At 36.7% G+C, this 144,179-nt stretch overlaps 2 protein-coding genes and 1 non-coding gene across 11 annotated transcripts; 1 reads left to right on the top strand and 2 right to left on the bottom strand.

Annotated features, from left to right (window-relative positions):
* Window positions 1–34,539: 34,539 nt before the first annotated feature.
* LOC131146788 (uncharacterized) lies at window positions 34,540–49,930 on the top strand. Its single transcript, XM_058096574.1, has 5 exons — window positions 34,540–35,344; window positions 36,411–36,566; window positions 49,123–49,221; window positions 49,331–49,486; window positions 49,561–49,930. The coding sequence occupies exons 1-5, from the start codon at window positions 34,754–34,756 to the stop codon at window positions 49,693–49,695; spliced, it is 1,137 nt and encodes a 378-aa protein (XP_057952557.1). The 5' UTR covers window positions 34,540–34,753; the 3' UTR covers window positions 49,696–49,930.
* Window positions 49,931–53,974: 4,044 nt separating this feature from the next.
* LOC131145992 (uncharacterized) lies at window positions 53,975–127,032 on the bottom strand. 9 transcript variants are annotated; one of them, XM_058095203.1, is made up of 6 exons: window positions 126,812–127,005; window positions 125,975–126,623; window positions 125,775–125,881; window positions 125,347–125,455; window positions 89,896–90,031; window positions 53,975–54,452 (listed from the first exon to the last, which is right to left on the bottom strand). In XM_058095203.1, exons 1-6 carry the CDS (start codon window positions 126,916–126,918, stop codon window positions 54,337–54,339), a joined length of 1,224 nt encoding a protein of 407 aa, XP_057951186.1. In that variant the 5' UTR covers window positions 126,919–127,005; the 3' UTR covers window positions 53,975–54,336. The 9 variants fall into 9 exon arrangements, with proteins under 9 accessions (XP_057951186.1, XP_057951185.1, XP_057951188.1 ...); XM_058095202.1 differs by having other exon boundaries at window positions 126,779–127,004; XM_058095205.1 differs by having other exon boundaries at window positions 126,119–126,623; window positions 126,779–127,002.
* Window positions 97,953–98,060, bottom strand: LOC131146999 (small nucleolar RNA R71). The gene has a single exon (XR_009134533.1). It is a non-coding gene; the product is annotated as a small nucleolar RNA R71 (small nucleolar RNA).
* Window positions 127,033–144,179: the final 17,147 nt, after the last annotated feature.

The raw sequence follows: 144,179 nt of genomic DNA, 5'->3' as shown, positions 1-144,179 counted from the left end.
AAATCTTGGAACATATTTTTCAAAGAAAACAAATTAACATTCCAAGAATATATAAGAAAAGAGAGAGAAAATAACAATATTTTAAAAGCTGAAATTTTACTTGGTAGACGCCTAACTGAACATGGTCAGTCAGCTGCCACTTTAAAAGCTTTTAAAATATACAGATAGAAGGTCGCTAGGCTACTGTCTGGGTCTTGACAGGCGCCTGACGGTGTAAATTGAGAAGCCAGTCCAGGTTTCATCAGGCTACTGTCACTCTTCTACTTCTTTTTTAAAACTAGGTTATTCAGTGATAGATGTTTGACCCCAAGGTGACAGGCGACAGCTACCCTACTGTCTGTGTATTTTAGCTGTGTAATTCATTGATAGGCGACTGACAAGAACCCCTCAGGCTACTACCACGCAGTAGATTTTAAATTTTATAACAGACATATTTTTGAAAAATAGATTGCTTGGGGCTCAAACCTGTTCAAAACTTGGACACTACTCTAAGTAAACTTGGGGAACAAGTTAGATACTTTTCTAAATCTATAAATACCCCTCAAGACCAATTAATTCAATAACCAAGAATCAATTACAGTTCTCATACTCTCTCAATTGTTCTCAAACTCTCAAAGGCTCTCTCAATCTCATCTTGCATGAAATTTGCTGAGGCTTTGCTAACTCTCAATCTCAAATCTTGTGCTACAATTCCGAGTCTTTCATTCATTGAAAGAACTTGGTGATACACTCTTTGATCTTCAATCTGAATTTCATATTTGAATTGCTGTGAAGTATATAGTTCTAAATTTGTACTAATGTGCTCTTTAAGAGAGTGTTCTTGTACGCAGCAATCATTTTGTATTCTTGTAGTGTTTTTGACGATTCTAGGATTGTTGGATCATTGGCTAAGCGTGGGGGGATGGCTTAGAGAGGTGCTGCTCTAGCCTAATTGAAGAAGTGACCGAGTGAAGGGATATTACTTGGAGAGGCGGGCACTAGCCTACTGAAGGAGTGTGTAATGGTGTTGTTCCGCCCAAAAAAGGAACTGATATAGTGGAATCCTTTGGTGGTTTGCCAAAGGTGAGGACATAGTCTGGGAATAAGCTGAACCTCGTAAAAACCCGATGTCACTCTCTTTCCCTTACTCTTTTTATTTTCAACACTTATAAACTGCATGGATGTTTTAAATTCATTAATCTTAAAAATTACGTGGATTGGATTTTAAATAAAGCTGAAGTTTAATTTTTTTTTTGGGGTTGCAAAAACCTAAAGGAAGTACGTTGGTTGATCAATATTTTTGTAGAAACCGTAAGGGAGTACGTTGATTAGTTAACAACCCAAAACCTACTAACTAAGGTTTATTTGAAATATGAATTTTGGGAATAGTGTGGATGTTTTGTTGAATATCAAATTGAGAAATAAATTTCATAAATACAGGGCTTAATTTAAACTTTCATTCAGTAAACAAACTAAACATCTTGAATTCTTGGAAAAGCTAAAAGAATTGCATAGAATATCTTGATTGAATATTTTGTGGATTTGAATGATTGGTTTTAAAGTTTGGTGTGGTTGATTGATTGTTTAATTGTGTTGTGGATTGTGTAAAAAGAACTAAGTTTTTTTTGTGATTGTTAAATCAAATAAAGAAGTCAAGAATTAATTAAAAAGATTTAAAAGAAAAATTTTAATATCCTAATTCAAAACCCCCCCCCCCTCTTGAGACTACACCTTAGTTTTCAATTTATAAAGTCAGCATAATAATAACAAAGTCTTCAAGCCTTCCATCCAAATAGTTAGATGGTCTTCAAGTATGATCTTCAATTAATCTCATGTGTTCCTACAAAACAGATATAAACAATAGTGGACATCTGGAGGTCGTTCACATGTCACCATGTCAGCAAAGGGGTGGACATCGGGAGGTCGTCCACGTGTCATCATATCAGTAAATGGGATACACAAGACATGTTGATCCCCATCATCTCTCTCGGGCCCAAAAGAATTCTTCTCCGAAGAATTAGAGGTGAAATACTAATAGCAACATTCTGAGTTAAGATGAAAGAGGACTTCCTTAAGATTCCAGCTCCTTTCAGGAAGTGGCTTATCTCTCCCCTTGACCATGAACTTCCGATATGACACTGCTTGTGTGAACTTTTGCTTGTCATCCAAGATTACATCAAGGTTCTTAGGCATGGTTAAGGGTTGAGGCAAAGGTAATTTTGGGTTTTCAGGGTCAGGAGGAGTGGGAGATGGAGTGGGGTCACTTGCAGGGTTAGAATTTGAAGGTTCTACAAAAGAAGATGCTACAAGAAATGGGGTTAGATTTTCAACATTAAAAACATTGATTATGCTAAAATCGGTAGGAATATTAAGCATGTAAGCATTAGAACTAGTTTTCTTTAAAATTTTGAAATGATCCATCTTGTTAGCATGTAACTTCCTCACCTCTCCTACAGGAATCTGCTTAGGACGAATACGGACTATAACCATTCATCCTTTGAAAATTATTTCAACGTGCAATGTATGTCAGCAGTAGATTTATAATGTTCATGATTCAAATTAACCTTCATTCTTATTTCAAAGAGTAGATTGTGTATATGTTTTGAAAAAGCATCAGTCAGCTCACTCACTCTAGACTTAAGTGGTAGTGGAATAAGATCTATAGGTTTTCTAGGACTATATCCTATGATAACTTGAAATGGTCTAAGTATTGCAGTGCTATCCACTGAATACTGAATGCAAAATTGGCCACAGGAAGGCATAAATCCCAAGCTATGATGTTTTAAAGTACCTTACATCTCAATAGGTCCCTAAGGCTCCTATTTACTAGTTCAACTTGACAATTAGTTCGAGGGTAGTAAGCACTATAAAATTTAAGTTTGGTGCCTAACATGGTCCTCAAGGCTTTCAAGAAGTAACCTATGAGTTGTACATCTTTATTTGAAACAATGGTTTTGAGAAACCTATGCTCGATGACAATATTGTTGGTTGCTCTATCATTGATGCATGTGCTCAAAGTGTTATCTTCATTGGGATTAAGGAAAGTAAGGCAGCCAAGTGGACTTAAACTCTTATAAACAAAGTCATGTTCTTTCAATTCATTTACTTGTTTCAGCTACTCATGTTCTATCAGGTTCACTCTATGATGTGGTAAATAATGCAGAGATGAATAAGGAACAAGGTTAGTGATATGTTGATTGTCTCTCATAGGAGATGACTCACTAGGGGACTCAGAGATGACATCCTTAAACTTATAAGATAGGGATGACACTTCTATGGGTGTTTCTTTCTCAAAAAGGGTCATTTCAATCTCCTTAGTAACAACCACATTCACTTCCTGTGTATCTTGACTTTCCTGCTCACACAACTTTTTACTTATGGTGTTCAAAGATTCCCCACTAATTTCTTTCTTTTCCTTCTTATTTTTCTCACCATTTTCCCTATCAAGCGCCAAGTTCCTGGTGGGACATTGTTTGAAAAAGTGTCCTTGTTTATGGCACCTAAAGCACACTACACTGCCAGAACTCTGGTGAGAGGATCCAGTCATGGGTGCTTTTCCTTTGTCCATAGGTTGTTGGAATGTGGGATTTCTCCCTTGGGAGATACCTTGACATGATTGTGCTGGTCGAGACTTGTCATAACTCTGTACCTTTTGAGAGCATGACTCATTGGAAGAGGCATCAAACTATTTTCCCATGGGCCCTTTGGTCATTTGCTCAAAGTCATGAGCTAAATTATTGGCTTGTTCAAGGGACTCAATGTGATGGAGAAATATTTTTATCCTTAGTTCAGGCTTTAATCCTAGGAAAAATCAGGAGATCTGCGAACTAACAGTCTCATAGACACCACATCTTATAGACAACTCATCGAATTGACTCATGTATTGTGAAACAGTCATGCTACCTTAACGCTAGCTATAAAACTGATCTGTAAGGTGTTCTCTATAACTAAGGGGTACATACTTCTCCTTTAACCTATCCTTTATTAGATTCCAATGCTAAATGGGTCTATGATCTAACCTCGCTTCTTGCCTCTCAACATTCATCCAATGGAGCTTGGCTTGCCCCGTTAACCTTATTTTTGCAAACTTAACCAGATGAGGGTCAGTTATTTTATACCAATCAAAATAGGAATCCATCCCAATCAACCAATCTTGGAAGACTTAAGGGTCCATCTGTCCATCATATGTGGGGGCTTCTATCTTTACTTGCTTCATAACATCCTTGTAAGGATCACGATGGTCCCTTCGGTAAGATCTCCTAACATGAAGTTCATCAATGTCATAGTCCTCATCATCCCAATGTTGAGCATGAAGCTCATGACGTGGGGGTATCCTAGAAATTTCATCTTGGTGACTCACTCGCCTTTGTGGAGGGAGGGAAGGTCTTTCTCTAGGAGTCATAAGTGGCTTTCTCTCAACATGAATCCTATGACCTCGGTAAGTATTCTTGACTTGAGTAGACATCCTAGGGGTTGGGAAAGGATTTAGATAGCACTAGGGCAACCCTTTGGAATGGTGTTTGGTTACACAAGGTAAGTTCAAGTGTAAACCTAACATAACTAAGGTCCAAATACCCAAAATTCAAGTCTAAATACCCAAAATACCCATTTTTCTGGAAACCAGAGAGCTGCTAATGGATTTTTACCTGCGAACTCCTTTCAATATGTGAACTATAACTTTTTCTATAAAACTCCAAATAAGGTGATCTTGGTTTCAAACGAAAGCTAAGAAAATTTTCCACAACTTTTGTGTTTAGAGTTTTTGAATTGGGGAAGGTTTTGATAGTGAAAATTGCACATCAATTTGGTAGATGGAAAATGAAGATGTTGGGACTTAGAGGGTTCACCTAATTCGAACTAGGCTCTGATACTAAGATGATGTAGGACGGGAATGGTCGACCTATGTCCTACGATTCAACCCTCATACAAGCATATACAATTAAACACTTTAACTTAAGAATTTAATTATCCAAAAATAAACACAATAAATCATACTTTATTTCACATGTTCAAGGATTTTGAAAAGGTGTATGACTTGTCCAGAAATTAAGACCCAATTGGTTCTTTCACAAAGGAATCAATTTATATGCTAAAAACTTGTTGTTTCAAAGATTCAAGAATAAAAGTTCTATGTTAGCAAACTAATATTCATACAATTGATTTTAACTAGCAAGTACCAATATTGCAATCTATGGATCAAATGGGTTATTCAAAGATGTTATTTTAATCTATTAGCAAGGGTTCACAAGATATAACAAACGATTCAAACACAAGTACTGAAGTTACCAAGGGATTGATTTGGATGACTTGACGTTGTTCCACACGTAGTTAGGTCACACCGTAGGTCCTTCATACAAGCTTTGAATCACAAGATGAATGCAGCAATGAAGTGTAGATGATGATTGTCGTGTGGGTGTATGAAGGTGCTGGTCATGTAGTGTTGATGGGGGCTGTGAGAGTATTAGATGGAGGAGGGGTTGATGGAGTCGTTGGATAGTTTAGTGGTCTCTCACCACTTGATCTCCGGAGAGAACTTCGTAGCCTCACAGTACTCACTCACAAGGAGAGGGATAAGCTTTACAAGGTCAAGCAAAGAAATGTTTCTTCTATATTCAACTTCAACTTCATGTCTTATTCTTACAATAAGAAGGCTATTTATAGGCATAGCCTAAGAGACAAAGCATTAAACACTCAACAACTCTCAACAACTTTCAACAACAACTCTCAACAACTATTAACTTAACACAATTAATATTTACTGAAAACATGGAACTCCAACTCATAAGCACATAAGTCAAGCTTAGTTGTCTTGCATTATTACAATTCAAATTTGAAATTTAAACATATTCCAAAAGGAAGACCAAAATCATGTGGGGCCCATTGCAGCCATTTAGGGCCAACATGAATCTCGAACTCGAACTTGCCTTGGCATATGAACTGGGCTCTTTATGCTCCGAAGGTCCCCAAGTAGTCTTCGAACAATGAATCTGTGTGGGACTCATGAAGTCGTGTGGGGCCCACAAGACTGTGTGGAACCCACATGGGTCTTAAGTTGGACTTTACTTCAATACTTTACTTGGGTCTTAAATATGATCTTCAAGCACCTAATAGTCTTGTAATAACATATCCAAGAAAATTTATAAAGTCAACATAATAATAAAAAAGTCTTCAAGTCTTCCATTCAAATAGTTAGATGGTCTTTAAGTTTGATCTTCAATTAATCTCATGTGTTCCTGCAAAATAGATATAAACAATAGTGGACATCTGGAGGTTGTTCACGTGTCACCATGTCAGCGAAGGAGTGGACATATAGAGGTCGTCCACATGTCATCATATCAATAAAAGGGATACACAAGGCATGTTGATCCCCATCAAATGCTCCTGCTCATAGACAATTTTAGGGAAATAACCAGGCACCCTAAGGTGGCCAGCAAAGGAATACTGCGTAGGCGTGGGTTTATGCACTGACACTAGGAGACGCAGAGGCGGCCGATGATGTTGTGACAAGTACGGTTCCTATGTTTTTTATTAAAGCTACTGTTTTATTTGATATAAAGGCCACATATTCGTTTATTTCTAAGGAATATATTAGACGGTGTGGGATATAAACTCAGTTACTGGATGCCGAATTATCTATGGCTACACCAACATGAGTAGTAATGGTTTGTAGGAAAGTGCTTAAAGGCTATCCAATAGATATTCAAGGGAAAGTGCTACCAGTTGACCTCATAGTGTTAAATATGCACAAATTTGACGTGATCTAGGGATGGATTGGCTAGCTGCTAATCATGACAGCATCAATTGTTACCAGAAAGAGGTAGTATTCAAACCTCCTAGGGAGTTAGAGTACAGATTTGTGGGGCCGTGTGTGCTCTCCTCACCATAGTTATTATCAACTATTCAAGCGAGGAGGCTACTCTTGGAGGGATGCCAGGGGTATATAGCTTGTTTTTGGGAGGTGTGGGAAGGAGACTTGAAACTTGCATATATTCCAATAGTGAGGGAATTTTCAGATGTCTTTCTAAAGGAGTTACCTGGATTATCTCCTAATCAAGAAATTGATTTTGCTGTTGATTTACTTTCAGGAATGGCACCGATTTCTAAAGCACCCTACAGAATGGCTCCAACATAATTGAAAAAACTAAAAGATCAGTTATAAGAATTATTAGACAAAGGGTTTATCAAACCTAGTGTATCGCCCTAAGGAGCACCAGTTTTATTTGTAAAGAAGAAATACGGGATAATGAGGATGTATATTGACTAAAGGGAGATAAACAAAGTGACAATTAAGAATAAGTATCATTTTCCTCATATTAATGATTTATTCGATCATCTTAAGGGAACACGGATCTATTCCAAGATTAATCTTTGATCCGGGTATCATCAAGTGAAGGTTAAGGTAGAGGATGTTCCAAAGATAGCGTTTTGAACTCGGTATGACCATTATGAGTTTTTGGTTATGCCATTCGGACTGATGAATGCTCCTGCGGAGTTTATGGATCTAATGAATAGGGTTTTCCATGAATACCTGGACCAATTTGCAGTGGTTTTCATTGATGATATTTTGGTCTATTCGAAAAATTCTGAGGAGCACGAACATCACTTGAGGATGGTGTTACAGGAGTTGAGAGAAAAGAAATTGTACGCTAAACTTAGGAAGTGTGAATTCTGGTTAAAGAAAGTTACATTTCATGGACAAGTGATATCCAAGGATGGTATCTCTATAGATCCGAGCAAGAAAAAAGCGGTGGTGAATAGGGAGTTTCTTGGGTCTAGCAAGATACTATTGTCGGTTCGTAAAAGGATTTTCTAGACTATCAGGGCCTTTGATATGGCTAACAATGAAGAATGTTAAGTTTGAGTGAAATGACGATTGTGAACAAAGTTTCCAGGAACTGAAACAACAACTCGTCACTGCTCTAGTGTTGACCATTCCATCAAGAAATGATGGTTTTGTGATTTATAGTGACGCATCTCAGAAGGGACTGGGGTGTGTTCTAGTGCAGCAAGGAAGAGTTTTCGAATACGCTTCTCGTCAACTTAAAGAGTATAAGAAGAACTACCCTACACATGATTTAGAATTGGCTGTAGTAGTGTACGTATTAAAGATCTAGAGGCATTATCTGTATGGTGGAAAATAGGAGATCTTCACAGATCATAAAAGTTTGAAATATTTCTTCACACAGAAGGAGTTGAATATGAGGCAAAGGAGGTGGCTAGAATTGATTAAAGATTACGATTGTACCATTACTTACCACCTAGGGAAGGATAATGTGGTAGCTGATGCTTTGAGCCGGAAGTTAAGGAGTGCCTTAGTATCAGCAGTGGTGGCACAACATCATATTAGAATGGATTTAGAAAGACTTGGTGTGGAACTGGTAGAGGGAAATCACCAAGCATTTATTGCTAATCTGGTACTTCAGCTGACTTTGTTGGAGAGAATTAAGATTGTACAGATGCAAGATGCAGAATTGGTGAGGATCAGGGATAAAGTGCAGAGTGGACAGAGGGCTGATTTTAATACTCAGATGATAGTGCTTTGAGGTTTCGTACTAGACTGTGTATGCCTGATGATGCTAAAATTAAAATGACAATTTTGGAATAGGCGCATCGTTCTTTGTATATGGTACATCTAGGAAGTACGAAAATGTATAGAGATTTATGAGAATCCTTCTGTTGGAGTAGTATGGAAAGAGAAATAGCCTGATATGTAGAGTATTGTTTGATCTATCAGCAAATAAAAGCTGAACACTAGAAGCCAGCAAGATTATTACAACCACTTCATATTTCAGAATAGAAGTGGGACCATATCTCCACGGACTTTGTCACATGATTACCACTAGCACAGCATGGGCAGAATGTCATATAGGTAGTCGTGGATCGTTTGACGAAGACTGCCCATTTTTTTCCTATCAAAGTTAACTACTCCATAGGTAGATTGGCAAGGTTGTATATCTAGGAAATAGTTAGATTGCATGGCATGCCGGTGTCCATTGTGTCTGACCGAGACCCACGATTCACGTCTCAGTTCTGGAAGAGCTTACAAAGAGCTATAGTTTCCCAATTGGCTTTTAGCACATCCTTTCATCCGCAAACTAATAAACAGACAACGAGGACCATACAAATATTCGAAGATATGCTGTGGGCTTGTGTGTTGGATTTTGGGGGTAGCTAGATTTAGTATCTGCCACTGGTAGAGTTTGCTTATAACAACATCTACCAGCCAATATTGGGATGGCCCCGTATAAGGCATTATATGGTCGAAGGTGCCGATCTCCGTTATATTGGGATGAAATTGGTGAAAAGCATATTTTGGGACTAGAGATTGTATAATGGACTTTTGAGAAAATCAAGCTAATTCAAAAGAGAATTAAAACAGCATAAAGTTAACAGAAAAGCTATGCAAATACCTGTCGACGAGCGCTGGATTTTGGTGTTGGAGATAACGTGTTCTTGAAAATTGCACCAATGTAAGGAGTAATGAGATTTGGGAAGAAGGGTAAGCTTAACCCTAGGTACATTGGGTCGTTTAAGATATTGAAAAGAATCGATCTAGTTGCCTATAGGTAAGCGTTACCCCCAGCATTATTTCAAATTCACAATGTATTTCATTTATCGATGTTGAAGGAATACGTCCCAGATCGATCACATACAATAGGTTATGAGGCACTGGAGATTGGAGATACACTATCATATGAAGAAGTGCTAGTTCGGATCCTAGATCATAAAGAACAAAAACTACACACTAAGAAAATCCCACTAGTAAAAGTACTCTTTAGGAACCATGCAGTTAAGGAAATTTTGTGGGAGTTAGAGAAGGAAATGCATCAGAAGTACCCACATCTAGTTGATAGGGCCCACCATTAGCCAGAAAAGGTAATAGTTCAAGTAAGTATTCATTGTATGTAAGTAGGTTTTGTGTAGGTTAAGTAGTTCAAGTGTATCTAATTATAGATTTGCATGTAATAGTTTGAGTTTTAAGTGGTTTTGGGAGAGTTTTGTTGTGGTTATTGTAATCTCCCAGAACCATTTATATAACCATGGTATTCATTCACCATAAGTGAGGGTAATTAATAAAATTTGAGCGATTTTTCCCCAAATGTTAGTATAAGTGCTAAATAGTAAATTTTGATAATGAAATTTTTATAGGGAGGGGAGGATGTTGAGACCTGAAAAATAGTAATTAATGAAATAATAAAGAAAATAAAGGAGTTGGTTTGGCACAGGTCTAAACTGTCGACGGTTTGTGGCCATCTTAGAAACTCGTTGACTGTTACAATAACCAAGAGCATTTTAAGTGCCAAATCATCAACGGTTTTGTCGAGCCTAGGAAAAACCATCGACGGTTTTGAGTTACCGCGGTCAAGTAAAGGTAAAACAAAAGAAATGGTTTGGTTAAAAGGCCAAACTGTCGACGGTTTCCCCTACGCCAGCAAGGCTATATAAAGGGGTTTAAGTTCATTTTTGTTAAAAATTAAACTCTCCTCTCTCTCCTCTCTTATGGTTGCGACCTCCACTCCCTCTCTCTTCGATTTCTCCTTTGAAATCAGCCCGAATCAACTAATAAATGTGATTTTAGGATCCCGATGATGATTCTCCATAGTTTAACCGAAGTAATTTTGTAATTCAGACATTCCATGCACCACTCCAAAACTAGGGTAAGGAAGTTGTTTTTCAAGTTTAATCAGATATTTGGAAAGTGTGGGCTTAGGAAATGTGAAATGATAAATATTCTAGGGTTGAGCTGTTTGAGTTAAGGTATTATTCACAAGGTTAGTGCAAGCGTCGCAAGCACGATTTAGGATTACTACAAGCATTTCTTCAGGAATTAGGTAAGGGGATAGATTATGTCAAGTATTTTTAAAAAAATCAACTAGTTCAAAATATAGTATTTTACTATAGAAAATATTTATATGATTTTTCTGAATATATAGGTATATAGGAATGGAATTTATGAATTAATGTATGTTTTTGGAAATATGATGTTTGGACTGAGTAAACTCTAGAAACAGAATTAATATCATTTTTGAGCAAAAATATGTTTTCCCTAGATAGTTAGTATAATGTAGGCAACACTCACTTGTGTGGTATGAGTATGAATATTTTACAATATGTATAAACAGACCAGAATATTTTGTGATTTTATAGAACAAATGCAATTTGATAATGATTTTGAGAATGACATAGACATCACAGAAAAGTATGATATTTTACAGTATACTATTACAGATCATTCGGCCTAGTGCCGTGATATTTCAGTCGGCTTAGTGCCGTGACAGCTCAGCCGGGCCAGTGCTATGATCAGATATATATAATAGTTTATTCAGAAATTTTAATATGACAAATTTTACACAGAAACATGAAACAAGTTATGTTACAATTATTTATGAAATATATTATATGATAGGAGAACCCTGATGACTTAGTTTAGTTTCAGAGTCCGGGGCAGTGCTGTGATCAGATATATATATTAGTTTATTCAAAAATTTTAATATGACAAATTTTACACAGAAACATGAAACGAGTTATGTTACAATTATTTATGAAATATATTATATGATAGCAGAACCCTAATGACTTAGTTTAGTTTTAGAGTACGGTACCATAACTATCAGTTCAAATTAGTGCCACCACACGTCTCAAATAGAGTGTTGGTGATTGTATAGTCGATTGAACCCAGAGAAGAGTAGTGTGCCCCCTGGCAGTCCGGACCAAACTAGGCATGCCAATCGTACTTACGGACGAGTTAGTTTTGGCTTAGCATGGTAGGCCAACCATTGCTAGGTCCCGCCTACGAGCTACATAACCCAATCATGTGAGGGTAATACATGATATCATCTAACTATCCATCTAAGGGAAAATTTCAGTGATATACAGATATAGCAGATGATTTATATGTTACGGAAATTTATTATTATATAGTATGCTTATGTTTAAAAGTATAGATTTCCATGGTTTATCAGTTACAATTGATATATATATATATATATAACACGCAATAACTTATGCTGGCACACACTGATGATACTCTATCTCACTTACTGAGAGGTTTCTCATCTCAGAATTCAAATATTTCAGGAGATCCAAACAGGCGCGTGAAACGAGCTCCGAGGTAGAGGAGGTGTTGGTATAGTCCTAGATTCAGGATAAGTGTTGAGTTGGGAGATGAGTTTTGTATAATCCTTGGGACAATTTATGGTTTTTGGGGATGCACATGTATATTTATGGGGATAGTAGAACTCTGATATTGTATATAAGGTTCGGGTATATTATGTTTTCCGCTGCATAGATAGTATGTATTAATGGACAGGTATACCTGGTACCCACTTTGGATCCGATACAACATTGTGGATATTATTATAGGTGTCAGAGTAAATTCTATGTTTTTAGCAGTATGAAAAAAAAATGTAGGAGAAATTTCGGGTCGTTACAAGGGGTTTTCGACGTTAAAAATCGAGTGTTTATTTTGTGGTGTATGATTTATTATTATTGGTTGGTTATTTTTCCTCGTCACAGGTTTAATTTTTGGAAAAGATTTATCCGTTGTGCTAGTTGTCTTGTTACTTTCCCAACATTAATCACCCTCAATCACCACCTATTCGAACTGCTCACCTCAGCTTAACTAGTATAACACCAACAACTACACCAGCCACCCCATCCTCTCCGTTTTTTATTGTTTTCATTTCTTTTTTTATTTTTCTCTCCCCTTCCCTTTCTCCTTATTTAAACCCAAATAGGGCTTTTAGTTTGGGGTGGCACTCTCTCTCTCTCTCTCTCTCTACAGAGGTAAATTTAGTTGAGTGTATTTATATCTACATATACATATATATATATATATGTGTGTGTGTGTGTGTGTGTGTGTGTGTGTGTGTGTGTGTGTGTATGTAGGTACTTTTATATATATAAGTTGGGTGTATTTACATGTATGATTGTATATGATATGTGTATATCTATATATTAATACACACACATAGACAAAGATATATATATATATATATATATATATATATATATGTATGTATTAAATACCTACTTATACATACTACATAAATACTAAAGACCATACACACACACACCTATACACATACTTATATACGCATATTAATACAAGTATATTAAGTACCTACTTATATCTATACACATAAAAAACATATATATATATATATATATATATAGGAATTTATGTATAAGTGTGTATTTTTATATAGTTTAACATGCACGTATGAGCATATTTAATATATTTATGTATGAATATATGTAAATAAGTACTATATATGTATGTATATATAGACCCAATTTTATGTAAGGGTATATATATGTTTGAATATTAAGTATGTGTGTGTATAGTGGTGTGTGTGCATAGGTGTATAGTGGTGTGTGTGCATATATGTGGATGTTAGTGTCTGTTTTATTATTATTCTGTCAAAATCTTGAAAAAAAATAGAAAATATGAAAAATCTAAAATTTTGAGTTATTGTCACTTGGTTCTCAAAGTCCAATTATATCTTATGATGGGATTAAGGGGAGAATTTTGTTGTGTAGTGCTTTTTTCCCCCTTATTCTTAGACATGGCAAGAGTTTTAAACCTTCAAAAATCGTATGATTCAAGAAGAATTATGACTCTGCCCAACAGAATTAGACCAAACGAACCAAATTTATTTGTCTAGTGTCAACTTTTTTGAAAAATATTTTTAGAAGTTCTAAAATATTGTGTTTTTTTTAGTGTTTTTCTTAAGTTAAATAGGCTGATGATGAAGTCTTGACTTTTTCTAAAACTCATGCAACGTATCCCACTTTTCAAACTTAAACTCCATTTTCCAAACTCACTATTTTCACTCACCATCTTCTAAGAGCAATACTATCCGATGCCCTTTTCTCAAACTTTGGTTTTTCAAGTCTGTAATACAAGTCTGACATTTTCAAACCAACTCTTTTCTTCACCTATCATCCATCACTATTATCATTATCATATTTTCAATAAACTTAGGTTCTAATGCCAATCCCTTTCAGAGTAATACTTCGGACTTCTCAAAGTAATGTAAGTGTGATTAGATAGTGATATTAACATTATAGGACCAAATTAAAAGGGATTTTTTCTCTTTTATCTTCTATTTCTTTTCTTTTTTAGGGCAATGCATACATAATTGCAGTACCTATTCTATGAACATATGTCGTTAAGGGTGTTGAATGACTAATCGTCACTGAGATGGTTGGTTAATCACCTTTCCCTATGAACAAATGTACTTTCAAATGCAAAATATGATTTCGTAAACCTTTTTCAAGGTTTTTCTTTATTTTTTCGTTTTTTCAAAAAAATAAAGTGGGGACTCTGTGTCATACGATTTTAATTGTGTTACCCCCTCCCCATTTTTTTTTCCCAAAACTCATTTCATATGAGGATTGTTATGGTGTCATTCTGCTTTCGTTGGCACCTCCGGCAAAATTCGGTATAGACAGTAGTATTAAAAAACATAGACTTTAGAATTTGAATTTTAAATTTGTACAGATTTAGAATTAAAATTTACAGCCTATTTGGATTTGAATTTTGTTTGAAAAAAAAAAATGAAAGAAAAGAAAAATAAGAAGAGAACTCAATTTTCATTACATTTTCACGATCCCTGATCACGACCACCTGAAAAGAGATAAATAAGTAAGGTTTGGAGGACCCAAGGTGTACTCCGGGGGATCTCTTCGATGCCTAAGTCAAGGATTGGCTTGAAAGGTTTTTTATGCAATAGTAAAGTAGAGTTTAAAATGAGATACCTTAGCCTCTTCTTTGAATCCCCATTTATAGCGATGGAGTTTGACCCAAGGGTAATATGCCATCTATTGGGGAATTATGGTGCGAGCGTGAATCACTCCGGTTATTACAGCATTGGCGTAGATTACTCTGGTCATCATGGTGTTGGCGTCAATTGCTTTGGCTAAGCAATTGACTTGGGTAGTAACTGCCCTCATCAATGTTGAGCTCTAGTCTCCTTTGAACTTATGGTAGGTGATATATTTGAGGTATATCAGTTGTCCCCCCTTCAGTTTTCGAATTTTTGAAGCTTGTTTTCAAAGTTCGAAAGTTGTTATTGTTTTTCTTTTCTTTTTTTCTTTTTTTCTTTTTTTTTTTGTCGAGCAGTTCTTCTCAAGGCATTTTGTGCTGTTTGTGGCTTAATGAGTTGTGCTATTCTCTTTTGCCATTTTTGGCCTAATGAGTTATGCTCATATTTTGGGTTGTTTCTAGGCCTCACGAGCATTACTCATTAGTTAGGCCAATTCTTCTTTGCCTAATGAGCTGTGCTCATTTTTTGGGCAGTCTTCTGGCCTCACAAGCGTTGCTTGTTAGTTAGGCCTATTCTTCTTTGCCTAATGAGTTGTGCTCATTTTTTAGACAGTCTTCTGACCTCACGAGCGTTGCTCGTCAGTTGGGCCAATTATTCTTTGCCTAATGAGCTATGCTCATTTTTTGGGCAATTTTCTGGCCTCATGAGCGTTGCTCGTCAGTTGGGCTGATTCTTCCTTGCCTAATGAGCTGTGCTCATTTTTTGGGCTATATCTTCAATAACATTTTGGTAATTTATGATGCCGGGATAGTTGTTCAATTCAACAAGTTCTTGTAGTTTTGATTTCATTGGGGGTTAAAGATGTGAGTTTTGGTATTTTCAATATCAGTTAAGATTAGAAATCGGTTCGGGATGGATTTGTTTCAAAGGGTTTGGACATGTATGCACCAAGTGTTCGATCATTTGCTGCAAAAGGGAACTACAAGTGAGCGTGCAATGTTATAGATTTCGTAGACTATTTTCATGTCGTCTGTGTTATCTTTGGGGTCTATAAACTTAGATTATTCGACTGTATCCCAGTTGATTCGTGAGTCTCATGTTGGATTTTTTAGACATGGGGTTATGAGTGTAATGGCAAATTAAAATTTGAGATTGAGATCTGTGAGATGTCTACCATTGACAACGGTGATTTTGTTACTATTTTTTATTATTATGGTGTGGATTTTTCAGCTGATTGGGCTCCAAGTGCTTAACAGAATGTCCTTAAGGAGCTCGGTTTGCTGTTTGGGATTTTGTCGATTGTAGTTGCTACAATTGTGCAATTTCAGTGTGCATTGCAATTTCAATTCAAATTTTCAATTGCAATTTCAAATTCACTATTCAGAGCATTGTTTAGCGCACATGAATGTACAAGAGTCATTATTGCCGACCCCATGGTGCATTCGACCAACCCATTGGAATTTCAAAGCTTGACTTTGTTTATTTGGTTGGCAGTGCAGCTATCATGACCCCACCATGCATTTGGTGCATAGGTTATTGTTCAATCAATTAAATAACTTAAACATCCTATTAATTATTATTAGCCATTAAGGCAGAGCTCTTCAAGCATTGAAACTATAACATCTATTTGTTTTTTTTTTAGAATTATTATTGTATGATGGAGAAAAAATCAAACCTTGAGAATAAGCATGTTGACTACATAAATCTTGCGCATAGAAACATCAATTATAGTCAAATTCGCATTAGATCCGGAATTTCCTAATATCGCAAGTTGGGTCTCAGTTATTCGTCCATCAATTTTCTTACTTGGCTTCTTTAACGCGAGCAAAGCGCCATTGACATGCTTGAACGTATTAAACTCGTACCCTTTACTTTTCCCGTTGACCTTACCAAGGATTGTGACGACTTCTTTAAGGTCACCATAAGTGGAGAAGAGATTGCGAGGTTCTTGATGGTTGTGTCCCATCCAAGGCTGCGAATGAAGAGTTTGCGCTGGGTAGGGTCCCGATTGGCGATGGATCGAACGACGTCGAGTACGTCTAGGTGTTGGACGGCGACATTTCGGACGATCTCAATCGAACCAATATATCGACCTTCAATTATTTGATGTAGTCATGATCAATGATTAAAAGAGAAAACCTTTCAAGAAGTTCCCACAGACGGCGCCAACTGTTGCAGCAAAAAATTAAACAACTTTCACAATCCCTGATCATGACCACCTGAAAAGAGATAAATAAGTAAGGCTTGGAGGGTCCAGGGTGTACTCTGGGGAATTTCTCTGATGCCTAAGTCAGGGATTGACTTGAGAGGTTTTTTATGAAATAGTAAAGTAGAGTTTAAAATGAGATACCGGAACCTCTTCTCTGAATCCCCATTTATAGCGATGAAGTTTGACCCAAGGGGGATATGCCATTTATTGGCCAATTATGGTACGAGTGTGAATCACTCCGGTTATTACAGCGTTAGCGTAGATTACTTTGGTCATCATAGCACTGGCGTCAATTGCTTTGACTGAGCAATTGACTTGGGTTGTAACTGTCCTCATCAATGTTGAGCTCTAGTCTCCTTTGAACTTATGATAAGTGATATATTTGGGGTATATCAGTATTATAAAATAAAATTATATTTTAATTAAAATTTTTTTAAAAAATAAATTTTAATGATGTATGAAATCTAAATTTTATTTATTAACTTATATATATATATATATATATATATATATATATATATTATCACTTTCTTTAATTTCATGAGAAAGTAAATTTTTATAATATTTAAAAAATATTTCTCCAAGTTGCAAAAAGTAGGTTGGCGTCCGAATTCCACGAGTCGGGCGGAAGGGAAAGGAACCTATCCATTATAGCTTTAACAGCGGTTCAGTTATTTGTCTTTGTCGGATTGCATAGGATACGAGTACATGACAGTTGTCCACTCCATCTATTTCATAGATGCCATTTAATGGTCCAGAATTTGCCGCCTCACACACCAGCTTCCACATTCCTCATTAGAAATTATTAAATAAATAATCATCTAAATTGCGGGTTGTTTAATTTTTTTATTTGAGAGTGGATCCAGTCCTACTTGTAAATATTGTGAGAGTATAAAAAAAAAATCATTGATCTTATTTTTGAGAGAGTTTTGGATTCATAAATTTAGAAAATTTTTTACAAAAAATGAAAGAATTTATTTTTCCACGTTTCATCGTCAGAGAAAAGAAAAGAAAAGAAAAGAAAATAAAGTATATGGCGAATCGATGGGAAAAAAAATTATTTGCACATAATTTACGTTCAATTTTCAAATATTTTTGAATAGTCCTACCGATACTTAAGTTATACTTAAGTTAGTGATGATTCTAAGGAAAAGTTTACAAAAGACAAGAGGATAGTTAATCTCACTATGGTCGGGGTGAGCAAATAGCCGGTTCGGCGAACTTCGATTAATTAACCGAATTAATCGAAAATTTCGGCTAATCATTTCCATTAACCGAACTGACCGAATAAGGGGTACTAACTGAACCTCGCCCAATCGAATTACTTGTTCGGGTAATTCGGTTAATCAAATTTAACCAAAATTATTTAAAACTAATTATTAAAAATAGAATTTTGGTGAAACTTAATTATTTAACATATATTTATTTATATTTTAAATTTAATTAATTATTAAATAGGTTAATCGGTTAACTGGTTAACCGAATTTATATTTCCTATTCACCGAACCGAAAACCGATTCACTGAATTTTGGTGAAGCTTAACCGAACTGACCGAATCGATTTTTTTACCCAAACCAAACCGACCAATTTCGATCGGTTAAATCGGTTAATTTGGGTTTCCCCGAATTATGCTCACTCCTACACTACGGTGAGCAACTCTTTCGAACAGATATAGAAAAATGGATAAAAATTTGTTACTCTGAATCAAATTTGATATGCTTAAACTGACTCATACATGATCAACCTATTAAATGAGTCAAATATGAATTGTCGTTTGACAATTCAATTATCTTCCTAATCTACCATAGATTATTATCCAATCCAATATACTTTATTTGATTTTATGCTAGATGTTATAGCGCGATAATCAAAACACTACAATTGATTATAGAGACTTTTAAAGTTTAAACTAATTAAGGAAAATCTATTAATAAAAAATTAGTCTTTAAAATAATTATACTTTCTATATTTAAATTTATATGAAAATTATATATTGAATTGTGAGTTTTATCAATTTTTGAAAATTACATTTTAAGAATAGTTACATTTTTATTTCAATTTAGATGGATTTTAAATTTATAATTTTAAATGTAAGAATAGCTATGTTCTCTACTAAATTAAAAATCCAAATACAATAGTCAATTATTATGTTGCGAAAAAAGTTATTGATCAAATAAAAAATTATTATTGTGGTTGCTCTTCAATGAACGAAGTTGCATGTCGTCAAGTTATGTTTCTTTCAAAAAGGACAGAAAAACAAACAAATAGTCAAGATTAAAAGAAAGCTACACTTTTTTTTTTTTTTCGCAAAAAGGATAGAAATGAAAAAATAATCAAGATAATAAGAAAATTAACAATTCCTTTAAATGAATAAACTTACACCTTTTCTGTTATTATCATGTTGCGTCAAAGTTTTCACATCAATGTTGGGTGTTGCTCTTCTACTATTGTTGCTTTTTCTTAGACAGATGGAGGAGAGGGGGCATGAAAGGAACGGAGGAGAGGAGGGGGCATCGAGGGAGAGAGGAGAGGATGGATAAACAAGTGAGAGTGGGGAGAGAAATCTGAATGAGTTAAGGGGTTTGAATATTGAATTGTTTTTTAAGAAATAAAATCTTTTATATCTATTAATCCATGAATCAACTAATTAGTTCTATTTGGGTTTTCATTTCGGAATTAATTTTTCTAGGAACTAATTTTTTATTTAAAAGAAAAGGAGGAAGTTAAGAGGCTCTAGGCATGCCACATAATAAATAGAATGACAACTTTTAACAAGAGTGTATGGATTGGAATTTGAAGGCTGTGAAGGATGAAACTTAGTAAAGATACAATTATAGGCTTAAGGGAGCAAGTCTGCTTTAGGGAGCTCATCTATGTTCAAGACACATGGAAAAGCTGGAAGAGCATGTAAGCCTTTTGTAGCTCATCCACACGAAGATAATGAGGAAGAGCAAATCAATTGTAGGTCTTGTCCACGTGCAAGTCACATGGAAGGTCTAAAAGAGTAGGCTAGTTCCGCACAACTCACTCGCCACATGTAGGTCATATCGAAAGTAGGTATGCTCTACACAACCTTGCGATTCACAACTTTGTTTGGCACAACTCAATTCTACTTTGTGCTTCTTGCCTCTGCTTGATACAACTCTACTTTATGCTATAGTACTCTACAAAGCTTTGTGTTGTGCTACTTTTTCGTACGCTACTTTGTAGTTGTACACTACTTTGTGTAGTTTAATTCAACTTTGTGCTACTCTAAACTGCACTAATCCATATAGCCCGCTCACGTTGTCATATAATAAAATATACCCACTCTATGTGTCTCACTAAATAACCACCTACATTAGGGATGGAACACCCACAGGCAAGTGATAGTTACATCCTCTCATAGTAGTAAGCCACATAAGGAAGAATAAAGCTATAAGAAAGGGAGGAACTCGTCCCCTCAAGGTGAGTATTCATGCAATCAAACTCTTAACTCTATCATTCTCTTTATTACTCTCAATTCTCTACACCTTTTCATTAATTTAGGCATCTGAGAGATCACCTAGAGGCCATTGGGACTTCCTAAGTATTCATTTTCATCTTGTAGATCTAAAAAATAACCAAAAATTTTCTATGACCACCTAAATCACCCATATCATCAACCTTTGGAGCAACAATCCACTATTGAGTATCAACAAAATTGGTAACTCCTCTAGAGATGACGTTGTCATCCCTAAAGCAATATGCACTTGTCAAGATCAAAGAAGGTTGCTTCCAAAGGAGCAAACCAACCTCCTAGCCAAGTCATTTGAAGCCAAGGGCAAGAGGCCTCTTACCACACTTTCCATTATAAAATGTCACCCATTGTAATAATTCAGGAAAATTTATCAGGGTCTCGTCAATGAACACAGGGGATTCGTCAACGAAGGTGCATGAGGATCTCGTCGACGAAGGCGCGTCTCGTCGACGAGAAGATACCAAGAGGAGGTTTTTGTCAATCTGAAAATCGTCGACGAGGAGTTCAGGTTTGTCGATGAAATTCTTTAGGGACTCGTCGATGAGATGACGTGTCTCGTCGATGAATTTGGGGCTATAAGTACTCTTAAAAATGAATTTTCACACAAAAACGGCGCAAAACCCTTTCTCTCTCTAGGATTTTCATCCCTCTCCCCTTCTTTCTAGAAATTTGGCTCTGTTCTTCATCGGATTGATGATCCGAAGCCGCCACGTCACTCTTGGGAAGATTCTCTCCAAATCTGTTGGAGTGGATCGTTGGCAGAGTCAATTTGGATTTCATCCCAAATTCAGGGTAAAGTCTTTTATTCAATATTTGGCTTTCCAGTAGTTGTAGAAAATGTAGTAGTAAAAAAAATAATGATATTTAATTATGGGGATGTTGTTTTCAGGGTGTTGAGTAGGGAATCCTGCGGGTGTAGGACCAATCACAGTAGGGGACTTTAGTAGGAATCAGGTAAGGAAAATATGATATGCTAGGAAAACATAGTATGATTTCAGTATAAAGTATATGTTTTTACCAGATTATTATTCAGAGTAGGAATTTATACAGTTTATAAATTATGCTTAATACATTTTAGTTACTATGTGGCATAAGAATATGGATATAGTACAGAATCATGTTTTATAATATGTATACAGAAACATGTTTTACAGTACTTTCAGGATCATGTTTTACAAAATATACAGACAAGGAAATGCTTTTACAGTTTTTTAGAATACGATGATTATATAGTTTTACAGTACCATGACATACATATTTACAGTTTATTTCAGAAATATAGCTGATATAGATACAATTTATTACAACGTCATGGTTAATACAGTTAATACAGAATCATAGTAAAATAGATAAATTGTACATAGAAATGTATTATATAGTATCAGACCCTGATGGACCAGATTCAGTCAGCAAAGCACGGTACTGTAGCTATATTCAGTTCAAAGTGCAACCACAATACCAGATAGTATGTAGTATTTAGAAGTCGATCGTGCCTATGTTGTGGATAGGCTCCCTTTCAGATAAGGGTTGAGGGGGCTGATCAGATTGTCGGAGTTCAGTTAACTTACCCTGGTCGGCCAGCTAGGATAGGTCCCGCCTACAGGTCGCACAACCTTGTCATAAGGGGTTAAATCATGACTTTTAGTTATTAATCCAAGGAATTTTCTCAGTTATTATATATATGTATGATCAGATTTACAAAATATAGACATACCTATAAATATTAGAAGTATTATGAAAAGAATATCTAAAAAAATCAGTTTATGTTAAGCAACATAGGTATGATTTATATTGTAACAGATATACAGGTTTTCTCAGTTTACGTTATTTATGGTATTTTCTAAGTCAGATTTTACAAGCATGTAACTCACTTACCACACACTAACAATAGCATATCTCGTTTTACCGAGTGTTGTCTCATCCTAGTGATTTAATATTTTTCAAGTGATCTGATTAGGCGAGCAGATTAGGCTCGTTGGTAGAGGAGCTACAATACTACCCTATCTGAGGGTGAGTATTTTGAGAGGTTAATTTTGTATAGCCCTAGTTTCAGTTGAGGTAATTTTGGGAATAGTTGTATATGTATATTCTGGAAATATTCTGGCACTCTGGTATTGTGTATACACACACACACACACACACACACACACACACATATATATATATATATATATATATATATATGATTTTGGATATGTGAATTTAGCTTCTCGTTGCTTAGGTTGATGGTTAGATTTAAACTAGAAGGTATCAGAGGAGTGTAAATTGCAATATAGTATATACGTATATATATGTAATTTTTAGAAAGAAATTTTAGCAGGTCGTTACAATTTGGTATCAGAGCCTAGGTTGTTAGGTTCTGTAGACTTTAAAGTGTAGTGGAAGCAATACCAAATTATCGGAAAGGATTTGAGGTTTGTTCTATAGTCTGGGTACAACATTTCTGTGGTGGTTTTTATGTTTTTACTAGGGTGACGATTTTAGAAAAGCCATAGTAAACTATTTTTGGGTCGTGTGTCTAGGTTACAGGATCTGATTTTGAACTTAGAATAGGGGAGATAGTTAAGTATGAATGTGGGATCCAAGTTGAATGAAATAGATTAGGTTTGTACAAGAGATAAGGTTCTTAAAGTGTGTTCCTTGTTTTCAAGATGGACCTAGGAAGCAGTGGCACGAACGTTGGGGAAGACAGGCCAGGACCTTCCAGTATGGGAGGTGGAGATACTGATGCAATACCGCGCAGCATCACCCAATAGGTGATGGCTGAGATGGCCAGTAGCTCAAGAAAGCGTAGCTGCACGATTGAGCAGTTTACGCGGATGAAGCCCCCATATTTTTTTGGAGGAGATGACCTAGTTATAGCTGAAAATTGGGTCCAGGAAATTGAGGAGACGTTGTCAGTGCTTCCATGTATGGATGAACAGAAGGTGGTATTTGCAGCGTTTAAACTGATAGAGGAGGCAAAGCATTGGTGGAGATCAGTACGACTAATTGAGAAGTAGAGGTCGGTTCCAGTGCCAGTGATGTGGGACCGATTCAAGGAGCTATTTTTCAAGCGATATTTACTTGCTATTAATCTGAGCGCGAAGGCAACAAAGTTTATGCATCTAGTACAGGGGCAGATGACAGTATCTCAGTACACAGCTTGATTTATTGAGTTGTCACATTAGCACCAGATGAAGAGAAAAAGCAAGAAAGTTTGAAGAGGGTCTGAGGCAAAACTTATTTGAGCAGGTGATTGGTTTTAGGGCTCAAACATTTGTGGAGGTTGTAGATAGGGCTATGATTATTAAGAGTGGTATACAGAGAGGTATAGCAGCTCAGAGTCAGAGAAAGAGGCCCATGCCCCAGAGTTTTCAGGCTAGTTGTAGTCGGGGCCCATGGAGAGGAGGCTGTGATAGGGGAGATCAGAGGCAGAGAATAGGACCTCATAAGAATCAGGGTATGCAAACCTACTCGGTATGTCATACATGCGGGAGACGGCATTTGGGAGAGTGCCGGGCAGGAAGAGATGTTTGTTATCGTTGTGGGAGACTCGACCATATGGCACTTGCATGCCCAGGACCGCTAGACCAGGTTTCAGCTCCCAGGCCCTATCGAGGAGGATATCAAGCTGCTCGAGGAGGTCAGCAAAGGAATGTAGCCCCGGTGAGGGTTTATGCTTTGACGTCGGGTGATGCTGAGGCTACCGCTGATGTGGTGACAGGTACTTTTACTGTTCTATCGTATCCAGTTATTGTTTTATTTGATTTAGGTACTACTCATTCCTTTCTCTCTGCATCTTATGTCAAATTATCTGGAAGTGAGACCCAGTTATTAGATATAGAATTGTCAGTATCTATACCGTCAGAGTCAATGATGAGGTGTCAAAGGGTACTCAAAGGCTTTCCAATAGAAATTCAGTGGAGAATGCCACCAGCTGACTTGATCGTGTTTGATATGTGTGGGTTTGATGTAATACTGGGTATGGATTGGTTGATAGTTAATTATGCTAGTATTGATTGTCATCAGAAAGAAGTAATTTTCAGACCCCCTAGCGAATAGGAATTCAGATTCGTTGGTTCATATGTACATGCTCCGTTGCAGCTAGTGTCGGCCATGTAGGCGAGTAGATTGCTTCTAGACAGAGGTCAGGAGTTTGTGGCTTTTGTAAAGGAAGTGTCAAAAAATGAATTGAAGCTTGATAGTATACCAGTAATACGAGAATTTCCAGATGTTTTTCTAGAGGAGCTACCAAGGTTGCCTCCTGAACCCGAGGTGGATTTTTCTATAGATTTACCTCCAGGGATAGTACCGATCTCTAAGATTCCTTACCGTATGACTCCAGCTAAATTGGGAGAATTAAAGGATCAGTTGCAAGACTTGCTGGATAAGGAATTTATACGACCTAGGGTATCACCATGGGGAGCTCCAGTATTGTTTGTAAAGAAGAAGGACGGGTCTATGAGGATGTGTATTGACTACAGGGAGATAAACAAGGTTCCTATTAAGAACAAATATCCTTTACCCCGTATAGACGATCTGTTTGATCAGCTCCAGGGTACACGAGTGTATTCCAAAATCGACCTCAGATCGAGGTATCATCAAGTAAGGGTAAAAGCAAAGGATGTTTCGAAGACAGCCTTTAGGACCAAGTATGGGTACTATGAATTCCTCGTTATGCCTTTTGGTCTGAAGAATACCCCATCTGTGTTCATGGACTTGATGAATAGAGTCTTTCACCAGTATCTAGATCAGTTTGTAGTGGTTTTTATTGATGATATACTAGTATACTCTAGGAGTATTAAGGATCATGAGGTGCATTTGAGATAGGTACTGCAGATGCTCAGGGAGAAAAATCTTTATGCCAAGTTTAGCGAATGTGAGTTTTGGCTTGAAAAGGTTGCATTTTTTAGCCATGTGATCTCAGGAGATGGTATTTTAGTGGATCCCAGCAAGATTGATGCGGTGGTGAAGGTCAAGCCGAAGAACGTATAAGAAGTCAAAAGTTTCTTGGGAGTAGTAGGTTATTATCCTCGATTTGTTGAGGGGTTTTTAGCCTTATCAGGGTCTCTCACACTTTTGAGTAGGAAAAATTCCAAATTTGTGTGGGATGAAGAATGCAAGCAGAGTTTTCAGGAGTTTAAGCAACGGCTCGTTACTGCACCAGTACTGACAATCCCATCAGGAGGCGATGGTTATGTAATTTATAGTGACGCGTCTTTGAAAGGGCTCGATTGTGTACTGATGCAGCATGGTAGGGTGGTAGCATATGCTTCTATGCAGTTAAAAGAATATGAAAAGAACTACCCTACTCACGATCTGGAATTGGCTGTAGTGGTGCACGCACTGAAGATTTGGAGACATTACTTATATGGTGAGAAATTTGAGATATTTTCCGATCATAAAAGTCTAAAGTATTTCTTTACACAAAAAGAGTTGAATATGCAGTAAAGGAGATGATTAGAACTCATCAAGGATTATGATTGCACCATCAGTTACTACCTAAGTAAAGCAAAAGTGGTGGCTGATGCACTGAGCCATAAATCAGAGGATACAACGCAGTTAGCAGTAGCAATTCAGCACCCGATTCAAATGGATTTGGAAAGACTCGCATGGAATTAGTGGAAGATGATCCACAGGTGTTTATTGCCAGCCTGGTTGTACAACCTACACTATATGAAAGGATTAAAACTGCTCAGGGGGATGATCTGGAATTAGTGGAAGTAATAGTTAGAATACAGGATGGTCAAGGAGAGAAATTCAGCATTTTTTATAATGGGGCTCTCAGATTTTGCACCAGATTGTGCGTGCCTACGGATGATAGCATTGGGATAACAATTCTAGAAGAGGCTCACAGATCTATATACACTGTTCATTCTGGAAATACAAAATTGTATAGGGATTAGTGGGAGTATTACTGGTAAAGTGGCATGAAGAGGGAGATTGCAGAATTCGTATAGCAGTGTTTGACGTGCTAGCAAGTTAAGGCTAAGCACCAGAGGCCGGTAGGACAGCTGCACCCACTTTTTATTCTTGAGTGTAAGTGAGATCACATATCCATGGATTTTGTTACTGGACTACCACTGGCACCACGTGGTTAGAATGTCATTTGGGTAATCGTGGATAGGCTTATGAAAATAGCTCATTTTCTACCCAATAAAGTTAGCTACCCTATGAACAAATTAGCAGATATTTATATACAGGAGATTGATCGACCCCATGGAGTGCCGGTATCTATAGTCTTAGACTGTGATCCACACTTTACATCACGGTTTTGGAAGAGCTTGTAGGAGGCTTTTGGGACTTAGTTAGCATTCAGCACCGCTTTCCATCCTCAGTCAGACGGTCAGACAGAGAGAACGATGCAGGTACTTGAGGATATGCTGCGAGTGTGTGTATTGGATTTTGGGGGTAGCTAGACCCAGTATTTGCCACTGGTGGAGTTTTCCTACAACAACAACTATCAAGCTAGCCTAAGCATGGTACCTTATGAAGCGCTTTATGGTAAAAGGTTTCGTTCTCCTTTATACTGGAGTGAGCTAGATGAGAGGCGAGTTTTGCGGTCAGAAATAGTACAGTAGACGTACGATAAAGTCCAACTTATTCTAGATAGAATCAGTGCAGCACAGAGTCAGCAGAAAAGCTACAACTGATACTTGCCGCTGGGAATTGAAATTTGAAGTGGGAGACCATGTATTTATGAAAATAGCACCACTGAAGGGAATCATGAGGTTTGGGAAAAAGGGTAAGTTGAGCCCTAGGTTTATTGGCCCAATTGAGATTCTCGAGAAGATTGGGTCGGTTGCCTATCGGCTAGCTTTACCACCATATTATCAGCTACGCAGAATTGGAACTCAGTGATGTTTTAGCATATGAGGAAGCTCTAGTGCAGATTTTAGATAGAAAAGAATAGGAATTACATAGTAAGAAAATACCACTAGTAAAAGTTTTGTGGAGGAATTACGCGATAGAATAAGCTTCTTGGGAGCTTAAAGATGAGATCAGACAGAAATACCCCCACTTGTTTAGTGAAATACAGTAGTGATGTATACGTTAAGATAATAATAATTTTATTTTGTTTAGTACATTGTAATTGTAATGTAGAGTATAGGATAAGTAGTATTTTGGTTTGAGGGGAATTTCGATTTATAGTTGTAATCTCTCAGAACTACTTATGTAACCATGGTATTCCTCCGCCATAAGTGAGGGCAGGAAATAAAATAAGTAGATCGTTTATCTTAAAGGATGAGGAATTATATGAATAGTAAATTTCGAGGATGAAATTTTTATAAGGAGGGGACAATGTCATAACTCAAGAAAATTTATCAGGGCCTCGTCAACAAACACAAGGGATTCGTGGATGAGGGTACGTGAGGATCTCGTCGACGAAGGCACGTGTCGTTGACAAGAAGATACCAAGAGGGGGTTTTTGGCAGTATGAAAATTGTCGACAAGGAGTTCAGGTTCGTTGACAAAATTCTTCAGGGACTCGTCGACGAATCCGAGTCCATAAGTACTCTTAAAAATGGATTTTCAGCACAAAAATGGCACAAAACCCTTTCTATCTCTAGGATTTTTGTCCCTTTCCCCTTCTCTCTAGAAATTCGGCTTCCTTCTTCGCTGGATTGACAATTCGAAGTCGGCACGTCACTCTTGGGAAGATTCTCTCCAAATCTACTGGAATGGATTGTTGGCAGAGTCAATGTGGATTTCATCCCAAATTCAAGGTAAAACCTTTTATTCAATATTTGGCAATGCAGCAGTTAGAGAAATAATGATATTTAATTCTGGGGGATGTTGTTTTCAGGGTGTTGAGTGGGGAACCTTGCCGGTGTAGGACCAATCACAATAGGGGACTTTAGTAGGAATCAGGTAAGGGAAATATGCTATGCTAGGAAAACTTAGTATGATTTCAGTATAAAGTATATGTTTTTACCAGATTATTATTTAGAGGAGGAATTTATACAGTTTATAAATTATGCTTAATACATTTTAGTTACTGTGTGGCATAAGAATATGGATATAGTACAGAATCATGTTTTACAGTATGTATACGGAAACATGTTTTACAGTATTTTTAGGATCATGTTTTATAGAATATACAGACATGGAAATGCTTTTACAGTTTTTCAGAATACCATGATTATATAGTTTTACAGTATCATGACATACAAATTTATAGCTTATTTTAGAAATACAATTGATGTAGATACAATTTATTACTGCGTCATGGTTAATATAGTTAATACAGAATCATGGTAAAACAAATAGATTGTATATAGAAATGTATTATATAGTATCAAACCCTGATGGACCAAATTCAGTCAGCAGAGCACGGTACCATAGCTATATTCAGTTCAGAGTGCAACCACAATACTCAGATAGTATGTGGTATTCAAAAGTCGATCGTGCCTATGTTGTGGACATGCTCCCCTTCAAATAAGGGTTGAAGGGGTCAATATGACTGTCGGAGTTCAGTTGACTTACCCTGGTTGGCCAGCCGGGATAGGTCCCACCTACGGGCTGCACAACTTTGTCATGAGGGATTAAATTATGACTTTCATTTATCCATCCAGGGAATTTTCTCAGTTATTATATATATGTATGATCAGATTTACAGAAAATAGACATACCTATAGATATTAGAAGTATTATGAAAAGAATATCTAGAAAAATCAATTTATGTTAAGAAACATAGGTATGATTTATATTGTAATATATATACATGTTTTCTTAGTTTACGTTATTTATGGTATTTTCTAAGTCAAATTTTACAAGCATGTAACTCACTTGCCACACACTAGCAATAGAATATCTCGTCTTACTGAGCGTTGTCTCATCCCAGTGATTTAATATTTTTCAGGTGATCCGGTTAGGCGAACAGATCAGGCTCGCAGGTAGAGGGGCTACAGTACTGCCCTATTCGAGGGTGAGTATTTTGAGAAGTTAATTTTGTATAGCCCTAGTTTCAGTTGAGGGTATTTTGAGAATAATTGTATATGTATATTTTGGAAATATTTTGACACTCTAGTATTGTGTGTGTGTGTGTATATATATATGATTATGGATATATGAATTTAGCTTCTCGTTGCTTAGGTTGATGGTTAGATTTAAACTAGAAGGTATCAGAGCAGTGTAAATTGCAGTATAGTATATATGTATATATGTAATTTTTAGAAAGAAATTTTAGCTGGTCGTTACACCCATGACTAGTTCAAACCTTACAAAGGAGAATTAAGTGAATCCTCAAGGAAATCCTTCAAAACCAACAGGCAACACCACCTGTACAACCAACACCCTCCACCATTCGTACAAAAGAAGTGAGTTCTCTACCAGCCTAGTTCCTTGGGTAGCCGCTTGTAACAGATGGACAATTTGATGCAACAAGCATAGCTATAGGTCACTCTTCAATGATTGAAGAAAAGTTTAAAGAAATGAATGAGTGATTTCATAAGATGGCTAAGGAGATGCATGAAGGAAAGGAGAAGTTAAAGTTTCTAGGCATAAGGCAAATAAGATCACCTTTCACCATGGTGATTTTGGAGGCGTAATTTCTACAAAGTTCAACATGCCACAAGTGGAGACTTATGACGGAATTGGAGACCCCATCGATCACCTTGACACCTTCAAATCAGTTATGCTCCTTAAAGGAGCCCTAAATCTAATTATGGGTTGAGCTTTTGTGATGACGCTGAAGAATTTAGCCCTATCTTGGTAGTAAAGTATCAAGCCTCATACCATTAATGGTTTCCCAAATTTGAACAAGAGGTTGGCATCCCATTTGATTAGTAGCAGGATAATGACAAAAACTTTAGTGATCTTGATCAACTTAGTTCAAAGAGATTTGAGTCTTTGAAGGATTTCATATGAAGTGCTTCACCATGGTAGCATTGGAGGTGAGGAACCTAGATTTCAAAGTGGCTCTAGCAACACTCTTCAATGCTTTGGAACTAGGTTGTTCCTCCAATCCTTAAGAAAGCAAGCATTGGCTAATGTGGGCCGGAGAGTTCATGAAGAAAGTGTAAAGACATATATATGTGGAAGAAATGATGTTTGCACAAGAAATAAGTAGAATGAACAGCAAAATAAAGAGTTGAGACAAGTAGATCTAGACTTGTTGATTAAAGCCAAAGAACAAGCTCAAACCAAAGCAATGGCTCACAAACAATAGGTGACTTAGTATTATAAGTCAAGAGTCAAGAAGTGAGAGTTCAAGGTGGGAGGTTTAGTTTTGCAAAGGATTGATTTCACCCAAGAAATAAGAAATTAAGAATCAAATGGGTAAACCATAAAAAATCACCAAATTGGTAAAGCTTGAGACCTTCAAGTTGTAGAACAATTAAGGCCAAACACTTAAAAGACTTAGAACTCTGACCTCCTCAAAAGGTATTATATTATAGTTTCTAAAAAAGTATTTTTTTGAATATTTATGTTTATAAGTATCCTTCGTTGTAAGATATTATGCTTAGTTTGTCTTAAGTTATCCTTGTACTAGCCTGACCAAGAAGTGGCCTTAAATAAAAAAAAAAAATTAGCGAAAAACTAATGGTGTTAATGAGCTGATTAAGAAAACATGCAAATACCTCCTAACTAAGGGGTAGGATGACTACAATCACCTTACCAAGCCTATTAGTCACAAAAACCTCCCAAGTGGAGGCTAAAGTCAGCTAAGGCCACATGAAAAGCTAATAAGGCACAATCCCCCCCCCCCCCCCTTCAAGAAGAGGCTAGGCTAGCCATGGCTACTTGATCAGCTAATAAGGCACAAAGAACTCTCAAGTGGTGGCTAGGTCAACCAATGCCACTTGAAAGGCCAATAAGGTACAAAAACCTCCTAAAAGGAGGCCAAATCAGCCAATGCTACCTAATTAACCAATAAGGCACAAAGACCTCCTAAATGGAGGCTACATCAGCTAAGGCCACCTAACAAGCCAATAAGGCACAAAGGCCTCTCAAGTGGACACCAGCTCAACTAAGACTACCTACAAGCCAATAAAAGCACCAAGACCTTCCAAATGGAGGCCAAGTCAGCTAAGGCCACCTGAATAGCCAATAAGGCACAAAGACCTCTTAAGAAGAGGCAAAGTTGGGAAAGGCTACTTGCAAAGCTAATAAGGCACCAAGATCTTTCAAGTGGAGGCCAAGTTGGCATGACCACTTGTTGAGCCAATAAGGCATGAAAACCTTTTAACTGGGGAGGAGGGGGGGACAAGATGACCAAGGTCACCTTACTAAGCCAATAAGTCACAAAGTCCTCTCAAGTGGATGTTAGGATAATCAAGGTACCCAAAAAGCCAAGAAGACACAAAAATCTCCAAAGAGGAGGCTAGGTTAGTTAAGGCTACTAGATTAGCTAATAAAGCACAACGACATCCCAAGCAATGATCATATTAGAAAAGGCCATCTAATAAGCCAATAAGACACACAAGACCTCCCAAGTGGAGGCTAAGTTGGCTAAGGGGGCCTGCAAAGCCAATAAGGCACCAAGACCTTCCAAGTTAAGGCTGGGTTAGCAAGACAACCTATTGAACCAATAAGGCATAAAGACCTCCTCACTTGGGGGGGGGGGGGGGGGTGTAAGATGACCAAGGTCATCTTATTAAGCCAATAAGGCACAAAGGCCTCCCAAAGAAAGGCCAAATTGGCTAAGGCCACCTTAAGATATAATAAGGCATGAAGACCTCCTAACTAGAAAGCAAAAATGACCAACTCATTTATATGCAAGTCATATGCAAGTGATAGTTTCATCCTCTCATGGGAGCGACGCACATGGTGAAGGACCAATCTATACGAATGGGAGGAACTCTTCTTGTCAAGGTGAGTATTCTCTGAGTCAAACTTTGAACTCACTCGTAATTCTCCAAACCTCTTCACTAACTTTGTATCAAATAGATCCGCTGGTGGCCACTAGGACCTTCTAAGTGCCTATTTTCATTTTGTAGATCTCAAAAGTAACCACAAATCTTCAACGACCACCTAGATCATCACTCTCATCAACCTCTTGAGCGACAATCTACTATTCGACATCAATAGAGGCCTACGAATAAAACTACTTTGCTATATATTATATAAATATGCACGTACACAAACACTAGAGTTTGTTTAGTAAATAGCCAACTAGCTTCAAAACATTTATAGTTACAAATAAATTTTACTTTTTTATCCAAAAAAAAAACTTCTAAATTTATGATTTTATTTTTTATATTTATCTTTTAGGAGTTTAATTTAATTTTCATTTAAATAATATTATAATTTTATTTAAATATAATTGAACTTAATTAGTTTTAGTAATGTTTTATCTCACATATTTATTCGCAAAAATGATTTAGAATATTCATATTTCTATACGTACAATACATTAAAGGTAAAATCCAAAGACACCCCTACTGAATTTTCTACATATGACATTACATCCCCCAAGTTTCTAACAATTATTTAAGAACCATTTGGCATTATAATTTATTAACAAAAGTAACTTCTTGTTAGTCAACATTATAAAATGGTTACCTATTCACTATTTCTAATCTACCCTAACTTTATGAAAATCACAAAAAAAAAAAAAACCCATAAGATATAATTTTATCAATAATCATAATTTTTTTTTGTTATCTATTACAATACTGTCATAATAAATTCATATAACACTTATAATACAAGTATCTATCCAAATATCAATTAAAAATGAGAAAATGATTAAAAAATGTCTACCTAACAAAAATGATGTTAGGGCATACGAAAGGACATACTCGAGAAAATGTAATATTATCCTATGTGTCATTTACATAGTACCAAAATCAACAATACTCCCTCGATATCAAATCTATTCAAGAGTGTCATTTTGGTTACATTCAATGTACACATGTATATGAAAAGAACATAATATATGCATATTACAAAGAATATGCATACAAAGAATAACCATCCTATCAAGGGATAATCGAACCATATAGATTAAGAAAACACTATAGTTGGCACACGGTCTAATAGTAAATTATTAACGATAGGGTTTTGAATAGGAAAAATGATAGTTAATTATATTAAAAAAGCAATGCTTGAGCACAAATACAAAAAAAAAAAAAAAAGGTGTACAGTATTATAGAAAGGTAGAAGAAAATATATTTATTTTCGCCTAATTTTACTAGGCATGTTCTTGACTTAAGCGTCAAAGGACCATCACCATGGTACTATTCAACCAATTTTATTTACAAATATCAATAACAAAGTCTTCTAATATTAATTTACCACAATAAAAAAACTATATATATATATATATTAAAAAGTTTAAAATTTAAAATTAAAAGTCTTTTGGTTAAGATTTTACATATGATTTTTTGTACCCACTAATGTGAATTCAAAAGGTACTAATTTTGAAGGAACGATTTTAAAGTACATCCAGTCGATTTCTTATTCTTTAGATATTTTTGTTCGCAATAAATACATGGTGTATGAGGTATAATCACTTTTTAAAATAATAATAGTAATAACGATGATAATACTAATAATGATATTATTATTTTATTAATAAATTATTGCTTAGATCAATCTTAACTAAATGTAATTTTATGATTTTAATATTTAAAAATAATTCTAAAAACAACTAATTAATCTCAATTTTGAATATAAAAAAACATGAAATAATTTTTTTTTTAAAATTTTCAAGAACATAAATACTAAAAACTCATTTGTAATCGTGAGACAAATGGGCATTATTTATTTATTTATTTATTTTTGTTTTTGTTTTTGTTTTTGTTTTTGTCTTTTGAACGGCATGCTTGTTGATAGAATAATACAAAAGTGAGATGAATTAAGGATATGGATGCTTTCCACAGAAGACATCTTAAGGTCAAAATTAAATCAGACTTTGCTCACATGATTGCAACAGTCTGGCCTACTACACACTCTCCTACCAAACAAGCAAACAGAGAGAGAGAGAGAGAGGCAAAGGGGGTTGATGACAGAGACCGGAGCCTCGGACTGGGTGTTTGATGGCAAATGGCCATGAATGAATCCAACAAGAAGACAAGAAGGAGCCCACTTCCCCCGTCTCCCCCCTTCTCTTTTCGAGCATGAAAAGTCCCGCTGATTAAAAAAAAAACAAAAGCTCATTAAAGCTAATCAAATCCTCCGCCTCTCTCTCTCTCTCTCTCTCTCTTACGCTTTTCCAATTCCCTTCCCACATACTACGCCTCTTTCTAAATCCTAATTACTTCTCCCTTCCGTTATTCCCTCCCAAATCCATCTCCCCTCGTCTCTTTCTTCTTCTTCTTCTTCTTCTTCTTCTCTCTCTCTCTCTCTCTCTCTCTCTCTCTCATCATGCCTGCTATCGCAGAGACCTCCACAATAGCAGAGCATATCAGATTAAGAAAACCCAAAAACCATTCCATCATAAAAACAGATCCAAACCCACATATTCCCTCCATCGTCCAATCCACTCGCTGTAAATCCTCCATTTCCTCTCTCCTGCTCTCCCCATTCTCCAACACTATTCCCAATGAGAACCCACCAAATACCCACAACAGTAGTAATAACAACGGCAGCATAAACAGCACCAGCGGGTCCAAGAAAAAGAACTTCTCATCTGCATCATTCAGAGGTCTCGGCTGTGCGGCATCGGCGCAGGCATCGTTGCCTGAGGTTATCCGGACGAAGGCCGACTGGCAGGCGAAGAAGGCGAGGAAGAAGAAACAGAGGAGTCTGGAGCGGAAGAGAGTGAATAGCAGCAAGACCCACGACCAAGCAGCGCCAATGGCGGATAATCCTTCAAGCTCTGTGGTTGTTCCGGATATTTGGTGTGCTCCTGGAATTGGGTTCGCCGCTGATGCTCCATCTGTGGATTGCGTTGAGTCGAGAAGGCCTGTGTCCGGAAGGGGAAAGATTGATGGAGACAAGATGAACCCGAGGGAGGTATTCTAATTTTTAATCAACATTGCTTTTCTTTCTGAAAACTCTCTCCAAAGTCTCCTTGTGTCCACTGTAGGTTTTCTCTACGCTCTTCCTCTTTCTCTCCGTGTTCATGGTGGGCATTGAGCTTGCCCTCCTGATTGAAACTTGGGTTTAGTAACTTCAGTTTTTTTTTTCTTGATTTCTTATCCATTTATCTGTTTTGCAGCGCTGTATTGGTGGTTGATCTAGATTTGCTGCTAATTAGATCCGTAGATCATTTGGGTAGTTCAAATTCGATTGCACACTTTTTTTTCTTCCCTTTTTGTTTGTATTTATTTATTTATTTTGGTTTGGTTTCTTACTTCTTGATTGGATGAAGAAAATACTATTTGATTAAGTGATTTTATGAATTCTGATGTGCCAATTATGGTATTTTTTCATATGCTTATTTTGGGTCTTATTTTTCCATTCTCTTTGGCGTTCCCTGGTAATGAAGGATGGCTATTTTAGGAAATTTTGAGTTTTTTCATTATCGCCATCGTCTATCCTATTTTTCCTGCGTTGTGCCAAGTGCACTTATATAATATATGTATATATATAATTTATGTATATATAATATATGTATATATTATTTATATATTTTTTCCCTTTGGCTCCGAGTTGAAGGAAATGCTTAAGATAGGGTTGGCTGATATTTTTTACAGAGCCTCCTGATTATTATTTTTTAGTAACATTTTCTGCCAATCATGGCGAAGCGTTCTTTACTGATCAGAGTGACCATTTGAAATTTTACAATATATTCCTTATATATATAGTGCTGTTGTATGTTATCTTTCATATTGGAGTTTTATACCTTCATTGACCGACTCCACTGCAGATTCTCCTGTTTCATCTGATGTTCATTGATTTTCCTAACGCATTGATTTTTTTTCATGTTATTAAACTTCAGTGCTATTTAATGCATATAGCAACACACACCTGCGCGCATGCATGTTATGTATATGTTAGTTTAAGTGTGAATAGTTTATGCATATGTAATTATGTAAATAAAAGCTATATTACATTGTTACGTCTCTTGCCTTGGCAGCGTTCTTCTTGTAATGCTAGGCGTACAGCAAACCCTGAACACATCCCTCTGCTCGATCCTGACTCTGCCTTTGGAAGGATGCACCCTGGATCAGATATATTTGGAGCCAGGTACTATCGTCATGTTCGACATCATTCACCTGAAGGGCTTGCTGAGGTGTGTCTATACTCCCCACCTGTCCTCTTGGATTATATTATTTGCTGCAGGGAATCTCTTGTTCTTAGTTTACTTTAACTTTTGTGTTGTTGTGGGCATGGAAATGTAATTTACTAATTGATCTTATAAGCTTGCTTCCTTGTGGTTTTGTTTCTTCATTGCATTCTATGCTAGCATCATGTGTTTTTCAGTGGAAATTATCATTCTAAGCAGTTTCTTTGTCTTAGAAGTTTTTTTATGCTTTATTTCCTTCGAGTTAATGAACATTTGTCTGGTTTTTTGGAGTCAAAATTAGGAGCTATAGGTGAATTTGAATTTTCAAATCCTTGATAATTTTTGTTCTCCCAGTGATTTCATTTTAAGAATTTTTTTCTTTGTAAGAGATGGTGTCTACATTCATTAGTAGACTATCTAATGGTCAATTTCTTTGGTCAGTCAATAGAGTTTTAGTAATTTTCCCCTTTTGCTTCCTTGTGGGTTCAAGGGATTGTAGTGGATTTTTAGGTTTCCTTTTGGTCGAAAACAGCATCTCTCTTGTTGCTTTACATGACATCGTGTTACGGGCCAACTATTTTCACACCTTTGTGAAAGGACCGTGCGGCGCTAGGTAAAGCATTCTTGTTTAACTAGCTAGCCTATCGTTTACCAACATTCATCCACAAAACACTTTCATTAGCATTCAAAAGGAAACAGTAAGCATTCATGAAAGCAGTGACTAGCAAGTAGTAAACATTGAATCTACGCAATTTATTAACAATACCTCCGTTGACATTGTGTGCTTAGCGAGGGAGGCAAGTAGGCTAGTTAAGCAAGTGTGCTTTAGCTAGCGCCGCATGGTCCTTTCACAAAGGTGTGAAAATAGTCGGTCCGTGACACATCGCATTGTAAATTGTAAAGGAGTTATTGTGAAGAAGGAAAGATGAATGTACCAACAGTGAGACATTGAATCACAACTTGGATGCTTGAACTCTGCTTCGTTTTCTATTTCTTGGAGGCCATTGATTCCCAAAGTTCATGGTCATCAAGTTTACGTTGTATTGAAGAAAAGGGGAATGCTTGATGGATAGAATGTCTGCCTACATTTTTTCCCTCCCTCATTCTGAGCAAGGTTTGAAGTTGGACAGCTGGGAAGATCAGAGTATCCATGGTTACTCTTGTAATTATAGATTGACCATATTGACTCAAATTTCATCTGGGGAGTGAAGAAAGAAAAGAAAGAAAAAAATGGAAAACTAATTTTATAATGGAGCAATATTGACAAATATATGATGCCTGTTAGATGCTCTTGGTGTTAGTAGGTGTTAGTAGCATCTGTATAGTGGAATTCAAAATGTTGCTACTCATCACCTTATTTTTATTTTAGCAATTACCTATTAATGTTGCAACTTTGTTTACTTACCATCAGCAATTGAAATCCTACAAATTCTTTTCTCATCCAAGTTTAGTATGAGTTCAAAACCTTTCAAAAGGAATCTCTTTTGAATTGTAAGTTTATGATTTGAGCTTTGAATATTTCAAGTCATATGACCTTACCTATCTTGTAGAAACAACCTATTAAAATCCCAGGTATCTTTGTGTATAATGAGTAAATTAGGAAAGTGGGTAAATGTAGAAGATTATATATTATTCTGTAGGGGGATTGTTTCCTTATTAAAATAGGTGATTGTATTATAAGATTGGGATATACATAATGTTTAATTTAGAATTGAATTCAGCTCACATGGTATCAGAGTTAGGGTTTCTCAACCTTAGCTAACATGGCCAGCGGCATCATCAACAGCAGAGGGTCGAATTTTTTTGAAAATATCGACAGCGACTCAAGAGGCCACATCCGTTGGGGGCTCTAATGGGCTAGACAACACAACCTTTCCGCTCGCAGTGGAGAAATTAAATGGAAAAAATTTTCGTGAGTGGGCTCAATCCATAAAATTGGTAATTGAAGGAAAAGGGAGGCTAGGTTATCTTATTGGCAAACGGAGGAAACCAAACTCTATCGATGTTGTAGCCTTGCAAAAAAGGAGGTCTGAAAACTCCATGGTCACCGCTTGGCTCATCAACTCGATGCAGCCTTCAATCGGGAAAATTTACTTATTCTTGCCAACGGTGAAGGATGTTTGGGACGCTGTTCGTGAGACATATTCCGATGTCGAGAGTTACTCACAGATTTTTGAGATCAAGACCCGGTTGTGGCAGATGAGGCAAGGCGAGAGAAGCGTTACTGAGTATTTCATGGAGATGACTCATATCTAGTAGGAGCTCGACCTGAGCATCGAAGAAAAATGGGAGTGCTCCGGCGATAGCGCACGATACAAAAAAATGACTCGAAAATGAACGGATCTTCGAGTTCTTGGCCTACTTCTACTGAGATTTGGATGACATATGGGGAAGAATTCTTGGCCGATGACCTTTGCCATCAACCCAAGAGGTGTTCGCCGAAGTAAGGAGGGAGGAGAGCCAACGACGGTGATGCTGAAGCCATAGGCGGATCGTGTTGGGCTTGAAATACCAGCCCTAAATCTGAATGGGCCTGACGTCTCGACCCTAACTTCAAAAAGCCCGGCAAGATATGGGCAAAGATCACAAAAAGGCAAATTATGGTGTGAGCATTGTCGAAAGCCAGGTCATTCAAAGATACCTGCTGGGAGATTAATGGAAAACCTGCAGATTGGAAGTTGAGACAATATCAAAAAAATTGTGGGTATCAGGCTACTACTGACAGTTCAACTGAAAATTACAAGGCGAAAAAACCAATAATACCACTCTAAGTAGTGCATTCAGCCCTGAGCAGTTGGATCAGCTATATAAAATGATTACCTCAATTCAAACATCGGGTCAGTCTTCCACTAGTTCTCTAAGTTACCGAGGTAATTATTTATTAGCCTTAAATACTATATCCTATCACAAATCACCATGGATAATTGACTTGGGTGCATCTGATCATATGATTGGTTCTTATCAATTGTTTTCATCCTATTCACTATATGCTGGAAATCTGAGAATCAAAATTGCAGATGGTTCTCTCTCACGAGTTGCTGGTAAAGGAAGTATTCGCATATCTGACTCTGTAACCTTAAAATTTGTCCTACATATTCCCAAGTTATCTTGCGACTTGTTATCCATCAGCCAGTTAACAAAATAATCCAATTGCTCTGCTAAATTTGTTTCATCTCATTGTGTTTTTTAGAACCTATCATCGGGGAAGACGATTGACACTGCTAAGGCGTATGAGGGACTCTACTACTTTGAGGAGGCAAGCTTAAGTGAACAATGTAATACTGCAATTTGTGATTCTGCATCTATTTCTAAAGATAGTGAACTTTTGTTATGGCATTCTTGGATGAGTCACCCAAATTTTCAATATTTAAAACGTTTGTTTCCATATATCTGTTTAAATAAAATGTCTTCTGAGTTTCAATGTGAAGTGTGTGAGCTTGCAAAACATCGGCGTGCTTCTTTACCAACATCCATATACAAACCATCCTGTCCATTTACTATGATTCACAGTGATTTGTGGGGACCTCAAGATCCCTCAATCGCACCGATACGAAATGGTTTGTTACTTTTATTGATGACCATACTCATCTTTGTTGAGTTTACTTGTTGAAAAATAAAACTGAAGTCCGTTTCATTTTTGTCAGTTTTCATTTCATGATTCAAACACAATTCCAGACTCACATTCAAATTTTAAGTACTGATAATGGTACGGAATATTTTAGTGATATTCTGGGAACTTATCTTCAAGAAAATGGGATTGTTCATCAGAGTTCTTGTGTGGATACCCCTAAACAAAATGTGGTTGCTGAACGAAAAAACAGACATATACTTGAAGTAATTCAGGCATTGATGTTCACTACAAACATGAAAAAACTAGTTTTGAGGAGATGCCATCTTAACAGCTACACATCTCATTAATCGAATGTCGAGTCGAGTACTTTCCTTTGCCACTCCTCTCCAGAAATTCCAGGAACATTTTCCTACCTCTCGACTCCCCTCCAGTATTCCGCTGAAAATCTTTGGTTGTACGGAATTTGTTCATGTTCATGCTCACCATCGGGATAAATTGGATCCTCGTGCCGTTAAATGTGTCTTCATTGGTTACTCGCCTACCCAGAAAGGCTACAAATGCTATGACTCTGTCTCAAAGAGAATGTTTGTTAGCCTTGATGTCACATTCTTTGAAACCACTCCTTATTTCCCAACGCCCTCTCTTCAGGGGGAGCAATGGTTGACTTCCTTACGACTGACTTTGTGCCATCCATTGAGTCTCCTATTACTTCATTCCTAACCCATCTATTGAGCCTCCCATTGCATCACTTCCTGACCTGTCAAACACAAAAGAGCACTTAACGTCAGGGGGAGATGCAGGAAAGCAAAACAACACAGACATACTTATTAACTCAAGAAAGTCAAACCCAAAGAACAGGGAGAATCTCATACCTGAGGCACCGAAAGCGTTGGAACCAATGATGGTTCCGAACAACCATGAGTCTACGCCCAAGCCCGATTTGGTAATAGATAGCCATGAGCTCTCTTCTGATAATCTTGTACCTGATAACATCAATTTACCTATTGCAGTTAGAAAACAAACCAGGTCATGTACTCATATTCGTGGTCTAAATACATGTCTTATAAAAGCTTGTCTACATGATATCGTGTTTTTGCTTCCAACCTTGACAAGATGAGAATTTCAAAGAATATTTAGGAAGCTCTGGAAATACTTAAATGGAGGGAGGCTGTCATGGAGGAAATGTGGGCTCTGGAGAAAAAGAGGACTTGGGATGTAATGAATTTGCCGAGAGGGAAGAAGCCAGTTGGTTGTAAATGGGTCTTCACAGTGAAATATAAATCTGATGGGACAGTTGAAAGATATAAAGCCCGACTTGTTCCAAAAGGATTTACACAGACTTATGACATTGACTATACAAAGCATGGTTTTAAATTGCGGTAGCGGGTAGGGTAACGTAACGGTAACGGGTGTAACGGGAAGCTGGAGTAGTGGATGTTACATAACGGGAAGCAGGGGTAACGATCATGAATTTTTTTGAGGCATGCACAACCTTCTGCATATTAGCGTACTTGCATGTTTTAAGCTTTTAACCCTTTTAGAAAGAGTTTTAGTGTATTTTGGATCGTTTAGTTTGAGCAACTAAGTTATTTGGTAAGGGCAACAAGTTTACATTTGTTTTAAACTACCATTGATTAAAAAATTACGTGTGTGTGTGTGTATTTATACTTTTCATTGTTCTTATCTGTGATAAATTCTTATGTGTGCTAAATTAATTAATAAAACAAAATACATTATACACTCCATTAATTTATTAAACACATAAGACATACGAATAATACAAATATAAAATAGCTAGAAAATAAAGAAGGTTGAAGTTGAAAAATATAGAACATAAATATCACATTACTAATATTATCAAAATAAAATTTTTCCTAACAAGTTAATATTTTCAAATTGTTAATTAATGCATCTATTGTGAGTATTTAAAGAAATAGTAAATTTTGTATCATTGTCATCCTCTTTATAATCTTTTCCCCCTTTTGCCACTTGGTATGTTGAGAATGATATATGAAAGAGAGGGGAAAAGTGAGAAGAAAAAGTAAAAAATAAAATAATTTTTTGGGTGTAACAATCCTATAGCGGTTACGTAATGGTCGCGGTCCATAACAGCCTCTATGGCCATGATTTTTCTTCCCACCGATTTCGCGGTGTGTAACGGTATCACTAACCCAAAAAACCATTACGTAACGGTGTTACGTAACGGTCGCGGCCTTTATTTAAAACCATGATACAAAGACATTTGCACCGGTGGCAATCTTGAATACAGTTTGAGTCCTCTTATCCTTGGCAGCCAACTTAGATTGACCACTACAACAACTTGACATTAAGAATGCATTTTTAAATGGCGAATTAGAAGAAGAAGTCTACATAACAATACCACCAAGCTTTAGCAAGAAAGGTGAAGAAAACAGAGTGTGTAAACTCAAGAAATCCTTGTATGGACTCAAGCAATCTCCTAGGGCATGGTTCGACAGATTTGCAAAAGTAATAAAGAACCAAGGATATCGACAAGGGCAAATCTGATCACACCCTGTTCTTCCAACAGTCTGAAAGAGGTAAAAGAACAATTCTAATAGTGTATGTTGACGATAGAATCTTAACTGGGGATGATACAGTAGAGATGGAAAGATTGAAGAAAGTTTTAGCTACTGAATTTGAAGTTAAAGACTTGGGACAAATGCGGTACTTCTTGGGCATGGAAGTTGCTAGAATGAAAAAGGGTATTAGTGTCTCTTAGCGAAAGTATATCACTGATCTCCTAATTGAAACTGGCATGTTAGGATGCAAACCTAGTGAAACCCCGATTGAAGCAGTAAAGAGGGTCGAAAACTATGGAATACCTATTGAAAAGGAGAGGTATCAAAGATTGGTTGGTAAGATAATCTACTAATCACATACCAGACCAGATATTGCATTTGCGGTCAGTGTGGTAAGTCAACACATGCATTCACCAAAACAAGCTCATTTAGATGTTGTATACAAGATCCTTCGATATCTCAAGGGCTCCCTGAGCAAATGACTCTTCTTCAAGAAATGTGAAAGCAAGGAAGTAGAGATCTTTACAGATGCAGATTGGGAAGGATCAGTGGAAGATAGAAGGTCCACCACCGGTTATTGCACATTTTTCTGGGGAAATCTGGTAACTTGGAGAAGCAAAAAACAGAATGTAGTGGCTCGTAGTAGTGCCGAAGTTGAGTTCAGAGCAGTTGCTCAAGGAATATGTGAATGACTGTGGTTACAAAAGCTCTTGGATGAACTACAGGTCCTGGTGAAATTTCCTATCAAACTTTATTGTGACAACAAAGCAGCCATCAGTATCTCTCTCAATTCAGTTCAACATGATATGACTAAACATGTAGAAGTGGACCGACATTTTTGCAAAGAGAAAGTTGAAGAAGGAACTATTTGTATGACTTATGTACCTACCAAGGAACAAACTGCAAATATCTTTATAAAAGGGTTGATACGACAGAACTTTGATGATCTCATTAGCAAGTTGGAGATGATTAATATTTATGATCTAACTCGAGGGGGAGTGTTAAAATCCCAAATATCTTTGTATATAATGAGTAAATTAGGAAAGTGGGTAAATGTAGAAGATTATATATTATTCTGTAGGGGGATTGTTTCCTTATTAGAATAGGTGATTGTATTATAAGATTGGGATGTACATAATGTTTAATTTAGAATTGAATAGAATTGAATTCCGCTCACACAACCATCATCAATTCTTACATTCATTCGGTCTTGTTTGAAGATTGAGAGCAATGATGTGTATTGTTTTCAAATGGCTAATTTAGGCATGCTCTTATCAAATTACTATTTATGGTCATTTCCTTTCACAGTGCTGAATTTTTATTGTGTTCATTTACCCACAACGTTACATGTTACTTGTTCTGTTCACTGGACGAACTATTTATCAAAACATGAAACCAAGCAGCTAAAAATGATTCATGTGTTAGGGTGCACTGCATGATAACAAGTGAAAGAGTTTTTATTCAAATAAATTAAATGAAACTTCTGTTTGAGTGTTTTATTTTTTATTTAAAGCTGTAAGCATGAGTACACTAATAGATAAGAAGAGGGAATGTACTGAAGGCATACAGGAATTATGGTAAAAGTTACTGAGAATGTAGAGGAAGTAGAGATGAAAATCAACAAACACTGATTGGGAAAGATAATGAAGGCACACCATAAAATCTACAAAGTATATCTTGCTGAATTCTCTTATTGTTCTATTCCACCAAAAGCGATTTCTCAGAACTCTTCATTTCAGCATTGAGGTCCCCTTTTAGTCAGTTTAAACTCGGCCATGTAAACAATTGAGTTAGCCATTATCTACCTTTTTCTCAGATGTTATTAGTGACATAAAATTTGTTTCAGGAAGCTTTATGTTAGCATTTTCACTTGCATGAATAATTTAAAATGGCATATTGAAAAGTGCACCTCAATAATAATATTTGATGTGCAAGACTTGGCAAATCAATGAAATATACTTGGGGGTGACCTGCAAACTAGGAACCTGGAAGGAATTCCGACAACAATCATTTGATGCCTAAGTTAGCCTGGGATTTGAAATAGTTGCATTGGAATCAAAGTTATTTTTTGCATACCGGGGAACTCCTGTACTTATTCTCATGGTCCCATATTTGTTAACAGCTTTGATTCTGGGGTCATTACAATTGTATTTGGCATGGAGACATCAAAATTTCAGCCCGGTTTTACAGCCTTTGGTGGTTATAATTGTTGCATATTGCTGCAAAGATGCACTAACTGCATCTAGTTACCTTTTGCTCATTTAGTTAGTTTGGCTATATGAACTTGATTGGCTTTGTTGCCTGGTTGTCACCTCAGTTGGCAGTTCATTTTCCATGGTTCAGTTCTCGTCTCAGATTTACATCATATTGGCATTGACTTCTATTTTCCCCATCTATTGCCCTGTACTCTTGTTACTGACTTGTTCAAGTTAGGGGTAAAAGTAATGGATTTTCTTTCTCGGTTGTTTGCCTTTTATTGATATCAAAGGGTCAAAGGTGTTGTGATGTGCCATTTTTTTTTTTTGGAGACTGGCCGTCATTTGTGTTGAATGCGTCCTTTTGTATTTTGAGGTGTCCATGAAATGTCGCTTCATGTTCTTTTCTCATAAATTGTTATGAACGAAGATATACCAGCTGTTTGTTCACTGTTAATCTCAGAGGTACGGCATATGAAGTTGTTTTTAGGTTAAATATTTCATGTTATTGTTTGGCACATTTCTTGAAGACTGTAAAGGCTTCACTGCTATCCTTTTTCCTTCAGTATCATTTGGTATTGCATCTTCTCTAGCTAGCTTTCTTCAATCTTTCTTCAGGCTTTTATTTCATCATTTCCTTCTCTTTTTATCTCCTTTTCATTTTTGCTTGTCATGGCTCCCAGCAGGAAATTGATTCTTCATGAGTCTAACAGGAAATTGATTCTTCATGAGCCCAATAAGGAATCTGATCTGTTTTCACACTTAGTCCTTTTTCCATGCATAGGGAGGCTGAGCATGATACCACCTACATCTTCTCCCTTTAATAGTACTGAACCTAGAAGGCTCGTCTATTTGCTGATATTTAAGGTCAGCTTTCACCCAACTATCCATCCTCCATCCCTTACTTGGAAACCCCTCTTTCTGACTGGCAGATCTTCATGTATTGCCTTATCTAATGTCCCAGGCCTTCCAGAAACTTCCACTTCCTCTTGTTCTTAAACCCTTGGGGATCCTTAGTCAATGACGGAAACATATGAAATTCCCTTTGACTTCATTCTCCATTTCCCGTCTTCTGTAGACCCTTCTTGTAGATTAGTACAAGGACACTTATATATCTCGTATTTGGCTTTCATTCCTCTCCAATATTAGGATGGTTCTACAATGTTGTAGGTTAGTCCTTGCTCAGTTGGCTCCAAATGGTTGGGCAGATCTTTTTATGTTTATGTGGAAACCCAAAAGGAGCTTTGGATTAATGTTTCCAAGAACTCTTTGTTCCCTAAAAGACGGCGGGGTTGGTACTATTTTTATGCTGGAAAGAGTAAGAGCATTCTTTCGAAGACCCCATAGTTGATCAAGGAGTTAATTTTTATTTGTAAGCTGGAACAAGGATTAGGGGGTGGATGCTTAGTGTGGCAACCTTGATGCTCACTCCCCAACTTCTTTCCTTTCTACACTAAAATTGGCATTCAACAAAAAATTGTGGAGGTGAACCCCAAATCTTTCACCTTATCTACGCAACCTACACTGCTCTCCTTGTCACAATGAATGGTTGGTGTCCTTTTACATTCCATGTTATCTATTCTTCACGAGTGCTATTCTAACCGACTTATGATGTGTGTGTGTGTGTTTTTTTTTTTTTCCTCAAAAACGTTCAACTTAACTTTATGAATGCTGCTATTGTGGGGCAAGAGGTTGCCAGGCAAGAGACAATTGAGGAAGCGATGACTAAGGCACCTTCCAAGATGAAGGGAAAGTGATTGGTGGGATGTCTGGGCCCATTCTATCAAGCTGAAGAAGAGAGAGATGGACAACCATTTTGGTTGGCTGCACCCAAACTTCAAGTTCTCTTTAAGAAATTTAGTCCTGAGCAACATCCTCCCTCATTCTATTGTGCACAGATTCCAAAATAGGAGTTGAAGATGAATGGATGAGTGGTGCTATGTGTTAGTGGTTGCCAGATGGGATTCTTTTACCAAGGTTCATAGAGGGATTGCTAGCTCAATCAAGCCAAACTATTTGGTTAGGATAAGCCTGTTGCATTGCCTTTCATTTAAAGAAGTGTTCTTGTAGCTTCCCTTTTTGACTTGAGTTGTCAGTTGCAGAGCTTAATGACGTCCACAGGATCACAGACCATGTGGATGCAATGACAGCTTATGTAAATGATAACAAGACTAGGAGCAGAAATGGGTTGTTCATTGGAGGAAGCTAAATCACATGCTGTGAATGTTGAGACCCTATGGATGAAGCTAATTTTAGGGTCAGATGAGAAATAAAAAGTTAAGCTGAGCTAATGTAACCGTGCCTTTTGTTTTAGTGCTTCCCATAGACACTGTCAATGATGCAGCAAGGTTTTGGTTGATCAATGAAATCTGTCTTAAACCCCTGATCCTCCAAAGGCAACCTGCCAAGCAGAAACTACAGTGAATTCTGGAAATTGTCCCCCACTGCTTGATATAATTGGACTCGAACAGGCGTTAATTTTCTGCATGCCTAGGTGGAGGGAAATTCTCCTGCACTTAAACCCATTCGGAAGGTGTCAGCTTTGACAACTTTGATTTTGGGGTCATTAATGATTGTAGTTGGCATGGAGACAACAAACATTCAGCTGGTTTTACAGCCTTTGTGGCGGTTGCAATTATTACTGTCAATGCTTAGATAGCCGGGCTATACAATCTTGACCGACTATTGCTTGGTCAGTTAGGTTGGCAGTTCTGTGGCCATAGTTTGGTTTATTTATCTTGAATATTCATCTGGTCATGGTCTGATTCTTATTTTCCCCAATCCCCTTTGCTACATTAATATGAATTTTGAATGACAATAATAATATGGGTTGATGCTTAATTGAAAAAAATTGAACAGTCAATTATGTATACAAAAGAAATCGTGTTGGAATACTGAGGGATAATTTGGAACAGTGCATTTTAAAAGGATTAGGCCTATGTTGTCACTCTGGAATCATTTCAGCAATTTGGGAATTATCTGTTTACGAAATTGCATAAATAAGTAATGTTAGTGAATAATTCACAAATTATTTGGTTTTACATATCAAATAAGGTGCCAATGCTTTATTGGGAATGTCATATGATTTGGAGCTTTTTTTGAAGTTACACGAGTTCATTGTTGCAGCTGATGTTTTAGGCATGTTGTAGAGGATGTGGCATAAGATTTATTGCATTTGCACGACCTGGTTTATCATGTTATGTTAATGGTTCAATGCATGCTTTGGATAAGTTGCAAGTTTAGCCATTGTAATCTTTGTTACCCTTCATGTACATTTAACAAATCTGCTGTGCTATAGACTATGGATCCATTTTAAGAATGATGAGGAATTCTTGTGTCCTGCATTTGATTGCTAGAAAGAGGTTATGAGGTTTGGATGATTAATTTGGGTTAGATGATAGTTCTTGTTTCTGCTTGGAGGATTTTCTTATTTTATGATTTGTATGCTGTAGGATTCTGTTTTCAATAGCCTACTTGCCTCCCTTGCTAGGCACACATTGTTAATGGAGGTGGTGTTCAATGAATTATGTTGCTTCAATGTTTACCATATGCATGCCATTGCTTTCATAAATTACTTATTGCTTTAGCTTACATTTCTTTCAATGATAGTGAAAGTTTAAGAGTGTTTTAGCTAGCGTCGCGCAAGCACGGTACTACACAAAGTTGTGAAATATTTGGGCTGTGACACCTGCTTTGGCTTTCTAAATTATAAAGCTTTCTGCAGAACCTTTTGAAGTTATGAGATCATATATAGTCGTATGGCTCGTTGGATACCTTATTAAACCAGTGGTGGCCCGATGTGTTGGGTTTTATGGAGCCTAGTTGTGTTTAACCTGGATAATGACTCAACCCGAAATAATGTTGCGTGGTCTTTTAATGAGAGATTTTTATCCTAAGGCTTAGTCCATGGAGTGAAGGATTGAGCCGATAGCCGTACTCTTGGGGGTGCCCCAGGGAAAATTTTTGGGGCCTGTTTTGTAGCTCATTGGGAATCCTGTGCGCATGATATAAAAATGGTTGTTTTGGTGATTAGGGTTGGCTGTCGCAGTGTTTGTGTGAGAAAAAATGTTGTACTACTGCACTTTTTTGTATTTTCTTCCTAATAATAGTGAAATCCCCGTGGACGTAGGCAAAATTGCCGAACCATGTAAATATTATCTTGTGCGTTAGATTTGTTTTTCTTTGGCGTGTGTTTTTCTCTATTTTGTTTGTCACAAGATTTGAGAATTTCGTGTTAATTTCCCAACACGGTGCAGATCATGTTGTTCCAAAGCAGCCTGCTGATAGGAGGAAGATCAGATGTACATGATCGCTACAGAGAGTGGAGGCTAGATGTCGATAATATGTCATATGAGGTGTGTAATGTTCTATAATACTTGCATGTTCACTATTTACTTTCACCTTCTTGTGCTTCTGTATCTTTCGTATTTCCACAATTCTTTTTGATCTTGATGGTGCAAACAGGAGCTGCTTGAGCTTGGTGATAGAATTGGGTATGTGAGCACTGGATTGAGAGAAGATGAGATAGGTCGTTGCCTCCGGAAAACTAAGCTCTCAATTTTGGAGGATTTGTCATCACATTTTCCCAGGGAAATGAAGGGGAAGTGCAGCATTTGTCAGGTAGTTCATAAAATTTTTCCATTTATTATTAAAAGAAAATTGTATTTACTGACATGCTTGTGCAAACTGTACAGGAAGAGTATGAAGCTGATGATGAGATAGGCAAGCTAGATTGTGGACATGGGTATCACATAAATTGCATAAAGCAGTGGCTTCTGCAGAAAAATAGTTGCCCGGTGTGTAAGGCCGCAGTGGCAGCTGAGTACTAGCACTTCCTATCTGATCCTTTAGGGTTTTGAATGTCTGCATCTCTATTCTGTTTCATGTATATATTTCATCTCCAATGTAAGTGATAAATCCTTCATTCTTTGGCATGAAGCTTCGATCCTCATTTGCTTAATTTGAAGAGATGGGCCTTTTTCTCTCTGGGCAGTTCCTTTGATGATTGATTGTAAGTTATGGTTCTGAAACCATGTGAAGCTCAAATCATTTTGCATTTCCCCCTTTTTTCTTGTTGCTCACTTTGTGATGGATGGATGTTTGAAACACAATGCAATTGTGCTTAATTCTTGGCTGGAATTTGAATGCTTTGAAGTGTTATTTTGGGGTTTTAGGTCTACTCTCGGCCTTCTTTAGAGTTGAAAGAAATATTAGAAAAGAAAAAGAAAAATGTGAAGGAATGTATCTTTTTAATTTTTGGTAATCAGTGAGAATAAATATTTATAAATTAATAAATAAAAAATTAAGTTTAGACTCCATTAATGTTTGATTGATATAGAGAGAATATGATGAAAAATAAAATTTGAAAATTTTATTGTGTTTGTTCAAATAAAGTCTTCATTGCTTAAAGAAACTAAAAAACTTAAGATTTGTTTGCTTAGCTATGTAGTATGCTTGCGAGGTTGTATAATGAGCATAGAGAATAAAAAGAAAATTGTGTAGCTCTGCAGTTTCCTTCGTAAAAAGGAAAAGCTCTAGCGTTTGGCCAAAGCATAAAAGTCAAGTCCTGTCAACTTGGTTGGTGAACAGGAAAGGCCAAAATCATGTCGGCCACCTTGAAATTTAGTACAACTTTTGGATGAGCATTCGGTCTGAAAGCAAGTTGATTCCATGGCTTAGTCAATAAAACTCCTAGTGCTTTTAGGTCAGATTTTAAATAAATAATTTCAAAGTAATGCAATGGAAAAGTACTTCCTAAATTGATGGACTTTACAGAATCCAGTCCATTCTATTAGTGAACGGAGTTTAAGACACTCATTTCTACCGTGCAAAGCCATCTACACGCAGAATCATTAACACAGAAGTCCAGGCGCCTGCTCCCTCTCTCTCTCTCTCTCTCTCTCTCACACACACACACACACACACATTCTAAATTTTAACATAAAGAAATCTAAGCCTCCTTGTGCATATTCATCTGCTCTCTCATTTACAGTAAAACTTAAAGTTAAAAAACCTGAAAACTATAACCCTCAGTCTCTGTGCGGACGTGTACATAATTGTATTGATAGAATTATTTCTTCAACTTCATTTAAGTGCCTCTGTATTATGGAAAATTGCTATTCATATGTATGAGTGATAAATTTAACCACTGGTTGTAAATCATTATGAGCTTTAAGATATTTGATGCAGAGAGCTCAAGCTAAATTAAGCCATCCATTGCCGGTTTATACCCTTCTCTTTTTTTTTTTTCCCTTAAATTTGAATGCGAGGGCATATTCAATTACATCTCTTCAAGCAAGTTCATGATTAGTCTTCTACTGGTGGACTCCTCGGTAGGGCATGCATTCATCCACATGCAGTAGCCATTTCACTTATTTCGTGATTCATTAACAGTATTATGCAATGAACAACTAACGCTTGAGCTTTTATAGTAATTTTAGATTTGTACTGGATTAGTTCATAAGTCTTCCTAGAATATCTAGTTTAAATAAGATGTCCATAAGAGTCTAGTTAATCAAGCAATCCTGTATGTGAGCTTAAAAGTACGTGAACAATTTTTAACTCTCAAAGTGCGACACTCCAATATTCACTAACAATTGACTACCATTACACTTCCATCTTTCAAACTATCTTATTTTTAAATATTGTTTTGAGCTTGAAGAATATATAATTTTGTGATGAAATATGTGTTTTTTCCCCGAATTTGATGAGTGAAATCTAGGTTACACTTGCCAAAAAAATAAAATAAAAAATCCATAGTGTCAATGACTCCTAACCTATGGTGGAGACGGCAAGTTTGTCTATGTTGGGTTAACATGAAGCTGTCTCAAATTAATGAAATCAATACGAGATTCTTCATGTACATTTAGCTTTATGTTTAAAAGTCTTAGGTTCACGTGTTTTAATTTTTTTTTTTTTATTTGTCATTATCATTCAAAATTTGAAGTAGCCACACGCTCACTTAGTTGGTGCTTCACATGTTAACTTGCCAAAAATCTTGTTTAAATTGTTATAATTATTGTTAATTGAGATTAAATCTTTGACAAGCCTATAAACCTTGACATAGGAAGATTTTCTAGCAAGATAAGTCATTGAGGCAATTCTATATAAATTTTGAGAATTTCTCAAAGTAAAATACACATAAACATAAAAATAGAGAATACCTGACGCACAATAAAGTACTTACGTTTATTATGATGCAAAGTGTGAGACACAGAGAGAGTATCAAACTTTTACTAGTCAATCGAATTAGTATAGAATTCATTTTTTGGTTACTTGGTAAAGAAGAATGAGATACATTTCATTTTTATATTTTGTGGCATGAGATCTAGTGATTCGTGGATAAATTGCCCAAGTTGTATTTGATTAACTCATGAATGGCTATGATTGCTTGTTTAGGTTGTATGCACGAAAGTTGGTGTGGCCTTGTGGCTGGATTTGGGTTGTGTACCATTGTGATTGGACAAAGTTTCCCATGTGTAGTATGCACTATTTATTTGTTTTTGATAAGAGTAAAATCCTAAGAAAATTATTTGGTGAGTGGACGTAAGTCAAGTTGATCAAATCATTATAAAACCTTGGTGTTCTTGTACTTGTGCGTTTGGTTATTTTTGCTTCCATACTCAACCTCTATTTTTTGAATTTGTTATTACATAAAATTTTTAAAACACACAATTCAACTCCCCTCTAGGTTACCATACCCAGACCAACGGAAACCAAACTTTTGTTAGAAGTGGCACCATTTCTCATGTCCATATAGGTTGAATTCTCATTATACCCCTATAATCATAGACATTACAATCATGAATTTCAGTAAAGGTGAATTCACTCATCCTCTTATTCATGTAACTGTTATCATTGGTTATTTTTAGAATACTTAATTCCAATAAGTCAATCATGCATGAGTAAATTGGGCTCCAATTCCTAGTTGAAGGATTTCAAACCCACTGCAGTGAAGTGGTTTTCACCATAGTTCTTGATGACCTATAGTGAATTAATATGTCAATTTATTACTTGACTTTATACATACAATGATAATTTTTCCTTTTGGAATCAGTTGTCCAACATATTCATGTCTTAAGCTAACATGTCCAGATTTGCTCTAAACATGATTGCTTTAATAGTTAACATTGGCTATGGCCCCATAACATGGGCTTCAATACCAAAGACAGAATTTATATTCCATTGTTGAATGCGTAATGCATGTTTATTCTTAGAAGCCCATGAAATTGCTCCTCCCCCCCTAGTGAAAACGCCCAACCAGACATGGAGTTATTTATCACTAATACTAATTATCCAACTAGCATCAATATAACCCTCTAATACTCCAAGAAATTGGTTATAGAAAAGTATTTTGCACTGGCATATTCGATTTAAGCAACCAGTCTACCAAAATTCCCAGTTAATTTGGAAGACACATCATAAGGTGCACCCCCATTTTGATTCCTAAATGTTTATACTTTGGAAGTACCTCCTCAATGTTTCTTTAACTTGACACCCAAGATAGCATCTAAAATAAAATTGATAAATACTTCTTTCTTATCATTCCTAATAAAATAAACCATTCATGTTGCGCATATGCCAAGCAATTAAATATATATATAAGACATTGACATACACATTCATATTTAGTTATTTGATTAGATTTTTCCCTCCAAATTCAATTTAATAAATGAGATAAAACTGCTACTTTATAAACTTCTCACAATTCTTTCAAAACTTTCAATGTGAAACAGAAGTTTATGAAGATCTCCCACTCTTTCTTATACTACAACCTAAAGAACTTGAACAGGGATGCGAAAATAGACTACTCCAGCCTCTAGCCGCACTAACAGTCCTCTGGTGTAATACTAAACTTCTCTTTCCTCTTATGGAAGTTTCCATTCCCCACTCATGAAGCTCTGATTGCTTCTATCTAAATGATAACTAACCCAAACCCCATTCGGATAAGACCCATTTCCTTGTCCAGAATGTCACCGTCAATGGTGGACCTCCTAGACTTCTTGAACTGTCACATTATCTAACTATCAAAATTATATGGCTGATTCTATAAAAATAAATCTTCACCATTTGATTGAGAGTTTGAATTTTGATAAGCTAGTCCTAGGATTTAACTGTAAATTGGATCCATTCGGAAGTTGGACTTTATTTAACGTAATGGTTACAGCGATCTACTTGGGTTCCTCGTCATAGAACAAGGCCAAACTAGAGAATGATGGGCTTTATCATTGATTCGTAGTCATGAGAATACATAGTTCTGTAAACTTTAAGGAAAGAACTTGAGATCTTACTTCCATTGAACTGCCCTTGTAGGCATATAGCCCAAAAATTGATTAAACATCTGAATTGTAGAAGAATTGCCATTGGTTGAGTAGACAAGAAACCCAACACTGCCAGAAAAATCTTCAGCTGCGTTTGTCATGAAGATACGAATTTGCCCATTTGTCCTTCATGCTTCGCTGTTAATTCTGCTATGCTTTCAATGAGTTGGCTAGAAAAACAATGCTTTGTGCAATCTCTGTGGAGGCGTTGGGTTTCGCTGCCTTCAGTGCCCTCTCACACATCTCTGTCATTCCATGCTCATCCCCTGACAAACGTACAACAATATGAAATAAACTGCAGGCATTTGCTGGTAAATTAGATGATTGTGGAATCAAAAATTTTTTAGCAATTTTAATACAAGCTGAAAAGCATATAGTTTTCAGAATATCCTACGAAATTGACAAATACCCTCTCTCTCTCTCTCTCACACACACACACACACACACACACACACGCACAGAGACAGACACAGACACGCGCGCGCATACGAACACATATGCTTCTTCCTGCAAACACCACCAACTTAAACCAAACAATGTCCTAACAATTTCAAATTAGCATTTTATATGTAGGAAAGGGGAAAGGGGAAAGGGGATTTGTGTAGCAAACAAGTAATTTCAATTAACGTTTTATTTGAAATGGAGTGGAGTCTTTAAAATCATTAATCAGAAATACAGTGCTCCAATGGTATCTGAATTGATGCATAAAAATTTCTGCAGTTGTTCCACTCCAGGTACCACTTTGTCAGGCTCATCCACTCATGATTGCAGATATAAATTTAAGGTATCTTGATACAGTAAAATGGGGAAGATGATTCATGCAACAGACATGAGTCAAAGGCTTATTTGAAGTCGAAAAGAGTATTTCAAAAGCACAATCATAAATATGTCAATTTTGGTCTGAATGCCCTTTCTGTAGGGTTAGCTTTCATTATATAGAAGAGATTTACATAGTTACTGCCATAGGTTTACATTGTTGCTGCCATATTTTCAGGCAGGTTTTCAGCACCAAAATGCTAGCAGGTTTTCAGGAACATGCTGCCAGATTTGCAGCATTATTTACAGCAACTATATACAATATAAATATAAACTAAAATATTTTAACTAAGCTATTTACACCCTAAATTATGTTAACATCCCCCCTCAAATTGATGCTGGTAGATCAAGAAGCATCAATTTGTCAACCAAGGACTGATGCTGGTGCCGAGATAGAGCTTTAGTGAATATGTTTGTAGTTTGATGTTTGGGGGAAATATGAGGAAGAGTAATCACTCGTTTGTCAAAAGATTCATGTATGGAATGGCAATCGACTTCGATATGTTTCGTACGCTCATGGAAAACAGGATTAGCGGCTATCTGAATAGCACTGGTATTTATCAGCATGAAGAGGAGTGGGATGATGTTGAGAAAAACCAAGTTCACCTAATAACCCATGAAGCCATGTGATCCCAGAGCATGTGGAAGACATAGCATGATACTCTGACTCAGTGGAGGACTAGGAAACTCTATCTTGCTTCTTACTCTTCCAAGAAATGAGTGCATTGCCTAAGAACATGCACCAGCCAGTAATAGAGCGACAAGTATCCACACATCTAGACCAATTAGCATCACTATACCCCACCAACTGTAAGGAAGATTCCTTAGGAAATAACAACCCATGTGTAGAGGTGCCCTTCAGTTAGTGGATAATGCGACAAACAGCAACTAAATGAAGATGTCGGGGAGCCTGCATAAATTGACTAACTTGCTGCACGGAAAAAGAATTATCAGGATGAGTAATGGTTAAGTAGTTCAAACTCCCAACAAGCTGCCGAAACAAGGATGAATCTGATAGAAGCTCACCTTCCTCCTGACAAACCTTAAGATTTACCTCCAACGGAGTAAGAACAGAGTTACTTGATTGGAGACCAACCAATGAAATCACTTCCTGCCTGTATTTGTGCTGGAGTAACAACATACCAGTCGAAGTAAGGCCAAGAAAGTACTGCAGGGAACCGAGATCTTTCATGTGAAAAGAGGCCTTGAGATGCTATTGAAATTGCTTAACTAATGCAGTACCAGAGCAAGTAATTACAATGTCATCAACATATACTAGAAGCAATACAATTCCTCCAAAAGTATTGCGAAGAAAAAGAAAGGAATCAAACTGACTCTAAGTAAACTGAAAATCAAGCAGAGTAGAGCGAAATTTATCAAACCATGCATGCGGAGCTTGTTTCAGTCCATACAAGTGTCGGTGTAGCCAACAAACCTTCGAGGAAAGTGTAGCAAACATGCCGGGAGGTGGAGACATATAGATTTCTTCCTTCAAATCCCATGTAGAGATTTCCCTACGTGGGAATTCAAATTTAAAATGTTCTTGAAAGCCAACGAATTATCAAATCATATTGATAGTTCTGCTCAAGTTCCCGCTGATGAAAAGGAATTTGCACAATGGGAGGTCAAGGATGGTAAGGTAATCTCTTGGCTGTTGGGGACAATTGAGTCTCACCTTGTGACCAATCTTTGCTGTTTTACTACAGCTCAGGCTATGTGGGATTATCTCCACTGTATTTACCACCAAGATCACAATACTCGAAAGTTCCAATTGGAATTAGAAATTAGTAATTACAGTCAAGGTAATTTACCTATTGAACAAATTTATTCTGGTTTTATTAATCTCTGGAATGAATATTCTGCTATTGTTCATGCTAAGGTTTCCCCTACGGCACTCGCTGCTCTTCAAGTGGTTCATGCTGAGAGTCAACGCGATCAGTTTTTGATGAAACTTCAACCTGAATTTGAGCCCGTTCACCCCAATTTATTGAACCGTAATCCGGTTCCTTCTTTGGATATTTGTTTAGGAGATTTGTTACGTGAAGAACAGCAGTTATCCACTCAGATGAGCATGACTTCTAAGAAGGTATTTTCTAAGGCTGTGAATGTCGCATATGCAGCACAAGGGAGAGGGAGGAACAAGTGGAAGTGTTTTAGTTGCAAGGAGTTTGGTCATATTGCTCATAACTGTCAAAAGAAAGTTTGTAACTACTACAAGAAAGTAGGCCATTTCATCAAAGACTGTCGAGTGCAGCCTCAACATCGCCAATCCCAAGCTTTTCAGGCTGCTTTTTGGTCCTATTCTTCTTCTGCACCACCCACTGTAAGCTCTGATTCTTCTGTTCTCACACCAGCAATGGTCCAACAGATGATTGTGTCAGCTTTTATGGCCTTAGGCCTGCATGGTACAGCTACTAAGTCAACTTCTTGGATTGTTGATTCGGGCGCTTCTAATCATATGACTAGTAATATGACGAATCTCCATGATGTTCGTAAGTATAAAGGCACGCAAAATATTCAGATTGCTGATGGCAATACTCTTCCAATTACTATTGTTGGTAATTTGGGCTCTTCATTTCGCGATGTTTTTGTCTCTCCTAGATTGTCTACCAATTCGCTTTCTGTTAGACAATTGGTAGATAATAACTCTGGTGTTCACTTTTCTCGTGGTGGTTGTCTTGTGCAGGATTAGGTGTTAAGGACGGTGCTCGCGAAGGGGGGTCTAAAGTGGGACGTTTATTTCCTTTACAATTTTCTATTCCTAATGCCATTTCTCTTGCTTGTACAACTACTGCCAATAATAATGATGTTTGGCATAAGAAATTGGGTCATCCTAATTTTGTTGTCTTGACTCGTCTTATGAAACATGGTTTCTTGGGCAACAAAGATTCCTTTTCTTCTTCTCCTGTATCTTTTGGCTGTGCTACTTGTCGTCTTGGTAAAAGTAAAACTTTACCTTTCCCTGCACATGGTAGTCGTGCTTCTAATTGCTTTGAGATTGTGCATACTGATGTTTGGGGTGTGAGTACTGTTGTTTCTCACGGCCAGTTTTGTTATTTTTTGAATTTTATTGATGATTATAGTCATTCCATTTGGATATATTTTCTCCGCTCTAAGGCTGTCGTGTTTTTTGTCTTTCAAAAATTTGTTGCATTTGTCAAGACAGTTCAGTACTCGTATCAAAACTTTACGCTCCAACTCAAGGGAGGAGTACATATCTCATCCTTCAAAATTTTCTTCAGCAAAAGGGGATCATTTCCTAGCATTCTTGTCCTTATACCTCTCAACAAAATGGATTCACAGAACGTAAGAATCATCATCTCTTAGATGTTGTTCGTACTTTGTTTATTGATTCTTCTAAACCTTGTAAGTTCTAGGTAGTAGCTTTATCTACTACTGTCTATTTGATCAATCATTTGCCTACCGTCACTCTTAAATTATGATTCTCCCTATTTTCGATTATTTGGCATATCTCCCAAGTATCAAACACTTTTGGGAATGTTTGTTTTGTTCATCTTCCACCTGTGGAGCGTCACAAGCTTGCTGCCCAGTTTGTCATGTGTGCCTTTAGGCTTATCCTACTTTGAAAGGATTTTTTCTCATGCAAATAAATTCTGGATCACTCAAAATGTGATTTTCTTCGAAAATCAATATTTCTTTCGGTCTCAGGTTATTTCTGATACTCTTCTTCCTCAAGATGAGTCTTCTTCTATTAAGCGATTTAAACCAAGTATGGTATATCATTGACGTCTTCCTCCTTGTTCAACGCCCCTTCGAGACACTGATCCATCATCTAATTTTGTGGTTCCTCGGAACTCCACTCAGGTTACACACCCACTAGATAGGTATGGTTTTCTTCATACCTTGCTCACTGGCACCCTCGACACTGTTTCTGTTTCTCACTCATATACCCTGGCAGCCACCCAAGCATGTTGGCAACAAGCCATGCAAGAAGAAATCCAAGCTCTTCAAGATAATCATACTTGGGACCTTGTGACTCGTCCCTCTGGTGTCAAACCTATTGGTTGTCAATGGGTGTACCTAGTCAAGTTTCCGTCTGATGAGTCACTGGACAGATATAAGGCCCATCTTGTAGCTCTTCGGAACCGACAGGAGTATGGTAATGATTATGAAGAGATCTTTGCACTTGTTGCCAAAATGACTACTCTGCGGACTATCTTGGCACTTGCTGTGTCACAAGGGTGGTCTCTCCGGCAGATGGATGTGAAGAATGCATTCTTTCCAGTAAATCAAACAATAGCCTTTTCAATAGACATTATGAAAGGCACGAAGAAAAAAAAAAGCCCAAGCAGTCAACCAATTAAACGGCAAGCCTGCCCTGTGTATGAAAAATGACACAGCAGAGGAAGAAACACATCACCTTCGTCGATCACACCAAGAGATCGACGAAGCGGTTGACCACAACAGAAACTGCTGACAGCAACAAAGATGCCCAGCCACCACGAAAAAAGAAAAACACCGAGATGAGTAGCCCGCAACCAAGGACAGCGTGCGCAACTAAAAGAAAAAAAAAAACTCTGGTAGCCCCGAAAAAAACTCAAAACCACCAACGTGGACACCACAAAGAATACTGACTCCCACGAAAAGCAAGAAGGAACTTGCTGAAACCGAGAACGATGAAATCAGAAGAGGGGCTTTCATACCATGTCAATTTTAGTCTGAATGCCCTTTCCATAGGGTTAGTTTTCATTATATAGAAGAGATTTACCATAGATTTACATTGTTGCTGCCATATTTTCAGGCAGGTTTTCAGGAACACGCTGCCAGCACCTAATGCTGGCAGGTTTTCAGGAACATGCTGCCAGAATTGTAGCATTATTTACAGCAGCTATATACAATATAGATATAAACTAAAATATTTTAACTAAGCTATTTACATCCTAAATTATCTCGGTTAACATCCCCCCTCAAATTGATGCTGGTAGATCGAGAAGCATCAATTTGTCAACCAAGGACTGATGCTGGTGCTGAGATAGAGCTTTAGTGAATATGTCTGTAGTTTGATGTTTGGTGGAAATGTGAGGAAGAGTAATCACTCGTTTGTCAAAAGATTCACGTATGGAATGGCAATCGACTTTGATATGTTTCGTACGCTCATGGAAAACAGGATTAGCGGCTATCTGAATAGCACTGGTATTTATCAGCATGAAGAGGAGTGGGATGAAGTGGAGAAAAACCAAGTTCACCAAATAACCCATGAAGCCATGTGATCCCAGAGCATGCGGAAGACATAGCACGATACTCTGACTCAGGGGAGGACTTGGAAACTCTATCTTGCTTCTTACTCTTCCAAGAATTGAGTGCATTGCCTAAGAACATGCACCAGCCAGTAATAGAGTGACAAGTATCCACACATCTAGACCAATTAGCATCACTATACCCCACCAACTGTAAGGAAGATTCCTTAGGAAATAACAACCAGTGTGTAGAGGTGCCCTTCAGATAGCGGATAATGCGACGAACAGCGGCTAAATGAAGATGTCGGGGAGCCTGCATAAATTGACTAACTTGCTGCACGGCAAAAGAAATATCAGGATGAGTAATGGTTAAGTAGTTCAAACTCCCAACAAGCTGCCAATACAAGGATCGATCTGATAGAAGCTCACCTTCCTCCTGATGAACCTTAAGATTTACCTCCAAGGGAGTAAGAACAGAGTTACTTGATTGGAGACCAACCAATGAAATCACTTCCTGCCTGTATTTGTGCTGGAGTAACAACATACCAGTCGAAGTAAGCTGCACCTCAAGGCCAAGAAAGTAATGTAGGGAACCGAGATCTTTCATGTGAAAAGAGGCCTTGAGATGCTATTGAAATTGCTTAATTAACGTAGTATCAGAGCAAGTAATTACAATGTCATCAACATATACCAAAAGCAATACAATTCCTCCAAAAGTATTGCGAAGAAAAAGAAAGGAATCAAAATGACTCTAAGTAAAATGAAAATCAAGCATAGTAGAGCGAAATTTATCAAACCATGCATGCAGAGCTTGTTTCAGTCCATACAAGTGTCGGTGTAGCCAACAAACCTTCAAGGAAAGTGTAGCAAACATGCTGGGAGGTGGAGACATATAGATTTCTTCCTTCAAATCCCATGTAGAAATTTCCCTACGTGGGAATTCAAATTTAAAATGTTCTTGAAAGCCAATGAATTATCAAATCATATTGATAATTCTGCTCAAGTTCCCGCTGATGAAAAGGAATTTGCACAATGGGAGGTCAAGGATGGTAAGGTAATCTCTTGGCTGTTGGGGACAATTGAGTATCACCTTGTGACCAATCTTTGCTGTTTTACTACAGCTCGGGCTATGTGGGATTATCTCCACTATATTTACCACCAAGATCACAATGCTCAAAAGTTCCAATTGGAATTAGAAATTAGTAATTACAGTCAAGGTAATTTACCTATTGAACAAATTTATTCTGGTTTTATTAATCTTTGGAATGAATATTCTGCTATTGTTCATGCTAAGGTTCCCCCTACGGCACTCGGTGCTCTTCAAGTGGTTCATGCTGAGAGTCAACGCAGTCAGTTTTTGATGAAACTTCAACTTGAATTTGAGCCCGTTCACCCCAATTTATTGAACCGTAATCCGGTTCCTTCTTTGGATATTTGTTTAGGAGATTTGTTACGTGAAGAACAACAGTTATCCACTCAGATGAGCATGACTTCTAAGAAGGTATTTTTTGAGGCTGTGAATGTCGCATATGTAGCACAAGGGAGAGGGAGGAACAAGTGGAAGTGTTTTAGTTGCAAGGAGTTTGGTCATATTGCTCATAACTTTCCTAAGAAAGTTTGTAACTACTACAAGAAAGTAGGCCATTTCATCAAAGACTGCCGAGTGCAGCCTTAACATCGCCAATCCCAAGCTTTTCAGGCTGCTGTTTGGTCCTATTCTTCTTCTGCACCACCCACTGTAAGCTCTGATTCTTCTGTTCTCACATCAGCAATGGTCCAATAGATGATTGTCAGCTTTTATGGCCTTAGGCCTGCATGGTACAGCTACTAAGTCAACTTCTTGGAATGTTGATTCGGGCGCTTCTAATCATATGACTGGTAATATGACGGGTCTCCATGATGTTCGTAAGATGGCAGTACTCTTCCAATTACTGTTGTTGATAATTTGGGCTCTTCATTTCGTGATGTTTTTGTCTCTCCTGGATTGTCTACCAATTTGCTTTCTGTTGGACAATTGGTAGATAATAACTATGGTGTTCATTTTTCTCATGGTGGTTGTCTTGTGCAGGATTAGGTGTTGAGGACGGTGCTCGCGAAGGGGGGTCTAAAGTGGGACATTTATTTCCTTTACAATTTTCTATACCTAATGCTGTTTCTCTTGCTTGTACAACTACTACCAATAATAATGATGTTTGGCATAAGAAATTGGGTCATCCTAATTCTGTTGTCTTGGCTCGTCTTATGAAACATGGTTTCTTGGGCAACAAAGATTCCTTTTCTTCTTCTCCTGTATCTTTTGACTGTGCTACTTGTCGTCTTGGTAAAAGTAAAACTTTACCTTTCCCTGCACATGGTAGTCGTGCTTCTAATTGCTTTGAGATTGTGCATATTGATGTTTGGGGTGTGAGTCCTGTTGTTTCTCATGGCCAGTTTTGTTATTTTGTGACGTTTATTGATGATTATAGTCGTTCCACTTGGATATATTTTCTCCGCTTTAAAGCTGACGTCTTTTTTGTCTTTAAAAATTTGTTGCATTTGTCGAGACACAGTTCAGTAGTTGTATCAAAACTTTACGCTCCAACTCAAGGGAAGAGTACATATCTCATCCTTCAGAATTTTCTTCAGCAAAAGGGGATCATTTCCCAGCATTCTTGTCCTTATACCTCTCAACAAAATGGATTCGCAGAACGTAAGAATCGTCATCTCTTTAGATGTTGTTCGTACTTTGTTTATTGATTCTTCTAAACCTTTTAAGTTCTGGGTAGAAGCTTTATCTACTACTATCTATTTGATCAATCATTTGCCTTCCATCACTCTAAATTATGGTTCTCCCTATTTTCGATTATTTGGCATATCTCCCGAGTATCAAACACTTTTGGGTGTGTTTGTTTTGTTCATCTTCCACTTGTGGAGCGTCATAAGCTTGCTGCCCAGTCTGTCATGTGTGCCTTTAGGGATATCCTACTCAGAAAGGATTTTTTCTCATGCAAATAAATTTTGGATCACCCGAAATGTGATTTTCTTCGAAAATCAATATTTCTTTCATTCTCTGGTTATTTCTGATGCTCTTCTTCCTCAAGATGTGCCTTCTTCTATTAAGCGATTTAAACCAAGTATGGTATATCATCGATGTCTTCCTCCTTCTTCAATGCCCCTTCCAGACCCTGATCCATCATCCAATTCTGTGGTTCCTCGGCACTCCACTCAAGTTACACACCCACTAGATAGGTATGGTTTTCCTCATACCTTGCTTACTGCCACCCTCGACACTGTTTCTGTTTCTCACTCATATACCCAGGCAGCCACCCAAGCATGTTGGCGACAAGCCATGCCAGAAGAATCCAAGCTCTTCAAGATAATCACACTTGGGACCTTGTGACTCGTCCCTTTGGTGTCAAACCTATTGGTTGTAAATGGGTGTACTCAATCAAGTTTCCGTTTGATGAGTCACTGGACAGATATAAGGCCCGTCTTGTAGCTCTTGGGAACCGACAGGAGTATGGTATTGATTATGAAGAGACCTTTGCACCTGTTGCCAAAATGACTACTGTGCGGGCTATCTTGGCACTTGCTATGTCGCTAGGGTGGTCTCTCTGGCAGATGGATGTGAAGAATGCATTCTTTCTAGTAAATCGAACAATAGTCTTTTCAATAGACATTATGAAAGGCACGGAAGAATGCATTCTTTCTAATAAATCGAACAATAGTCTTTTCAATAGACATTATGAAAGGCACGAAGAAAAGAAAAAAGCCCAAGCAGTCAACCAATTAAACGGCAAGCCTGCCCTGTGTATGAAAAATGACACAGCTGAGGAAGAAACACAGCACCTTCGTCGATCACACCAAGAGATCAATGAAGCTGCTGACCACCACAGAAACTGCTGACAGCCACAAAGTTGCCCAGAGACCACGAAAAAAGAAAAACACCGAGATGAGTAGCCTGCAACCAAGGACAGCGTGTGCAACTAAAAGAAAAAAAAAACTCCGTTAGCCCCGAAAAAAATTCAAAACCACCAACGTGGACACCACAGAGAATACTGACTCCCACGAAAAGCAAGAAGGAACTTGCTGAAACCGAGAATGATGAAATCAGAAGAGGGGCTTTGATACCATGTCAATTTTGGTCTGAATGCCCTTTCCATAGGGTTAGTTTTCATTATATAGAAAAGATTTACCGTAGATTTACATTGTTGCTGCATATTTTCAGGCAGGTTTTCAGGAACATGCTGCCAGATTTGCAGTATTATTTACAGCTGCTATATACAATATAAATATAAACTAAAATATTTTAACTAAGATATTTACATCCTAAATTATCTCTGTTAACAAAATAGACCTTAATCGAATATGAATTGATGAATCCAAAATTCTGGGGTGGTTATTCTATGGCATCCTTTTTTTTTTTTCACAAAGCTCTTTGGGTGCCTGGAATCTGGTTGTTTCAGCCTTCAATTCCTCTTCCATTTATACATGAATATTATCTTAAGACCCACATTGCACCATGTCACAGAGTAAATGTCATAAACTCATAATAAGCAACATCTATGTTTAGCCTTCTAAAAGGAAATTTACAAGCCAAAGGTTTTAGACAGGTAAAAACTTACAGAAGATAAAATATTTGATGCAAGAAAAATAATTATAAAACATAATTTTAAGCAAAAGTAGAAAGAGACCCCAATATTCTATTTTATTATTCTATAAGTAAACAGAATCTCTGGTAACATTATGTCATTCTATTCAGGGTCACTTTATGACAATGCCCCTCATAACTCTTAAAAGACTTGCAACCGAAAGTGTTATCATCATTAAGCATATGTCGTCTATTTCTAAGCCCAGTCATCACAAGATTGACTTGGTTTTGTTGTAATTATAGGCAAGCATCAAGCTATTGCTCCTATTATGTCATTCTACTACATTCAGGGTCACTTTACGACAATGGCCCTCACAACTCTTACAAGACTTGCAACCAAAAGTGTTATCATCATTAACCATATGTATTCTATTTCTAAGCCCAGTCATCACAAGATTGACTTGGTTTTGTTGTAATTATAGGCAAGCGTCAAGCTATTGCTCCTATGATGGAAGAATCTTGGTGACTAGATAATAAGAAGACATCATCAGTATGCAAGTTCTAGCATATGAAGCTGCATATTAGATAGCTATCGACTGTGTATTTCATACAAGTGCAGAAAAAGAGCTTACCAGAAGAAATATATGTCTAAAAGTTGAAAATCAAACAAAAAATTGTTGCATTCAAATATTATATCTATCCAAAATTTTAAACTTTGAGTTGGTCCTGTGAAGTTTGTCAGGCATTCTTTACTCATCATAGGTGGAAAGAAGCATGCATTTGCTACTTTTTACCTACTCATCGAGTTTAAATGAAATTTAAATTAAGAAATCATAAATCTAACAAAATAGAATATAGTGTGTTCATATTTCAAGCAAAAGCATAAATGCATAGCAATAGAACATGTTTTGTCTCCAAATTAGATGCAAGAAAAATACCAAAAAAAAAAAAAAAAAACTTACAATATGCAAATATATATGCTATTTTGATTAGAAAGTCAAAATATAATGTTTTAAAAGGCAAAGGCATAAGGTGAGGCATTTTACCCTAGCGAGGATAAGCCTCAAGTCGAAAAATATATATAAATAAATTATACATATTATAAATAATACAAGTTTTATTAAATAAATTATGAAATCAGTTAAATAAAATTACAAGACTTCAAATTCTCATAAATCCAGTTGTCTTTGCCCATGAAATGCAAATCTACAGCCATGTGCCTCTTCAAGAAACAAAATTAGCACCCAGATAACCTTCCAGCCAGTAAAAAGAAAAAGAATAAAACACATGTTGCTACTTCTAGAATGTTCCACACAGCTCTCATAACCCACACTTCAGCCCTCAACTCTCTTGACTCCCTCACTTGCTCTTCTAATGCATATCATTTCTGTTATGAATTCCACTCTTGAGTTTGCCCCACATGGAAAAATATAGTGGATTATGGGTGTTTATGTACATGGTTGGGCTGAAGGGGAGCTTAGGCACAATGGTAAGGTTGTCGCCGTGTGACCTGGAGGTCATGGGTTCGAGGCATGGAAACAGCCTCTTGCAAAAATGCAAGGTAGGCTGTGTACTATAGACCCCATTGTGGTCTGCCCCTTACCTGGACCCCGCATATGCGGGAGGTTTGTGCACCGGGCTGCCCTTTTCTTTTCCTTTTTTTTTTTTTGTATGTACATGGTTGGGCCCAAGACCTAATGGCTTAAGCTTTTGGGTCAAGTTGATGCTCACCCATGTATATGAAGTCCGACTCCCCCAGCACTAACAATCTCAGACAATTGAATGTGAAAGTTCAACGGGCTCACTGAGATAAGCGTACCAGTTGTCATCTCACACAATTGCTTTTCAAACCATCTTAGAGGTTGGGGATCAAAGAATCTGGCCAAAGAAAGAGGAAGGCCAAGAGATGTTGGAGAAGCTGCTTGCATGAGACAATCCAAGGGTGAAAGTGGAGGCGGGGGGATTGAGAGCAGTTTATCTCATCCCTTTCCCATTGGAGGAGCTTGCTGAAAATGATTTGTTGGCTCTCTACCCAGGGGAGGGAGTGGCTCTTTGATTCATTGAAGTGATGCACAAACAGAAGGGAATTTGTGCCCTAATATGTTTTATTTTCATAGTTTCTTTAATATTTTATGTCATTTAAATAATTTAATTGCTGGAACTGAAAGGTGTACTGCTTTCATTTTGAGCATGTCATCAAAAGCATATGCATTTTAGGATTTTACGCCTTTGAAATTACACCTCAGGCATTTGATCCCCAGAAAGCCTCAAGGCCCACCTCAGGAACACCTTTAAAAACACTGTTAAAGAAATGTATACTAAATATCAAAGTCAATTAACATAAAAATGAAAAGTAAAATTACTAATAAAAAAAACCAACTTAATATTGGGTTTATAAGCTTTAACATAGGAAAACGAATTTTTTTTTAAAAAAAAAAGTAAAGGCAAAAAAGGGACTCAAAAAATCCTTTTTAGTCATTTACAGTTAGTCTGATAATGTAGCAGCTGTAACTGCTTGTAGTGGCTTGTAGCATTCTGTAACCATTGTTACAACCCCGCAACAAACTGTATCAGCTGATTTCAGTTGTGAATCAGAGGCCTCCAAAATTTCAACCTGGAATGATCTCAGAAAACACCAATGCCCTTATATTACGGCCACTACAAATGTTATGCACGGATTTGACAAACTATGTTCAGAACACTCACACCATTTTGCAGTATGCAAGGGTGTGCATTTTTCTAGTAACTATGATCATCCTCATATAGTACATCTAGAGGGAAACAGATATCTACAAATCTACTAGAAGCCCAACTCAAGGACCATATAAGTAGTCTACAGTAAGCTGAAAAGAAGTCAAACATGGCTAGAAACCAAATAAAATATAGATCAGGAAATTGCTCAAATCCTTACAACCATATATGATAAACATTCCAAGCACCACTATTTTGGACAATGAAGACATGAAGAGAATAACAAACTTCAATTTCAACTACTTAATGTTCTGAAACAGAACAAATTGGTTATTGGGCTGAAGATGAGCAAACCAAACCTTCAATGGAGAATTCTAGCAAAATCCCAGCGAAAATTTTTTTTTAAGTGCAAGAGGCTCTGAAAACCTTGATGGTATAATCATGTGGTCAGTAATGGCGGCGTGGCGGTGAAGCCAAAAAAAAAAAGAAGCCATCTCTTGCACCACGCAGGATGTAAGCCACTAGACACCTGGAGGTACATACCTACACCCAGTGACCCAAAAAGCCTACAAGAATCCATCAAAATATCCAAACAAGTATTAGTGTCCACCCACAAGTCACCCAGAGACTACAAAGGAATCAGAACAATGAAGACATTCCTCACTAAGCCAGAAGAAAAGAAGTCCCAGAATTTGGTTATTTAACAGCAACTCCAATCCCCTCAAAGGCCCTCCAAATCCTCTCACAGCAAACAAACTGCATCAGACAACGGGGCATTGTGTCCATCTTGTCCAGTTATTTGACTTTTATTTCTCTCCAGAAAATGAGCATCCATGGAGCCAATCTTAGGATAATCAATTCCATCTCAAACAAGACGAGCAACATACTCCACAATTTCCCGACCCACTCAGTAGAGCAGAAGATGGTTCACCTTTTCCTCTTCTTGCACATGCAGCACCAGTTAATGGTAAGAATAATTTCCCATGCTTCTGAAAATACCAAAAGTGTAGCCTTTAATTAAAGAATCTCTGGTGCATTAGTTCTCCTCCAATGAAAATCCCCTAGGCTGTTCCTGCTATGCAAGGTCTTAAATTTCGATTTCGACTCAAATTTTGAAGCTCCAAAAGTATGAAAACTTTGACGGGAACTTCGATTTCTATGTCAATTTTGATTTTGATTTGAAAAAATAACAGAAATCAAAAAGTAAAACATGGAATTCTTTGTGAAATTTTAGAAATGGTTAATAGACATAATAATGTAAATTTTAGGACTGCTATATTACAAGTTAAATACATCTATGTTGCGTATGACGTGGAAAAGTTGTAATATAGTATGTGTATCAAACGTATTTGTAAGATAATGTGCATTAAACATATTCAGTTAATACAAATGAAATTCAAAAATCATTTAAATATTATTTATTATACAAATAATGATAATTTAGGCATGAATGGTTAAATAAAATGTTGTTGTAAGTTTATTTTTTCATATAATTTCGAAAGCACTTGTAATATGTAATATTTTGTTTCGAAAAAATAAATAAATAAATAAATTAAGAGAGAAATTTCACTTCACTCATAAATCTCTCATTTGAATTCCGAGCAAATTTCATTGCATAGTTAAAATTTCAAAGTTTCATTAAAATTTTGAGAGTTCAATAAATTTCTGATCATTCATTGAGATTTCAACGAACATTATGCAAGACAGAAGTTGACTACCATTTTGATTTCAAGGGTGATGGAAAGTCGGAAACTAGAAATTTCGACGGAAATTTTGACAATTTCATGGAAATTTAAGACCATACTGCTAAGTATGGCACTATAAGAACTAACAATGAAGACTCCTTTCAGGTTTCCTTCCAACTCAAACAACGTCTAATGAGAAGCCATTCATATAGGGGGTATGTGGGAAGGAATCCATAGACTCCAGCTCTCAATATAAAAAAGTATGACAAATTTTCAAGTTCAAGACAACTGTTCCTCAACTGAAAAAACATAAGCCACAACTGGAGCCACCTTGCTCACAACCAATTAACAAAGGCTCGAGAATACTATAAAAAACCTCTGATCTTCACCCACAAGTCAGTCCAAAACCCAATATTCTGCCCATGACCCACAAAACTATCACCCAATCTCTAACCTTTTTTCTAGAGCAGAAGATTTTACTATTTGCCCTACATGGAGCAACCCATATTATTGAACGACTTGAGTGTGGGTTAAGCTCCATGGTAGAGGCAAGGTCTTAAATTTCGATTTTGACTCAAATTTCGAAGCTTCAAAAGTATAGAAATTTCAAAGGAAATTTCGATTTCGATTTGAAAAATTAACAGAAATTAGTAGTAAAGCATGGAATTCTTTCTGAAACTTTAGAAATGGTTAACAAACATAATAATATAAGTTTTAGGTCTAATATATTACAAATTAAATACATCCATGTTTTGTATGAGTGGAAAAGTTGTAAAATAGTAAGTGTATCAAACATATTTGTAAGATAATGTACATTAAACATATTCAGTTAATACAAATGAAATTCATAAATCATTTAAATACTATTTATTATACAAATAATGATAATTTAGACATGAATGGTTAAATAAAATGTTACTGTAAGTTTAATTTTTCATATAATTTCAAAAGCACTTATAATAATCTTTTGTTTGGATAAAATAAATTAAGATAGAAATTTCACTTCATTGCTAAATTTCTCTTTTGAATTCTAACGAAATTTCATTGTATAGTTAAAATTTCAACAAGTTTCGCTAAAATTTCAAGATTTCAATAAATTTTGGCTGATTCGTTGAGATTTCGACTGAAATTATGCAAGACAGAAATTGACTGCCATTTCAATTTTGAGGGTGATGGAAATCAGAAATTTCGACGGAAATTTCGAAAATTTCATGGAAATTTAAGACCATGGGCATATTCTTTATTCTTACCCCTTACAAAACAAGTGGGAAAAAGCTAAAGACTCTTCATCTAGAGCTACTTTTTTAAAGCGGCTTTTGATAAAGCTTACAATGACAATGACAATACAATAAAAGCTAAAGCTTACAACGATTATGACAATACAGTAAAAGCTAATAACAATAAAGCTAGTGTTTTCATGGAAAATCAGAAATCATATCTTGCTTTGTGCTCCTCTTCTTCCTCGGCTAGATAACAAGCCATTACTTCTAGGTCATCAATGGTTCCATTATTACTTGTCTAGTGTGCACCGAGTTGAAGAGGTTCTGAGGCAGTTTATCTAGGTCAACATTATTGGAATAACAGATGCTTTTTCTTGTTTCGACCCAATGGGATGGTAATAGGCGTGGATCTACAAATGGAATTTTTTTTTAAGCTTCGTATCCGTCACATATAGGGAAGATATTGACATATCTCTCCCCTCCCTATGTTTGGACTTCACCGCTGAGATGAAAAGTGACCCACAGATGTGGGAACCTAGTCATGAAATCAACAAGAACTAGTCCTTAAGGTAGCTATATTGCAAAGGCCTTTGTTCCAATTTGTGATGAAGGCATACATCCATAGCTTGTGCAGAATCATACCAGTACAATATGATTTGGCCAAATACCAAAGTAAAAGGAAAGCCTTTTTGTTTTGAGAAAGTTAGGTAGGACAGTGTGGGGACTCAAAGGCCATCAAGGTAGGGACAAAGTGGGTGCCAATCTACATGTTTAGTGGAGCATCAGCCAAGCTATAATTGTAAAGGAGAATAGATTGGAGACCTTGAATCATTTTAACTTTCCCCTTTTCAATGGTGACAAAGGATATTGTCCTGGATTTCATGAGAAAGACTTTGGATTCTGTATGTGAAATTAGTGAACTAGAAGTGGATGAGGATGTCATGACTCATGACGAAGAGGACTTGGAGATTGGTTGGCCTTGAGAGAAAGTCACTGAGGATGTTGTGCTTTCCCTTGATGTGCTTCATCTCGAATTTATAGCATCATTGTTCACCGGAATTGAAATAGTCACAAGATCTGGGTCACTATTTGTATTGATTAAACAATCGTTGGAGTTCTCAAAGCGATACATTCTCGAAAGGTCGTATATTCTTCTTGCTGATCAGCGATGATTACAATATCAAGCAACCCTGTCATATATTTAATCCCACTCATATATGTTTGCAGTTGTTAGAACCAGTTAGCCCATCTAAGAAATTGTCCTTGCGAGAGGATCTTTTGCTTGAATTGTATCATCTTTGGAAAAGATGAAATGTAAATCTCTACTGTAAAAGCATGTCCAATTAGATGGAATACAAATTTTTCAATTCCTCTTTTCACCGCCAAAATCTCCTTGAACGTGGAGTGATAATGTAATTATGATTCTTTGAATAATCCAATATTGTATCCATAAATAGGTCTAGTCTCATCGTCCTTTTCTTCAATTAAGGCTAAACCCCACTAGTTATCGCTTGCATCAATTTGTAGGATTCTTTTGCCTTTGTCAGGAATTTGAAATGGTGGCAATTTCATAGTCGTTCCTTTAAGTGACTTTATCGCTTCTGTGTGTTTGGATTCCCAAGGAGGTACATATTTCTTTTTTAAAAGTTGATGCAGTGGTGTTGTGTAGACTGCCAACTTTGTGACAAAGTATGCCATATAATTAACAATACCAAGAAATTATTGCAGTTTCCTTGTCGTCATTTAACTATCTGGTAAAGTGCTGAGCTATGTTGCAATATGTGGCTGCAATTTGTACTTTCCTTGGCTAATCTTCATCCCGAGGAAATCAATTGTTTCAACGCCACTTGTCTTCTTTTTGGACAGCATGATCCCATAATGGGTAATTATCTCCTTAAATTGGTTTACGTTGCATGGGATGCCAGATCTTTTGAGAAAAGGAGAATATCATCAATGTAGATCAGGGCATGATAGAGGATAGGCTAGAATATCTTTAACATTGCCTTTTGGAAAATGGATGGGGCCACCTTAAGCCCAAACGGCATGGCGGTCAATTGGTAGTTGAAATTGGGGATTTAGAAAGCCGTCCTACGCCGATCTTCCAAATGGATGCCCAATTGCTAGAAACCTGCCTTCAAGTCAAACATTGAGAAGAATCGGACCTCCGATAATTATGAAAATAGACTGCCCCAATTTGGTAATAGGAACTTATCCTCTGCAAGGTAGTGGTTAAGAGGCAAATAATTGATGACAAGTTTGAAATTACTTCTTGTTTGTTTAGATTTCTTATTGACATAGAAGACCTTACAAGCCCATTGTGACTTAGTGGGCTCAATTAGTCCTTCTCCTTGCAGTTGGGAGAGCTCATTCTAGGTCAATGAATATTGCTCCGGATTCATTCCCTTATGGCGTGCCTTTGTACGGTAGATACCATCGTTTTTCTTGCATGGAAGGCTAACGAAGAACTCTGGATCCTTCCACAACAACTTTGATCATTTCTTTAGAAATTCACTGCGACTTTCTGGACAACTTGTTTGGGTTAGTTGGGATTTAACTTCTTCTAGAGATTGAGTGATGTGGAAGAGATTGTGAGTCTTGGTCCAAGCAAGAGATACGACCTAAACTTTAGTCCAATGAGTAGGTCTTTGTTAGGAAGGTTTGATCGAAAGAATGTGGCTTTAATTAAGAATTTTGGATGAAGCTTAATGTAGATTGGAACACCCTTTAATTTGACTTGAAAATGTTCTCCATTTTCTGCTTTGGAACCTTGATTGCATGGCTTCCATTTTTCTTTTGGAATAATTCTTAACTTCAAGAAGTTGCACGCTGCTCCCATGTCAAAAAATGAGTACTTATCAATTAGTACCTAGAGAGTAGAGGGTGAAACATAATCTCCCTTCTTGAACTGTGCCGACAATGATTCTTGGATTGAACAAAGGGTTGTGAACTTTCTCTTCTGTTGATGCTACTGGATAGCATTTATTGTTGATGGGTTGGATATGGGAACATTTTGGACGTGGATTAACTTGATAGCTCTTGAAATCTTCGTCTGAAGAGTTTGACAAGTCCATCTGCTCACTCTGCTAGAAGGCAAAAATGGATTCTTTATTTTGTTGATAATCTATAGAGAAAAAAATTCAATGTCATCGTCTGAATCCCAATTTGAGACTTTGTGCTGCATCTGAATTAGTTCGTCTCTAAGGACACTTCTTTGCATAATGTCCCTTCTAGTTGCAAACGTACCATCAGTGATCTTTTGGATCCTTCCCGTGCTTCTTCTTTCTTAGATATTTCTAGCATTTCTCTTTGTGTTTGGATTTTCTAGAATTTCACGGGAGATAAACTTCTCTTTCTTTTGCTGAACAAGAGCATTGCTTGTCTCCTTTGCATTTGATAAGAAGATCTTTCCTCTTGGGATTCTTTAAATATCTTCGTGCCTACTTTCTGGAATTTTCTATACATGTCGTACTTTCCGTATAGTGCATCCAAATTCATAAGAGCATTTTGGTAGAGTTTTTCGAGAGAAGTACAGTCGAGTCTTTTTCCACCAATTTGAAGTTCTTGAAGACCTTCTTTACCTAGTGAATCAGGCACGCTATTCAGGTATGCTTGCTTGAGGTTGATGTCATCTGGTCCGCAGAGAGTGTAATATCTTTCAGAGATAAGATTATAATGCTTCTTTAGATCTTTTCTTTTAATCGAACAACATTTAATCTTCATATAATCTTCTCTAGCTTAGGTAATATGGTCCTCACATGCACCAAAGAATTATTCAATGATTGTGGATATAAAAGACATTGAGATTCGGTACTTGTGACATCTGCAGTTATTGGTATCTCCAAGATTTATCCATTAGATTCTAAGTGTACCAATGAACTTAGAGACAGCCCTTCGAATTCTGCTATGCACCAAGCATGGAGCTCGAGGATTTTATTCCTCTATTGGTTCGGAGGAATCCCTTCTAATGATATGGTTGGTCCATTACCATTTGAATTACTTTGGCTTTGCATCAGGATGGTAGATGAAATATTCTTTTGAGATATTGATGTTTTGATCAATTCCCTCATCATTTGTGGGATTGTCGTATTCAGATCTGTGAGTGGATGGATGGATCATCATTGTAGCTCTAAGGGGTTTGTATCTCCCTTTCGTATGAACATTGGAATGATTCATCTTCTGTTATGATTGTAAGTTTTGGTAGTGGAGCTTCTTCTTCTTTTGGTGCTAGTACTCTAGAGAATAAGTTTTCTTTCTCCGAAACTTTGATATGTGCTCATTATTCGGGATGCTTGACTCTCCAACCTTTTGCTTATCTTTCTTTTGTGTTGTGGAGGCTATCATTGTTTCAACCCTTCGGGTTTGGGTTGCTATTGGGTATGCTGCCTCTTTTTTAGATGGAGAAAGGAATCACTGCTTCTGAAGGAAGCCTGCATCAATATAGGATGGTACATTGGTTAAGGAGATTTGAATGTCGAAGTAGATGGTAGGAATAGAGGATCTATTCTTGCCTGTCTGTGCTACTATTTGTTGGCTTTGCTTGAGATAGTTCAGCTGAGCTTTAAGGTGTTGCAACTATGCTTCTTTCCTTTTGAAGGTAGGTGAGAATACTAAATATGTGCTGGATCATTTGCATCAATTATTCATGAAGCCTTTGGTTGTGATTCTCGCATTTATTGACAAGGATAGTTGTGATGTCAAATTTGCCTCCAACTTTATTGGCAAGCTCTCTTTGGTTATCAATAATTTGTTGCAGCATTTTGTTTTGTGCAAGGGCATTTTCAAACTGCTAGTTGAGAGTTGCTTTAGCTGGATCCAATTGGGTTGACAATAGCTGGATCTCTAATCTTCCTAGAATGTGATGTCAAATTTTTCTTCGACTTTGTTGGCAAGCTCTCTTTGGTAATTAACAATTTGATACAACATTCTGTTTTATGCAAGGGAATTTTATGATTGCCAGTTGAGAGTCGCTTCAGCTGGAGAGATTTGTTTAGTAGATACATCTATTGTGTTTGTGTGTAGGTGTCGATGACTTCTGGTGAGGTTTGATCATCATGGTAGGAATGACATGTTGAGAAGTCGAGCCTGACAGGGATTCTTATTCTTTTGGGAAGGAGATGTGAACATTGCCATTCTGCGTTGTTTTGTAGATGGAATCATGTTGCTCAAACTTGGTGACCTAAGACTCTGGGAGGAGCTTGAGTAGCTCTTCTTTGGGTAATTGTCATGGAATATGGACATGGATTAGGATGAGAGTGGTATCAGAATTGACAAATAGAGCATCTAGGTTTTCCTGAGGGGTTGCCAGATCAAAGGAATGATTTTGAAGTCTATCAACCATCTAATAATAAAGAATGGCAACAACATAATTAGAAATCTAGGGTGCTCCAACAATCTTGATCTGGACCTTGAGAGAATTTCTCATATTCGGGTCTGATAAGCTGTGAAGCTTCCCGCATTCAGCATTGTTTGGATAGTGGCAATGCAAGCATGTTCATACTTGAAGAACTTTAAATAGACAAGAAGACCTTTCTTCCCATGGAAGATAATATAAGGTACAACTTGATTGCACTTATGCAAATATGGGTGTATCCCTAGTTAATATACTTTCATGGAAGATCCAAGGAGAACTCCACGATAACGAACTATTCTGCTTCAGTTGCCAAGGGCTGGTTGGTGAGAGTTAAAGGATGATACCTCTTACAGTTGTCTTGTCGATGATTTTCTTCAAAAGGTTTAAAAGGATATTTGGTCTTGTCATAAACATAGTTGAGGATTTGTGATTTGGGGATTTTTGGTTTGAGGAATAAGACCATCTTCTGGGACATAATCTATCTCATACAAGTGGTTACGATGGTCTAGGCTAAACATAGATGAAGATCCAAGGGAAGAGTTGAAGGATGGAGATGGAGTGATCATGGCTTTAGAAGACATGTTTTCTTAATTGACATGTTTAGAACCTCTTCACGCTACCTACGAATGAATGGATCTCTTACCCAACTTATGAAACTATAAAGCACTAAATCAATCTAAGTATTCCTATTCCCTATCTATCACTAGAGAAGCTAGCTCTGCTCGACCAAAACACAACCTTCCGTAGCCTCTCAAAAGGTCAAGGGCACCTTAGGTCTTACTCTCTGATAACTTCAATGGAAAGGGATGCTTAGAATGAAGCGTTTAGTCTGACTTTGTTCATCACTATTCTAATGTGGAGTATCCACATAGGATGTGGCAACCACAGAGCACAATGAGTTAGAACAATTGTTCATCACTGTTCTGATGTGGAGGATCCATATGAGATGTGGCAACGACAGAGCATACTAGGTTAGAACAAGAACATCTGCTTGTAGGCAAAGAGATCCATCACTCAAGGATTGATGGAGGCTGTGAAGGAATCTTTAAGCTGCCATGGCTTTGATAGCAATTGGGCACTCTTCTATCCACAGATATGTCTAGTTCCATCGTCCTTTTCTTAAATTAAGGTTGCACCAAGTTATTATCGCTTGCATCAATCTGCAAGATTCTTTTGTCCTTGTTTCATAGCCAATCCTTTAAGCAACTTTATCACTTTTGTGCGTCTGGATTCCCAAGGGGGTACATCTTTCTTTTTCAAAAGCTAATGTAGTGGTGTTGTGCAAAGTGCTAGCTTTGGAACAAATTCTGCCATATAATTGACAAAGAGTACTACACCTTTGATCATGAAATATTAAATGCTTGTTGAACTGTGTGAATTGCGTGAAAGTAAGATACTACAAATATGGGGGTCAAAGACTTTCATAAAACGTTCTTGGTGGAGAAAAATGTGAATGAAATATCCCATTGAATTGAATTGGGTTCATGAAACTAAGAAATATGAGAATTCTTGATCTCTCTCACTATCTCAATTTGAAAATCCAAGATTTGAATTGATGTCCTTCCATTAATTCCTCCTAAATTGCATTGATTTATCTTAAAATTTCATTTTAATTGGAATTCGGTTATTCACCATGTATGAGGATCCCCACTAAGTATCCATGGCTGAATGGTTAAAGCACCCAACTGATAATTGGCAAATTCGTAAGTTCAATTCCTACTGGATGCATGCCGATCAGACTCTCCAATCCAATCAGTCTATTGGAATTGACTCTATATCAACGAAATCTCATCATCCATACATAACAACTTGGCGTGGTATATTCAATATCATAACATATGAATAGTAAGAACTAGCATTCTTATTGAGACTCGAACTCATAAGGAAGAAAATTTATGGATGGAAACAAATATGCAGTTTTACAGACAAAAGATTTGTTATTAGGGAAAATCAATACACTTCTAATGTCAAATCAGGATCAACAAGGATAGAAATAAAGCATTGGGTCACACTCTTCTTCCTTGTCTCCTTCTTCTCAATCCTTTTCTTCTTCTTCTTCTTCTCCATGCAGCAGTCCTTTGCTCTTCTTGTGGTTCCCCACTGCCGGCTACAACCATATGCAACTATATCATACTAGAACACCTTTTTTCCTGTTTTTAATCCTTCATGATTCTCCATGGACATCTAAACACTGGTATCGACCATGTTTTCCCATAAAAATTCAAGCTTGAATCCTTGGAAAATTTGCATGCATCAATAATAATTTCATCCTTAAACCAACATAGAGAAATCATGTGACTTTAGTATGATCATGGGATAAAAAATTCAATTTTAATCACAAACACAACACGAAATTGCCATTGTAACACAGAAACATAAAACCTACAATTTTAAGCCCCACTATCACATGAAGATCATGATTTTATCCAAAAAATGGAATAAAGTTCATGACTTTGCCCGACCCTTGAGAAAAATTGGAGTTTTAACAAATATAAGGGGAAAAATTTCAATTTTAACATGCACTGGAAGCAAGTATTCAAGTATGCACCATACTCATGCGTTGTTTCTAAACATTATGCTAGAGAATAATCAAAAGGTACCTTGAGTTTGTTTTTTTTTTTTTTTCAAAGCTAGAGCTCAAGGGTGTACATGCTGGCTTTCCCTCTTTTCCTTTCTTTTTGAGCGTGTACTCCCCCTTTAGAGCCTCAATATGTGACCTTTGAGTGAATGTATGCCTCCTTTCCAGCCTCCAATTGAATCAATGTAGATGCCCGCTTCTGGATTGAGCCTTAAGCTCCTTTAAATAGAACAAGACCAGAGTTTCCAAATTTAATACCTTACTTTCCCAAAATGCCCTTAATGGCATTTAGGCACTCGCCGCACTCCCCTCACCCTATCCTTAATCTAAATTCTAATTAAAACAAGGATAACCCCCAATTTTAACAAAAATAACTTCAAAACATGAAATTGAGGCTCTAAAGTACTCCAAACACATGATTTGCACATTGTAGCACCAGGAGGGAGAGCAAGGCCCTAATTGACTACTCAAGATTCAAACTCACCCTTTGGTTGCTTATTTAACTTCAAATTAACCTAGATGTTGGCTAAATTAATCCCCAGGAAAAAAGGGTGTCAACGCTTCTCATTCTAGAGAAATACCAAGGAACATGAAGCATGAAGAATTGGTAGATCATTTTCATTCTTAGAGAATACCAAGGAACATGAAGTATGAAGAATTGGTAGATCATTTTCATTCTTTAGTAAAATAATACAGGATCATGCTATTAGAAAAGAAGATAGGGAATGAGCAATTCTCGATTGAATTCCTTGGAATGGCTATATCTGATGGACATTCTCTCCAACCACACATTGTCTCTCAACTTTAGCACTTTCAAGATGAATTAGAATCAGTAAAAAAAAATTCTAATGGACATTATTCTCTCCAACCACACTCAGCTTTAGCACTTTCAAGATGAATTAGAATCAGTAAAAAAAAATCACAATTCTAGGGAATTATTAATTATATAGTGACTCCATCCCACATGTGACCTCCCACCACTCAAATCTACTCTAGCATCTCTCTTGAGAAAGAACCCTCCAACCTGGAACTCAACCCACTAGGGCTTGTTCAAGAACTTAAGAAAATTGCTAAGAATCTACAAATACCACATCTAGAAGAACTAGGAAACCATGGCTTAAAATTGCAGTCGCTGATAGCGTAACATAATGGTAATGAGTGTAGCGGGAAGCAGGAGTAGTAGATGTTACATAACCGGAACGGGGTGTAACAACTACGAATTTTTTTCAAGCATGCACAACCTTATGAATATCAATGTATTTGCATGTATTAAGCTTTCAACCATTCTTATAAAGAGTTTGTAAATTTTGGATCCTTTAGTTCAACTAAGTTGTTTGGTAAGGGCGAGAAATTTACATTTGTTAAACCATTGACAAAAAAATTACGTGTGTGTGTATTTATACTTTTCCATTATTCTTAGGTGTGATAGATGATTAATTAATTAATAAAACAAAGTGCATTATACACTATTAATTTATTAAACACATAACACAATGAATAAGATAAATATACAATAACTAGGAAATAAAAGAAGGTTGAAGTTGAAAATAGAACACAACATCAAATTGCTAACATTATCAAAATAAATATTTTCTTAATAAATTTTTATTATAAAATTGTTAATTAATGCATCTCTTGTGAGTATTATAAAGAAGTAGTAAATTTTGTCTCGTTATCATCCTCATTATAATTTTTTCCCTTCTCTCTCCCCATAGGCGTAGTGGCCTTTATGAAAGGATCGCAGTCCATAATGGCTACTATGGCCGTGATTTTTCTTCACACCAATTTTGTGGTGTGTAACAATATTGGGAACCCAAACAAATGCTAGTGATGAATATTGAGAAGCCTTTCTATTTGAAGAAATTCAAGGAAAAAGAAAATTGTGTGGATATAAAAAGTGGAGCCTTCAAACTATGAGAGCACCATTATCATTCCTACTTTTAAAGAAATTCTGGCAATAAAGAGGGGAATAGAAAAGTTATAGTTTCATCTTCTAGGACATCATTTTTGTATAGAAATGGATATGTCCTTCCCAAAAAAGATCAAGTTCAAGCAAAAGGTTCCTACTACACCCACAACTTTCCAGAAGGGCAAATTGGTTCTCCTAGTGGATTTTGAAGTAAAGCATATCCAGGGTAAGAAAAGTGTCCTTGCCAATTTCTAATTAAGACCCAAAACCATCCCTCTTCTCCTACCTATAGTCTACATGCAACCTAGAACCATCAAACCAAAAACCCTCCAGCTCCAAAGACTCTCGAAGCCTCACTAATTTTCCTCTAGAGATTCAAGAAATGATAATTCATTACTCACTCCACAAACAAATATGAAAAGATCGGGCAAATTTTTGAGGTTTTAATTCCCATATCTTCCATATCAGATTCCACCCTGAATATCCTTATCTCAACATATTCCGAATCCCCTCTCTATGGCTTTGCTTTTTATGCTCCCAATCTAGCAACCTACCTTTTCCAATGCAAGGTAAATCCCACCATGAACTAGAACCAACTAGTTGTGCAAAAATGGCTTTCCTGATTTTCTCCCTTGATGAATGGATCTTTCTATTGGAAAAAGCACACAACCGTGTACATATTAGTAACCTTTCATAATGGGATTTCATCTACAATACCCAAATCAATCCAATCCAAGAAAATGAACAAAATTACATATCTCATAATCCATGGGCTCGCATTGAAGCTTGCTTTGACTTCAATGTCTTTACTCCGCATGGGCATCATAACATTGACAGCATCATGTCAAGATCAAAAGCAAACTCAATGGTAAAGACCCAGTCCTCCCATTGTTTAGCCTTAAAAAATGGAATTTTCTTTGAGAACCTCCATTTAATAAAATCATTGATGAGTTCTTATGGACAGGAATAGAATCTAGCAGAGACGACATAGACTAAAACGACTCTAGAGCTCTCTTTAGCTGTATGGTGCATGTGATGTGTCAACAAGCTTTTAAAAGTGCATGTGAAGTGTCAATGGTATAATTAATGTGTTTCATTAGAATTCATGTGAATGTGTCAATTGTAATAATAAGTTATGCATGTGAGAGTGTTAGCTATGTTTATCCAGGTAAATGGTTTAGGTGAGTTGGTGAGGACTAGTGCTATGTCCAAAACATTATTAGTATATATGGAATCTCATTCTATAAAAGGAAGAACAGATGAAGCGGAGAAGCATAACTGAAGAAGTGCCTCAAACTCTCCATTATCTGTAGTTCCCTCTTTCCAATTGGTATTTCTCTTCTTTCCAATTTGTAAGTCCTGGGTGTTTCTACTGGAAAAAGCACACAATCATGTACATATTAGTAACTGACACAAACTGAGAAACACTTCATGGAAGAATTTTCTTTATTCCTTCGAATAATACAAAACGTTAGCTATATACATCAACCCTAGTAGTAGAAAAGGAAAATTATGTAGGTTATATCAGATCCCATGATTTATGGGATATTCTAACAGATAGGAAACTAACCAAATCAGCTTAATTCTAGGAATACAAGCTGTTACAAAATTTCCTAAAATATCTAACTATAAATGTATAGAATGATACAAGTCATTAACACGTTTTCCCACACTCCCCTCAAGCTAGCGAATTGGTATTTCCATTCCCAGCTTAGATACAATAATCTGAAACACTGAACTACCTAACCCCTTGGTAACTACATCAGCAAGTTGGCCATGTGTAGACACATAAGGTGTACAAATCAATCTGCTCTCCAACTTTTCTTTGATGAAGTGTTTATTCATTTCAATGTGCTTTGTTCGATTTGTACTGGATTATAAGCCATGTTGTACAAGTCATTAACCACGTTTTCCCACACTCCCCTCAAGCTAGAGAATAGGCATTTTCCATTCCCAGCTTGGATTCAACAATCTGAAACACTGAACTACCTAACCCCTTGGTAAGTACATCAGCAAGTTGGCCATGTGTAGACACATAAGGTGTACAAATCAATCCGCTCTCCAACTTTTCTTTGATGAAGTGTCTATCAATTTCAATGTGCTTTGTTTGATCATGTTGTACCGGATTAAGCTATGTTGATTGTGGACTTATTATCACAATAGAGTATCATCGGACCATCCCACTCAATCTTCATGTCTTATAAGATAATCTTCAACCAAAGTAGTTCACATACACCCTGAGCCATTGCTCGAAATTCTGCCACTGCACTAGACCGAGCCACCACAAGATTTTCGCCAAGAAAGGTGCAATATCCAGAGGTCGACCTCTTGTCAACAATCGACCTAGCATAAACGACATCCGTGTAAGCCTCAAGAACTAAGTTTTGTTCCTTTTAAATAGAATACCTTTTCCTAGTGTCCCTTTGAGGTATTGTAACACTCGGTGAGCTGCTTGCAGATGGACTTCCTTTGGGCTATGCATAAATTGACTAATCACACTCACTGCATAAGCTATATCTGGTCGTGTGTGAGACAGATAAACGAGTCTTCCTACTAGGCGTTGGTACATTTCTCTATCTACTGCAGCATCCACCTCTGCCTTTCTAAGTCTAAGGTTAGGACCTATTGGAGAACTTGCTGGTTTGCACGCCATCTTGCCGATTTCTTTGATCCGTAGCATACTTTTGCTGAGATATAAAAATGTCCTGTCTAGAGTGAGCCACCTCGATCCCAAGAAAATATTTCAGCCTCCCTAACACCTTGATCTTAAACTTCTTAGCCAAACAATGACTCAAAATTGTCGCTCCATATCATCATCCCTTGTCACTACTATATCATCAACATATACCAAGAGGGTTGTGTCTCCCCTAAGGTGAGCGTTTAATGAACAACGTATGATTCCCTTGGCTCTGTCTATATCCCATGGCCATCACAACTCTTGTAAACCTTCCAAACCATGCCCGTGATGATTGTTTAAGACCGTACAAGGCTTTCTTCAGCTTGCACACAGTATGAGCAGCCAAATTATTCCCATAACCTGGCAGGACTTCCATATAAATTTCTTCCTCTAGCTCTCCATGCAAAAATGAATTCTTGACATCAAATTGCTGCAAGTCCCAACCATAATTAGCTACTAGAGACAACAAGATTCTAACAGTGTTTATCTTCGCAACTGGAGCAAAAGTCTCTAGGTAGTCAATTCCATAGATTTGAGTATAACGGTATAACCCTTGGCCACTAACCTTGCCTTATATCTCTCTATCGATCCATCTGCTCTATACTTCACAGTGTAAACCCATTTACACCCCTACAGGTTTCTTTCCTGCCGGCAATTTCACCAACTCCCAGGTTTTGTTTTTTTCCAATGCCTCCAACTCCACATTCATAGTTTGTTTCCATTTCTCATTGGATAAAACCAAGGATAAGGTGGTAGGAATGACAATGGTGTTTAAGCTAACATGGAAGGATCTATGGGATGGTGAAAAATTTTTGAAGGACAAGAAATGTGAGAGAGGATATAAAGGCCATTTTGTGCACTCTCTAGTTCCTTTTCTAACAGCAATGGGAAGATCCTGGTCATTAAATTGCAGTTCGGTTTCAGCTGGGTTTGGTCATTAACTTGCGGTTCGGTTTCAGCTTGCAATGAAGGGTTAGAAATTGTTACCTTATTCTCAGGATCCGAGTTGGAGTCTCGGACTTGCACAGATTCAGGGATAGCCACCTTCCTCCTTGAAAACACTATGCCAAATCTCACATTCTCAAGAGCATAATCAGTTTTTTTCTGGGGAATTTCGGGCACGGGTTTGGACATATGATTTGGCACAAGCTCAGACATGGACTTAGACATAGGATTTGGCATAGGGGAACAAGAAACTAGTTTAGATACGGGAAGTGACAGTAGAACAAGTAAAACATCCCTATCTTTATCTTCCATTGTTGAACTCTCCCCCTAAAGATAAGGAGTGGTGAAATAGGACTCTTGTTCATTGAAAGTAACATCCGCTGAGACATACAACTTCTTAGATGGAAGATGATAACATTTATACCCCTTCTGAGTCGAAGAATAATCCACAAAGACACATTTTAACGTCCTTGAATCTAGCTTTCCCCTACTTTGACTATGGATATGAACAAATGACATGGACCCGAATCTACTAGGGACAAGATTATATGTAGTGCGTAGGTAAGAATAGAACGTTAAGAGCATTTCCATTGGACTTTTGAATCCCAAGACTCTAGAAGGCGAACGATTTATATGATGAGCGGCTATAAAAACTGCTTCCCCCAAAAAGGATTTATGCACATTTTTTTGGAACATGAAAGCTCGGGTTGACTCAAGAAGGTGACCATTTTTCCTTTCTACTACACCGTTTTGCTGTGGGGTGTTGACACAAGATGACTCATGTACTATCCCTTCCTTATGAAAGTATGGAGTTTGGACTTGATTGAAATAGTCCCTAGCATTATCCGATCTAAACCTTTTGATATTGACCCCAAATTGATTTTTAACCATAGAACAAAAATTTGGGAGGACAGTACTGACATCGGATTTATGTTTAAGCAAGAAAAGCCAAGTAACACGAGTATAATCATCAATGAATGACACAATCCATCGTGCCCCAGAAACATTAGGAATATTATGACCCCAAATATCACTGTGAATGAGAAGGAATAGAACTTCTTTTATTACTGACTAGAAAAGATACACATTTGTGTTTAGCAAGTTCACATTCTTCACAATGAAAATTCTCAACATTTAAACCTTTTAAATAAAGAAGGAAACAAAATTTTAATGACTCTAAATGACGGATGTCCAAGTCGGCGATGGTGAAGCCAAACTTTCTCTTTATTGGACGAAAAATGCTCATAAACAGAAGAGTGAGATAATTTTCCCTTGGTAATGTTTGACTAACTTGGTGCTTCGAGGTATTGGAGTCCATCCCGTTCTCTAGCATGTCCAATCATCCTCCCCGAATCCTTGTTCTGATACACAATAACTATGATGAAAAACCAGATTGCAACGTAAATCTTGAGTGAAACCAAACTTTCTCTTTATTGGACGAAAAATGCTCATAAACAGAAGAGTGAGATAATTTTCCCTTGGTAATGTTTGACTAACTTGGTGCTTCGAGGTATTGGAGTCCATCCCGTTCTCTAGCATGTCCAATCATCCTCCCCGAATCCTTGTTCTGATACACAATAACTATGATGAAAAACCAGATTGCAACGTAAATCTTGAGTGAGTTTTTGAATAGAGACAAGGTTTGTGGATAATCTAGGAACATGGAGAACATTTTTTAAAACCAATGATGGGCCTATTTTGACATCCCTACACTTGCGACAATGGTCAAGGAACCATTGGCTGTGGCTATTTTCCTATTGCTTGGGCATGGAAAATATGTGAAAAAAACCATTCAGTGAGGGGTTCATATGGTCGGTAGCTCCTGAGTCCTTGACCAAGGATTGGGCAAAGGTTTCACCCGAGACATTTAATCCAATAGAGGTAGGAAACTCACCCGAATATGCCAATGAAAAAAAGTACCTGAAGGTTTGTCAAGATTGCCATCTCGACCTCTTCTTGGTCATGAACGCCCAACTCCTATGGTGCTGGTTCATTTTGCTGTATGGCACAACATGAACCTGACCATTGTTCCTTGGTTGCTCTCCTCCCCAACCCCTTGACCAAGGATTGGGCAAAGGTTTCACCCGAGACATTTAATCCAATAGAGGTAGGAAACTCACCCGAATATGCCAATGAAAAAAAGTACCTGAAGGTTTGTCAAGATTGCCATCTCGACCTCTTCTTGGTCATGAACGCCCAACTCCTATGGTGCTGGTTCATTTTGCTGTATGGCACAACATGAACCTGACCATTGTTCCTTGGTTGCTCTCCTCCCCAACCCCACTCTTGGCTTGGAGGTTTTCCATTAAGTTTCCAACACCGTTCATGAGTATGGCTTAACTTCTTACAATAAGTGCACCAGAAGTTATCCTTGTAATCACAGTTCTAGGCCTTTGGCTGACTAGGTCTCCCATTTTCAAAAACTGGTGCTCGTTCTACATTTGTGACTTAATTATTGCCACCACTAGCCACCATAGCCGAGTTATCCGTGTTTTGTGGTTCAAGCATCAGACCTCTTATGCTTTCCTTGCCTCGAATCAGTGCCATCACCTCATTAAAACACGGAACTTCTTGCTTGCCGAGAATTTGAATCCTCACTTGATCAAATTCTGGATCAAGTCCAACAAGAAAATCATAGACTCTATCTTGCTTGATGAACTCTTTTAGAATAGCGGCATCTTTAGGACACTTGATTTTTATCACTCTATAATGATCAAGTTCGTGCCACAAAGATTTCAATTGGTGGGCATATTTAGTAACAGATTTACTCCCTTGTTTTGCTGCAATCGTCTTCACCTTCACCTCATATACTTGAGCCGCATCTCTAGCTTTTGAGTATGTCCATTGAACCGCATCCCAAATATCCTTGGCAGTAGCCAAGAACATACATGTGTCACTAATCTCATGAATCATAGAATTCCATAGCCACGCCATAATCATGGAATCTTCTTCATCCCATGCTTCAAAATGAGGATCTCCTAGTTTCGGCCCCATACCCATGAGATGGCTGATCTTTCCCTTTCCCTTCAGCACGGCGCGGACAAGTTGAGACCATTTGAGGTAGTTTTTTTCATTCATCCTATATGCTTCCTAGATATTTTGCAATTCCCTGGGTTGTTGGGATCGAACAATCTTCACCGATTGTGTTGTAGTGGTCGTCTTTGCAACCTCCGACATTCTTCACGAACAATGATCTCTTGGCAATTAAGGCTGATCACTCGAAGAGGAAACCACCAGCAATGAAGGCTGGCAAAGGTAGAAATAAGAACGGAAACTGCTCTAAGAAATTTCAGCAATGAAGGCTTGAAAGAAAAAGTGCAAAAATACTCTGTGTTTGAACTAAAAAACATGGTAAAACAGGGTGCAAAGAAGCAATAGTATGGTCCCAGCAATGAAGGCCTGTGTGAAGAGGTTTTTAATCCCAGAAAAGAGCTTTAGGCTTTGACACCATGACACAAACTGAGAAACAATTTGTGGAAGAATTTTCTTTATTCCTTCAAATAATACACAAAACATTTGCTATACACATCAACCCTAGCAGCAGAAAAGGAAAATTAACTAACTAGGTTATATCAAATCCCATGATTTATGGGATATTCTAATAGAATAGGAAACTAACCAAATCAGCCTAATTCTAGGAATACAGGATGTTACAAAGTTTCCTAAAATAGATAACTTTACACGTATAGAATACAAGTCATTAACACATTTTCCCATAGTAACCTTTTATAATGGGATTTCATCCATAATACCCATATCGATCCAATCCAAGAAAATGAGCAAAATTACATAGCTCATAATCCATGGGCTCACGTCAAAGCTTGCTTTGATTTTGATGTCTCTACCTTGCATAGGCATTATAACATTGACAGCATCATGACAAGAGCAAATATATGCAAACTCAATGGTAAAGACCCAAGACAAGTTCCAGCAGAAATTTTTAATAGAAGATATCAATGGATGCCCTATGGAGAACATAGTCCTCTCATTGTTTAGCCCTACAAAATGGAATTTTCTCTGAGAACCTACTTTTAATAAAATCTTTGATGAGTTTTTATGGACAAGAATAGAATCTAGCAGATGACATAGACTGACAATACTCTAAGCTCTCTCTAGCATACATATGGTGCATGTGATGTGTCTGCAAGCTTTTCAAAGTGCATGTGATGTGTCAATAGTATAATCAATGTGTTTCATTAGAATGCATGTGAATGTGTCAATTGTAATAATACATACATGTCAGAGTGTTAGCAATGTTTATCCAGTTGTACGGTTTAGGTGAGTTGGTAAGGACTAGTGCTATGCCAAAACATTATTAGGATATGTGGAGTCTCATTCTCTAAAAAGGAGAACAAATGAACTGGAGAGGCATAACTAAAGAAGTGTCTCAACCTTGCCATTATCTGTAGTTCTCTCTTTTCAAATGGTATTTCCCTTCTTTTCAATTTGTAAGTCTTGGGTGTTTCTTTGTGTATTTTATGTGCTTAAATGTTATTATATTCTCCTTCAAGCAATGGTTTATTACCTTCCTAAGAGTTCTTCACAAGTTTCAAACTTGTATTTTGGACTTCTATGAGAATTTTCAAATTGAACAAGAGAATAGGTCCAATAGAGAGCACTATAGTACTCTCAAGTTTATGCGGAGGAACTAATATCAACCAAAAAAATATTGATGCTGCAATGAAAAGAAGTAATGAGCAGAATTCTTAGCTGCCAAGTTTCTATTTGGGTTGAGTCTTGAGTTTAGAATGATCCGTAATCAGATTATTGCTCAAGAATCAATCTTGTCCAATGTCCATAAATGAAGCATATGCTAGAACCCAATGAAATATCAAAGATTGAACCTGAACACTCAACTCAATGATAAGGGCGTTACATCTGAACTTGAAGGTGAAGGGTTCAAATTATAGAAATAGTCTCATCTTTCTCTTCCTAGACCCCCGATGGCATGGGAGCCTTGTGCACTGAGTGTTACAATATTTCAAGTCTAACTCCTCTTCACAAGCTTCATCCAGAGGGAGTGCAATATATCTAACTATGGCAAACATAGTTCAGGAGGGAGAGGGAGAGGTTTAGGCGGAGGTGGTGACTCATGCAGAGGTGTTCGCCATAGTAATATCCATGTTTTGCATGCATAACAACATACCATTGATCATTCTGTAGATCTCCATTGGAAACCGACTTAATGATGTGGGCCATAAATTATTTTGCTGATGGTCATTCTACATCAGATCCTCTTGAACACCTAACAACTATACAGTGCAGAAGAGCACTCTACTGTGTCATAAGAGAAGTATTAATGTCATAAGAGAAGTATTAACAATCTTGCAAGTATAATAAAAAAAACTACAAAATGTAGCCTTCTGCATGTAGTTTTACTGCTGACTTGAAGCAAACGTGCTGAATTCATAACTCATATAGGACTTTTAAGAAGTTCAATACCAAGTTTATCTTAAAGTTGTTAGCTTCTTCATAGTTTGAAAATAAAAATGACTACACAAAATTAGACCTTTTATGTTCATAAAATTAATGGAAAAATGCACCACCTCCTTTAAGGCTCACCAAAAAGATGAAAACCTCCTCTGACATTCAAAAAATGATATAAACTTTCCTTGACATCTAAACATACCGATACCTATCTCCTGTAAGTTGACCAAAAAATTATGAAAGGATTTGGAGTCATATAGTTAGTACATATTTCCACGACCAATGAGGCCAGTTTTGCACTGGCCAGACCCTGCATTCTTTTTTAAACTCATCCAATAACAGTATGTTTTTTTCAGCACTAGCGCTTCTTCTACCTAAACATTTTGGGGGTCAAATTCATTGTAAGACGAATATGCCATGCTGTCATAGCAGTCAGCTAACAGAGGAGTATAAGTGTCATCGTATTATTAGGGTTTGCATTTTTTTGAATATCAGTGTATTATGCTCCAAAATTATTAATCTGCCAAGAAAATTAAATGTTATGGTTTTACACAATTAGCATAAGCAAAGAAACTCAAAACTTTAATCCCCGACTTCACAAGACTACCTACAATCATAAAAACGGGCAACAAATTTCACATACCCAAAATCTCTTCAATCACAATTCCAAGGGTAGTCGAATCAAGTTCATCTTCAGTGATAATCCTTGAACCTGCTAAATCTGCCATTAAGGAAGCATTTGCAAATTGATGTCCCTCTGAAACATTTGGCGATGGTATCTACATAATTAAAGGAAAAGCTAATCTTATTAATGCAACACAATTAACCCGATTATTGACATTATGGAAAGCCAATACAGCATGCAAGATTGTCTCATTAAAAAAAAAAAAGACCAACTAATAAATATACACACAAATATTTCTCATTAATTACTGTCTTTGTTGACTCTACGAGTCCAATCCTGTTTTAATAATGACAAATCACTTGGTATTTGATCTGTGCATCGAGTTTGTGAACAGGAACTATATTAAGCATGCACGGAAAGATAATGAGTCATGGAAGCCTTCAAGTAAAGCTTACACATCTTGGCAAGTACCATGGAACTCAAAGAGTACAAGAATCAAGATACAAGCGGCAAAGTTCAAGAATCTCTTGGGAATGGGTATTTAGAGCTTATGTATTTACATTGTCATATGATTTATTTTGAAGCTCAAATATAACTTAGAGTGATTTTAGGTTTCATGCATTTCATGTATATCATTAGGGAACCTGTATGAACTTAGAAATGTTTTCAAATCATTGAAAAATATGTTTTATAAAAGACCCAAGAAGAGAATCAAAGCAGATTTTTAACTTAGAAAAGAAAATTTGAGAAAAAGGGGAGTTCGGTCGCCTGAACTTTACTTCAAGAGCCTGAAGAATAAGTTCGGTAGCCTGAAGATTAAGTGCAGTCGCCTGAAGAATTAAATGGAAAAGACAGAACCTGGTAGAGGTACTTCGGTCGCCTGACCCTAGAACCTCAGGTGCCTGAAGTTGTCACTTCAGGAGCCTAAACCCCAGTTCGGTTGCCTGAACTTGCGGGAAAGCCTAAAAAAATCAGATTTTTATTAAAAAACACGCGAGCTATCTGATTGATCCAACGTCTGAGATCAATCCTAAGGGTCATACACTATATATATTAAATGTCTAAACCCTAGAAAGTAGAAGAGACACACAAGAAAGAAAAGAACACACCTTGTTGAGAGAATGTTGAAAATCTACTCTTAGTGCTATACGATTGCTTACTTCTCAATCTCTAATCTTCAAGCTTTAGCAAATCAACTCAGATTCTCAAAGGGAACTTGCTTACTCTACTGTACTTTAATCTAGTATTGAGGTTTGATATTCTTAAGAAATTCTCATCTCATTGCTTGTTCTTGACTAAGTATTGAAAAGTTTTGATCTTGAGTGTATCAATTCATATAAAATATATTTTTGAGAAGATCATTACTTGAGAAAACTTATTTAACTTGGTTGATTGATTTTTGATTCAAGTGGGTGTTCTTCAAAGGATTTATATTTTGATATATTAAAATTTGATTAAATATCCTTGGTACTTATAACTATATTTCTAAATTGAGGGATATTTTCTGAAAATTAATATTCTCAGTTAGTGATAGAATACATGGAATAAAGATTTGTGATTTTGATTAAGCTTGTTTTCAAGACAAAGATTTTGTTAACGAGTTCACTTCAAACATACTTTTGCATCTTTACAAAAGTGAACCAAGAACCCTAGTTAACTCCGAGGCGTTTCAAATATATTTTAACTTGGGAGTTTTGAATAAATCGGGATTTGTGTGTTGATGCATAATTATTCATAAAACGATTGTATCATTTTCATACATTCACGAGCTTCAAGTTATATCATATGTTAATGTGTTAGGAATTTGAATTGTACTCACAAGCTTCTGTTAGAAGCATTGTTTTGAGTGTTATTTTACAGATTCTATTGTATACACGGTTGTGTGAACCAGTGTGTGAGGAGAGAGCTGTATCTCTTGTAAGCAGCGGAGTAGGAGGAAACTGTACTTCTTGTAAGCAGCGAATTGTACGGGAAGCTCCATCCCACTTTAAGGAGCAGGGCTTTTAGTGAATCCTTGAGTGGTTGCTCAAGGCGAGGACGTAGGCCGAGTTGGCTGAACCTCGTAAAATCGCGTTTGTCTTCTCTCTTCCTTTTACTCTTTATTTTCCACATTGTATTTAAATTGAGGATATTGCATGCATAGATAGGATTGCCACACTCACACAAAATTGAGCAACTAGAAGCATTTGGTGAACTTATAAGAAGTGTGTGAAAGAATATTAAGTGGTTTAATTTTTTTTTAATATCCAATTCACCCCCCTCTTGGGACTACAACTTAATCAACAGTCTTAATACCACACTTTAAGAGAACTCACAGTTCTAAACACAATATCCATATACCTTCATAGTAAAGCAAAACTTATTTTCTCGCTTCTTGGTAATATACCATGAATGAGATTGGGAAGTCTTTGATGGCCTTGTAGGCTAACAGCTCTTTTCCTCCTTGAACAAGGGGAGGGTTTAGGGTTCGAATCATGGGAAGTTCTAAACACAATATCCATATACCTTCATAGTAAAGCAAAACTTATTTTCTCGCTTCTTGGTAATATAACATGAATGAGATTGGGAAGTCTTTGATGGCCTTGTAGGCTAACAGCTCTTTTCCTCCTTGAACAAGGGGAGGGTTTAGGGTTCGAATCATGGGACTTGCAGTGCTGCCTTTGGGAGGGTCAAGATTTGGTCATGTCCTCCCACTTCTTCTACACATGAAAAAGACAAAACCCTTCTTCATCACCTTCATTTCATTTGTCCCAAGTTCTTAATCTATTCTCTGTCCTTTTTACATCAATGTTATTTTCTTTCAGCCATTTCTTGTCAAAATGCAAACTCCCTTTTGTGCTTGCATTTGCCTGCAACAAACTGCAGCAAAATCTTGTTATAAGGAAATCTCAAAGCTTTTGGACATTTAATGCCTCCACTGAGCTTTGGATGACCTTTGTTAATGAAAACAAACAAATATATATATATATATATATATATATATATATTGCATTTTCATTATCCTAATCATATTTTTTATTTTTTATTTTATTGAAGGACAAAATTAAACAGGTTTTGAATTAGGCTACTATTTTGTTTTATTTATTTTTTGAATATTAACCACAATGGTCTGCACTTTCGAGTTTTAGTTTCCATTTTTTGTTTCAAGTTTTTGTTTCTCACTTTAGTTTTATAATTTTTTGACACTAATACCAAATGACCCCTTGGTGGACATAGGATTCACTCAAGTCTCCTTCAAAGCTGTCCAATCTGTTGCCCTCCACACAAGGAAGGGATTATTAGCAGTGTCCTGCATCGCTCTTTTAGACTCTTGTCCATGGTTTTGAAATCATGGTCACAAGTAACGTCGTGAAATAGCCATGGGATGCGTAAAAAGTGGATATCACATAACGGGAAGCGGTTGTAGCTGCCGTGAATTTTTTTTATGCATGAACAACCATGCCAGAATTGAAGAATAAGCGTGGAATCCTTTCATACATTATTTTTAATGAATTTTAATTGCTTTTTTTATTCAGTCTACAAACACCTTTTGATAGGAAAAATGAATTTTATGTTAATTTTTAGTGTGCTGTCTACAGAAAAAATTCATTCCTTTTATACTTTTCACTACTTTAATGAGTAAAAAAATTAGAAGCCAATTAATTATAGACATAAAATGAGTCAATATGTGTACACATGAATTTCGTCAATACATGAATACAACATTGGAAGTTCACACAGGTCACCACCAAAAAGAATGAAGTAGAGGCTCTTTATAGTCTCCATCTTTATTTGAGATTGGGATTGGGAAACAGTGGCGAAAATCCTCCTTGACCATATCTTGAACCTGAACCTACCCATAAGTTGGGGTTGGGGTAGGCTTTGAATCATATCCATAACTAGAAGATATGGATCATGAGGTAGTGGATACACTAGATGAAAACTGCTATCATGAGATTTGTATGATGTGATGAATGATGAATAATCTAAACTAAAGTCTCCAAAAGTATGAACCACAACATATGAATCTTTAACAAAGTCATGAAATCAGTGTCAGTGAATTCTTTTGGGTTGCGCTCCATGACTCTTGCTAGGGCCAGCACAAGTACCACGCCTCCTGGGTTGTGAAGGTTGGTACTCAAGAGGACTATTTAAATAATAAATTTCACATATGTCATGTAATCCATAATAACCAAGAGAATGTGTTTGCTTACATATGCTGTCCCCATGTCATACCCATATCTTGTTTGGCCTTACCCATAATCATATCCCACCTCCGCTGCCACCACCACCATCACACCCCTAGCATCATTATCATCACTTTGTGTACTGAAAAGGACTTGAAATAAAATCCTGCACATTTAGTGGTGGCTGATCACCTCCTACTGCAATACCACTAACATCTTCATCCAACAAGTTTCGAAAAATATACACCAAGTTAATAGGGTTAAAGCTATCTCCAATTTCCTGCTAGCTTCTACTTATTGTTTGTCTTGACTTTAGTATTACATTGTAATCCACGAAAAACAATTTTTGTAGTCTCATGTATTTCAATATATTCCTTGTTTTTGTGTGGATGAGATTAAAGATGCTCCAATTATATTCACAATTTGAAGATAGTGTGGTCAGGCTAAGAACCCTGATCTCTAGTCTCTAAAGCTCGCGCACACATGCCATAGTAGATCCACCATTCGACTGCATTGAATAATTGAAGAGAAAAATATGTCAATATAGTGTACTAAAAATAAAATTTGAACATAAAAATGACAAAATATATCCACTTATGCACCATTTAGCTGCATTTACATTTTTTTGTTTGACTGCACTTCTAGCCAACAGGATTCCAAAAATCTCTTGCCTATCCCAATACAAATGGATGATTGTGTAAAGTATAATTAATTAATTAGATATATATACCATAGAAGTTCAAATATTCAAATAATTTATTATTCAATAGAATCAATACTTAATTAAACACCTGAATTTGAGTATCTACATTGGATACTAACTTGGTTATCACTTTTTTAACCCCATTCATGACTTCTTTAGCTACTTCAGGCGAGGGTGGAACACCATAAAGAAATGGAGGGTTCAAAAAGTATCTTGAAATTAAATTCATAAAAATATTAATCAATAAGAGTGTCTTAATGCAAGCACATAAAAGTATAGTATTTTGAATAATTTAAAATTTAAAATAATAAGGGCATTTTATTACACTTACCAGTTACATGAAAGTCTTTCTGTGACTAAAAACTCCACCCGATGAGTGTGAAAGTGCTCTCTAAATACCCTATTATTCGAATAAAATGCTAAAATGTGAATAGAAATCATTGGAATTAATGTGTATTCTTTAATTGAGTTTCTATTTACTTTCGGATACTCCTGAGCAGATTTTTATGTTTAATTTTAGAGTTTATAAAAGAGCAAGTCAAAACCGATTCAAATACAAAGGACTCTCATGGGGTTTAAGAGAAATTTGGATCAAGAAAAAAAAAAACAGAAAAAAATCACAAAAGGAAATTGCAAGAAGTCCATGTCCAAAATTCGCTAGGAAACAGCCTGGATATATATCTGTATTTTAATCATAACTCTCTCATTTGATATCAAATTGGCGTGAATCAAGTGGCGTTGGAAAGCTTACAGAAAGAGTTACAATTCACTATGAGATAGTATTTCTCTAATCCGGACGTTTACTAGGTCAAAAGTGAGCCACAATCCAAGCCCGGAAACCATAGGATATTTTTCAGCGTTTATTTTTATTATTCCGTTTTTAGGGTTTTGTGGAGGGACATATATAAGCTAAATTTTTTTGTGAAGAGGAGGGGGCTGGAGACTTGAAGGTTTTTTCTAGAATCTAGTTGTTTTTCATCTTAGTAAGGAGAACTAAATTCTCAAGTAGGGCTAGGGATGAACTTGCACACTAAATGGTATTTTCAATTTATTTTTAACTTATGTATTTTATTTTCAATTACTAAACTCCTTTGTTTTATCATTCTTTATTCATTGTTGATGTTTTTTTCTCTGAATAATCATAGAATTTATTCTGTTTATGGATTCAATCATGCTTTTTCTATTGAATGGATTAGTTCTTTGATTATGTTTGGATCAATTATTTATTTATATTGATTTACTTCTTTGCTGCAATATCGCTCCCTGAGTATACTGTCGTCGTTGGATTTTTTCAATAGGGATAATAATTTATGTATTCTAAATGTGGCAAATGATTTTTCAAAGGGTCACATTTGGATTAATTTTGGTTTATAAGTCTATACCTTTCGATTGGGAATTTTGTCAATTGAGTTCCCAATTTAGTTATTCAATGAATTAAGAATAATTAAAATACCAGATTTGTGCAAGGGATTCCTGACGCTTTACTGTTCGTCAAATTTGGGTACTTTTTCCGTTAGTCACTTTGCTTTACTTTAATTTGCATTTAAAATTAATCTTTGTTCACCATTAATTAGTTAATATTTTTCTTTAGTTTCTTTGTTCCTTCTACTATTCTTTTAATTTCTCTTTGTGGAATCGACACCCCAAAGCTATGCTACAACCAAGGTCTTAAATTTTGATTTTGACTCAAATTTCGAAGCTCCAAAAATACGGAAATTTTGACAGAAATTTCAATTTCAATGTCAATTTTGATTTCGATTTGAAAAAATAACTGAAATTAGTAGTAAAACATGGAATTCTTTGTGAAACTTTAGAAATGGTTAACAAACATAATAATATAAGTTTTAGGATGAATAATATATTACAAATTAAATACATCTATGTATTGTATGAGGTGGAAAGTTGTAAAATAGTATGTGTATCAAACATATTTGTAAGATAATATAGATTAAACATATTCAGTTAGAAGAAATGAAATTCGTAAATCATTTAAATATTATTTATTATACGAATAATGGTAATTTAGACATGAATGGTTAAATAAAATGTTACTGTAAGTTTATTTTTTCATATAATTTCAAAAGCATTTGTAATAATCTTTTGTTTCGATAAAATAAATAAAATAAATTAATATAGAAATTTCACTTCACTCCCAAATTTCTCCTTTGAATTCTAATGAAATTTCATTGTATAGTTAAAATTTCGACAAGTTTTGCTAAAATTTCGAGATTTCGATAAATTTCGGATGATTCGTTGAGATTTCGATGGAAATTATGCAATATGGAAATCGATTGCCATTTCAATTTCGAAGGTGATGGAAATCGGAAATTTTGAAGGAAATTTCAACAATTTCATGGAAATTTAAGACCATGGCTACAACTACCGCGTTATGCTTTGGGCGTAGCCAAATGTTGGCACCATTGTCGGGGAGATGGTAGAAGAATTGCGAGACAATTTTTCTTTTCAGCAGTTTGTAAAGGCAGTAACTTTCTTAGTTTGCTGCATCTTCATTTTATTTTCTTTTCTTTTTTGTATGCATCTTCATTTTTTTTTCTTTTCTTTTTTGTAGCTTTTTTTAGTGTTGCATTTTTCTCTACCTTACATGCACAGGTATAGGCAGTAACTTTGTTCCCCCTCTTTTAGTTTGCTGCATCTTCATTTTATTTTCTTTTCTTTTTTGTAGCTTTTTTTAGTGTTGCATTTTTCTCTACCTTACATGCACAGGTATAGAGACGCCTTGGGTCGGTTTGCTTATAGACCTGTGTCAGAGTCAGACTTTGATTTTTCTAATCATTTGTTTGATACTTCTTCTAATTCTGAGGAAATGAGTGAACACGGAGATCAACCCACTAAGGACCCTTCAGGATTACCTCCACCACTCTACACGCACAGCCATACCATCATACACCATGTTTCTAGCTAATACTCGCCAACTAGATTTTAAACAGGGTTGATACTGTTACTCCCTACTTTTCATGGCTTGGAAAATGAAAATCCATATTTGCACATTACGGAGTTTAAGTAAGTAGTTGCGAATTTTCATAGCCAAAATGCAACTGATGACGCTGTGAGACTTAAGTTCTTTTCTTTCTCTTTGAAGGATAGAGCTAAGAGTTGGCTATACTCGCTGAGACCACGATCTATTGGGTAATGGAATGAGATGACTCAGGTCTTCTTTAATAAATACTTTCCCCAACATAGACCAACACTTTAAAAAGGCAAGTCTCCACCTTTGCACAAAAGGACAGTGAGACTTTGTATTAGTCTTGGGAGAGATTTAAGGAGTTGTTGAGTATGTGTCCTCACCATGGGTATGAGAATTGGCGCTTAGTGAGCTATTTTTATGAGGGACTTACACCAAGAGAGCGCCAATTTGTGGAGATGACGTGTAATGGTGAGTTCTTACAAAAAGATCCCAATAAGGCCATAGAATACCTTAGTAAGCTTGCTAAAAAAGCTCACACTTGGACTGGACCTAGTTCTATTGAGAGCACAAATAGGTCACGGCTTGTAGGAAACGCAAATGGTGGTGGAATTTACCATCTCAGGGAAGAGGATAACCTAAAGGCTAAGGTTGAGATGCTCACTAGGGAGCTAGAGGTGTTAAAGACTAAGGACTTAAAGCTAACACATGTGACTAATCATGTAGAGTCTTTTGGACCATGTTTTGTGTGTGGCAGGGTAGATCACTTCACCAAAGAGTGTCCCACATTTGCCGAGATGAGAGGGATGTATGAGGAACAATGTAATGCCTTAGGTATGTACAAGAAGCCTTTTACATCTTTCTCCCACATTTGCATGCTTTTATTGAGGCACAAGGTAAGACTAACCAAAAGTTTGAATCTTTGATTACGCAGGTTGTTGAAGAAAACAAGGAGATAAAGAGAGCCAAGTGTCCAAATTGATGAGCTCCTTAAGCGTGAATGAGCGAGGTAAGTTCCCTTCTCAAGCTCAGTCCGCACCCCATGGTCAGCACATGGTGCAAGAGAATTTGAAGGATGTGAATGTCATTGTGACACGAAGTGGTAAGTCATTACACACCCCAACAACGAACAAATTAGAGGATATGGAAAAGAATCAAGATAGTAGTGATGCCGAGCTACCCAAGGAACTTGAGGTGACAAAGAGTCTTGTTGAGGTACCATTCCCTCAAGCTTTAAAATCAAGCAAGCGAACTCTAGATACTAACAATGAAATCCTACAGAATCTAAGGTTGGTAAAAATCAATCTTCCTCTTTTGCATGTGATTAAACAAGTTCCTACTTATGCAAAAGTTCTCAAGGATTTGTGTATAGTTAAGAGGAAGCAACATGTAAAGAAGACAGCGTTCCTGACAGAACAAGTTAGTGCTCTAATTGAGCAGCGGATTCCTCCCGAGTACAAAGATCCTAGTTGCCCAACCATTGCATGTAGCATTGGAAATTATGAGTTTGGGCAAGCTTTGCTAGATTTAGGAGCTAGCGTGAATCTAATGTCATATTCTATTTTTTTGCAGTTGGGGTTGGGGGAAATCAAACCAACCATTGGGCTAACCATTTAGTCAAAGTACCCCAGGGTGTGGTAGAGGATGTTCTAATTTAAATTGACAAATTTTATTATCCTGTTGATTTGCTAATCCTTGACTCTAGCTTTGTTGTTGATACTACTTCTAAAATTCCTTTGATTTTAGGTAGGCCTTTCCTTGCCACTACTAATGCTCTTATTAATTGCAAAAATGGGCTCATGAAGTTGTCTTTTGGAAACATGACTCTCGAGGTGAATATGTTCCATATTGCAAAACAGCCAGAAGATGATGATGAGGGCCACCAGACATACATGATTGACTCACTCATGGATAGGGGAGTTTCTACACCCCATAATTTTGACCCCCTTGAGTATTTTCTTGTTAATTAGGAGTTTGATTCTATCAGTAATCCATGTAATGTAGTTCATATTTGTGCTATTTTTGATAGAACTCAGGATTATGGCACTCGGGCATGGCAACCAAAGTTTGTGGAGTTGCCTAAGAAAGGTGAAAAACAAATTCTTTCAAGTGCGGTACCCAAGGTTGAATTGAAGCCTCAGCCTAAGGCTTTAAAGCATGCTTTCCTTGGTCCAGGTGATACTTTTCTTGTTATTATCTCATCTGAATTGTCAGTCTCAAGGTGAGAAATTAATTCGGACCCTAAGTCAGCATACGTCAACCTTAGGTTGGAGCATTGCTGATATAGAAGGTGTTAGTCCCCTAGTCTGTTCTCATAAAATTAATTTGAAGGAACTAAGACTCGTAGAGACCCCCAGCGTAGGCTTAATCCTACTATGAAAGAAGTGGTGAAGAATGAAATGTTGAAACTATTAGATGCAGGAATCATATATCCTATTGCTGATAGTAAATGGGTGAGTCCTACACAGGTTGTTCCTAAAAAGTCAGGTGTTACTATGGTGAAGAATGACCTGGGAGAGGTAGTCCTTACAAAATTTGTGACTGGGTGGCAGATGTGCATTGATTATAGAAAATTTAATGCTGCCGCCCAGAAAGACCATTTTCCCCTTCCTTTTATTGATCAAATTCTTGAGCGTGTGGCTGGTCATCCATTCTATTGTTTCTTGGATGGTTATTATCAAATTGAAATTGCATTAAAAGACCAGGATAAAACCAATTTCACTTGTCCTTTTGGTACAAATGCTTTTCGTAGAATGTCATTTGGATTGTGTAATGCACCTGCTACTTTTCAACGTTGCATGATGAGCTTTTTCAGTGACATGGTTGAAAATTGCATGGAAGTTTTTATGGATGACTTGACTGCTTTTTGGATCTTCTTTTGATGCATGCTTATTGAATTTAGAGAGAATGTTGACTCATTGTAAGGAGAAGGAATTGGTTTTGAATTGGGAAAAATGCCACTATATGGTACCTTCAGGTATTGTCTTAGGGCATATTATTTCTTCTAGGGGAGTAGAGGTTGATCAATCTAAGATTGAATTAATCTTTAAGTTGCCTACACCTAGGACAGTAAAGGATGTGAGATCCTTTCTTGGTCATGCGGGCTTTTATAGGAGGTTCATACATAATTTTTCCACCATATCTAGACCACTATGTGACCTCCTAGCTAAAGATGCCCCATTTGAGTGGACGCAAGCTTGACAGAGGCCTTTAAAACTCTAATTGGCAACCTTACCTCAGCACCCATAATGCAGCCACCTGATTGGACTTTACCATTTGAGATCATGTGTGATGCTAGTGATTTTGCTATAGGTGTTGTTCTTGGACAGCGAAGGGAGGGGAAGCCTTTTGTCATTTACTATGCTAGTAGAACTCTAAATAGTGCTCAGATGAATTACTCCACTACTGAAAAAGAGTTGCTAGTTGTAGTGTTTGCTTTGGATAAGGTTTGTGCTTACTTGATTGGTTCTCCTATTATTATTTTCATAGATCATGTAGCCCTCAAGTACCTTCTTACAAAGAAGGATACTAAGGCGCGACTAATACGATGGATTTTACTTTTGCAGGAATTTGACATCACCATCAAAGACAAGAAAGGAGTGGAGAACTTAGTGGCTGACCATCTCTCGAGGCTCACATTTGAGAACACCTCTGACCAACTGCCAATCAAGGATGATTTTCCCAATGAGCATTTATTTTCTATTACTTCTCTACCATGATTTACTCATATTGTGAATTATTTGGCTGCAAGTGAGATACCGGTGGATTGGAGCGCTCAAGATAAGAGGAAGTTCACAACTGAGGTACAATTTCTATTGGGATCACCCTTTTCTTTTCAAATACCTCTGACCAACTGCCAATCAAGGATGATTTTCCCAATGAGCATTTATTTTCTATTACTTCTCTACCATGATTTACTCATATTGTGAATTATTTGGCTGCAAGTGAGATACCGGTAGATTGGAGCGCTCAAGATAAGAGGAAGTTCACAACTGAGGTACAATTTCTATTGGGATCACCCTTTTCTTTTCAAATACTACCCTAACTAAATTTTAAGGCATTGTTGCATCCCTGATGAAGAGATTGCTAGCGTCTTAGAATTTTGTCACTACCAAGCTTGTGGGGGCCACTTTTCAATGAAGGAAACCACTGCAAAAATTCAGCAGTGTGGATTTTATTGGCCCACGTTGTTTAAGGATGCAAACATTTATTGTCGCTCATGTGAAAAGAGTCAAAAGTTAGGAGTTATGTCCTGTCCTAATATGATGCCCTTAAACCCAATTTTAGTGATTGAAATTTTTGATTGTTGGGGCATTGATTTTATGGGACCATTTCCTCCTTTTGGATATCAATATATTATTGTGGCAGTAGCTTGCAGGAGCAATGATAATAGGATGGTAATTAAATTTCTCAAAGAGAATGTGTTATCTCGACTTGGTACACCACGTGCTATCATTAGTGACCGGGGTACACATTTTTGCAACTGTTATTTTGAGGCTTTGATGAAAAAATATGGGGTAGTACATAAGATCTCTACTGCCTACCCACCCCAAGACAAGTTGGTAGAACTTGGAAACAAGGAAATTAAGAAAATTTTAGAGAAAACAGTCAATCCGGATTGCAAGGATTGGTTTTTGAGATTAGTTTATGCGCTTTGGGCCTACCGTACAGATTTCAAAACTCCTTTAGGCATGTCACACTATAGGCTTGTTTTTGGAAAGCCTTGCCACTTACCCGTGGAGCTCGAGCATCGAGCTTATTAGGCCAACAAACATTTCAATTTTGACATGAGAGAAGTAGGTAAGCTTAGAAAATTTCAGTTGACCGAGTTAGAGGAATTGAGAAATGATGCTTATGAGAACTCTAGAATCTATAAGGCTAAAATGAAAGCATTTCATGATAAAAATATTTTGAGAAAAAAGTTTAAGCCTAATGATCGTGTGTTCTTACATGATTCTAGACTTCATAAGCACCCAGGAAAACTTCAGTCTAGGTGGACCGGTACTTTTGTAGTGAAAAATGTTTTTGAAAATGGGGCGGTAGAAATAGAGGATCCTAAGGATGGTTGGATCTTTAAAGTAAATGGTCAACGCCTTAAAGTATTAATTGATAGGCAAGTTCCAGAAGTGGAAGACATTCCACTTGAGGATCCGGTCAATCAACCTTGACCACACCATGCAGTTATGTTTTTCTTTAATTGTTTTGTTTGTTTTGTTTTATTTTTTGTTTTCTCTTATTTTCTTTCTTCTCCTCTTTGTTTGTCGTGTTTTTTTTGTTCTTGTTTGCAAGTTAGTTTCATTTTGTCTTTTCAGGTTACCATTTTGGTGCTTAGCGAGCTACCAACGTCACTCATCAGGTGTATTCTACCCTTTTTAGCTACTCCCCATTCAATTTTGAGTCTTAAACATTGAGGACAATGTTTCATTTAAGTTAGGGGGTGTTGGTGGTGCAAATTCAGTATTTTAAAATGTTTGTTGGAACTCTATGGCATATTTTCATGTGTCAAAATTTTCACACGTGCATCCTTTTCACATGTGTACTCATTCTCATTCTCATTCATAGCCATCTTCGTGAATTCACAAACCCACCATAATCATTTTTCTTTAATTGTTTTGTTTGTTTTGTTTTATTTTTTGTTTTCTCTTATTTTCTTTCTTCTCCTCTTTGTTTGTCGTGTTTTCTTTGTTCTTGTTTGCAAGTTAGTTTCATTTTGTCTTTTCAGGTTACCATTTTGGTGCTTAGCGAGCTACCAACGTCACTCATCAGGTGTATTCTACCCTTTTTAGCTACTCCCCATTCAATTTTGAGTCTTAAACATTGAGGACAATGTTTCATTTAAGTTAGGGGGTGTTGGTGGTGCAAATTCAGTATTTTAAAATGTTTGTTGGAACTCTATGGCATATTTTCATGTGTCAAAATTTTCACACGTGCATCCTTTTCACATGTGTACTCATTCTCATTCTCATTCATAGCCATCTTCATGAATTCACAAACCCACCATAATCATTTTTTGCTGAAGCATTCAAAGAACCCCTAGTGCACTCATCCAAGCTTTGTGATAAGATGGTGGTTTGACACATGTAGCTAGAGAACTCTTTTGCTTAAGTATTCATGTGAGTTTTGGAGAGGATTGAGAGCCTACAAATGCAGTAAATTGTGATAAGCGTTCATTGATATGTTGAATTGGGCACTTCTTTTGAGAATATCATTACATGGTTTGTGGTAAGATGGCGGATATACTTGGGATATGACGAAGGTTAACTTAGGATCAACGTTTGAACCTTTCAAGCTAACCCTTTCCACCATAGACCCCAACGCTTGAGCCTTTCAAGCTAACCCTTCCCATCATAGACCCCTAGTAGCCAACTTTGAGCCAATAAACACATGTAGCTTTTTCTTTTCACATGCCCACATCATCCATGCCTCTCCACATTGGAGTATAGCCATCATAGACCAGCCCCCTAGTAGCCAACTTTGAGCCAATAAACACATGTAGCTTTTTCTTTTCACATGGCCACATCATCCATGCCTCTCCACATTGGAGTATAGCCTATACATTGATTTTTCTACCCTTTTTTTTATTTCCAAGTATATACTAAGTGTGGAATTTGCATTTACTTTCTTTTGTGTTGGGTTTCCAGAAAAGAAAAAAAAAAAAAAGTCAAGTTTTGGGTAGCAATGGAAGAAGAAGGAAAAGCATTATTATTCAATGAAAAAGTTGAAGAGTACATCAAGTGAGAAGTGTGGTATACTGAGATATTTAATAAGATTCCCTTTGTATGTATGTACTTGGAAGTTTTTGAATCCTTATCATTTTTATTTCATATAGCCCTGAACCCAAGCCATGTTACAACCTTTTGTGTTGACTGTCCTGATCCTAAGTAAGCTTTTGGAAAGAGTGGTGAAAGTCTCATTTGTTAGTGTTCCTATCATAAGATCAATGTTTGTTTGTTGCTTGTACATAATTGCCTAATTCCCCATGAGAGTGTGTACGCCCATTGTCAAGTCCATAGAGAGAGTCCTTACACGAAACTCTTTTATACTCGTGAGTTATGGAGTTGAACCTTTCGCTTGAGATGTTCTTGATGTTGCATGTGTCAAGGCTTCTGGTTAGATGGATATAGTTTGGAACACACACAATCTATGGATTGTTTTTAGGTGGATTGCTTGTGATAGGGTTATTGAATTCCTAAGATTGTTTTGATATGTGAATCTGGAAAATGTGAATTGATGGGCTACTTTATTATTTTCTTAGTCTCTTTCATCTCTTTTGCATAGATATTGCTAGGGACTAGCAATAAGCAAGTTGGGAGGTGTGATGAGTGTACGAAAGTGCTCTCTAAATACCCTATTATATTGGACAAATGCTAAAATGTGAATAGAAATCATTGGAGTTACTCTCCTAAGCAGATTTTTATGTTTAATTTCAGAGTTCATAAAAGAGCAAGTCAAAGCCTAGTCAAATTCAAAGGAGGACTCTCATGGGGTTTGAGAGCAATTTGGATCCAAAAAAAAATCACAAAAGGAAATTGCAAGAAGTCCAAGTCCGAAATTCGCTAGGAGACAGCCTGGACATATTTCTGTATTTTAATCATAACTCTCTCATCTGATATCGGATTGGTGTGATTCAAGTGGCGTTGGAAAGCTTACAGAAAGAGTTACAATTCATTGTGAGATAGTATTTCTCTAATCCAGGCGTTTACTGGGTCAAAAGTGGGCTGCAATCCAAGCCCGTCCAAGTCAGAAATTTGCTATGAGACAGCCTGAACATATTTCCGTATTTTAATCATAATTCTCTCATCTGATACTGGATTGGCGTGATTCAAGTGGCGTTGGAAAGCTTACAGAAAGAGTTACAATTCATTGTGAGATAGTATTTCTCTAATCCAGACGTTTGCTAGGTCAAAAGTGGGCAACAAACCAAGCACAGAAACTAGAGGATATTTTTCAGTGTTTTTTTTTATTATTCCGTGTTTAGGGTTTTGTGGAGGGACATATATAACCTAAACTTTTTTGTGAAGAGGGGGCTGGAGACTTGAAGGTTTTCTCCATAATCTATTTTTTTTTTCATCTTAGTATGGAGAACTCTCAAGTATGGCAAGGGATGAACTTACACACTAGGAGACAGCCTGGACATGTTTCCGTATTTTAATCATAACTCTCTCATCTGATACCGGATTGGCGTGATTCAAGTGGCGTTGCAAAGCTTATGGAAAGAGTTACAATTCATTGTGAGATAGTATTTCTCTAATCCGAACGTTTACTAGGTCAAAAGTGGGCGACAATCCAAGCCCGGAAACTAGAGGATATTTTTCAGTGTTTTTTTTTATTATTCCGTTTTTAGGGTTTTGTGGAGGGACATATACAAGGCTAAACTTTTTTGTGAAGAGGGGGCTGGAGACTTGAAGGTTTTCTCTAGAATCTATTTGTTTTTCATCTTAATATGGAGAACTAAATTCTCAAGTATGGCTAGAGATGAACTTGCACACTAGATGGTATTTTCAATTTATTTTTAACTTATGTATTTGATTTTCAATTCCTAAACTCCTTTGTTTTATCATTCTCAATTCACTGTTGATGTTTTCTTCTCCGAATAATCATAGAATTTATTCTGTTTATGGATTCAGTCATGTTTTTTCTATTGAATGGATTAGTTCTTTGATTATGTTTGGATCAATTATTTATCTATAGTGATTTACTTCTTTGTTGCAATATCTCTCCTTGAGTGTAATGTCGTCGTTGGATTTTCTCAATAGGGATAATAATTTACGTATTCTAAAAGTGGTGAATGATTTTTTCAAAGGGTATAATAATTTACATATTCTAAAAGTGGTGAATGATTTTTCAAAGGGTCACATTTGGATTAATTTTGGTTTATAAATCTACACCTTCCGATTGGGAATTTTGTGAATTGAGTTCCCAATTGAGTTATTCAAAGAATTAAGAATAATTAAAGTACCGGATTTGTGCAAGGGATTCCCGACGCTTTACCGTTCGTCAAATTTGGGTACTTTTTCCATTAGTCACTTTGCTTCACTTTAATTGCATTTAAAATTAATCTTTGTTTATCACTAATCATTTAATATTTTTCTTTAGTTTCTTTGTTCCTTCTGCTATTCTTTTAATTTGTCTCTCTGTGGAATCGACACCCCAAAGTTGTGCTACAACTACCGCGTTATTCTTTGGGCATAATCACCACTAATGATCAATTATTGTCCAATAAATCCTTGTAGAATCAACAAATTTTTCTAAATGGCCAGCTTCCCCTATATATTGCCTCAAATATGAAACCCATGGTTGGTTTTTCACCCCCATCAACCCAATTTATGAACTTTTACCAAGGGTTCTTGCAATTTAATTATGTCTAAGGATTTTTGATGAAACTCTTTCCCCAAGATAATTCTTCTTCGCATCATATAGTGGGCTTGATTTTGCCATCTCAAACCTTGAATTTTTTCCAAGCATTTGATGTCAACATTTCCCTCAAATTTTGTTTGTGTCTAATAACCTCCAAGGCACTAAACTCGGTGACATATCAAGTGATGGCGGGATGAAGAAGTTGCCTATTATTTTTTAATTTCTTCATGAAATTCATTGTATGGTTGTAATTTGTAAATAAATGAGGTTATTGTTCTTGCATCTTCTAAGACCTTTTTTTTCACATTACTTTTATTACCAATGTTCTTCAAGAATAAGGTCTACACCATTAGTTGCACATGTTATTCAATAAAGATTGGGCCTCCTTCGCATTAACAATTTCCCTCCAGCCCTCATGCAACTTCATGATCAATCACTACTTGAACATTTTCCTCTCCAATCTCATCGACAACCTTATCCATTAATGTCAACTGAAATTGTAAATTTAATAATTATTGTTACTACTACCTAATTAAAAATGTACAAATTTATAAAATTGTTTATGTAGACAATGAAAATTAAAAAATTACCTAAAATAATATTCTTGCCTTGCGAAACATGATGCCTCTATTGCAGTAAATTAAAAAAATTATTATGTGTTTTCTAGTTCGTCTGGACCAACCATCACCCATAATGGTTTAAATCATTATGATACTCTTGCTTTAAATAAATTTTAGACACCTTATCGGGCGATTGACCCTTCATCAAGGATAGGCTACACAAATGGAGAGTTGACTACATATGCTAAAATCTTATTATAAATTAGGAATTTTCCCACTACATTTTGTAAGTTACCCCTTAAATTTTTTAGGAGTTTAATGTTGATTTTTGGTTGCTTGACACTTCTACTTCTTTCAAGAACAAGATCCATAGCCCTTAGTCTAGCTTCAAAGCACTAACAATCACAAAGACACAGAAAATTACGTAGTTCGGCAATGCCTACATCCACGGGAGCAAACCGTCGACGGTTTCAAGAAGAATGTAAACACTGCCCAAAACCCCTACTAAACCGCCGCACCCTGATTTCCTTTCATACTTTCCCTTAGAATATGAGCCAAAATTCACAACAAACTCCACCTTGGCAAACATATGCCCCTTAGGAGAAATCGAAAACATGAACCCGCTGCTCCAACCTTGAACTTGGGACGTTAGGCTGGGACCATCTCCTATCTAGCAACTAGAGACAAACACCAAGTCCAAGCAACGCCGCTTGAACTTGCCAATGGCAGCTTCGACTTCTACCATCAACCCCGATACAATTATAGATGCAACAACCTAAGACTTCACCCTAGGCTTCCAACAAAGCCTTCCCATAACAGTAAACACAAACGCTGCTGCAAGCCTTCTATCACCAAAGTCCCCTGCATAGTCTTCAACAAATCTCACAACTGATGGTTCACTCTGTTGCCTGCCAAAACACCCCATTGCACAATCATGGTGAACCTTTGACATATCCCAGACATCACAACTCATCTTTGGGTACCGAGTGGTAGACATTCCATATTGATCCACAGAACCCTCTTGAGACAGCAAACAAAGTCTCCCTGTGGTTCTATCCATGAAGCCACCCTGAGATAACACCAATCTCCCTGCAGCCTTGTCTATGTGAATCTTCAAACCAAGACCCTTATTGGCTGTACCCAACACATTCATGTCAAAACCTTTCAACAGAGTTCCTAACTGATAAGCCTCAGTCAAAGCCTTCCCAGCCAATAACATGTCATTCACACACAACAGATACATCACTCCTTTGCATCTTATCACCATCTTTCACACTGGAAGCCTCACCAACTCCCACCCCTGGTTCATATCCAATACCTCCATTTCCTCCACCATAACACTTATCCATCTATTTTTCCCTTTACCATGCATTGTAACTTGAAAAATAGTAGAAACCTTGCTGCTGGTAATAATGAACGCATAAAACACCAGAATGCCAATCTATACTTGAGTGGTAGTTTGACAGTGCACATGGGCCCATTGTGATCCTACTGCTCTCCCGAGCTAAAACTCCCTGCAATATGAACAATGTCATTTCTGCCCTAATTCTATTGCTGCACTTGCATCACATGCCCATTTAAACAATGATACTATTGACCCGAGATAGAACTCCTCGCATTTCTGCCCTAAGTATCTAACTCTGCATGAATTACATGATTGTTGCTACTGCTGCAATTTTCTGGCATTTGTTTCTCTTCCTTTTCTTGAGTACGTACACAGCCCCATGGCTTTATCACCAAAAGTCATGTCCTTGATCACCCCTTTGTTTGCCATGGGATCACCCAGCTTGCACCCACCTTTCTTATACCCCAAAAAAATGTACTGTCCGAACATAACACTAAGCCTAGATCCTCTATCGCTAGAATAGTGCACCAGTGAACATCCACTCACAACAAAGTTGTCTACCGCAAAACTTGCCCACAATTCACCTGCAATTCTCCCATCCAGTGATACCTTTGGTGATCGGTCACATGAGAAACGCGTCATACTCACTAACTTCACCAAGAAGTACCCTGCAAGCCCTGCATATAACCTGTCCTGCTCACAAAACTTCCTAAACAAAACCAGCGTACTCAGTCCCAATGTCTGACCTGAGGATCTCTCTCCCCGTCTGGTTCTCCACCTTAACCACAAGTTAAACCTAGTAAACACCTCAGAATTGTGCCACATGAGATAAACCAAGACCTTTCGTGATAAACCCACAAAAAACATATGTCTGCCCCATGATGCTATCCTCACTGGTCCCCAAACATCTGAATACATGTAGTCATCCATAGTCATCCATATGCCATAATCGCATATGCCACAGAACATCTAACTCAGATTTACTCAGTCCCAATGTCTGACCTAAGGATCTCTCTCCCCGTTTGGTTCTCCACCTTAACCACAAGTTAAACCTAGTAAACACCTCAGATATGTGCCACACATGGTTTTAAATAATGGCCGTTACGTAGCATAACAGCCGATACGTAACGTAAATCAAGGGCTCCGAAACCGATACGGGCCGATAATGCGGTTCGAAAAAAATTCACAGCTGTTACGGCTCCTTAATGGTCCGTAATGGGCGTTACCCCTACGTTACACTCCGTAACAGTCTGTTACGGACCGTTACATGCCGACAACTTGCAGAATCTCCTTTCTGCTGCGCAGCGTTCCTTTCCCCCTTTCCCGAGTCCCAAGCACCCATCTAACATTCAATCTACCTAAATCTAACATTTAAAGAGCAAAAAAACTTACTTGCAGTTTTGTTGGCCGAGCCGCCGAAGCTATAAGAAGGCTTCACGCCTTCACTCCTTCGAAGCCTAAGCTGATCTACTCATCTTCGCAGCCTTCGTTTCCTGAATGCTAAACCTAACTAAGTTCTTCGAAGCTTGAGAGTGGCCGAAGGCAGCTTCATCCGCCAGTCGTCGCACTCGCCGCCACCAGCCAGCCCTCTGCCAGTCGTCGCACTCGCCGCCACCAGCCAGCCCTCCGCCAGTCGTCGCACGAAGCTTCGAGGCTCCTCCATCCTCCGAGTCGCCTCCTCTCTCTCGGTCTCACTCAGAGTCTCAGACTCTCTGGCCTCTGCTCATCTCGCGTATGAGATAAGCTTTATTTCAGTAACACTCAACACCCACAGCCACATCTTAAACATTTAATTATGTTTTTTTTTTTAATTATAATTTATTGTAAGTTATGTTTGTTAAATTGAATTAAAAAAAAAAAAGAGTAATTTAATAGAGTATAAAGCTTTAAAATTTCAGATTCATTTAATATGCAAATTGGTTCCTAAACAATTTAAGCATGTCATATTCAGTTTTGATTAATATACTTTTATTCATTCTTTACGTATTCTTTCTTTCCTTTTGGTTTCATTGCATATAAAATATATATTATTTTAAAATAAATGACTATGACATGGCATTCCAAAAATAGGGAGTGGACAATTTCTCATGTTCTATTTCTATGCTATTTTATATTTGTGAGTAAAACAACATTTTGCATAATTATTTCCCCTAACAGCATTTTTTTCTTGTAAATTATTATATTCATATACAATATCAATTTCATTTATATGGTATTGCATTAACATTTTTTGAAAGCTGACACCGTTAGTAATGGTATTATGGTTACAGACTTCCAAGATACAACATTAGTACAAAAAATACTCTTTTCTAGTCTTATGGCTTGCCCATAAATGCAGCTCTTGTTTTTTTTGCTTTTCAAAGATCAGAAATCTCCCACATCTTAAACTTTTTATTATGTTTTTTTTTTAATTATAATTTGTTGTAAATTATGTTTGTTAAATTGAATTAAAAAAAGAGTAATTTAATAGAGTAAAAAATTAGAAAATAGTAATAATTATGTAAAATAAAATTTTCTTAATTTATAAATATTTTAATTGTCTTATATTTTTTGAAAGGTAATTAGGAAAATTTAGTTTCATCACATATTTCCTATTTATAAATATTTTTTAAGTTTTAAAACATCATTTTGACCTTAAATTTAAAATTAGGTAAAATAAATCGTTACATGATCTATTTTTTGTTTTTAGTTATCAAATAAAGTAAAAATTGATAACTTAATAAAAAACATATTAACCTAATAGTTAATATATTAATAATTCAGATTTTTACTAATTACTAGTTTACTACTGGAATTTGTAGAAAAATTTTATTTTAATCCATAAATTGAGAAAATGCTTAAAAAATTAAATAGTCAATTTGTACTGTATGGATTTCTATTAGTGATGCTGTGATGTATATAAAAAGTAAAGCAAGTTTTTTCCACCTTTAAAATTACAATGTTAATTTCTTATAGTTATAAATAAAAATAAAATCAAGTTATAAAAAATAATGAAATATCTTTTTAAAGATAAAGGAATATATATTTTGTAATAAAATATCTAATATTTTATAATTTTGCTTATTTAAATATCAAAATAAATTAAACATTACTTATTATTTTTAATCAAATATTATATTTTATTTTTACGTAATAAGTATTTAAAATTAGAAGGACTATTTAGTACTTATTATTTAATATTTACTAAATTACTAATTATAATATTATTCCTGTCATTTTTTTTAGAAAGGTTGTAACTTTGTATTTTCTCTATGTTTTGTGTAGAGATCATCAAATTAAGTCTATCAATATGTCACGTGATAGAGGAAATGAGAACTTACCTAGTGAGGATATTGGATGGCATTTTGGTACTGCGGTGGACAGTAATAGACATGTTATTATGTGTAAGTTATGTGGGAAGATAATTAAAGGGGGCATTACACGCTTGAAACAACACTTGGCACATAAAAAAGGTCAAGTAGCTGGATGCTCAAATGTGACCACACAAGTCAGAGAACAAATGATGAAACATCTACAACAATATGCTGAGAAGAAAAGAGATAAACAAAAAAGGCAAGAAGAAGCAGAAGCCCAAATTAGAGGAGATTTTGAGAATTTGAGCGATGAAGAAGACTTGGAAGAAGAAAGTATGAGATTTGCTCGACAAGAAAGCATGGTAAGAGAGACAAAGATTTCGAGCAAGAACATCTAAAGAGGGTAATATTTATGAAGAGGGAGGTGGCTCTGGCAGTGGTGCTACCAGTGGTTTCAATAGGGCAGGAGTTCGATCTTATAGTGGTCGAGAAGCTGGAGGTAGTGGACGACAATGGATCAATCCTGATGCCCCTGAAGCTAGACTAAAGGCAATGAATCCTATTTTAGAAAGAAGTTAGAGTGCGAAACAACCAAAAATCAACACAAAGTTACTAAAAGGTTTAAGAAGTAAATTAGGAAAAGCAGTTGGAAAATTCCTAATTTATAATCGGATTCCAGCGAATGTAGCTAACTCTCCATTTATGCAGCCTATGCTTGATATTGCTGCAGAGGTTGGAAAGGGGGTGAAGGGTCCATCACCCTATGAGATATCTGAAATTTATTTGGAGCAAGAGTATCAAGAAATGAAAAATTATATAGCTTCTTTTGCTGAAATTTGGAAGGAGAGAGGTGTAACCCTTATGTGTGCTGGTTGGTCAGGACCAACTAGAAAACACATTATAAACTTTTTAGTTTATTGCGATAGAGACACCGTGTTTCATAAATCAGTTGATGCCTCAGATATACCAAGCAGAACAGCTGAATATTATTTCAGGTAATTTTCTAATTTTAATTGTATATGCAAATAGTATTATGAACATGCATGTTTTTAATTAAATAGTAGCAATTATTGAATCTATAATTTCTTTTCAGATTAATGGACGAGGTGGTTGAAGAAATTGGAAAGAAGAATGTTGTCCAAGTAGTGACTGATAATGAAGCTGCAATGAAAGCAGGAGGAAAATTATTAATGCGGAAGAGGCCCAATCTCTATTGGACAGCATGTGCAGCTCATTGCATAGACCTTATTCTTGAAGATATTGGTAAGAAAAGTAACGTGAAGAAGGTCTTAGAAGATGCAAGAACAATAACCTCATTTATTTACAACCACACATGGACAGTGAATTTCATGAAAAAATTCACAAATAATAGAGAACTACTTCACCCTACCATCACTCGATTTGCCACAAATTTCATTGCTTTGGAAACTATTGTCAGGCATAAACAAGCACTAAGGGAAATGTTTACATCTGATGCTTGGAAAAACTCAAGATTTGGGATGGCAAAATTAGACCCAGCATATGATTCAAAGAAAATTATCTTAGGCAAAGAGTTTTGGCAAAAGGCCTCTGATATAATTAAAGTGCAAGAACTCTTAGTGAAAGTTCTTAAATTGGTTGATGGTGGTGATGAAAAACCAACCATGGGCTTCATATACGAGGCAATTGATAGGGCAAAATTGGCCATTCAAAAAGATTGCCGGTTTTACAAAGACTATTGGAAAATTATTGACAACCGGTGGAGTTTTCAGTTGCACCAAGATTTGCACGCTGCTGGTAAGTGTAAATCAAATACAATTTCTTATTATTTTAACTTTTAAATTATGCATAGTTGCATTAGAAAACTATTGATTAATATGTTTCTAAATATAATTGTAGGGTATTTTTTGAACCCACAATTTCTTTATGGTGCCCCACCCTCTCCTGAAGTTGCTAGAGAAGTCATGGATGGAGTTAAAAAAGTGATAACCAAGTTGGTACCCGATATAGATACTCAAATTCGGGCTATTAATCAAGTAAGTATTGGTTCCATTAAATTGAATAATGAATTGTTCTAGTATTCTGTAATACTTTCAAGAATAATTATTAATACATCTAATTAATTAATTATATTTCACAATCATCCTTTTTTAGTTGTTGCTATATCGAGATAGGCAGGAGACTTTTGGAATCCCGTTGGCTCAAAGGGCAGTGAAACAAACAAATCCTAGTAAATATGGCTATATAGCTAAATAATGGAGAATGACTCTATTTTCTCTCTTTATGTTCAAATTTGACTTTTGAAATATACGCTATACTAACATAAAACTTTTTTTAATTATTCATGCAGCTGAATGGTGGATTCATTATGGCTTGTGTGCTCCTGAGCTCCAAAGAATAGCAATCAGAGTTCTTAGCCAGACCACATCAACTTCGAACTGTGAGCGTAATTGGAGCACCTTTAGCCTCATTCATACGAAAACAAGAAATAGATTAAAGTACATGAGACTACAAAAACTTGTTTTCGTACATTACAACATGAGGTTAAAGTTAAGACGTACAATGAGAAGAAGCCAACGAGAAATTGAAGAGGGTTTCAATCCTATCAATTTGGACTACATTTTCGAAGAAGATGATCCTTTAAGTCAATGGTTAGAGGAGAGAGAGACACCACTACTTGACGGTCAGGACAATTCAAATTGGTTAAATGAAGAAGTTGGTGGTACTACAGAAGGAGGTGATCAACCACCAATAAATGCGCATGATGATTCAAGTTCAAACCCTGAACGTACACAAAGTGATGACAATCTTGGTTTGAGCCCACCAAGTGATGATGATGGTAATAGTGGTGCTGGAGCTGGGGTTGCAGTGGTGGTGGTGGAAGCGACGGTGTAGAATATAATTATGGATATGACACAAGGACATCATTTGCAAGGGATATAAATCCTTCTGATCCTTATGGACTACATGACATACCTGAAAATTATGACTTGGGTATTCTTCCAGGGAACCAATCTTCACAACCCAGGAGAAGGAGTGCTCGTGGTGACCCTAGTGATTCTACTGAAGATTCATATGGTGTGGTTCGTAGTTTTGGCGACTTTGGTTTAGATGGTTCATTATCACAATCATATGGATCTCATCCAACATATCCACATTATGCATCTTGTGACTCACATTTTTATCCTGGTGGATCAGGAATCTTAGGATCTAGTGAGTCTTCTTCTACACACTATCTGGAGCCAGCCCCCGCCCCAACTTATGAACATTATTTAGGAGGATTTTCATCACCAGTACATTTTCAAGAGCAACAACGAAATGACACAAACTTGGGTTTATTCAACTATGTATTTCCACAAGGATGGGGAGATAATTTCCCATCCCAATCTCAAGATACAGATGCAAATCGTGAAGACCCTCCACGTCATTCTTTTTGGTAGTGACATGTTTTATGTTATTAATTTGTAATATTGTATAAATGTATTTTCAACTATTTATTGATATTTGATATTAATCACTTTTTGAATTCATGTATGTGTAATGTGTATATTGAGTAATGAGTCTATTGATTCATTTTTAGTAACTTTTATGACTTTAATTAATTGATTCTTACATTTCTACATCTTTTTACTCATTAAAGTAATGTAAACTATAATAAAATATGCTTTTTTTCGTAAACAGCGCACTAAAATTAATATAAAAATCATAATGCCTATTAAAAAGCATTTGTAGGTTGAATGAAAGTCTTCAAAATTCATTAAAAATCATGTACTAATGGATTTCATGCTTATTTTTCGATTTTGGCATGGTTGTGCATGCGTGAAAAAAATTCACGACCGTTACGCCAGCTTCCCGTTACGTAACACCCGCGTCTCCCGCGACCCGCGACACCCTCGACCATTTCGCGACGTTACCCGCGACCGCAATTTCGAACCATGGTGCCACATGAGATAAACCAAGACCTTTCGTGATAAACCCACAAAAAACATAGATCTGCCCCATGATGCTATCCTCACTGGTCCCCAAACATCTGAATACATGTAGTCATCCATAGTCATCCATATGCCATAATCGCATATGCCACAGAACATCTAACTCTGATTTTACAACTGCAGCTCCACCTACAATTGTAACACCCTGCAATGCATAGATATTTTCCGCTACCTTTTCTCCTTTCATCACTATCGAGTCGCCTTCACATACTTTTATTTCCCCACTTTCAGACTTGTAACTATACCCGTTACACTCTTAAGTGCCCAATGAAACTACATTCTTCCTTAGCGCCACAGAACATCTAATTCAGATTCTACAATTGCAGCTCCACCTACAATTGTAACACTCTGCAGTGAATAGATATTTTCCGCTACCTTTTCTCCTTTCATCACTGTCGAGTCGCCTTCACATACTTTTATTTCCCCGCTTTCAGACTTGCAACTATACCCTTTGCACTCTAAAGTGCCCAATGAAACTACATTCTTCCTTAGCAGGTACATGCCTTACATCACAAATGGTTCTTACAACACCGTCATACATTTTAATTTTGACATTTCTAATACCAATTATTTTGCATAAAATATCATTTCCCATCAAAATACAACTAGCATTAACTGACCTGTAGGTGTCGAACCATTTTCTATTTGTTGTCATATGATAAGAGCATTCGGTATCTAGGATCCAAGAATCATCCGTGAGGCACTCCAAACCCGATGAAACACATAGCATATCACCATCACTGCTTTTCGAGTTTCCTTCCACATTTGTAGATTTTGACAGACCTTACTGATTTTCAGCAATCCCATTCTTCCACTCCGAACATTCCCATCTTATGTGCCCAATTTTACCATACCTAAAATACTTCACAACCTTCCTCTTCCCGAACTGCAACCAAGATCCGCTCCGGGACTTACATCTCCCATGTTCTTGGTTACTTTTCACCACAAGCCCTTCATAATGTGAAACATCATCATTGACCATTATTCTTCGATGAAAACCGAGCAATGCGCTTGTCACCTCTTCCAAATTCAGGCATTCCTTGCCCCATATAAGATTGGTAACCAAATTCTCATAAGTTTGAAACGCAAGTAGGGAGTTTAATAGCATTAGCACCTTATCTTCCTCCTCGAACTTTACATCAACACGCACCAAATCACTCACAATCTGATTGAAAGTGTTAATATGTTGGTTCAAATCCGAACCCTCCACCATCTTAAGCCAATACAACCTTTGCTTAAGAAAGAGTTTGTTCAATAAAGACTTAGCCATATACCAACTTTCCAGTTTACGCCAAACTACTGCCGGAGAAGCCTCATTCATGACGTGATACAGCATGTCATCAGCCAAACACAAACAGATGGTTGATATTGCTTTTGCCTCCAACTCATTCCATGTTGCTTCATCCATACTTTCTGGTTGATTTCCATACAATGCCTTCACCATCCCTTGCTGCACCGAGAGATCCTTCACCCTTCACTGCCACAAACCAAAATTATCGGTTCCATCAAACTTGACAACGTCAAATTTCACAGATGAAGATCCAGAGGTCATTACAACAATGTTGTGATACCAATTGTTGTGTAAAAACCCCCAAATATGCACAGAGAAATATATATATATATATATATATTTGTGTAAAAGATCAAACACACACTGTAGCAATAATAATCACAAAGACGCAGAGAATTACATGGTTCGACAATGCCTACATCCATGGCAGCAAACGGCAAGGATTCACTATCTTCTAGTGTAAATTAGAAAAGTAATACAAGAACCCTCTCAATTCTCTCTACAACCATCAACCAACACTTGACTCTCTATATACAACGTATTCTATGTATAAGCCTCCTCAGAGGTTTCCCCCCAAAACCCAACCGTATTAACGTCCAATTTATTCAAAATTTGAAATTTGTGCTCGCTGTCCCGAACCAAACCATCGATGGTTTCAGGTAGAATATAAACACTACCCCAAACCCCTACTACACTGCTGCGCCCTGATTTCCTTTCATGTTTTCCCTTAAAATGTGAGCCACAATTCACAATAGAGACCTTGCTCTTTATTAACATCTTTTTGGAGTTTTCATGATGTTTTTTTACCAACGATCTCACCTTTTTAATTGCTCAAGTGCGGCACCCAAGGAATGGTTGTTTGATGCTTTGTCAAGCAGTTTATCAATGGTTATTGAGTTTATTGGGTTAGAAACTGTGGGAGTTGTTGTGTTTGATTCAATGATCTAATTCCTTCCATATATCAAAATATCAAGTTGTTGGACATGTGTTTTACTCAAAGATCCAATCTTTGTTTAACCATGCACTTGTGGTAATTTGTCAACTGTTGTTCAGTGTTAGTAACAATCATTGGTGATTTTCTTGGCGCAGTAACAGTGCTCATAAGCTGGTTTTTTTTTTTTTTTTTTTAGGCTGTGGCAATGTTATATAAGTAAGTTGGTGATTTCTCCATGGTAGTTTCAGTAGTTCAATTCTCCAATTGTTTCAATGTTGTGAGCAAGGTCTTAAATTTCGATTTCGATTCAAATGTTGAAGCTCCAAAAGTTCTGAAATTTCAACGGAAACTTCGATTTTGATGTCAATTTAGATATCGATTTGAAAAAATAATGGAAATTAGTAGTAAAACATGGAATTCTTTGTGAAACTTTAGAAATGGTTAACAAACATAATAATATAAGTTTTAGGACTAATAATGGAAATTAGTAGTAAAACATGGAATTCTTTGTGAAACTTTAGAAATGGTTAACAAACATAATAATATAAGTTTTAGGACTAATATATAACAAATTAAATACATCTATGCTTTGTATGAGGTAGAAAATTTGTAAAATATTATGTGTATCAAACATATTTGTGATAATGTACGTTAAACATATTCAGTTAATACAAATGAAATTCATAAATCATTTAAATATTATTTATTATACAAATAATGATAATTTAGACATGAATGGTTATATAAAATGTTACTGTAAGGTGTTTTTTTTTTTTCATATAATTTCAGAAGCACTTGTAATAATGTTTTGTTTCGATAAAATAAATTAAAAGAGAAATTTCACTTCACTCCTAAATCTCTCATTTGAATTTCGACAAAATTTCATTGTATAGTCAATTGAAATTTCGTCAAGTTTTGCTAAAATTTTAAGATTTTGATAAATTTGGGATGATTCGTTGAGATTTCGATGGAAATTATGCAGGACGGAAATTGACTGCCATTTCGATTTCAAGGGTGACGGAAATCGAAAATTTCGACAAAAAATTTGACAATTTCGTGGAAATTGGCTGTGAGTTGCTTTCTTGGGGTTGTGTCTGAGTTTCTTAGTGTTGTGGTAGTCTTAAACTGATTTATTTGTGACTTGTTCATGGTTGGCCACCTTGTTTGTGGTTGTTCCAATTGTTCCAAAAATTAATCTTACGGTCCTTTGTTTGAGTTTGCAAATCCCAAAAGTACGGTTCCTTCGTTAATCACTTGTTTGATTGAACTACGTACTATGACTATATCAAAGGAGTATTCAAGGTTTCTACAGTATTAGTCGTTTCAACAAGCATCTTCTCACATTGTGTCTTTTGCCCAAAAAGGTAATCCTACAATCTGTGTCATATGGTATCATTCCTACTAGTCCTTGGCTCCGCTACCATTAACCATATAACAAGTGCAACCAACTTCTTTTCTGATCTCCAATATCCTAAAAATCTACCTCAAGTTACCCTTACTGATGGGTCCACTACTGTTGTTAAGGGGATAGGAACAATAAATCCTACTCCTTCCATCTCTCTTTCTTCTGCTTTATACATTCCTAAATCTCCTTTCAATCTCATGTCAGTCAGTTAGTGACCTCACGAAGTCACTAAATTGTTCTGTCATATTCTTTATTGATTCAGTGGTTAATTAGAATCTGAAGACGAGAAAGACAATTGGCACATGACGTGAGGCTCGTGGACTTTACTATTTTGAGTCACCTTATACTATTGTGCCTCTAGTCCCCTCGTCAAATGATCTTATTTTCCGTGATTTGTTTGAAAAGGTAACCACACTTGTACCCAACATCCGATCTCTAATTTTGTTTGTTATGATTTCTTGTCACCCTGTTGCTCTTCCAAAACCTATTTATGAAGCCTTATCCTATGAAGAGATGCATGCACCACATGATCCACAACCGAGTATTGTATCTTTGTCTGTGGTAATTTGGTGTCTTGGAAAAATAAGAAACTAATTGTGGTGGCCAAATTGAGTGTTGACTGTTGAGTCAGAATACAGGGCTATGGCACACACTACATGTGAACTAGTTTGGTTGAAGAACATGTTGAAAGAACTAGGTTTTCCACATTCTCAACCTATAGAGTTGATGTGTGAGAATCAAGTTGCTATTCATATTGCCTCCAACCCTATCTTCCATGAGTGGACAAAGCGCACATTGAAGTTGATTCCCATTTTATTTGAGAGAAACTTGTACAGAAGCTCATTACAACCACTCATGTGACGTCCGAGTTTCAGCTTGCTGATTTGTTCACTAAAAGCCTTGGGAGGTGCTCGGGTGAAATTCATTTGTAACAAGATAGGAGCAAATCCTCCAACTTGAGGGAGAGTATTAATGGTTATTTAGTCATTTAGCATTATTATTAATTGTTAGAGTTTGGTTTGTAATAAGTGGAAGTTAGTAAAGGTATTAGTCATTCCTATTGTACTTTGACATATATTATAAATAGAAGGAGAGAGTAAAGGTATTGTATTAGTCATTCCTATTGTACTTTGACATATATTATAAATAGAGGGAGAGACCTATCATTGAGTTCAAGTCTTCCATTTTACCCAATTATTCAACAGTATTATTTTGCAATTTTATTATTTTATTCATATTTTGATAATTTTATTTGATTCAAAACGAAAATGATCATTTTTTTTAATTAAGATTTTAATTTGTTTTAACTTTACAAATATTAACCAAACAAGTAGTTGGTTGGTTTTTAGTTTCTATTTCTGGTTTTTGGTTTTCATCTCTGGTTTGTGTTTTCGTAATCTTTGACAATGATACCAAAAAGCCCCTAAGCTTTTCAATTTTAAGTGGTAATCTAACTCCTATCTTTCTTCTTTGGACAATCTTTAGCAAAGTGTCCTATCTTGTGCAGATGAAATGGCTCTTCTTCTTGCCCCTCTCAAGCTTATATATTTAAAAATGGCTTTTTTCTTGCTAGGACAAGAGCAATCGTTGCTGCGTTGGCATTTTTTGAGGAGATCATGCTGCACCTAACTTATTTCCTATGGAGATGATGCTACCAATGAATTTCTTTTGGTTGCATAGTGTCTCCAAGGCAATAATGAAATATGGTAAAGCTCTCCTAACAAGCAAGTTTGGAGTGCAACTCCTTTGTTGTTTGAAGCTTTGACATCCCATCACCTAACGGATTCATAGGGAGCTAAGAAAAGATTGTTTTAGGTTATACATAATACTACTGATGGTATCAAATCTTATGGACATACAATTATAGTGCCTCTCCAAATGTTTCCATCTGAAGGAACAACTTAAAAAACTATTCCCAAGCTTGGTCAATATAATGATAAACATATCCAAAGAATTGGGTATAGATGTAAGACAATAGCCCTTCAAGCACTCTCCAAGGTTCATCCATGATTCTCATAACCCTACAAGGTTTGTCCATTATTCTTGTAACCTGCTTTATAGCCTTCGTTATGATTTGTCAATGACTTTCTGCAAAGTAGCTTGAAGAAGCTGCAATTCTGCTATGCACCACAAGAACATTCGATTAGGTGGAATATCTTCGAGAGTGAAACCTTGTTTGGTCTTTGCTGGTCAGCTATGGAAGTGTTGAAAGGACAAAGAAGACTCTTTCAAACTATGGATCTTCTACAATTGGTTCTATGGTGGTTCTTGCATGAACTTCTCTTATTCTTTAGACTCATCAGAAGAAAATTTTCCAAAAAGATTTCTAGGATAAGGGAGAGTTAAGTTAAAATGGTTGGGCATAGATTTTGAGGAATGAGGAATTAGGGTTTGAATTTTCAACAAGGAAACAATCAGTTGGAATTTAGAAGAACCTCCAATTTAAGGGTCAGGTACAGCTAGCTCGTGCCCTATGGTTGGCATAATTTCAATTGAGAGATAGTTGGAACTTAGAAGAGGCTCCAATTTGAGGGTAAGCTATAGCTAGCTTGCGGTTAGTGGTTCTAGTTGTGCTTGGCTATAAGTTTCTCTGAGGATTGTATGGAGGTGTATAGTTCCTCTAAGAATTGTAGATTGCTTACTCTGAACCTGTTGATTGTGAGATCTACTTTAGATAATGGTTGGAGCTGATATGGTAGTTTTTGGGAAGGATTTGATAGACATCACGAAAACAAATCTATAAAGAGGGTTGATAAGCTTGGATATATATGGATAACGGGGAACTTCTGTTGCTTTTCTCATAAAGAGAACCTAGTTAGGATTGGTGGAGGTGTCTTGTCCTCTCTATCCTCCTTTCTAGGCAATAAGGAAGCCAATAAGGAGGCTTGATTGAGGTTCTTGACAGTACTAGCAATGGTGTAATCCTTAATCAAGTCTAGAAAAATATCCTGAAGTCTTGAAATAATTGTAGACTATGACTGGAATACTAGACCTTTTCTGCATTTCCTGCTAAAGGTCATCTTGCCTTGAGAGTTTCTATTTGAGCATATTGTTTTGAGCATGTGATTTTTCTACTTGCCAATTTACTTGCTTCATATTGTGTGTCTGATAGGGGTTTGGGTTCTTGATTTTTTTGAACATGCTTAGTTTCGTGTTTTCTTGTGATACTCAAAATCTTCCAACTACAGGAAGTCATCACAAAGTAGAACTGATTGATTGAGCGGTCATTTGTTCATGTGAAGATGGTTTGGGTTGTATTGGAGGAGTTGACTGGGCAAGATGAAATTTCTTGGTGGATGACAAAGAGGACTTTTTGATAGTATGGGGCTAACTGAGGTTTTAGAGGCAGCTTACACATGGAGAGAATATCAGGGCTTTCATTTCAAGATCTTGGATAAAGAACATAGTAAAAACAAATTTCTCATGGTTCATCATTAAGGCATGCTTCAAATGTACATTATGTCCCAATAATAGTCGCTTGGCTCAGGGTCTTTAATAGACTATAATTGAAACTGACTTGAATGCCTATCAATGGACTAACTTGAATGGCCTAACAACGGTCTGACTTGAATGGCCCGTCAACGGTCCATCTTTCTTGATCCCATTGATTTCTAGGTTGAATGTTATAGGGAACCAAATAGAGATCTGAGCAAAGGTTATATTGTTAGACAAGAATACTTGATCATGATAGCTCCATTTTTCTTTTTCAAACAAAAGAGGGACCAAAAAATTGGATCAAGTTGGAAGAAAGTAAGAGTAAGAAGAAAGTCTCTTCATTAGATACCTGGGATATGGATGGAAGTAGTCAACCTAGAAGCTTGTACATATTCTCTGACTTGCTTGGGGAACACAATAGAAATTTGAGCAAAGGTTGTCATTAGACAAGAATACTTGATCATGATATATCCGTTTTTATTTTTCAAATGAAAGAGAGACCAAAAGACTGGATAAGTTGGAAGAAAGTAAAAGTAAGAAGAAAGTCTCTTCATTAGATACTTGGGATTTGGAAGTAGTCAACCTCTTGTACATATTCTCTGACTTTCTTAGGAGATGAGGGACCAATGGGTTCTTTAATTGTATGGGCAAAAGACAAAGTTCCCCATGCAATTACACTGTAAGGATTGGTTATAGGAAATTGTGTAACTGGGATTGTACTATTTTCTAGGATTCACTTTATGTCATATGGGAAATTTGACTTATTTGACAATTATTAGGGGAGAGAAAAAGACAAGGGCAGAGAAGAAAGTCTACGAGGATCTAATGTCATATTCAAGTGTATTTATCACGAAACCCTTGGGTTATGCGACTTCTTATACTGTGACTCTTTGTGCAAAAACACTGTAACACATAGGACTTTAAAAGGGGGGCCATTATCCATTTCTATTATCACAAAATTGCTTAGGAATATTTTCCACCATACAAGCTAGTTTTCTGCTGTGGGAGATCTGTCTAAGTGGCAATGAGCATACTCGTCTAGCCAATGAATAAAACCTACTAAACAAGAACCTTTAGGAAACACAGGAGAAATGATAAATCACTTAGCTAATTAAGTTGTCATACAAGCTTTACTAAAATAATAGACAAAGTAGACAAGGATTAAGAAAAAAAACTAACTTCGTCACTGTGGTGAACAACTGAATGCTTGAAAATGGCCTAAAAACATCCCATTCTAAAAGTAACTAATTAGATAATTCATTAAATGAAACCAACAAAACCATTAGTCTATTAAATGAAATTCATGATCTTCAAAGATCAAGCGATCACTAGAAAGTGTAATAATAACATCAATTATTATATAATAGCGTTAACACACACAACAAATTTAATTTGGTGGAGTATCACTATACAAAATATGACAATCATGCCTCGAGCACAATATATCAATAACCGCAATAAGCTCCCTTGACCTTTGAAGAAAATGAGTTTCATTTAGTACTTAAACCAAGAAAGTATTGGAGTTTTGAGTTGCATTAATCCCCAATACAATGCATCAGCACACGAACCATATCTCAGGCAATGTTTTAAATAATTTACAATTGTATCTACCTCATGAAAATAACAATTATAATATTAATAGGCTAATTAAATGTTAAGAGCACCAAGCAATTAGCATTTTAAATGGTGACATTGTCAAGATCATCTTGTACTCATTTTTTTGTTCTTTAAATCAGTATCACTCTAACACAAATTAACAACTTTTCTAACGTATTAAATCTTTTTATGCATCACTAACGTCAAATACAAGAATCTGTTAATTTAAATATTACTAGAGAATTGTTCAAAGCTATATCATTGAGATTTGTGTACTTGTATACTTGGTACTGTTTGACAGTTTCTCAATGACTCTGGTTATCTATTTAGAGTGCCCAATTATCAACAAAACTACAGCATGCAATTTGTTAAATTATATTTTTTTCAGAAGATTATTGGCTCATAAATTATTAATACTACCACATTAAAAAAACAGCCACCATATAGTGCTTATCAACAAGAAACTTGTGGTAATAGAATATCAAACTACCAGAACTGAAGGTTTTCCTGCGGCCAAGATCTCAGAGCAAGTCATTGCACCAGCTCTTGAAACAATGAGGTCTGCAGCTGCATATGCCAAATCCATCGAACGCAAGAACCTGGATCAAGATATACACACACACACACACACAAACAAACATAAATATTGATCAGTGCATACTCATTAAAACAAAGCAGCTATCTGAGATCTCCAAATGATGCTCTACTATTTAAGAAGGCAGAGGCTTTTATCAGCAATAATATGCATATCTAAATGAGACTGCATGAGGCATGCTTGAACTGTTTGAAACAACAAAGAGAAAACATCTACTTTATGGGGTTCCTTTGTCTTCCCATTATGACATGCAGTTTGAAAATAAGCTACTACAGTGAGAAACAAATTAAGCAAGGACATACAAAGCAAAAAGGAAGACCTACGGTCTCAAAAGCACATGAGGATGAACCTTAACAAGGCTTTCCATTTCGTCAAATGCCTCTACCCCAGTCTGCCAAACGAGAAACCAGTTCTTGTGCTCCAACAACATCTGATGATACAAATTCAAGATTGCAATGTTAATAGCATGAGCACCTAAAGATCCCCCAAGAACCAGCACAACCTTCGCTTTTGAATCTCTTGCCTTTTCCGATTTCGGAAAGAAAAGCAATCTGGCATCTGCTTTTGACACATTTTGCCGCACTGATGCCCTAACAGGGTTTCCAGTCACTACATACTTGTTCTTCTTCGGAAAACAAGCAATGGAAGAATTGAAAGCAACAAAAACCTGATCAGCAAAGTATGAAAGAACCCAATTCGCAATCCCAGGTACCGAATTCTGTTCCTGGATTACAAGTCTCAATCCTTTAAAGGCAGCAGCCAAACACACAGGAAACGAGACATATCCACCTGTCCCCACAACAATATGGGGGTTGAAATCGCGTAACTTATTCCAACTTTCAATCAATGATTTGAACAATTGGTAGGGGAAAAGGAGGTTTCGTAGGGAGAGGGGCGGGCGAACCAAGGGGACGGCCCGAATGGTTGCAAAATCGTAGCCGGCCGAAGTGACTGCTTTGCTTTCCATGCTTTTTGGGGTTCCGAAAAAGAGGATTTGGGTATTTGGATTAATGTTTTTGAGCTGGTCCGCAATGGCGACCGCCGGGTATATGTGACCCCCGGTGCCACCGGCGGCAAACGCGACCCTGAGACATTCGCCGGTTTTGTTCTCGGCATTGCCATTCTGATCAGCAGTTTGATTTGGAAGGGAGCAGCAAAAGGTCCTAGGCGTCCTGAAATGAAAACACGGAGCTTACACAAATGGGGAGGTAAGAGAATCAGCAGAAGATTCTAATGATGGGCATAGAGAGAGAGAGAGAGAGAGAGAGAGAGAAAGAGAGAGAGAGAGAGAGAGAGAGAGAGAGAGAGAGAGAGAGAGAGAGCTTGCCTTGGATTGGAGAGAGAGAGAGAGAGAGCTTGCCTTGGATTGGTTGGGACTGTGAGTAGAAACGAGGTAGGAAGAGAGCAGGAATTTTGCATGCTGGGAAACTTGGGAGTGAGCAAGAAAGGAGAGACGGAGGCGGCCATCAAAGGCAAAGTTGAAGCTTTGAGAAGTGCATGAGTGAGCTTGCTTTAAGTGTGCAGAGAGTCCAATGTCAGAAGGAGACGTTTACCCCGACAGTGACCTCTGCGGTGAGGACGACCGTCCTCGGTACTAGTTTGGCCATGTGGCCGTTGAAGGCGATAATTTTGTTCGTAACCGTTGCTCATTTTCTTTTTTAAAAAAATATCTCACACCTTCAAGAGATTCCACGGAAAAAAAAAAAAAATACTAACATTCACTCAAATCTTAAAAATCTCATATACCTTCTCCAAAATTAAAAAATTTACACATTTTTAATATAGTATATATATATATATATATATATACACTAAAAAGACAAACTTTTTCTTTTTATTTGACAAAATTACAATTTTTTTTAAATTATAAGTGTTTTAAAAATTAAAAATTAAAAATTAAAATAATTTATAAAATTTTTGAAATTGAAGAAGAGATATGTATCTTTTTTGTCAAACCTTAGATAGTATTTGAAAATATGAATTTCGAATCCTATATTTGAATTTAGGTGAATTTTGACAAATTTATAATTTTATATTATATTTTATCAAAATCCAATGCAATTTCAAATCTAAAAACATCTATAAACATAAGATTTAATTAAATTTGTATCTTTTGTTTGAAAAACTAATAAAAGACATAATGTGATGAAGAATTTTTAGATAAATTGCACTTACAACTATGATTATAATCATATTTAAATCCTCAAGTTTTACTTTATCTACTAATCACTTTATGATTATTGACTAAATGCAATGTGGTCTAGTGTTGCTCAAAAGAATTTGAAAATTTAATTGTGCAAGGACTTTTTGTTGACTTGGAAAGAATAATTTAAGCTCAGTAATTAGGGTTTGTTTGAATATGAATCGATCCAATTAATCCATCACAAACGATGGCAAATTACATGATTTGATAACCAATACCTTTAAAATTAATTAATTAATTAATTAACATGATATAGAGGGCGATAAAGAATTTTTTAGTAAATTTCACTAAAAATCTTATGACTATGATTATAAGCATACTTGAATTTTGAAACTTTTTTTGTTGTATTGATGATTCTACAATTTTTCTAAGTATAATGTAGTCATGCACATCAAATGAAAAGAGAATTTGAAATTTTTTTTCCTAATAATACAAAGGACATTTTTCTAACTTGGAGCACAGACTCGGAGAAGGAGCTACTAGTTGGAAATTAAAGTCGATCTCAACAATTAGGATTTGCTTTAATTTGAATCATTCTAATTAATCTATTATAAATTGTAGAGACCCGAAAATTTTAATTATGAATATAATAAAGGAAAAGGGAAAAGAGAAGGAAAAGAAAATTTGGAAAAGGGGCATCAGCAGGGACTCGTCGACGAGCGCAGGTGGAAAATTTAATTTATGAAAATAATAAAGGAAAAGGGAAAAGAGAAAAAAAAAATTTGGAAAAGGGGCATCAACAAGGACTCGTTGACGAGGGCCCGGTGCTCGTCAACGAGGAGATCCTGAGAGTGGGAATTTCATACCATTAAGGGTTTGTCGACGAACCCATTAGTTTCAATGACGAACGTCCTTCTTTAACTCGTCAACGAGTACACGTGTTTCGTCGACGAGGACACATGGCCAGCAATCTATATATAGGCTAAAATCACATTTTCAGCGGAAAAATCACTCTCCCTCACTTTCTCTCTCTAGGTTTCGGCCTAACCCCCTTCTCTCTTCGATTTCGGCTCCGTTTTAGCCTGATTTGGCGATCAGGAACCATCACGAGTATCTAGAGATGATTCTCTAGAAGTTTATCGGAGCTAATTGTTGATTTGGGGTACTAGGACACCACTCCAAAATCAGGGTAAGGAAGTTATTATTGAGTTTTTCTAATTATTTAAGGAATATGGGTTTAGGAATGTTAAATAGAGAATGTTTTTAGGGTTAATGTGACTAGATTAGGGTTTATAAATACAGGGGTTTTTGTGCATACGCCGCAGGCACAGATTAGGATCCCTGCGGGCTTATTTTCAAGAATCAGGTCAGGGAAATATGTTATGCCAGTTATTTTAGAAATTTTTACCAGTAAAATATTTTATATATATATATAGTTATGTGATTTCAGAATATGATTTTTGGGATAATTTAGAAGTATAACATTGTAGGCATGAAATTATGTATTTTTAGAAAAATTTAGAAATCTAGATTTCAAGAAAAATCCTACAGATTATATATATTTCTTATACAGCCGAAAAATACAGATTATAGTATATGAGTTTTATTTAATTGTGTGGCATAAGAAATATCAGTTTAGTACAAAGTTTTATACAACTTTTATAGTTCCATGATTATACAGTTTTTATAGAACCATAATTATTCAGATATTACAGAACCATGAAATATAGATATTACAGAATCATGGTATGACATATATTATAGAATCATGATATTTCATCTTATACGAAATCATGGTTATTTCAATTTATACAGAATCATGGTTATTTCAGTTTATACAGAATCATGGTAAAATAGTAATATACAAACATAATATTATATAGTATCAAATCCTTAATGGATTAGAACAGATTATAGAGCACGGTACCGTAGTTAATGCAGTATAGATAGTGCAACCACACATCTCAGATAGAGTGTGGAATGATAGTCGATTGTGCCCAGAGGAGAGATGAAGAGCTCCTTGGTAGTCAGGATTAGGTTGAGCGAGTCAATCATACTATAGAGGTTTACAGTTTGACTTAACCTAGTAGGCCAGTCAGAGTTAAGTCTTGCCCACAGGCCACACAACCCATGCATTCGGGGTCAATTCATGTATACAGTTATCCATCCAGGGAAGTTTTCATAGTTATATATGTATGTAGATTTACAGAAATCAAGATTTATCTATTATAGCTAAAAGTATGATTAAATAGAAAATTCAGAAATACTTGTATTTTAAGTGACATAGGTGTGAGTTATGATATGCCTTACCCTAAAATGTTATCTCAGTTATAGCTTGATTAGTAAATGTATTATTCATGTAAACTCATTTGTCACGCACTGGTAATAACATATTTCGTCTTACAGAGATGTGTCTCACCCTAGAAAATCAAACATTTCAGGAAATCCAGACCGATGGGCGGAGCGAGCTCCAAGATAGAGGGGACTTTAGTACTGCCCTAGCTATAGGATAAGTGTTTTATTGGGAGATGTATTTTGAGTAGTCCTTAGGAGTTCTTGTGGATTTTTGGGAGATTTATATGTATATTTTTGGGAAATACTGAAATTCTGGTATTGTAAATAAGGTCTAAGTATTTTATGTTTTTTGCTACATAGAAGGTATAATTTATGAATAAGTATCCTCGGTACCACTTTAGGTCCGGGACGTTATAGTGAAAATCATTATGGGTATAAAAGTAATAAATGTTGTTGCAAAAAGAATATATAAAAAAAAAAGGTAATAATTTTGGGGTCATTTCAAGTTTGGTATCCGAATTTAGGTTGCTAGGTTCTGTAAACTTTAGTGTACAGCGAAAAATAATACTAGAGTAGAGGATTGGATTTTGATGAGGGTAGAAATGGGTAGACTGAGATTTTGGCAAGTCAATGTGGGAGGTTAGGATGAGAATTTAGGGTTCTATCAGCAGAAACTTCGGGGTGGTTTTTGTGATTTTCCTATAGTGACGATTTTCCGAAAGTCATGGTAAGCTATCGTTGATTTTTGTTTCCAAATGGTAAGACTAAGCCTTAAATTAGCGGATTGGTGGTATGAAGATACGTTGTGATTCTTAGTAGATTAAGGCAAGAGCTGTATTATGAAGTTAGGATTCTTAGATTATTCTCGTCTTAATTGCAGGATGGACCCTGGAAATAGTAATGCACACGTCGGTGATGGTAGTGATGCGGGGCCTTACAGTATAGGTGGCGGTGACTCTGACCAGGTGTTGCGCAGTGTAGCACAACAAGTGATGGCAAAAATCACACGGAACAGTAGATAATAGGGCTACCCACTAGCTGATGAGGGTTGCACAATCCAGTAGTTCATGACTCACTCGAAAAATGAGCAGCTCGGAAGCTATACTAAGTATAGGAGTTATTTCGTGTAATATTCAGCCCAAAGGCTAGATCATCTCCTCGGGTTTAATCTCAAATTTTACGTTCTTCCAATCAAAATTAAAAAGTTACTGAACTCAGTTTAGATTCAGGATTTTCAGGATTGTTTGAAATTCTTTTGACAAATTAAACGAACACACAAATTAAACCCTGATCCTAGCATGCACTGAATTAAATAACAAGAATGAAAATCCTACGTCTAATCAAGCAGACATTGAAACACGGGTTAAACTTAGGAATAGAAAAGATGGTAACTTTAACACGTAATTAAAACACGCAATAATGAAACTCACACAAACACAAACGCGAACGATAAAAACCAAACCTTTAACAAAATCAAGAACTTGAACCAAAATCAAAATTTAAGAGCAACCAAGAACTCGAACAAAAATTAAATTTTAACGACTTGAATAGTAACTAGACACAATAACAAGATTAAAATTTAAGGAAAATTACTAATCTAACTTAAAAGAAATATTTTTTTTTTTGTATTTTATTCTTTTCTTTACTTGAGAAAATAAATAAATACATAAACGAAAATAATAATAAAATACATTAAATAATATTCAAAGTTTAAATTTTTCAATAAACCTCAATAAAAATAATAATAACATTTAACTAACAATAAAAGAAAAGAAAAGAAGAGAGAGAGAGAGAGAGAGAGAGAGAGAGAGAGAGAAAATGAAAGTAAGTAGGGCTGGGCGTGGGGATGGGTGCAGTGGTTGGAGGACTCAAGTATGCAGGAGAGTTGTGGCTGGTGGCTCGGGTGGTTGCAGGGACAGCAGCTGGAGTAGCTGGTGTTGCTGGCCTTCTCAGGGTGGTGCTAGTGTTACAGTGGGGGGGAGGTCTCGGTTGGAGCAGCTTTTGGCAGAGGATGATGGAGCTGCAATGGCTAGCGGTCTTGACTGGGGCAGCAGCTGGGGCTTGGAGCAATTACAGCAGCGGTCTCGGGTGGTTGGCCAAGGCTGTGGCTGAGGCAGCAGCAACTGAGAGAGAGAGAGCCAAGAGAGAGAAGGAGGGAGAGTAAGAGATTGAGGTAGAGAAGGGAGATGAGAGAAAGGGAGATAGGGAAGAGAGTTCTATGTTTGAGATAAGGAATAGTCGAGGAGAAAAGGAGAAGAAGGGAAGAGAAGAGGGAAGATGAGGAGAATGAGAGTTTAGAGAAAAGAAAAAAAAGAAGAGGGTGATGCATGGGTGCGCGGCTGGAAGAAGAAATATAAGGGGAGGGGGAGTGAGAGCCCTATGACCCAGCGCACAGATTACCCGACCCGGCTGCATGGTCGGGTCACATCAAAGGTTTTGTATATGTTTTTTTTTTTCTTTTTCTTTCTTCTTTCTTCTTTTTATTCATTTACGAACGAAGCCAATCTTGACCCCCCTAAAGCCCGTATCTCTCGAAATTTGAAACACAAAAGTTGTAGGTAATCTTTTCATATTTCTCCAGGATTTCGAATAATCTCGATTGAAGTTCAAACGAAAAAGTTATGTTTGAATTACAAACTGGTGCCAGTTTTAGCTCTCGATAATTTTTCTACGATAAAAGAATGCCAAAAATTCATAAATTGCTCCATAAAACCCATATATTATATATAGAACACCTTGTTAAAATATTTAGAGTAATTAGGCATTTAATTAAAAATATAAGTCATAATGTACGAATTAAAATGCCTAATTACACAGTTTAAGCACGTAATCACACCCCTCCAACTAACGTTTTATTAGTCTCTAGCAATAACGTGAATGAATTTCAGGGCAGTATCCACAATTACTAACTCTAACAAAAATGAATTTAATGCACATGCGATACAACCATACCGTTTCACATACAAGAATATAACTGAATTTCACAGGAGCTCGTTCATATTCAATGCACACAACTCCGAAGCACGTTACTCATGCTAGTTTCATCATTATATAGCATTTAAGAATAGTATACTCACATGAAGTTATCCGACGGTACAATTTAGAGTTAATGCGGTCATATAAGTTCTAGTATAAATAGACGAAATCTCGAGGTCTGTGTGATGTGTGTGACTCATTACATCTAGGATACCAGTGGACACCTACAAAATGGTCGTTTTAACTTAGCCTAACTGGTATACCCTAAAAAAAAGTCAAAGAAAATGGGTTCACTCGTCATATGTGAGGAGGAGTATCACGATCAAACATCCCACATATTGAAAGGAACAAATGCTAAGTATATGGAGTGGACTAGTCTGAGAAGGATCTAACCTATCTATGAGGTGTTGGGTCCTTCACCCTAACATCTTCTCACCGACTCGCCATGTCCAACCGAGACCACCCTAGATCAACTTATTCACAAACTTGGCGTGAGTACATCTGAGGCATTAAACGATTGAAGAATCTTCATATGTGGAGAACATGTGTCGTGTCCTTGACTTTTTTTTTTTTTTTTTTTGTGGTATTTCTGTGGAACATGCATTAGCATTTCATTTCATATGCATTTTCATTTCTTATTCTTTCTTCTGCTTATTCTTCAATTTCTCTCTTTTCTTGGTCAATTAGGACAATCATTACACTTCTTTTGTTGTCTTCATACCATCAATGGGAATTAAGCTTGAACGGTGGTCCATGAACTAAGTCTATTTCTAGGGGTGACTCAGCCTTCACATCTTGAGTAGGCTACAAGACCTATGTTTCTATCTCCCCACTAGATGTCACCTCTAGGCTAGCAAATCAAAAACAGAGACTAGTGTACAAGGAATCGTCCAGAAGAAAAGAGAATTGAGTTTATGAACTCTGATTTGATGTTAACACTCAAAAGGAGGATAAATAGCTTAAGGATATCTCACAAGGTGTCATAGTCGCCACGGGTGTTCTCTCAGTGCTCACAAGGAACCCTAAGTGCAACGAATCACGTGAATGTGTCTATTCAGCCCCATGAGACATCGTGTAAATATAAGAAATTATATAGCTCGATTAACATGAGTGTACTACTAATCAATTCTTCATGGAGTTACAAAGTCATATAAAGAGAAACTACACATAAATGACTCGAGTGTGTAATTCTTAGGTTATATACAAGTATGTGAAGGGTATAAGTCAGTGTTAATCATGACATAATCGTTTATCCTCAATACTCTTTCTTTCTTTCTTTTTTTTTGGTTTGATTTTTTTTAATTAATATATAAAACCCAGCAAGTATACGTGCACAGTGTCACATGCAAATGCTCACCCCCCCTAACTAAAATGGAACATTGTCCTCAATGTGAAGACATAGGAGAAATAAAAAACTTGTGCACAAGTGAACAAACTAATAGAAAATCACTACCAATGAATGCGATAGAAAAAGAAAAGAAAGATGCAAATAAAAACAAAGAAAATGAAAATAAGAAAAATGAAAAATAAAAATAGTAAAATGGAAAGGTCAGAGGACTCCCTTAGGGTTTTGTAGAAGCAAGACCTCTTTATTGGGATCGAATGGGATCGGGAAGGCTTGAGCTGCTGTTCCTTGACCATAACACTATTAACATTCGTTGGATCCACCAGTTTTACTGTGTCATAGGAATGAGCATGTTCAACGATATACGAGCCATATCGGGATCTTAGCTTTCAAGGAAACAAACAGTATCTAGAGTTGCAAAGAGGGTCTTATTGATTTAGGAGAGGTTGTGTATCCTTGAGTTTTTGCAACACCTTCATCTACTTCTTCTCTAAGCTGTCCTTTTCATAGACTTTCCTCTTGGATTCCGTGAGCGCATGCGCCTACAATTTTCTCAACCCTATGGCATTATCAAGTAAAAAGTCAATCTGTTTTATAATCCAAAATACATAATGCTGAATTTTAACAGGTACATAACATGCCTTACCGTAAATCAACCTGTATAGAGTCATCCCTGAAATTTTCTTGATTGCAGTTCGGTAAGCCCAGCGTGCACCAACCAATTTCTTGAACCAAGCTTTTTGGTTAGGGCAACCCATCTTCTCAAATATGATCTTGACTTCTGAAAAGAACTATCGCTTATCCTGCATTGGTGTTTGATTGGTGGCAAAGTAGTTTACAATATCATCAACCCGAGGGCCGCATGATATGTCAGTGATAGAATAGATGATGTCTAACATTGTTAACTCGGGGAGTTTCCATCGCACATCACAAATTGCTATTGCATCTATCTCTATGGACTGCCCCTCTAATTCAAGTAATGCGCTAACCAAGGGAACTTTTTCACCAATCACCTCTCGCTGTTTGGGAGCTTCATTCTCAAATGCACCATCAGGACCAAATGCTGAAAACAACTACAACGTATCCAAGTCATCCACCACATCTAATGCGTGTACTTCTGAATCATCACACCCAGTCGGCATCTTATTAAACACGTTCATCTCCAGTGTTATATTTCCGAACATGAGCTCGAGTACTCTGCTTCAACAGTTAATCAAGGCATTAGAAGTAGCAAGGAATTGTCAGCCAAGAATAATACGGGCGTGATATATGGTGAAAATAGGCGGCTGCATGTCCAAAACAACGAAGTCCATTGGGTAGTAAAATTTGTCGACTTGAATCAATACATCCTCAACAACGCCTTTTGGAGCTTTTAAGGATCTGTCTGCTAACTGTAGCATCTTAGTAGTCTTCTTCAGCTCACCTAAACCCAGCTGTTCATATATCAAAAACGAGAGCAGGTTCACACTACTCCCCAGATCAAGTAGAGCTCTCCCGATATGAGATTCACCAATCATGATCGAAATGGTGGGAGAGCCAGGGTCTCTAAGCTTCTGCGGAGTTTGACTTAATATCAACGTGCTAACTTACTCAGTCAAGAAAGCCTTTTTCTTCACATTCAATTTCCTTTTATTGTGTATAGGTCTTTCAGAAATTTTGCATATACAGGAATTCGTTGTATGGTCGCTAGAAGTGGAATGTTGATCTTCACTTGTTTGAATTTTTATTGGATCTCAGTGTGATACTTATTATTTTAACTAGATGTCAACTGCTGAGGATAGGGTACTACAGGTTGATACTCCTTGACCAACTCATCCTTCTTATTATCTGACTTTGTTAAACTTGAGCTAGCCTCATCTAATTTTTCTTTTCCCTCATTTGGCTCAACTGTCACTTCAGGTGCGGAAGCGACCATTTTTTTTATCAGTGGGCATTTTAGGACAGGCAACTTGTTTTTGGCTTCGCAAGGTAATAACTGTTTTAGCTGACTCAAAATTATCCCCTGAAACATTGTGCACTGGTTGCTGTTGCTGTCAATATACCTGGGGATTAGGCTGAGGTTGTGCAAGGAATTTCTCTTTTTCCATGGTTTTCAGCTACGTACTTATCTTATTCACGGCATGTTTCAATTCACTGAAGGATTGATTACTTTGATTATTAGTCATGACGTGAATTTGCATGAATTGCTGAAACATGTTCGCTATCAGCATGCAATCATCAGGAGATTTCTTTGCTGGAATAGGAGCTAAATTTGGTTGAAATCCCGGTGTTGTGTAGCTCTAAGAAATTTGTTGTGGCTGATACTGTGGTTGAGGAGCTGCAACTAGGTGATATGTCAGTTGTGGAGGCGATGCATAAGGTTGAGGAACTTACTGATACCGCGAGGATGATGGACTAGGCTAATCATTCCTCCATGAGAGGTTTGGATGATTCCTCCATCCTGGGGTTATAAGTGTTCGAGAACGGCTGATTTTGCATTGTGTTGACCCGATTCGCCGATGACACCCGATTAGATTTACTCTCTTGCCATACTGGTAGGAATTCACAGTCCTGAGGTCTGTGGTCTAAGGTCTCACAGATAGAGCAATCCTCAGCTTTCGTTTTTTCTGATTCCATAACCTCTAGTTTCTTAGACAACGCAGCAACAAGAGCCTGTAAGCTAGTTTCCTCTTTAACCTCGTATCTGCCTCCACCACTGATCGCTCTAAGAGGTTGTGCTACTATTGGTGCCCGTTCATGATGTGTGTTCCATTGTTGGGCACTCTCAGCTAAATAATCAAAGAATGATAAAGCCTCATCTGGTTCCTTGCGAAAGAACTCCCCGTTGCACATAGTCTAAACAAATCGTTTACATGAAGGGGTTAGAGCAGTATAAAAATAATTCACTAACCTCCAAGATTCGAATTCGTGGTGTGGACATATGTTCATTAGGTCCTTGAATCTCTCCCAGCAAGCTTGGAATTTCTCATCATCTTTTTGCATGAACTAACTGATCTGCTCATGCAAGTACTCAGTTCTCAGAAAAGGAAAGAACTTATGTAAGAACTCATGCTGCATTTCAGCCCAGCTAGTAATAGAGTTAGGTCGTAGAGAATTAAACCATATTTTTGCCTTATCTTTCAAAGAAAAGGGAAACAAGTGAAGTTTGATATATTCATCAGTTCCAGCTCTATTAATGAAAGTGGTGCAAACCAACTCAAAATCTGTCAAGTGTTGGTATGGACTCTCAGAATCCATCCCGTGAAAATGGGGTATCATAGATAACATGCCATGCTTAATATTGAAGCTTGGTGCATCTTGTGGCAACACAATACATAAAGGTGTAGATGTGCGTGTCGGCTATATAAAATCCTGAAGTGTACGTGGTGCAGGTGCAGCCATGACTTCCTAAAAAAATTGGTCAAACAGATTACTCAAATCAACTTCAGAATCACTCTTAAAACTAACAGGAGAACAGTCAGATTCTGTGCTTTGTGTGTCCCTACTGATGCCAGAAGAAATTCTAGATAGTCTATTCAAATTATCTCGAACCTAGGGCATCAAACACCAATGCAAATAGCAGAAATCCACTAACATGGCAACAAAAAAACATGATCAATTTTTTTTCAAAATTTTTAATTTTTTTATGTTTTTTTGATTTTTTTTGATTTTTTATTTAATGAAAAATTAAAAATAATTGGAAAAACACAAAATTTGAAATTAAAACTAGCACTCCCCAGCAACGGTGCCAAAAACTTGACTCACTAGAAAAATAAGCAGCTCGAAAGCTATCCCAAGTATAGGAGTTCTGTCGTGTAATATTCAGCCCAAAGGCTAGATCATCTCCTCAGGGAATGCGGTTTAATCTCAAATTTTACGTTCTTCCAATCGAAATTAAAAATTTATTGAACTCAGTTCAGATTCAAAGATTTTCAGGATTGTTTGAGATTCTTTTGACAAATTGAACGAACACACAAATTAAACCCTAATTCTAGCATGCATTGAATTAAATAATAAGAATGGAAATCTTACGTCTAATCAGGTAGACATCGAAACACGCGTTAAACTTCGGAATAGAAAAACGGTAATTTTAACACGTAATTAAAACACGAAATAATGAAACTCATACAAACACAAACGCGAACGATAAAAACCAAACCTTTAACAAAATCAATAACTCAAACCAAAATCAAAATTTAAGGGCAACCAAGAAGTCGAATAAAAATTAAATCTTTAATGACTTGAACAGTAACTAGACACGATAACAAGATTAAAATTTAAGGAAAATTACTAATCTAACTTAAAAGAAATATTTTTTTTTTTGTATTTTATTAGTTTCTTTACTTAAGAAAATAAATAAATACATAAATTGCAATAATAATAATAAAATACTTTACATAATATTCAGAGTTTAAATTTTTCAATAAACCTCAATAAAAAAAATAACAACATTTAACTAACAATAAAAAGAAAAGAAAAGAAGAGAGAGAGAGAGAGAGAGAGAGAGAAAGAAAGTGAGTAGGGCTGGCCGTGGGAATGGTTGCAGTGGCTGGAGGACTCAGGTGTGCGGCAAAGTAGTGGCTGGTGGCTCGGGTGGTTCTAGGGACAGCAGCTGGTGTGGCTGGTGTTGCTGGCCTTCTCGGGGTGGTACTGGTGTTGCAATGGGGTGGAGGTCTCGGTTGGAGTAGCTTCTAGCAGAGGATGATGGAGCTGCAATGGTTGGAGGTCTCGGCTGGAGCAGCAGCTGGGGCTTGGAGCAATTGTAGCAGCAATGTCAGGTGGTTGGCCAAGGCTGTGGCTGAAGCTGCAGTAGCAGAGGGAGAAAGAGCCGAGAGAGGGAAGGAGGGAGAGTAAGAGACTGAGGGAAAGAAGGGAGATGAGAGAAAGGGAGATAGGGAAAAGAGTTTTGTGTTTGAAAGAAGGAAGAGCCGAGGATAAAAGGAAGGAAGAAGAGGGGAAGCAGGGGAAGAGAAGGGGGAAGAAGGGAAGAGAAGAGGGAAGAAAGGGAGAATGAGAGTTTAGAGAAAAGAAAAAAAAGAAGAGGGCGCTGCCTAGGTGTGTGGCTGGAAGAAGAAATATAAGGGGAGGGGGATTAAGAGCCCTATGACCCGGCGCACAGATTACCCGACCTTGCTGCATGGCCAGGTCACATCAAAAGTTTTGTGTGTATATATATATTCTTTTTCTTTCTTCTTTCTTCTTTTTATTCCTTTACGAACGAAACCAATTTTGACCCCCCTGGAGATCGTATCTATCAAAGCTAAAAACACAAAAGTTGTAGGTAATCTTTGCATCTTTCTCCAAGATTTTGAATTGTCTCGATTGGAGCTTGTACAAAAAAGTTATGCATGAATTAAAAACTGATGCCCATTTTAGCTCTCGATAATTTTTTTGCTATAAAAAAATGCCAAAAATTAATTAATTGCTCAATAAAACCCATATATTATAGATAGGAAACCTTGTTAAAATATTGAGAGTAATTAGGCATTTAATTAAAAATATAAGCCATAATTGTAACGCCCCGAACCCTTAAACCCGGGTCCGGTGCGTTATACCTGATAATATCCTGATAGATCATAATCTATAACATACGCAGCGGAAAACATAAATCATAATCTCCATATAACATATATCATAATACTAGAGTTTTCTATATTCTATCTATGAATCCTTAAAAACCAACCATCACCTGCATTTCCATAAATGCATACATCTCCAAAACATTTCAGTATGTTCACAAACATTTCTTTCATAACTGACTTAAAACATAAAGACATAAAACATAAATTTTATACATCCCAAAATTAACATAGAAATATACCATTTTCTTTTTCTATTCCACAATAATGCTATAAAAACCTCGAGCTCTTAAAGCTCGATATCGAGGAAATTCATATTCGGGTGAGACACATCTTAGTAAAGGAAGAAACAATATATTAAAACAGTGTGTGGCCAACATGAATTTATGTATGACATATTATTTAACATTTGAAAATCGTTAACATAATTTCTAAAATCATTCCATGAACCTAATCAAATACATGCAAATGTTTAACCCACGAGATTACCTGAGGATAAGGGTGATTACCTGCCCATACAAGTAGCACCCCTCTGCTTTGATATTTAGGCAATCCAAAGGTCACAGCTAAAGCATACCAGGGTACTCACCTTACTTAGTAAGCCCTTAAATGATAAATTGATCTCGAACTCATACAGTTTATACAAAAGTTTATCGGCGAAGGCCCTAAGGATAGAGAAATCTACCAGCCCATATAAGTAGGTTCCCTCTGCCCTAGTACGTTATGCGGCTACTGCCACATCTATAGCTACTAGTGTACTCGCCTTACTCAACAAACCCTTAGGCAAAAGGTACGCCTTACCCAATCGTAATATGTTCTACGTACATGCATACTTCTAATATCATAATACATCATTCTTTCTATCATTATTCAATCATACACATCTGTTCATATTCATGGCTTAACATTGCATTGCATTTTATTTTAAGTGACTCTTTCCCATTTTACATTGTTCACATTTCACATTTCATTTCCATTTCATTCATTTCCCTTTTCATTTCATTTCATTTCATACCCAGCATCTTTCAACTGTTTTACCCAGCATCTTTCAGCTGTTTTGCCTAGCATTTTTCAGCTGCCATACATTTACCCTATATCTTTAAGCTATTTTACCCAGCATATTTCAGCTGTCATACATTTACCCAACATCTTTCAGCTGTTTTACCCAGCATATTTCAGCTGTTTACCCAGCATATTTCAGTTGTTTACATGGTTGCATTAACACACACAAACAGCACAGTTCATATCATATTTCATTCACAATGCATTACTTACTTAACTTACATCTCATACATTTAATATATATTTGCACAGAATCTCATGCCACACAGTTTAGTAATAAAATTCATACATTGCCTATAAAATAAGCCAGCCAACATTTAACTTTTATATACTGAAAATACCTTTCATTCCTTACATAATTACCCTGAAAATATTTTTCCACTTTCATCAGTTCATTTTCACATATACATATCTAATAAACAGCCCTAAACTCGAAAAATACAATTTAAACAGTTGCCATTTTACCCATACCAAAACATATACATGTACATATAACACAATTTATTGTTCCATTAAATTCATAAAAATTCTGATTTAATATATATTTTTTCCCTTACCTGGTTTCTTGAACTACGCCGACAGGGACTCTGAAAAAATACCGAACCCTAAATAAAAAATTCTAGTTCCATTAAATTAATCCTAAATAAAATATTATTTAAATATTTCCTAGCCCCTTAAATTCTAAATAAATAAATATACCCTTAAATATAGCCAAATTACCAAATTTTCCAAATTAATTAATTTATTTTCCTAAAATACTACCCATCTAGCCTTCCTTAGGCTCCACACACCTCAAATTAACATTTAAACTAATACTTAACACTCCCACTTAATTTTCTAAATTATGCCTGTGGGGCCCAAAATTACACCCGCAGCGCTCACCCGAGCCCTAAATTTTGAAAATTCTACTTCAACTCCAGATGCTTAACATTTTAGCATTTTTAAATTAATCCTAAATATTTCCTAGGCCCTTAAATTCTAAATAAATAAATATACCCTTAAATATAGCCAAATTACCAAATTTTCTAAATTAATTAATTAATTTCCCTAAAATACTACCCATCTAGCTTTCCTTAGGTTCCACACACCTCAAATTAACATTTAAACTAATACTTAACACTCCCACTTAATTTTCTAAATTATGCCTGTGGGGCCCAAAATTACACCCGCAAAGCTCACCCGAGCCTTAAATTTTGAAAATTCTACTTCAACTCCAGATGCTTAACATTTTAGCATTTTTAAATTAATCCTAATTAATTAAAAATAAGGCCCTTAATAACCCCCGTACCCCAAATTTAGGGTTTTGCCCACGATGACCCCACGAGAATTTCGTCCCTCTAGACTTGTAGAGAATCATCCCTAGATTCTCATGGTGGTGTCCGTTCGTCAATTAGGCTTATAATTTGCAAGAAATTAAAAAAAAAGGGAAATTGACTTACCCCAAGAGATACGCCCACGCTGCTCCAACCACCGATCCACTCCGATAGAAATGATGGCAGCGGAGAATGAAGTCCAATGGTATCTTCTAATTCTTGATTGGGCGAGAATCCGCCGCGTAACTGAGGAGAGAGGGAGAGAGAACGAGAGGGGAGAGAGAGAGAGAGAGAGTTCAGTGGGGTGGGGGGGGGGTGGCGCAGATCTGAATTTTTTTTTTTTTTTTCTATCTTTACTTCTCTGATCCTTCCTTCAAGAAGGATCCTGAAGGATCTTTAATAATAATAATAATAATAATAATAATAATAATAATAATAATATTTAATTAATATTAATAATAATATATTTTATTAATAAAAATAAAAATAAATTTTAATTAATTTTTTTCTTTTTTCTTTTTAAATCGGATTAATTAATTAATTATTTATTTATTTATTTTTGTTTTTGGGTTATTACAATAATACACGAATTAAAATGCCTAATTGCGCAGTTTAAGCGCGTAATCAATTCATGGGCATGCATCCTCCGGCATTCTCAGGGGGAGCCGACCCTGTAGTTGTTGAAAACTGGATACATAAAATCGAGAAAATACTAACAGTGCCGCACTGCACTGATGAACAGAGAGTCCTCTATGCCACGTACAGATTGATGGGAGAGGCCAAAAGGTGGTGGACAACTATGAGATTGCTCGAGGAGCAAAGGTCGGTACCAGTAGACATGACCTGGTGCCGATTTAAAGAAATTTTCTTTAACCAATAATACCCCACCACCATCAAAGAAACCAAAGTGGAGGAATTCTTGAACTTGAACCAAGGGCATTTGACGGTTCAATAGTATGTGACAAAGTTTATTGAGCTATCGCGCTTTGCCCCATATATTGTCCCAGATGAGGCTAAGAAGACAACAAAGTTTGAGAGGAGTTTGAGGTAAGAAATCTATGAACAAGTGGTCATTTTAGAAGTGCATGATTTTTCAGAATTGGTGGACAAGGCCGTTGTAGTAGAGGAGAGTAGGCAGAGGGGTATTGAGACACAGAGCCAAAGAAAGAGGCCTACGCCTCTTGGATTGTAGGTGGGTTTCAGTCAGGACACATAAAGGGAAGACCGGTATGGTGGAGGTCAGAGGTAGGTAATGGGGAACCGTGGGTATCAGGGCTAGCAAATTTATCCTATCTGCCCTAGATATGGCAGAAGACACGTGGGAGAATGCCATGTGGGAGAGAATGTTTGCTATCAGTGTGGGATACCCGGATAGGATGCGTGGGTATGTCATGGGCCGTTGATCAATGCACCAGCTCCTACACCATTCCAGGGAAATAATCAGGCACCCCGAGGAGGCCAGCAGAGAATCACAACCTTGACAAGGGTCTATGCATTGACGTCGGGAGATACTGAGGCTATGAGCAACGTCATAATAGGTACTATTACTGTTTTATCATATAAATTTGTTGTTTTATTTAACTCAGGGGCCATACACTCTTTTGTGTCATGGGGGTATATCAAGTTATCTGGGATAGAAATGTAGTTTCTAGATACTGAACTATCAGTAGCCACACCGACGGGATCAATAATGAGGTGTAGAGGGGTGCTTAAAAGTTATCTAGTAGAAATTCAGGGAATAGTGTTAACAGTTGATCTCATAGTATTAGATATACAAGAGTTTGATATGATTTTGGGCATGGACTGGCTAGTAGCAAATTATGTCAGTATTGATTGCCATCAGAAAGAGGTGATATTTAGGCCTCCTGGAAAGCATGAGTTTAGTTTCGTGGGGTCTTGTGTGTGCGCCTCACCGCAGTTAGTGTCAGCCATACAAGCAAGAAGACTACTCCAAGATGGTTGCAAGGGATACATAGCTTGTATAAAGGAAATGCTAGAGGGAGAATTGAAACCTATTGATATTCTAGTAGTTAAGG

Source organism: Malania oleifera, chromosome 13 (assembly GCF_029873635.1).
Source record: "Malania oleifera isolate guangnan ecotype guangnan chromosome 13, ASM2987363v1, whole genome shotgun sequence".
NCBI lineage: Eukaryota > Viridiplantae > Streptophyta > Magnoliopsida > Santalales > Ximeniaceae > Malania > Malania oleifera.
Note: the sequence above shows the minus strand (reverse complement) of the source record. Positions and strands in the feature narration are given on the sequence as shown.

Excerpts from the sequence above, each read along its gene's own strand:
- LOC131146788 (XM_058096574.1), top strand. The coding sequence starts at position 34,754 with ATGCCTGCTATCGCAGAGACCTCCACAATAGCAGAGCATATCAGATTA. Across the intron at positions 35,345-36,410 it reads ACAAGATGAACCCGAGGGAG|CGTTCTTCTTGTAATGCTAG; the intron begins GTATTCTAATTT and ends TTGCCTTGGCAG. Across the intron at positions 49,487-49,560 it reads GGAAGTGCAGCATTTGTCAG|GAAGAGTATGAAGCTGATGA; the intron begins GTAGTTCATAAA and ends CAAACTGTACAG.
- LOC131145992 (XM_058095200.1), bottom strand. The coding sequence starts at position 126,918 with ATGGCCGCCTCCGTCTCTCCTTTCTTGCTCACTCCCAAGTTTCCCAGC. Across the intron at positions 125,456-125,774 it reads CCTCATGTGCTTTTGAGACC|GTTCTTGCGTTCGATGGATT; the intron begins GTAGGTCTTCCT and ends ATCTTGATCCAG. Across the intron at positions 90,032-125,346 it reads CAGGAAAACCTTCAGTTCTG|ATACCATCGCCAAATGTTTC; the intron begins GTAGTTTGATAT and ends TTAATTATGTAG.